The sequence below is a fragment of the Eriocheir sinensis genome, chromosome 16, assembly GCF_024679095.1.
Source record: "Eriocheir sinensis breed Jianghai 21 chromosome 16, ASM2467909v1, whole genome shotgun sequence".
Lineage (NCBI taxonomy): Eukaryota > Metazoa > Arthropoda > Malacostraca > Decapoda > Varunidae > Eriocheir > Eriocheir sinensis.
The window spans coordinates 8488092-8609987 of NC_066524.1; the positions used below are offsets into that span (position 1 = coordinate 8488092).

The 121896-nt window shown below is 43.9% G+C and overlaps 2 protein-coding genes across 13 annotated transcripts in view; both read right to left on the minus strand.

Moving 5' to 3' along the window:
• LOC126999226 (E3 ubiquitin-protein ligase RBBP6-like) overlaps positions 1–34376 on the minus strand; it is a 115455-nt gene extending 81079 nt beyond the window's left edge. For 6 of the 8 annotated variants that reach the window (XM_050861563.1, XM_050861564.1, XM_050861565.1 and 3 more), the window contains exons 1-3: positions 34210–34376; positions 31147–31322; positions 3389–3479 (exon numbers count right to left, since the gene is read on the minus strand). In XM_050861563.1, the coding sequence (XP_050717520.1) occupies positions 3389–3479; positions 31147–31312 (257 nt within the window). In that variant the 5' untranslated portion in view covers positions 31313–31322; positions 34210–34376. Of the gene's footprint in view, positions 1–3388; positions 3480–31146; positions 31323–34018; positions 34152–34209 lie in introns of those variants that run through there. The other 2 variants (XM_050861561.1, XM_050861562.1) reach the window with 2 other exon arrangements.
• A 9567-nt stretch (positions 34377–43943) lies between these two features.
• On the minus strand, positions 43944–110976 carry LOC126999228 (uncharacterized). Of its 5 annotated transcripts, none has more exons than XM_050861574.1 (17): positions 110763–110976; positions 108817–108849; positions 101223–101380; positions 96724–96882; positions 95957–96058; positions 93550–93745; positions 84141–84255; positions 76691–76912; positions 74471–74583; positions 69999–70535; positions 68153–68384; positions 67107–67242; positions 66390–66649; positions 57235–57464; positions 56791–56971; positions 49929–50253; positions 43944–49480 (listed from the first exon to the last, which is right to left on the minus strand). In XM_050861574.1, the coding sequence occupies exons 1-17, from the start codon at positions 110773–110775 to the stop codon at positions 48713–48715; spliced, it is 3780 nt and encodes a 1259-aa protein (XP_050717531.1). In that variant the 5' UTR covers positions 110776–110976; the 3' UTR covers positions 43944–48712. The 5 variants fall into 5 exon arrangements, with proteins under 5 accessions (XP_050717531.1, XP_050717530.1, XP_050717529.1 ...); XM_050861573.1 differs by lacking the exon at positions 110763–110976 and adding an exon at positions 110316–110659 and having other exon boundaries at positions 66390–66646; XM_050861572.1 differs by lacking the exon at positions 110763–110976 and adding an exon at positions 110316–110658 and having other exon boundaries at positions 57235–57461.
• Between the last annotated feature and the right edge of the window lie 10920 nt (positions 110977–121896).

Below are 121896 nucleotides of genomic sequence, written 5' to 3' on the forward strand. Positions count from 1 at the left end.
ACTACCCTCCAACAGATTCCATCTCTGTAGTCTCATCCCCAGTTTCCTTTCTGGACGATCTATCTCTGCTGTGCTAGACGGTCACTTCTTCCCCTAAACCTATCAACAGTGGTGCCTCGCAGGGCTCTCTTCGATCTCCTATTCTCTTACTGTTGTTCAGTAATGATAGTCTTTCCAAAATAAACTGTCCTGTCCACTCCAATGCTGATGACTTCTTTGCATTACTTAATATTCTTTAATAAAAGACCCTCCCTACAGGAATTACAAGACTCTAGACTGGATACTACAGAATGCTTAACCTCAGATCTTGCTATCATTTCTGAATGGGGCAGGAGGAACTTGGTGTCCTTAAAAATGCTTCAAAGCTCATTTCTCCACCTGTCAACTCAACACAATCTTCCATACTCCTATCCCCTATTCTGTGACAACTCAGTTGTCCCCTTCTTCTACAACAAACATTCTTTGTCTACCCTTAACTCAAAATTTGAACTGGAAACTTCAAATCTCATCTCTTGCTGAATCAGCTTCCTTGAGGTTAGACGTTCTGTATTGTCTCCACCAAATCTTTTCCCCCTTAGAGATGCTCTCCATATACAGGGGCCTTGTCTGCCCTCATATGGAGTTTGCATTCATGTGAGGGGGACATCTACATACACAGCTCTGCTAGACAGTGGAGTCAAAGGTTCTGATAATGTCTCATCAACTCCCCTCTTATCGGCAGTCATCTACCTCTTAAATTTTGCCGCAATGTTGTACTTCAATCATCATTCATCATTGTCGTTTAACGTCCAAATTTTCCCATTAAAGATATGGTTGAACGGGCGATGACTATTTTCCACATCTCCCGATCTTGTGCCATATCTTCCTCTATCTCCATCACACACCCACTCCACTTTTTCCTAGGCCTTCCTGCCGCCGTCCCCCAACTCTCACCCCCTCCACCTCCCTCAGCATCCCCTCCCCCTCTCTTTTCACATGTCCAAACCATCTTTGTCTTCTCTTCCTCAGCTCAACGTAAATTTCCTCAACCCCACACTTCTCGGCTACTTCATTGCTAGACTTCCCGTCCTGCCACCCACTCCTTCCATGTATTTCAGCATCCTGCGATCACAGCTGCGTATAACGTGCATCAGTCTGCTCGTCAGTGCCCATGTTTCTGTTCCGTACAAGAGAGAGAAAAACTGACACAGGCTTTGTATACACTTCCTCTGCTCCTTAATCTTATGCTGCGGTTCACTAATAGACTGGCCATTTCTCGCCACCTTCTCCATGCAACTGCCACTCTTGCTGTCACTGTTCTCTCCACTCCCGCGTCACAGTCCAACACATATCCCAAATAGCAGAATTTTTGTACCTCCACCAACACACCTCCACCTTGGACACACAAAGTCCCACGGTGGTGGGGGCAAGCAGTGTCCATCATATGAAGGAAAGGCTGGATGAATGTAGATATGGAGACAGGACTATTAGAGCTTAAGCTCAGGCCCTGTAGACTACAAATAGGTAAATACCCTTCGCAAATTTCTAAGCCCCGAGCATCGCCGATGACACCACTTGTTACACTCTGAACACAATAATTTGTTGTACTTCTATCTTCTATCAATTCTTTAGCACTAACTGCTTTTCTGAACTTGCTAGCTGCATGTCTGCCCCCCTACCACAGCCCTGCTGCACACAACTTCTTACTCTTGCTCATCCCTATTCAATCCAAATCCCTTTGCAAGAGTTAACCTGTATTTTCATTCTTTTAGCCCTTCTGCTGGTAAACTCTGGAACAGCCTTCCTCCATCTGTATTTCCTCCAGTCTCTGACTTGACCTCTTTAAAGAGGAGAGTATCAAGACACCTCTCCTTCCAAAATTGACCTCTTCTAGCTTTTTATTCTTTTTCTTTTACTGAAGCAGCACCTAGTGGGCTCTTTTGTTGTTTTTAGTTTTTGCCTTTAAGCTGCCTCCCTTGCTGTAAAAGGAATGATGGGAAAACTAAAACCCAAGCCGTGCACTGCTGGGTGAATAGCTACTGCAATGTAAAGGAACCACAGGGCTGATCTGGTCACAGGTGGAGTAGAGCTGTTAGTGTATTTCCAAACATTTTATATTGTAAATTGTTCACTGAGATCAGACCCATGGCAGAAAGCAATGGAGCCTTTGCTACAACAGTCTCCCTTTCAAGACGATGACGCCTACGGAGGCTTCATGAAGCCAATAGCATATCGATGGCGCCTCGTAGGCGTCATATTTCTATTCTGTTTCTTCTTCTATTGAGTTGTCCCGTACTTTGTGTTGGTTACTAGGTAAAGACGCCGTATGCTGTCCTTGAAATCCTATTGCTCCTCCCACCATCCTTGTTCCCACCAATCACAAAAAAAATTAGTTACAGTATGCACCGCCTTCTTCCCGCCTTGTGTCTAAAATTAGGAAGTCTCTCTCTCTCTCTCTCTCTCTCTCTCTCTCTCTCTCTCTCTCTCTCTCTCTCAGACACCGAGGCGCCGACCAACGTTGCCAGATTGTCGTACTAGGCCTTCTGTCTGCCAATTTCCGACCCAAAAATCTGCCTCCTCGACCCGAATAACTGCCTTCATATACAGTTATCATTAGAATGGTTAACTATTGGTGTGTTTTGGCAATAGTTATGGCTCAGAAACCGTAAATCTGAGGCTCTGAGTATGATAATCTGGCAACGGTGGCGCCGACACCATCACATCTCGCCCACCTCTCTCTCTCTCTCTCTCTCTCTCTCTCTCTCTCTCTCTCTCTCTCTCTCTCTCTCTCTCTCTCTCTCTCTCTCTCTCTCTCTCTCTCTCTCTCTCTCTCTCTCGCTGATAATTTCTCGACATTCTTCCTCCTCTACACAATCATCTGCTTTCTCTATTTCTTTCCCCCTTGCCCCTTTCTCCCCTTTCTTTATTTCATTTTTTTTTCGCTTAGTTAATGATTTAGATAATACAAGTCCAGGAATACACCCCCTTTATTCCATTAAACCTCTGGCTCATTATACTGATCATTTTGCTCCTTCAAGCATGTAATCCAATCATTAAGCAGGGATACCTGTAGTAATGAAGAGGGCAGTGGAGAAGGCCCATACCATTTAACCCAGTAACTGTGGGGATCATGTTTCTTAAAGGCTCCTCTAAGCGAATTAATGAGAAAAAAATTATCACTCACGCAAATCATTATATAACACATATCAATGCATTTCTGATCAGTTTATGCATCCTCTATTTTTGGGGGGTTTGTGTCAGGGCAAAAATTTGGCCCGTCGCTGCTACCGCGTTAACTTGGGACAATACTGCTGTGAAGTACTACCTTTCTGGGGGGGCTTGACTGAATCTCTCTCTCTCTCTCTCTCTCTCTCTCTCTCTCTCTCTCTCTCTCTCTCTCTGTACTCACCATGGTTTCTTCATCTGGGCAGGGTCGATGGGCACTCTGGCGACGATGAGGGACGAGTTCTTAGGAATCAGGGTCTTGTCATTGGTGTACACTGGAATGGGAATATAACTCAAATTCCTTTTCACGATCTCATCAAAGGTGCAAACTCCACTCTACTTGCTTTCCTCTCTCCCATGGTTTACACTCATTTAAAAAGAAAGTATCAAGACATCAATGGAACTATTGTATTTGCTGGCATTGAAGATGCAGTTTTTTTTTCTAAAAATACGACAAAACCTGAGCATGCATCTTGGATACCAAATGTTGCATTAGCTGTATGCATAACCTTGGCCTACAAGAAATGTACAGATAAGATATTCTTGCTGCTATTGTTTTTGACAGTCTAACAGAACCTACTCGCCCTGGCAGTCTCGTGTGACAAGGAAACTCTCTTGGCAGCCACTGTTGGTTGTTTTGGTGTTGGTAACGGTCTTGGTGTGGGAATTGGTGACTCCAAGGTGTCCTTTGTATTGTATATTTGTGTGGTTTGTCCAGAGGCGTTCCTAGAGTATTTGGTACCCAGGGCGAAGCATAATTTTGCACCCCCCTCCCAAGGTGTGTGTGTGTGTGTGTGTGTGTGTATATATATATATATATATATATATATATATATATATAATATATATATATATATATATATATATATATATATATATATATACAGTCCCTCAAATAGTACGGTTTCCAATAGCACGGTTTCGGTTTTATATGGATTGTCATGGAAGAATTTTTTTATGATTTTTAAATTTCCTGTTCGTCGCACCAAGTAGCCATGGCGTGAGTGGCAACACTGTTCTACCAAAACACCTGCTGAAGACACCCCAAAGCGTTCGAGAAAGGTGTTCACCTTGCAGAAGAATTCAGATTTAGGAGAAGTTACATTTTGGGATGAGTTACGTTGTGGTAGGGAGAGCATATCACGAGAAAGTGAGCAGTGTTTGCTGTATTTATCATAGTGTAAAAGAAATTCTTGCCGCAGTATTATAACTGCCAGTGCTCCAAAAGTGCTGCAAGAGTAAAGATAAAGGCCGTCCTTTTACTTAGCTTCATCGTTGCTATGGTAACGGCATCTCACTTGCAGCAAAATGGGGTACGCTGATCTTCCTGATGCAATGGCAGCACTTATGTGTTTGTTTGGGCCATATTTGCTGATGGCGTCATCACAGCACAGAGGTGTTCCACCTCTCAAAGCCGGGAGCAGAGCGGACGTGCGAGTTAACCTTTCGTGCTGCAGCGTAACGCATTTGAGACGTAACGAGAGTACCAATTCCCTCTCTCAAACACAGCCCAGGAGTGTTTCTAGGGGGGGACACTAATTTTATACGGATTTTCGAATAGTACGGGGCTCCTGAGTCCCTAACCCCCGTACTATTTGAGGGACGACTGTATATATACACAATCGTGCCAAATATATTCTTCGATTTACCAAAACATCTTTCATAAATAGAAAATGTCAAAACCTTGCTTTTCCTAATTCTTCCCGTGACTTCTGGCACCTAGCCAAAAATATCTTCTCCAATTTCACTTCTTCATCTTCCCTACTCTCCTTAACCTGACAGCAGCACCGCCATCTCATCTATCTCTTAGGCTGAACTCTTCTCTCAAAATTTCTGTAAAAACTCCACTCTGGACGATTCTGGGCATATTCCTCCTACTCATCCCCCCTCTGACTCCTTTATGCCTGTTATTAAGATTCTTATGAGTGATGTTTTCTATGCCCTCTCTGACATCAACTCTCAGAAGGCTTATGGACCTGATGGAGTGCCTCCTATTGTACTACTTAAAAACTGTGCCTCCGTGCTGACACCCTGCCTGGACAAACTCTTTCGCCTCTGCCTATCAACATCTACCTTTCCTTCCTGCTGGAAGTATGCCTTCATACAGCCTGTGCCTAAGAAGGGTGACCGTTCCAATCCCTCAAACTACTGCCCAATAGCTTTATTTTCCTGCCTATCTACAGCTTTTGAATCAATCCTTAACCGGAAGTTTCATAAGCGCCTATCCACTTCTGACCTTCTATCTGATCGCCAGTACGGGTTCTGCAAGGGGCATTCTACTGGCGATCTTCTTGCTCTCTTAACTGATTCTTGGTCATCCTCTCTTGGCCGTTTAGGTGAAAATTTCTCATTTGCGCTAGACATATTGAAAGCCTTCGATAGAGTCTGGCACAAGTCTTTGCTTTCTAAACTGCCCTCTTTCGGATTCTATCCCTCTCTCTGTTCCTTTATCTCCAGTTTCCTTTCCGGCCGTTCTATCTCTGCTGTGGTAGACGGTCACTGTTCTTCCCCTAAACCTAACCTATCAACAGTGGTGTCCCACAGGGCTCTGTCCTATCACCCACTGTCTTCCTGTTATTCATCAATGATCTTCTTTCCATAACAAACTGTCCTGTCCACTCATACTCTGATGACTCTACTCTGCATTATTCAATCACCCACTGTCTTCCTGTTATTCATCAATGATCTTTCCATAACAAACTGTCCTGTCCACTCATACTCTGATGACTCTACTCTGCATTATTCAACTTCTTTAAACAGAAGACCCTCTCTACCAGAATTAAAAGACTCCAGACTGGAGGCTGCAAAACGCTTAACCTCAGACCTTGCTATCATTTCCGATTGGGGTAAAAGGAACCTTGTGCCCTTCAGTGCCTCAAAAACCCAGTTTCTCCACCTATCAACTTGACACAATCTTTCAAACACCTATCCCCTATTCTTCGACAACACCCAACTGTCACTTTCTTCAACACTACATATCCTCGGTCTATCTTTAGCTCAAAATCTCAACTGAAACTTCACATCTCCTCTCTTACTAAATCAGCTTCATCGAGATTGGCCGTTCTGTATCATCTCCACCAGTTCTTCTCCCCCGCACAGATGCTTTCCACATACAGGGGCCTTGTCCGCCCTCATATGGAGTATGCATCTCACGTGTGGGGGGCTCCACTCACACAGCTCTTCTGGACTGAGTGGAGTCTAAGGCTCTTCGTCTCATCAGCTCTCCTTCTCTTACTGACACTACCTCTCAAATTCCACTGCCATGTTGCTTCTTTATCTATCTTCTATCAATATTTTCATGCTGACTGCTCTTCTGAACTTCCTAACTGCATGCCTCCCCCCCTCCCGCGGCGCCGCTGCACACGACTTTCTACTCATGCTCATCCCTATACTGTCCAAACCCCTTATGCAAGAATTAACCAGCATTTCCATTCTTTCATCCCCTTCACTGGTAAACTCTGGAACAGTCTTCCTTTGTCTGACTTGACCTCTTTCAAGAAGAGTGTATCAAGACACCTCTCCATCCGAAATTGACCTATCTTTGGCTTCTATACTTTTACTTTTGTGAGAGCACCGAGTAGGGCCTTTTATGTACTCTTTTGTTGCCCTTGATGTAATATATATATATATATATATATATATATATATATATATATATATATATATATATATATATATATATATATATATATATATATATATATATATATATATATATATATATATATATATATATATATATAATAGAAAATAATTAATAATAAATAAAATAATAAATAATAAATAATAAATAATAATAGATAAATAATAATAGATAAATAATAAATAATAGATAATAATAAATAATTAATAAATAAATAATAAATAAAATTATAAATAATAGATAATAATAAATAAAACAGGCAGGCAGCGGCGGCAGGGCTGCACCGCATGCGGCAGGAACGAAGATTCGTGAGCAGCAGGCGTGGCCGTGACGCTTGTAACGGCGCACATTTATGTGCACAGTGCAGACACCTAAGTCGCAATTTGCGTAAGACACTCATATAATGAAGGGTTAATGTTGATGCTGCTATATCAGGCGCAGCTACGCATGTTAGGGCACTGCTTAGGGTCTGCTACATGGTGCAACTTTTGTTGCAGGCTGGGTAGGCACGAGGGTAAAGTAGCCCGTGCTTACCCCTGAGGCCTTCCATGTTCAAATGCGTGCTCCCTCACTAGACTTTTGCCGCTCGTGGGTGGGAAGCATCAGGCTCACGAAGTTATTTAGTGGGGGAAGGGAGTAAGTACTTCCAAGAAAATTAAAAGGGGACGTCGTGAAAAAAAGTTTGGGAGCCACCTGACATTTTCACACCGAGGTGCATCCTGTACCTGTATAACCAGAAAAGTGTAGATTCAAAAGTCTTGCTTAAAAACTTGACATGATGATAAACACTAATACGTACACACGGCACACGCGGCCAGACAGCCATGCCTTGCAGCGTCACAGCCTCATACTAACAAACTTTTAAGGTTCCTTCACCCTGCTGTTTGTCACAGTACTAGTGTGGTGCCGCAAGCCATGTTTGTCCTGAGCCTCTACTGTCATGTTCTGGTGTGTTATGTACACATTTTACCCCACACGTCACCGCCATAACCAAGCACACGGCAAACACACACCGCCACAAAGCACAGCCCTCGCCTACATCCTGCCGGCCCCTGTGCACACAGCCCCCAGCAGTCCTGTATCTTAAGATCTATGTACTAAAAGGTTGCCAAAAAATGACTCTTATACCTTACAGCAGCAGGCGTTCACAATTACAGCCTCCAGTCACCAGTGTGCACGGTGCAGCACTCAGCAGGCCTCTATGGCATGGCGCGGCATACTGACTTGCTACATGCCTATTATTTTACATATATATATTCATGGTTTTGAATGCCCTCCCTTAACCCTTAAGGTACGGGTGGTGATATATTTCTCTGGATGGTGTGCACGGGGAAAATTTAGGCATTTAAAAGAGGTGGAAATGGTGTCTTTCTTCTTTGCAATAATTGTATATTCATGTAGTATATATGGTGGTGTAACAAAACTTCTCTCCTAATAATAATAATAAAAAAATGACAGCCGAAAATATTGCACATTTTCTCGTGGCCGTGACGCGTCGCGTGAAAGCGTGCTTTCACTCTCTCTCTCTCTCTCTCTCTCTCTCTCCTACTTGCTGCTCCCTCCTCTGTCAATGTCACTACCATAGCAGTCATCACAGTCACTGTCACTTTGATTCGCCCGTGCTCTACCTCAGCCCGGAGAAGAGGAACTGCTTGACGTGTCACGAGACATGACAGATGTATTCTGAACAAAATTGGAAAATGATCTGTGGCCTTCGGTAGGCTGCGCGCTGGAGACGAATGAGAGTGTGTATGGATGCCAGATGCCTCCACCATTCTTCTGAGTCAAGAACTGGCGGTATATTTGAAACGTAGGGAGCGTAGAGTGTGATGATTATATATATGATCCCCGTACGGGTGGGGCGTGTGGTAGTGCACTTATATATATGATCGCCGTAATCTAAGGGTTAATTTATTAGGCTATTATTATTATTATATTATCCCCATACATCACTTACTATTCCAGCCAGACAAATTCAGAGACAACCACTGAAAAGCAGAAAACAAACTGGCTGACAATAATTATTGTTATTATCACCCTTATTATTATAATTCTTCTTCAGTTTTTCTTCTTATTATTATTATTATTGTTCTTATTATTATATATCTGCATGATACTTGTCACTTAACGATGATTTTGGTGTTCTACATGAAATGATAATAATAATTAAGATAATAATAATAATAATAATAATAAGTTATTATTATTATGATAATAATACAGAAGCATGCAACGAAGATGTTTCCATGACGAGCTTGTTTTGTTTCTGTCATGCACTTAGGCATCTCCCCTCTCACCTACCTACGATACCGTTCAGCGAGATTCATGCTACAACAAACACTTAGGCGTCTCCCCTCTCACCTACCTACGATACCGTTCAGCGAGATTCATGCTACAACAAACACTTAGGCATCTCCCCTCTCACCTACCTACGATACCGTTCAGCGAGATTCATGCTACAACAAACACTTAGGCATCTCCCCTCTCACCTACCTACGATACCGTTCAGCGAGATTCATGCTACAACAAACACTTAGGTGTCTCCCCTCTCACCTACCTACGATATCTGGGGGGCGCGGGCCCGGGGGTCTTGTCTCCTTGTGGGGTTCCCCCCACACACTTCTACAAATGAGTATGGCAACAAATGGGGACTCCCAAATAGACCATTTGGGGGGGCAGCAGGCCCCTTTGTTGGGGGTCATTTTATATGACCCCAACACCCCAGTCCTTAGCTACGTCACTGAATTCAGCCATTAGACTTGAGCCTGTATCGTGGCACCCCCCTCAAGCTGTCACCCGGGGGGGACCGCCCCCCCCACCCCCCTTTACTGTGCCACTGGGTTTGTCACGTTCATGTGGTAATAAAAAATTGTAATAAAACCAGTAATCCAAACAGTATATTCTAATGGTAGTGTGAGATTTAAGCACACACTCCCTCTACTAGTCTTGGTCTTGGTCACTGGCCAGGCACCGCTAGTCAAGATAAAGGCTCATCAGTAGTAAACACACCTCCAGAGCTTACAGGTCACCTTCAATATACGGCTGTTCTTTCAGTATGGTATGTGTGTTGCGTATACAGGTAATCCTCCAGTTACAGAGCACTTTGGGACAGCCAGGCCAGTCGTAAGTTGAATCAATCATGAGCCAAAATTTACATTGAAAAATAAAATAAAATACAGGTAATACTCGAGTTATGACATGCGACTTACAACCTCTTGCCCTTATGACCAGGCCAATAATAGTAATATTTGGTTAAGTAACGAGTTGAGATAATATCCCACCGTGGGTAGAGCAGCTGTTTGTACACGAGCTCCCACACTTCCCCTCCCACCCCCACCCCAGTGCCCTCCTCAGTCCTCATGCACTGGCAGGAGGAGGGAAGGGTGAGTGGGCTGGGGTGGCCCACCCATGCTTCTTCCCTCAGTTGCCCTTGAAACTCACGTTGTAAGTACTACTCATGCTGCAGTCACTATAGTCTGTTTCATTCCGTCTGTCCACCAACAAAGCGGAAATTTTGATAGATGTGGCACCTGCACATTCCTAGTTTGTGTATGCGTGACAATCATCTGTTGTGATAGACATTCAAGCTTATTTTTCAATAACTTATTTGAATGTTTATGTATACAAAAAACAACTTTCGTTTGCATCGATAATCTAACATACAAGCACACGAAAAGACAAGATTGTATCAAATAACATAGCGGCACATCATGCTCAAACGATCTGTGGTTTTTCAAATTCTTTGATTGATAGCTCATTTCAGGTATATTAAAAGACATCTGGCTCTGTAAGTGCAAATAAAGGGTAGGGCTATCTTAATAATTTACTGCATGTAAATAACGATTAATAACATAAATAACATTAAAGAGTATAATTGTTGAATGCAATGCTAGGCTATTTCAAATATTAGGCTACCCATGTTATTTACATGCAACATGTCAAAATTCCTTATTAGACACTTAAGAGAGTCGTATGTCACTTAATTTATGTAGCCTATACCTGACTGAGATGAAATATGAGTATCTGAAAGGCTATACACTACCCTCTCGAGTTTCGCGCTTGCTTTGTTCCGAAGGTATAGCGCTAAACTCGAGGATCGCGAAACTTGAGGTATTGAAAACACTGAAAAAGCGCTTATCTGTTCCGACCCGCGAAGATTTTTATTTATTTTTTTATTTTTTATTTTTTTTTACATTTGGGCTATGGCGCCGGTAGACTATCCATCTAGGCCAGATGGTCGGCCCCGAGCCCGTCATGGCGCAGGCAACTGTTTATAGTGGCGCTATTATAATTGGCTCATGCTACCCCCCGGAGCTCATTTTTCTCCTTCTTTACTGTATCCTTTGTTATCTCAAAATACATACCTTGGAAAAAGGAATAAAACAGGAAGAGAGAACAGGTCATTTTAAAGCCACAGATGAAGCCTTACAATTGGCTGAGCTCTGAAAACACACTTGTGATTCGCTGGGAGTCTGATGACGTCATTGATGTCGTTCACCCGGCCAGCGGCCTCGCTGCCTTGGGGCAGTGTCACACTAGCCGTTTTCCTCTAACTGTTGCGGCTACTGGCAACGCCCGTGCGCCCATCCGGGAGCGAGTTGTCGGTTGTCCATAACCTGGTGTCACACTGGGCCTTTTTCTTCCCACCACGTTGGCGGCAGCTTGGGCGTCACACACGGCCAAGGTCGGTTGCCCATATCCACATCCACAATGTAAACAAAGCACTTGCCCTGAATCGACAAGTTATGGATTTGTTGCTGCAGTGAAATGGCAGAAAGAAGCTATTGTGGGTCTGCCGTGTCTGTGGTTCCTCCGTGCCAGTTCTCATTGTCACCATTGCGCGTGAGAGGCCAACCCACCCATCTAGACTCCGACCACATAAACACGTGGATCGAGTAACAACAAAGACACACTCACACATGCACGCACACACCAGACTCATCATGAACCATGGCAGATGTTTTTCACAAACAAAAATGGCTACGCCATTTCCTAGAGTGTTAGAACTTATTTGGTGAGTGGTTCATTCAAACCAAACATACCCAATGGCAAGAAGAGAGCAGTGTTAAACACGACTACTCTCTTCTTACCAAGAGCTAGGTTTGGTTCATGTGAGCCACTCACCAAATACAATTCTAACACACTCAAGAAATGGTGAAGTCGTTTCTGTTGGTCAAACATCTGCAATGGTTCCTAATGAGTCTTTTGTGTGTGTGTGTGTGTGTGTTTGTTGTTATTCGATCCATGTGTTTATGTGATTGAGTCAAGATGGGTGGATTGGCCGTGCACGCGCAATGGTGACAATGAGAACTGGCATAGAGGAACCACAGGCATGCCACACCCACAACTGTTTCTTCCTTCCATTTAACTGCAGCAACAAGTCCATAACGTGGGTAATGGCAGCACAAGCCGCAACAGCCCTTACTTTAGCAGACGATGTCATGTTGATACGGGGCAAGTGCTTTGTTTACGTTGTGGATGTGAATACGGGCAACCGACCTTGGATGTGTGTGATGCACACCAGGAATAGTTGGAGTTGCCGGTTGCCCCTGCCGCCAACGCATTAATTGGGAAGAAAAATGCCCTGTGTGACACCAGCTTACGGATAACCGTGAACTCGCTCCTGGTTGGGCGTACGGGCGTTGACCGTAGCCCCAATGGTTGGACGAAAACGGCCATTGTGACACCACCTTAAGGCAGTGAAGCCGCTGATAGTGAGCGTCGGCGGTGATGTCATCGGACTCCTAGCGAATCACAAGAGTGTTTTCAGAACTGTCAGCCAATCGTAAGGCAGCTACCTTCAACTGCGGCTTCAAAATGACCCATTCCCTCTCTCTCTCTCTCTCTCTCTCTTGCCATAGCCACAATGTTTGGAGGAAAACATCCAGTGATACGACCTTTAAAGGTAGCGTGCGTGACGCCGATGGTAAGTAGACGTGACCTGTACGTGTCAAAGCAGCGCAAAACTCGGGGTGATAATGTGCGAAAGTCGGGATGGTAAGAATTTAGGACTAACCGCGAAACTCGTGGATCGCGAAACTCGGATAGCGCGAAACTCGAGAAGGTACTGTAGATCATTCGAGCATGATGAGAATATACTGTTTGATAAACAAGTTGTTCCTTCGGGTGCTTATATGGTAATTATCGATGAAAATCTTCTGTGTGCAGTTCATATATGATGGCTTGAGGGTTTTTTGTATACACAAACATTTAAATATATCAATGAAAATATAAAGTTGATATTCACGCAATCACGAACTCATAATGCGCAGGTGCCACATCTACATTCGCGAATGGCCAGACGGAATGAAATGGACTATAGTCACTACTCTACCAATTTATAGGCCTACAGTCTGCTATACAAGCATGCTGCTAGAGGACAGTTCTTTTCAGAAATAGTATTTTATGCTCAGGACCTCAAGTTTGGAATTCTTTGCCAGTAGAAATAAAAAATCTCCTTAATAGTAATAATTTCTCTCTATTTAAAAAGTCAGTAAAAACACACTTATTTGCAATCCAAAACAATCACGGTTAAAATTATAATTTATTCCTGAAACATGAACACAAATTTACATTATTAAATCTAATCAGTGAATTGCATAGTACTATTGTCCATATTATTTTTATTATTGTTATTATTATTATTATTATTATTATTATTATTATTATTATTATTATTATTATTATTGTTATTATTATTATTATTGTTGATGCTGTTGTAGTTGTTATTATAGTTAACATTTTAGATATAACTATTATAACTTCATCTGGTATTATAGTTAATGTTGTTATTTATTGTATATTTGTATTTAGCTTTATGGTTGGGAGCTATCTGCAACCTTTAGAAATATTATTAATAGTGCAATGAAATAAATAAACAGTCTGTCGGGAAGCTTGACTTGACAGGCTAGATTCGTGCCAGAATTATAATTATATTTATATGTATATATCAATGTGTGTATATTATGGCAATAAACATTACTTACTTACTTACTACTATTATCTAGCACACGCTAGCTGGCTAGTACGTGAACTGACCAGAGTGGAGTGAGTCTACCTAGTTATCTTCACTGTTTATGAGTCTTTGCTGCATTTGGTTGATCCACAAGCCTCCACAACTCTCCACGAGAGGTGGGGGAGTGAGCAAAACCAGACAGTTGATCAGCTGATTGCAACCAAAATGGCATCCCACAACAACAGCTCCTTCACAATGTTCCCGCAGCAGCCATTATAGGCAACCGTTTACCAGAAACAACAATCATAGTTGAAGGACACATTCACAGAGGGTAGGAATGGCCACTCATAACTATAGTGCCCCCCCCCCTCCCCCCCCACACACACACACACAACCCCCTGCACAATGACTTGATGGGCATTCGGCTACTGTTACCATCTTGGCACAACCAGGTAGCTCCATCGCATAATGTTGCATGGCTTAGGGTCTCCCAAACCAAGGGCTGGGATGAGGCAAGCACATGAGAGAAGAGGCAGGGTAGGGGAGAAGTTAGGAGGCGCGGGAACTCTGCTCGATCCGCAACAGGACATTTAAATAATAATATTTCATTTAATTTTTCATGATAATTTTGACTAACAACCAATTCAACTTAAGACTGGCCTGGCCTGTCGATCCTAAACCCCATTGTAACTCGAGAACCATCTACACAGACACTACCCTACTTACGAACATTAACCCCTAAATAATAATAACAATGAAAATTATATTAAGATAATCTTCTTGATCTTGATTTATAATGCAAAGGGCACCCATTTGGGTGTATAACATGCATATTTGTGTTGGCTGTTGGGGGGGACAGGGGAGCTGGGTGTGCAGGGGAGGGAAATGAATCAGGTGTAATTGTTAAGTGTCACCACAACACACCAACACTTAACAATTACATTTGATTCACTTCCCTCCCCTGCACAGCTCCCCTCAACAGCCACCAAATAAGCGTGTTATGCACCTGTACGGGTGCCCTGCGCATCATAGATCCAGATCCAGGTGTGTTGTGGTGACAAGTGAGTGTGTATTTGTTTTCTGAATGAGCCTATCGTACCACAGTCTAAAATCCGTTGAGAGAGGCTGTTCCAGTCGCGTATGGTGCGTGGAAAGTATGAGTGCTTGTATGCGTCAGTGTTGGTGATATATTTTGTATTTATGGATGTGTGTGTTACAAGTACGTTGACTGTTTGCGTTGTGTAAGTATGTACGTGGATCAAAGTCAATGTGAGTGTTTGTGATCTTGTACATAAGTGTAAGTCTGTGTGCTTATCTGTGTATGTGAAGAGGTTCCATGTTTATTTGTTCCGTGTTGTGATGCCAGGCATTCGAGTGTAATTGTTTGTAATGAACCAAGCCGCCTTGGTGTTGATTTGTTCTAACCTACCAATGTTTCTGTGTGTGTAAGGATCCCACACCGTGGAGCAGTACTCCAGTGTTGGTCTCACAAGTGTGTCATAAGCTGTGTGTTTAATGTCAGGTGTGCAGTTATGTAAATTCCTCCTCAGGAACCCCAGAGTTCGGTTGGCTGTGGCACTGATGTGGTCTATGTGGGTGTTGAACTTAAGGTTAGTGGATAGGTGGACACCAAGATACTTGTGTGTGTGGACTGATTCTAGTTTTGAATTATGGAGAGTGTAAATGTGATGGATGGGGTTGTGAGCTTTGGTGAATCTCAACAGTTTGCATTTATCTGGTTGGAAGTGCATTTGCCAGGTGCGCAGGAGGGCGTCCAAGTCTTTTTGTAGCAGTCTGCAGTCGTCAGTAGTCCTTACTGCTCTAAACAGTAAACTATCGTTGGCAAATAGTCAATTGGAAGAGTTAGGCGTTGAGAGTGGAAGATCGTTTATGTACAGGAGGAAAAGAAGGGGGCCTAGAACAGTGCCTTTTGGGACACCTGAAGAAACAGGGACAGTGTCAGATGAAGATCCATCAAGAAGAACACGTTGAGTCCGGTTAGTAAGAAATGCAGTGATTCAGTGTAGAATAGTCCTGAAATACCGTAGTATTTCAATTTTAATGTCAGCCTTTTGTGTGGGACTTTGTTGAAGGCTTTGGCAAAATCTAAAATAATAGCGTCAACTTGTTTGATGTCACGTCGGTCAAGTAGCCTCGTAATATCATGAAATGTAGTAATGAGTTGCGATTCACATGAGCGTTTAGGTCGAAAGGCGTGTTGTGAGTCAGTAAGGATGTTGTTTGTGTCAAGGTGATTCATTATGTGTTTGTGTATTATGTGTTCGAATATTTTACATGGAATCGATGTTAGTGAGATGGGGCGATAATTGGTGCACCTAACATCACTGTAGCCGATCCAGGATTCAGTACGTTTCCTAACTAGTAGAAGGTAATGTTATAATTGTATTTCGTAAAGAATCCTTATAACCAAAAACTAACTAAAATTATGGGTATTCTTTTTCTTGAACAGAACATTGAATAAACAAGAGAACAATAATATGAAAATATGTATAGCTACCATTGCCAGGTCATCGTACTCAGAGCACAGTATTTACCGGTTTCTGACGCCTAACAATTGCCAAGAAACATCAGGATCTAACTCTTATAATGATAACTATAAATTAGTTTCGTTATTGGAGCCCAGAAGACAGTTTGGGGGTAGGAAGGCGGGAAATATAATCGGCTGAGTACAACAATCTGGCAACATTGAGGCTGTAGCCTGCAGGCCCAAGCCAGCCTGTACGCCATTTTGTGGGTGTCAGATACCATAAATAGCATATTTTTACTGCGCAAAGCAGGTGATGTCACTTATTGTGACTTCGTGAGCTTTCCTATTTATCTATTTGTGTATATTTCATGGTGGCAAAATTTTCATTACTAGTTTCATTTTTACTAGTGACACGAATATGTGACTTTTTCACAATAGAATTTCACTCAAACAAGTGAATCAGACACCACAGAAATATTACCAGTGTGTGTATCAATGAATACAAAGATAAGCACATACTTTGATTTAACCCGTAAGCTGCGGGACTGAGATTCTGAGTGCGTCGCCTAGTGCGGCTATATCAGCGAGATTGACCTTCAATAAATGATATCTAAGTTACATAAACGTGTCATAAATATTATAATACACATATCTGAAGCTCGAAATGTGTTGTATCCTGCATATTTCTTAGATTTTTCTATCACAAAAATGTTTTTCTGGCAGTATCTGAAGCCGCGGCGGAAACTTTTTGGCGCCTGTTTGAAAAGCCCGCTTCCAGAAGGCTTACAGCAGCTTACCGCTCAGCCGCCCAGAAGGCGTACAGCAGTTTGCGGGTTAACTCTAGGATGTCTCGTGGATCATTAATAAATAAAAACAAAATATCTGGATAGGCTACTCTTTAGCCCGTTACCGGCTATGGCTGCCATGAAAGTCCCTCCGCCAGGTTTGTACCCCCCATATGGTGATTGTCAGGTGCGCCTATTGCCTGGGTCAGTCTGGTCACCTGTCTTAAACAATGGATTAATGCTTGCCAAAAGCAAGTCAGAGGGGAATGAGGTGGATGACAGGGATTGGGTGAATACAGCCTGAAGGATGGGGGCAAAGGATTTAAGGATGAAGGCGGGAATGTTGTCGGGGCCAGTGGATTTAGTTGTGTCAAGTCCTTCCAGTAATTTCTGTATTCCGTTAGTCGTGATGTCAAGGGGAGCTATGGGGGGGAAGGGGCTGTGTGGCATGTTTGGTGTCAGGTTGTGTGTTGAGTATTAGTGCTTTGTGTTGTGGGCTGGTTACTAATGTGTTAGTGTTGTCTTTTAGTGATGTAATCATCTTAGTGTCATGTTTGCACGCCTTAAAGAATTTGAAAAAGTTTCTTTTGTTATTTCTTACGTTGTCTGCGAGGTAAGTTGCTATGTGTTTGCGTTCCGCTACTTTTATGTTTTTGGCAAATGTCTTTTGGTGGTTTCTGTAGGCGGTCCAATTATATCTTGTGTTGTAAGTCTGCGCGCGTCTGTAGAGTCTTTGTTTCCTGCGATGTTGTCTGCGTAGACACCTGGAAAACCAGGGAAGTGTGTAATAATAAAGATTGTAACAAGGGGTGTGGAGTCAGAGTCAGTGGAGTCAGCTACTTTTCACCGGGGCTGGAGTTGGTAAAAATACCTCCGACTCCGATTCCTTTACGTAATCATTTATCGTGTAATGTAGTTGATTTTTTTTTCCCAGTAGGCTTTCTTGAGCGGCCTCTTTGGCAATCCCAGCCCGTTACTGCCAGTTTTGCTACTTCGTGGGGTATTCCCACAAATTTGTGGGAGAAATTACCTTTTGTGGGGCTCTTGTGGGCGGACATTTCAGGCAGCCATTACGGGTTAAGCAAATATGGATGGAATACTGATATAGCGTGGATTTTTTTCAGTAAAAATGTTTCATGATATTTCGCCTGATTAAGTAATTACATATATGATTGAGGTAAATTACAAAATGATGTCAGAGAAAACATACCCAACACATGAAACATTCTGTACTGAGCGTTTCTGATTCCTGTATTACTCATATGCATCTCCACTCTCAAGTCTTAACCTGATCGAGGCTGCTCAGTAGTTGACAAGAAACGCTCATTTGCGATAGACCGCGTCACTGACTGCCACTATTTTATTAATCTACTTAGGTAAGATCATTGAATATTCCGTGATTTTAGCAGCTAGCTGATGAAAATGACACACACACACACACACACAGGTTATTGAGTGGATGAAGGATTACTTAGCGGGAAGAGAAATGAGGACAGTGATTAAGAGGAGAAATCAAATTGGAGGAGAGTAGAGAGTGAAGTTCCCCAAGGCTCAGTTCTGGCACCAATAATGTTCATAAAATATAATTATAAACGATATGCCAAAGGGTATAAAAAGTTATATGGGCCTTTTTGCAGATGATGCAAAGTGAATAAGAAAAGTGAAGACGGAGGAAGATTGTGAGGAGCTGCAAAAAGACCTGGACAGAGTATATAGGTGGAGCCAGTTATGGGAGATGGAATTTAATGCAAACAAATGCCATGTTATGGAAATGGGGAAAAGTAAAAAAAGACCAAGGAAAACATACAGGATGAGAGAAGAAAACTTAAAGGTGGTGGTACATGAAGAAAAAGATTTGGTAGTAACGATGCAAGACACACTATCCCCAGAAAAGCACATAAACAAACTGTTTGGAGAAACCTAAAGGATGATGCAAAATATAAGGGTATCATTCCATTTTATTGACAAAGAAATGATGAAGAAAATATTAACATCTATGATAAGACCAAAGCTTGAATATGCTGTAGTTGTGGTCGCATCACAAAAAGAAGGATATCAGAAAGTTGGAAAGGATACAGAGAATTGCAACTAAAATAGTCCCAGAACTCTTGAATATGACGTATGAAGACAGATTGAGGACTTGATGACACTGGAACAAAGAAGGGAGAGAAGAGATCTGATCATGCTGTATTAAGTTGGTAAATAAGTTTGATGAGGTGGACAGAAATTATCTCTTCTTAACTGCGAGAGAACGCACGGGTTAAGAGGACATGGGAAGAAACTTAATAAAGGAACCTGTTTAAGTGACTTAAAAAAGTATAGTTTTCACATAGAAGTGTTAACACATGGAACAGCTTGCAGGAAGAGGTGGCAGAGGCGAACAGTTTCCAACAAATGGAGGAAAAGCTGGATAAATGTAGATATGGAGACGGGACTATTAGAGCTTAGCTCAGGCCCGGTAGACTACAAATAGATAAATACACACACACACAAAAAAAAGTCAACAGTCGCCATGACGGATCCTATCTCCTCCTTACCGAACAGCCGCCATTTCTATCATGTCATTAACATCAACAGCCACCGTCAAAACGGGATAGTGGGAATTTGGCCTAGCCTAAGACTCCCTCAGTTTGGCGACCATGTTCACATGTGTCAATCATCCTCTTTCAAGTTGAAAAACACAACTTATAAGCATTTCTATGTGAATAAGATAGTACTGTATTGTTTACTACACCTTCAAGACAGTAGTTACTGGACAACAAATTCAATGTCAAGCAGTGCGACAAAAGAGCTTTGTGAATGCAGGCGTTAGTGCAGTGGACAACATGTATTAGCTAGTGCACCTCGTGACATCATCAATGTTTTGTGAATGACAGTTAACAACATATCATATAGTTACTACCGCAGAGCTTTGTGAGTCACACGTTGTTGTTGACACCAAAATCTGTGAACTAAATGCTTTGTGAATCCGGCCCCAGGGGCGGGATTCACAGAGATGCATGCTAATAGCCCACAGTAAAAAGTACAAGCTATTAATTTAACTAGCAACGTTAACTTCATATTCACAAAGCTTAAATTTCGTTATAGTTAGAGGCAAGCTAAGGCACAGAGGCCACTGTCTGGATGAGCGCCATCGATTACATCATCAGACGCGCAACAAATCACAAGCGTGTTTACAGAATTGTCAGCCAATCATAAGGCTGCCACCCTCAGCTACTGCTTCAAAATGACCTGTTCTCTCTTCCCATTTTCTTCCTTTTTCCAAGGCACGTATTTTGAGATAACAAGGGAGTAAAGTGGGGGGAAAGAAGTCAGTTTCTCCACGATCCTCGAGTTTAACGTTATACCTTGAAGAAAGCATAAAACTCGGGAGGGCATTGCAGTGATTTTAGTTGCACCAGTATCTCTTCTCTATTCACTTTTATGTTTTCCATTCTTTGACACTTCCCTTCTCATCCTCCTTCAAATCCTGTCTCTTGAGTAAATACCTTCTGAGAGTTTTCGTTTAATTTTAATACTTCACAGATTTCCTTTACATACTCATAGACTTGGTCACCCACATGGATTGTATTCACAGCTCCCATTTTCCTTAATTTCTTAATTCCATGTTTATAGAAAGTATTGGATCCTCCATTATATTTCTCTTATATTTTTTTCATACTTTTTTTGTTCTTTTCTCCTCACTTTGGTGTAATCATTTCTAGCTTGCCTACAGTCTTCCCTAGTTATGGGATTCCTTCTCTTTTTCAAGTTTCTCCATGCTGCAGCTTTCTGCTTCTTGGCGTCCAGACATCGTGTGGTAAGGGGGGTGACTAAGGGTATTTTATTACAAATATATTTAAAATCGGACAACACGTTTTTCACTCAGCATGGCCGGATAGCTAAAATTGCCATGTGGTGAGGTTTGTTTTGTAAAATTAAAGCCCTCACCCCTGGAAGCCATATTTAAATGGCCAGCTATTGCGTCATAGCCTGACTCGGCGCCAACACACGCTGTATCATTCAGTGCTTGTATGTACGTAAAATTTGCATTAGAATTTTTTTTTCTCCGTAAATTTTGTAATCTGTCATTCCTCTCATGCTGGATCGCAGGGAGGGTGTGAGTTGAGGAGAGGAGTGTGGCAGAGCCAGTCCCTACCCAGACAACAACGGGGAAGGGCACGCAACCTGTTCGTTTGTACTCCAGCCAAATAAAGGTCTTTAGAAATGACGTACGAATGCAAGTTGAGTAGTAAGAGAGCCATCAACATGAATAAGGCTTATTGAACAAGATAGAGCGGCCAAGACCAGGAAGGGAGCAGTTTCGGAGCTTATGAAGCGAGTCGTGATCCTGCCACGCTCACCCGCCGCTCATCACCACCACCACCTGCTCCACCACCAGCTGATTCGCCATTCCCTACACCGAGTACCTCATCACGCCCTTCTCCACCACCACCTGCTTCATCACCACCTACTCCATCATCACCTACATCACCACCAGCTGCAGAATCATTGCCACTGCAGCTCAAACAAAAAATTCTGCACAGAGGTGTTCAGTTGAACCCTCCTCCTTCTGATACAAGCGAAACTTTCATCACTGTGTCGCTTTCCCAGTTACAGACACTCATCGCGAGACAGAAGTGCCAAGTACGGTCGTGCAGGAATACCTTGACCGTAACTTCTACAATGAGGAAGGTGGCGCCTTCTGACACCCTCACTTGCAAGTGAGCAATACTTTTTTATAAAGGGGGACCAGATGCCTTAGCATTCTCCAGTAAGTCAACAAGGTATACACAATCATATGTGAAAATTTCATGCCAATCAGATAAATACAAATGGCAAGACATGGATAAAATGGAAAAAAATCTTTAGGAGCCAATATCTCTGAAAGTAGTTTTTTACACTTCAAAAATTCTACAAAATCAGGAAAAAGTCTGTTCGACTTTTGTTTGGTACCAACTGAAACTACAACTAAAGGGGAATTTTTTGTATTTATGAAACTTCAAAAATGTAAAAAGAAAACGGGATACAGTAGAGAAAATTGTAAGTGAAAAAAAAATTGCAAATTTTTTTGCTCGAAGACAAAACAACATATCACAATTTTATAAATACAAAATGTAGATATGTAAACAAAGTTTCTATGGGTTTTTTTTTCACAGTGATTAACTGAAAAATAAAGTCTGAAACAAAAAAAAGAAAATTACACTTTATATGAGTCTCCCTTATACTTCACCCAAATTTCGTGAAATTCACTGAATGTCATATATTACAGAAACAAATAACATACTAAGATTTCAAAGCTATTGGACGTACCATCTGAGCAGGAGGACCCCCTTTAGTCGCCCCCCTTAAACCACTCTTTTCCCCTCTTTTCTTAATCACATAGTAGGGTACCCACTTTCCTAAACCTTCATTATAAATTTTAAGGAAGTAGTCATATTTTTGTTGTACTTTTCTCAGCTTTTTTTTATTTTTGATCAATTAATGCTACCAAAAAAAGCTTGCAAATCATTATACCTAGCTTTATTGTAATTCTTCTTTTCTCTTTATGGTTCTCTAATCCAATCTCCTCACATTCTTCATCTATTTCTACACTCATACCTCGGTTTATGAGTTTAATTCGTTTCGGAATTTTGCTCGCAAACCAAAAAACTCGTACACCAAAATGAATTTACCCATTTAAATTAATGTGCATCCCAATAGTGCATCCCATGGCCTAAAAGATGTTAACATAAAAATCATTTTAAATGTTATTTTATATAGAATAAAAGTAATTTTACTAACAAATAGTAATGATAAATAATAAATAATATAGTATAATAATATAAATAATAATATAATATAAAAATAAATGATATAAATAATATAGCATAAAAATATAATTATAAATAACAAATAATAAAGTATATATATAAATAATAGTAATAATATACAAGGGGTCCATTCCTACAACGCCGCCGTAACCCGATTTTGTACGCAAGTTGAAACACACCCTTTATTATAAGAAACTGTCAGCCCCAACCCTCAAATTAAAGTGCCATAAGAATCTCAATCACTCACCTGTGCTTATGCAATAGTAAAGTCATAATTAGGTAGTAAATATTTGTATGAAAAACACTTCTAGGCCATAAACATATAAAATAATAAAATGATAAACAGAAACAAAAAAGGTCAGCACATGACTAATGTTTGTCGCCATTTCTCCCTTTTCCAATCGCTTCACAATGTCTAATTTTACGTCCATTGTGATTTCATTCCTTTTCTTTGAAGCACTGCCATCAGAAGAATCAGCCTTATGCTTGGGAGACATAATGAACTTCTGAACTTGCTAACTGCATGCCTCCCCCCCTCCCGCGGCCTCGCCTCACACGACTTTCTAATCAAGCTCATCCTTATACTGTCCAAACCCCTTATGCAAGAGTTAACCAGCATTTTCACTCTTTCATCCCTCATGCTGGTAAACTCTGGAACAATCTTCCTTCATCTGTATTTCCTCCTGCCTACGACTTGAACTCTATCAAGAGGAGGGTATCAGGACACCTTTCCCCCTGAAATTGACCTCTCTTTTTGGCCACTTTTCTGTAAGTAGCGGGCTTTTTTTTTCGTTATTGATTTCTTTTTTTTCACGCCCTTGAACTGTCTCCTTTTCTGTAAAAAAAAATTTAAAAAATAAAAATACACACAATCTACCCATCCATCCCTCTCCTGTGTTATGCTTGTCACTCTTGAGTAAAAGCTCACTAAGTTTGTTACACATGAGCGCCCTTTTCTAAAGCCATACTGTTTCTCTGTAATTATATGTGTTCTTTTAGAAATTTCATCCATTGTTTCTTTATCACTTTCTCGCATATTTTACAAACTATACTGGTCAATGATACTGGTCTGTAGTTCAGAGGTTCTTCCTTTTTTCCACTTTTATATGTAGGGACCACCTCAGCCCTCCGCCACTCCTTTGGTGCTTTACCAGCTGATATTGAGCATTTTATGACATCATATATATCAGTCCAATCAGCTGATTTCTGCATTCTTTCAATATAAAACCTGAGACTCCATCCGGTCTTATTGCTTTCCTCTCTTCCAGCTCCTCCATCATTTTATATAACTCCTCTTTAGTTACTATGACTTCATCCATTTGAACATCCATTTTGATTCTTTTGTAAAAACTTGCTGGAAGCTCTTGTTTAGCAGCTCAGTCATGTCTTTAGGTTCTTCAATTATCTTATTTCCATCTTTCAGTCTTTCTTTTTTCCTTTGGTTTGATTTTTCCATTTATGAATCTATAAAACAGTTTAGGTTCTTCCTTGCACTTTTCGACAATATCCTTTTCATATCCTTTCTTTTCTTCTCTCCTTATTTTCACGTATTCATTTCTTGCTATCTGGAAATCTCTATTTCTTTGATTTTTATTTCTTTTCAATCTCTTGAGCGCTTAGTCTTTTTTTCCTTTGCACCTACACATCTTGCATTTAACCAATCTTTCTTTCCTCTTTCTTTGGGTTTATATAATGGGACATATTTCATGACCCCTGTCTCATGTGCCTCCATAAAAATATCATACACTCAGCCCTCGATTTCACGGATTAAAAGGGGGGAAGGGTGGCCCGTTGCTTGAAAAAGTCCATTGCTTGAAAATATTTATACGATAAATACCAGTATGCAATTAGTCATCCACGGATATCCGTTCTTTCCAACATGTACCACAGAAAGCGTCAGCTGACTGGGCCGCTGCAAAGCAGAAATACCCCCAGACTAATCCACCCATGTCTACCCCACGATCGCCGAACAGCCCTGTCAGGCAGCACCCTGCTCCACCAATATCATTCCCAAGTAATAGCCGCTTTAACCATCACCGCCGAGGTGCCTGGCACACTGGTGGCTTGTGTGTTGTGTTTGGTGTTCACGCTGCGCCACGTGGCCGCGTCTTCTTCTTCTTGTGACCTGTACGGTTTTATTGCTGCACGTTTCCTCCTCCTCTCTTCTGCTTATTCACACTTTTCTTACCAAGAGCCCGGGTTCAATTCCCGGGCGGAGTGGAAAAAATTGAACTAATTCCAATAGTTAAACTTACCTTAATTAAGTATAAATCATCGAAGACATTATCGTTGCCATGTATTGCCCTTATCCTTCTCCCATGTATCCTGGTACTTTCACCTAGAATCGTAGTGTCCTTTCCACTTTGACATCGTGGAGAGTTCAGAAGCACGCGACCAACAGAGTGTACTGAGTAGTGACTACTGACGGGCTTGCAACTTGCGAGAGCCCAAGAATACCAGTCCGTTAAATCCGAAATCCGTTAAATCGCGGGCCGAGTGTACTTTTCCTGCACCTCATTTGTTCTCTTTAACTTTTCCCAATCTAGTTTTTCATAATATTTCTGAAGATTTTCTATGTCTGCTTTCCTGTAGTTTCTCCTTTTTCTTTTATATGATTTGTCCTCCTCTATTATCACAAGGTCACTTTTTCCCATGGGGCACACGTATCTTAATTCATTTCAAAAGTTCATTCTCCTGGTCAGCACCTGGTCCAGTCTCGCTGGATTGTCATCACTCCTGTATCTTGTATTCTCAGTCACCCACTGCATCATTAACCCTTTCCTTGCGCGCGGTGCGGACGCGACTATCCCCTCAGGTGCAGTCGGGCAGCCCAATGGGGGGTCTCTTTTAATCTCTGTATCTCAAAAACTATTCATCACAGCTAAAAACCAAAAACACCATTAAAAAGAGGAGGTCCAGATCTATAGGAGTCGGTTATGTATGTCTCTCTTGCGAACGTACATGCACGTTCAGGGAGTGTTGAATGTTAACACTTACGTCAGCCATATTGAGGGAACTGCGGACATCTTTTCTTCAGATTCTGGCAAGGGAGTATTGCCAACTGCAATATCTACAACTATTTGGTCAAAGAATCAGTCAGCTGATAGGTGAAGTTATGCAAAAATGCCGCTATATTGGGCAAGAACATCCACCAGTTACTCGTCCGTAGATTTGCCGCGCTGGGCTGATGTGATTTTCCACCAAATTTAGTGAAGAACCCACTCAACTGGCAATCCTGTGTTGTGAGAATTAGTGTTGGAACACTCATAAGCGGAAGATTTGAGTGCGGGTGGAGCTCACAGCGAGCATTTAGCAACACCAGCAAATACGTCTAACGCTCGCTGCAAGCGTTTAGCAATGAAAGATTCAAGTTTTCCATAGTCAGTTTTAGAAATCTTTCCCCCCATGCCATCTCACTACCTCCACTTTCAAGTGTTTGGCAATTTACTTCTTTGCAGTTGAAGTCCCCGACTAACAAGACTCTTTTGTTTGCTTTGAGTAACCTATTCAAACTCTTAATGGTACAGGTAACTCTCGATTTACGCGAGTATTATGTCCTTGAAGAGGTCACGTAAATCAAAAACTGTAAATCAAACAAGAGGTAGGTTTCTATAAAAAAATAAATATTCACCTCATTCAGTGGAAAGAGAAGAGAGAGAGAGAGAGAGAGAGAGAGAGAGAGAGAGAGAGAGAGAGAGAATATCCATATCACCAAGATATCCACTCAGGCACTAAGTCTCAGCCTCACTCTTGTAAGGAAGAAATGAGGGACACCATGAGCAACTGGCTAGTATTGGTACCGGTACCGAGCAGTCTGGTACCGGTACCGAGCAGTCTGGTACCGGTACCGAGCAGTCTGGTACCGGTACCGAGCAGTCTGGTACCGGTACCGTACAGTATAGCTGGAACCGTTAGTACCGGTACCGGTAGTTGTTGGTTGTCCTTAAGAATGGAAAACGGTTGAGTACGAGCGTAGGTACCTGGGTACTGAACAGCTGCATGTAAACAAACAGATGACGGCAGTGGCTGAGGAGTGAGGAGCAGTGGAAGATGGCCCACCAATAGACTCGTAAAATGGACTGGCAGAGCTGGTTTGCTTACTACTTGATTAACAAGATAAGAGAACACCCCGTGCATTGGTAAGGATCAAAACAAACAAAATTACTGTGAAAGCAGCCCTCAGGGCCGCTTTCACAGTCACTTTGTTTGTTTTGATCATTACCAATGGCGGCGATCACCGCTTAGTATTTCACATGAAACTGGTCGATGGGGTAGTGGGGGCTGCAGACGAAGCGAGAGATGTTGAGAGTGCGTAAGTGAGAGAGGTAAGTGCGGGGCTAGGCTAACCCCACAGCCACCACTACTCGATCGGCCAGTTTCACGTGGAAATTCTATAGCAGCGATCGCCACCACTGGTAACGATCAAAACAAACAAAATGACTGTGAAAGCGGCCCTAAGTGCATGTTGTGAAGTATAGAAGTGTGAAGAAGGAGGACCTAAGAAGTGATACACAGCATTACAGGTCAAAAGAAGAAGAAGGTCCACTATACACTGGCCGGTGTTGCGAGAAATATCTCCCCGATGAAATCAGTGATTCTGCTGTACACCATGCATGCGCACTGTGGGAATACACAGCATTAAAAGTACTAATTTGCCTGTTTTTGTTCTAGTTTGTCCGCTTGTGATCTTTGTGAGCACTGAGAGAAATATGGAAACAGTAAACACATCGAACCTCTCTGCGAGCTATTTTGCATTGGCAGCAGCGGTTTATGTTCAATAGGCATTGAAAAGTCATTATGATATTAGTGATTTCATGACTTTTAACAGAAAGAGTTAGCAGATTATTTCATAACACACAGAAAACTACCAGAAAAATTTAGGTTTGTCCAACTGTCCCATGGGTGAACGCGAGCGACCGCCCTTACTTTAGCAGACAACACCACGTGGATCACAATTGTGTATTCAGAACTGCCAGCCAATTGTAAGGCAGCCGCTTTCAACTTCGGCTTAAAAATGATCTGTTCTTACTTCCCATTTTCTGCCTATTAACAAGGTACGTATTTTGAGATAACAAGGGAGCAAAGTCAAAAAAATTGTGATAAGAGAGTAAAGTCGGAAAAAAGTCATTATTTTCCACGGGTCAGAACCAATAAGCGCTTTTACATGGTTTTCAATACCTTGAGTTTCGCGATCCTCGAGTTTAGCGCCATACCTTCGGAATGAAGCAAGCGCAAAACTCGAGAGGGTGCTGTAGTTGTTCTATACAATATTTCCTCTGTTACTTGCTGTGATTTTAGTCTTAATTTAACTGGCCTCGTTTTACCTTCTATGTAAGGTCCCAGCCTAACGATTTCTTCCACCTCCTCCTCCAGGTTTTGCAGTTCTTCATCATTCAGGTTCTTCAGTAAGTCCTATACTGATTTCAGCTCCTCCTTTTCCCCTTTTGGTTTATACGTTATATTCTTTTCCCTCATTCCAAATATAATTACACTTTCTTTTCCGCCACATCCCTTACCAGATCTTCATTTCTTTTTCAAAACTTTGACTACTTCTTTTCCTACATTTTCCTTCTCTTCTTTCAGTTGCCTTTCAATTATTTCTTTGAAGACTACATTAGCTTTTTCATTTTATATTTTCCACGTCTTCATCTCCCCCAGCACTTCCTCCCTTACTCTCTTTTCTTCCTTGTCCATTATCTCTTTTAGGTTTTAATTTTTTTTTCTTATGAATCCTAGTCCTTCCTTCACCAGTTTTTCATATTTTGCCAACTTCTCTTTCAACTCCTCATTCTCCTGAACCATTTTTTTCTCCCTGTCTTCCAGACTTCTCACTCGACTGTAATTCACTGTGTAATTTCTTACCTTGCATCTCCTCCTCTTCCATAGACTTCACTCTTCCGATCCACGTATTTAATTTTTTCTCCACTAACAACACTCTTCTGTACACAGCTGATTCCGTAGTACCAAAACCAGAGAAACTCAGCTCAATGGATCCATAACACTAGTCACTGTCGAAGACTCCCATAGCTTCTTCTCGCATTTTGTCTTGTTCCAGTTCCTCTTCCTTTTCTTTTCGGTCTGCCACCACTCATCTTCCTCGCTCATTCTACTGTGTGTATTTACCTAGTTGTGAAATACAGGAAAAGAGCCGTACTAGGCTCGTGCTGTCCCATCTCCATAACGCTTATTATCCAGTTTGGCTTTAAATTCATCAATCGTTTTTGCACACAGTCTCCTTGTCAAGTCCGTTCCATGTTGTTATGCTTCTGTATGGAAAACTGTATTTCTTGATGTTTCTCCTACAGTCGCTCTTCTTCAATTTCTTACCATTGCTTCTTGTCACACTTCTGTCACATTCCACTAGGTCTTCCCTGTTCAATTTCTCCAATCCCTCTTGTATCCTGTACAATGCTATTAGGTCCCCTCTCTCTCTTCTGCTCTCCAGTGTTGTTAGTCCCAATTTCTCCAGTCTTTCTTCATAAGTATGTTCTCTCAGAGTTTCCGGTAATTTAGTCGCTGCTCTTTGTATTCTTTCCAACTTTCTAATTTCTTTCTTCAATCTAGGTGACCACACTAATGCTGCATATCCAGTCTTGGACGTATCATCGATGTTATAAGTTTATTCACCATTTCTTCTATGTGTGTGTGTGTGTGTGTGTGTGTGTGTGTGTGTGTGCTGATGTTTTCACTGTGTGAGGATTGGAACTGATCTGACCATCAACTAGGTCAGTGTTGCCAACTCCTAAACAGCACTTTAAGCAGAAAAGGCCCATAAAAGTAGCCTAAAATTCTCTATTACCACACAATCCTATGAACAAGACCAACAATGAACAACAACTAGCACCAAAACAATACATAGCAGTGGATGCCAAGAATGTATAGCACCATACACTAATACCGAGCAAGAGAACTTTGCCAGCAGCAAGCTGTTCAGGTGCATAGGCAACACTGCTGCTCTCATCAGGTACAGGTAACTCTCGATTTACGCGAGTATTGCGTCCTTGAAGAGGTCACGTAAATCAAAAACAATGTAATTCAAACAAGAGGTAGGTTTCTGTCGAAAAATAAATACCAGATTTTTCGGCATATAGCGCACACCTTTTTTGCATAAAAAATGCCTGAAAGTTTAGCCCTGCGCATTATACGCCAAATGTACAAATTTTTCATGATTTTTTTTCTTCTTTGGGGTGTTTTTAAGGGTCTGTTTTTCGTCTTATCCAATAACAACAGCAAACTTACCTTTATTATTGTTTATAATCCTTCATAGTCCATGGCTGTCTTATAATATGTTACCATGGAATACAGGGCGCTCTAATAACGACTATACAAAAATTAAATCGATGGAGGATCGCCCACGCCTTGCTGTTATCCCGTTTTTCCGTCGGGTGCCATTTGTATGATCTTGATCTTGATGTCATAGGTGGCTTAAGATTGTATGACTAAGGAGCAGTACAAGCTACATAAAAAATCATATTGGAAAAAAATATCCATGTGCTCATTATTAATATTAGTGAGAATAATGGGGTAAATATGATATCAGAAACTGTACATCATGAGTCTTGTACGAGGAGTTATTTCGTGCAACACCAGCCCGGCCGCCATTTGCATTGTTTACAAACCAGACAACCACACCCATACAACAAACAGCTGCATGGCGCGTGTCACCAGAACCGTGTGAATTGTGTCTTGCCTAATTGTGTCATAACCTACGAGTGATGGTGGGAATAATATGCTTATTCACCTCATTCAGTGGAGAGAGAGAGAGAGAGAGAGAGAGAGAGAGAGAGAGAGAATATCCATATCACCGAGATATCCACTCAGGCCCTCAGTCTCAACCTCACTCATGCGAGGAAGAAATGAGGGACACCATGAGCGGCTGGCAATTATTATTACCGGTACCGAGCAGTCTGGTGCCGGTACCGTACCTTATAGCTGGTACCGTTAGTACCGGTACTGGTACCAGTACCTGCCCACCCCTATTGTTGGGTAGCGTGGCAGCATGGGTACTGTACTGTTGTTCAAGTGGCGCGCAGGAAGAACTGAGCTCAGCTGTGTGGCTGCGGCGCCATATGATTCCAGTTGCGTGAGACATCTGGTGGCCACTCCATAAAATATCGCGTATAAGTGAAAAAAACATGTAAATTAAATATTTATTTGGATTTTGGACCCCGCGTTATTTCTAAAACACGTAAACCAAACTCGCGGAAATCGAGTTACCTGTACATGGGACTGCAGCTATAAGATAATTCAAGGTAGTGAAGTGGTTGACTCAAACTCACCTTCCTTGGTCTCAGCATTGGTGATCTGCAGATCATAAGGCTGCCCACGCCCCAGCCTCTTCTGCTGGATGATGGCCTCCTTCAGGTCCTCAAGGCTGATGCTCACGCCGTCCACAGGCAGAGTGTCATACTCCACCGCCGACTTAAACTTGTAGTGCACAGACATCTTCCTCCTTCTGCATGACAACAAAAAAAACATTTACTAAATCAGCAGAGGTAGCACAATTAGATGGGCTGTGTTACACTTACACTTGGATCTGGCTTGACTGGAATAAAAAAAGTCTAGGTTGGCGAGATTTTACTTTAGGACCCGTTCAAATGAGATCTAGACCATAATGCTACCTATTTCGAGGAGTAACGCAGCTCATTCAACCAACCCAACCTGTATCCTCCTTTCCTTATTCCTGAATAATTCTTCTCTCCATTGGACATGCCAAACCCTGAGGATGGGTTGGCACGCCCTTGACCTTAGCGTAAAAAAGTTAGCAGTTAGCGTTAGCTTCCACTAATTTCTTTATCAGTTTAGCATAATCGAAGCTAACTTTTTAGCAAGGCGGGGTTCCCACTATTTCGTTTTCACGGATCGTCGACCACAAGTGACGTCATCGACGGAGAGGACAGTGGGAACCAGGGCCCGCCCGTCATAGCAAAAACTTATTTTTATACTAAAGGGATCACGGCCTAAACAACTCTCGGCCTAAAGGGATCACAACCTAAACGAATCTCGGCCTAAAGGGATCACGGCCTTAACGACTCTCAGCCTAAAGGGATCATGCCCTAAACGACTCTCGGCCTAAAGGGATCACGGCCTAAACGACTCTCGGCCTAAAGGGATAACGGCCTAAACAACTCTCAGCCTAAAGGGATCACGGCCTAAACGACTTTCGGCCTAAAGGGATCACGCCCTAAATGACTTGTTCCCCATAATACAGAGGATGGGTCATAAAACTAACCCTAGGAATGCCCAAAACTACGATAGCCTTGTCAAATGTGTGTGGGGTCAAAAAACTAACCCTAGGAATGCCCAAAACTACGATAGCCTTGTCAAATGTGTGTGGGGTCATAAAATTAACCCTAGGAATGCCCAAAACTATGATAGCCTTGTCAAATGTGTGTGGGGTCAAAAAACTAACCCTAGGAATGCCCAAAACTATGATAGCCTTGTCAAATGTGTGGGGTCATAAAATTAACCCTAGGAATGCCCAAAACTACGATAGCCTTGTCAAATGAGTGTGGGGTCAAAAAACTAACCCTAGGAATGCCCAAAACTACAATAGCCTTGTCAATTGTGAGGGGGGTCAAAAAACTAACCCTAGGAATGCCCAAAACTATGATAGCCTTGTCAAATGTGTGTGGGGTCAAAAAACTAACCCTAGGAATGCCCAAAATACGATAGCCTTGTCAAATGTGTGCCTGGGCACCAAAACCTTCGAGATTATGACCCTTAACCTATCAGTAAAGGAGAGCAGGAGCAAAGCAGTTGATACCTTTCACAAAAATCTTCTTGGCATGTTGTTGGGAAAAAAAGAACTGAGCAATGAAAGTGGAGTGAAAAGGGTAAAGATTTGTTTTAGTACCGTGCCAGTATCTCATTATCTACTTTTTGAAAATCACTCTCTCTTCATATATAGTATATCTTTTCTACAAACCTTCAACAGTCATGGAAACGCTTTTGAAATCCAATTAAAGGACTTTTTTTTTACTCTTGGAAAAAGGGAATAATGTTTACGAAAGCGCGTCGCCTCCTCTGGCGGCGGCCGCAGCGACGGTGCCGCCGCCACCGCACCCGCAAAATAGCTCGCAGAGGGTTAAGAGTGAGAGAGCATATTTAAACTACTCCAACCGAACTTTACGACCTGCTAATGGTGGGCTGCGCCCCCCTCGACCTCCCCCCCGACATGTATATGTGACTTATTTCTGCGAGGGGGTATTTCTTGCAACACCAGCTGCACCACTGCCGCGACCATCGCCAGAGCAAACCTGGTATTTTTATACAAATACCGCAAATTTTATCATGAAGCATGAATATAACCTAACCTTAGCTAACCTAACAAAACCCTCTGAGAGCTATTTTGCGGCTGCGGCGGCACCACCGTCGCTGCAGCCAGCACCAGAGGAGGCGACGCACTTTCATGAACATTATCCCCTATTTTCAAGAGTAAAAAAAAAGTCCTTGAATTGGATTTTGAAAGCGTTTCCATGACTGTTGAAGGTTTGTAGAAAAGATACATGAAGAGCTAGTGATGTTTCATAAGGTAGGTAATGAAATACTGGCACAGTACTAAAACGAATCTTAACCAAGAAAAGTATAATAGCGGAAACTACAGAAGGACATAGAAAAGCAAAGTCAAGGGAAGAAAAGACCAGAAAAACACCTCAGTTCAGGGTGAAGTGTATAAGTGTGCACTGTGAAGTAACCAAGCGCATGGTGTGAGGTATTTGAGGAGGACCTAAGAAGCGATACAAAGCGAAACAGCTCAAAAGAAGAGATGCCGAACGACAAAGAGGAAGAACTTTTTCGATGCCAGAGTGGTAACCAAATGGAACAGAGGAAGGGTCATAAAACTAACCCTAGGAATGCCCAAAACTACGATAGCCTTGTCAAATGTGTGTGGGGTCAAAAAACTAACCCTAGGAATGCCCAAAACTATGATAGCCTTGTCAGCGTGAACACTTCCAAAAATAGGTATGACAAACTGGAGACAGATTCACTGAGAAGAGGCATCCCTATGAGTTATTTAACTCCCTAGCCTCTTTACCATCACTAAGGTAAGCAAGTATGGTGAAGATTGATCCGGTTACCCAATGCGTCCATACTTCGCTTCCTGCCCCACGGAGTACCCTGCTGATGCCACACCTGTCTCCTGCTGACCTTCACACCACCGCACTACCGTAGGAAAACCGTGCAGACCCGTGCCAGCGTGGACAGCCGTGGCCCTTGCGGCTGTCCCTGGCACGCACCGCCTCCAGACGCCACCCTAACTTTCACCTGTGCTGCGGGCCGCCCCCTTCCCCCCCGGGCACGCCACCCCCCGCAGCACACACACGCACGCCCGCCTTTACCTTACGGCGATGGCCTGGGCGACATGAGCCTCGGGGCAGGGAAAACACCGTCGCTAACACAGCTGCGGCACAAGATGGCGGCGGCGCTGCTCTACTACGCTCTCCAGTGTTGCCACTTCAACTTGCCAGCTCTTGCTCTTGCTCTTGCTGGACAGGTGACCCGTTGGAGCGTCAGGCCTTTAATATCGGCACAACCTGTAAAAAAATAAAGACAAAACAAGCAGTATCCATTACAAATCTTCCTATTCCCTATTTCTTGCACACCACATCTTTTCCAGAAAACTCTTCATGACTTCTATATAATTATCTCATTTGCTTCACCACTCAGGCCCAGCAGCAGCACCTCGATCGCTATATATATAGGGTGACACCAAGGAGACTAATGGTGACCACCCGTCCCTTAAAATACGGAATCGTTCGGTAATGAGGAATGAAATTGTGCGTGTACAGTACGCTTACGCGACCCCTCTTAATTCCTCCTGCCTCCACAAGCAGGCAACGGCTATCAAGGCAGGGCAGGTTACAGAAATTTTAATTTAGGGTTGCCACCCGTCCCTTCAAATATAGATTCATTCCGTATTGGAGAGTGAGATGTTCCGTATTTTTCTGATCTCAAGGTGGCAAATTAACCCTAGTTAACTTGCAATCTTCCCATTCACATCCCACCCCATCTCACTCAGGGCCACCCTCATCATCTCCGTCCTTTCTCTCTTCTCTCTTCCCCTCACTTTTTTCAGTACCGCTAGATTCACCCCAAATAATCGTTAGATCAGGGCCCCATTAATAAATCGCGATATTTCAAGTAATAATACAAATAATGGAACAATAATTATACCCCCCCAAAATACCTAACTGGGCATTTTCACTAAAACATTAGCCTCTAGATGGCAAATTTCCTAGCTAGATCACAACCCAAAATCTCTGGATCTAGCGGGAAAATTGCTGGAATGGATTCTTCTTCTTCTTCTTTTGAGTTGTTAATTCCGCTTGTATCGCTTCAATTTTAGGTCCTCCTTCTCAACACTTCTATACATCACACCATGCACCTAGTTACTTCACAGTGCACACTTATACACTTCACCCTGAACGGATGTGGGGGGGGGGGGGGGTTCTGTTCTTTTCTTCCACTGTCCCCCACTGCAGGAAAACATATATGCAGCTCAGCGCAGGATGAAGTGCATATATATGTGTTTAAGTGTGCACAATATATTTAAGTGAAGAGAAGTACCATGGATCGAGAACCTAAGAAAGGTTATGTACCCCCCTCCCCCCTTGTTGCACATTCAACAATAAACTATTATACTACTACTACGTACAATACACAGTACGTGGAACAGGTCAAAAGAAGAAGAAGAAGTATAGTCCCTGCTCCCTGGATAGAGAGAGTACAGATGGATAAAAAATAAAGAACCACGAGAAAAGTAATTGCCACATTGCAGCTACAGCTGTGTACCAGCACTGGAAGAAATTAAGGCAAGAGACTAGAAGAAGTACAAAGCAAGTAATTAATATATATTTTTATACAAATTTACGTTATTTTATGTGTATTCGTATATATATCGAAGCTTCATTCTGGAGACAAATCCTGTCTCGTTTAATCAACATTATTTTGACTCTTGCTACCCTGTGTCTCCCCTTTCGTGGACACCGTGAGTATGTGTAATGCCCCGACGAGCTTATATTTTCTATCCTTCCTATTTCTCAACACGGCCTCTGCGTGTATCGAAATAACACGAGAAATTAATCAAGACAAGGAGAGGGTATTCCCCGGCTGCCTGGGATTGAACCCGCGACCAGCGTGACGGGAGAGCCACTCCTTACCGAGTCGGCCAAAGAGGTACCCCCCCTGGCTAAGTGGGTTATGGGAGGCTCGTTCATCAGGCCGTCGCCGCACTACACGGCTTTCCCCCCTATGTAGATTAATTTCTGTGTGTTGACAATGTCCCTTTGAGACATAACTCCACAATGTCCCTTTGAGACATAACTCCACAATGTCCCTTTGAGACATACCTCCAACATTCCCATTTTCTATCAACCTCGGAGCATGGGCCATCCTACCTGTTACCCCTTCGGGGAAACTCAACAGAACTGCAGGAGAGGATGCCCACCGCTATGCCACCACTGTACTGCCCCGACGAGCTTATTTTCTATCCTTCCTATTTCTCAACACGGCCTCTGCGTGTATCGAAATAACACGAGAAATTAATCAAGACAAGGAGAGGGTATTCCCCGGCTGCCTGGGATTGAACCCGCGACCAGCGTGACGGGAGAGCCACTCCTTACCGAGTCGGCCAAAGAGGTACCCCCCCTGGCTAAGTGGGTTATGGGAGGCTCGTTCATCAGGCCGTCGCTGCACTACATATGTTCATGATGCCAAGTGTGTCGGTGGCAACTTCTTGGGACTTGTAGCTATATGCGGGCACATTTTGACCCCCTCCTGCAAGAAGTTCTACAAATGCCAGTGAGGGCCACGAAGTACCTCAGTCCAAAGATACAGAATGAAATTATTTTGTTGTTAGCCAACTCAGCGCGTGATCATTTAATTTCCCAAATTGAACTCTCACCTTTTTACTCAATTATCATAGATACAACAAGTGATATCACCAGAACGGACCAGATCTCAGTTATTATCCGCTGGCTAAATGCTGACGAGCAGACTATCCATGAAACATTTATGGGGTTCATAGAAGTTATAGGGATGCTTCAGCTGCTGGTCTTGCTCATAAACTCAAGACGAAAGGCTTTAATCTCCAAAAAAATCGAGGTCAGGGGTATGATGGCGCATGTTATGAGTGGAAGCAGAGATGGAGTACAGAGCTTGTTTCGTGATGAAGTACATAAAAGTGGCCCTCATGTTCCTCAGGGGGTGTACCTTACGTTCATTGTGCTTCTCACAATCTGAATCTGGTGATAAATGATGCAGTGGAAGCCACTGTCCCAGGAATATAATTCTTTGGAACACTGAGTGAAATCTTTAACTTCTTTGGTCGCAGTTTGAAGCACCGTGGGCGGGTGGTGGTGTATGTCGGCTGCAACAGATGGCGCAGGAGCAGCGTTGTTTACATCCAGGCGCCTCCCCCAATCCAGCAGACACCCACCCACAACCCCCAGTACCAAAGAGACTATTGTGAATATATATTTTTTTTTCTATTTACACTGCTCTCCATCTTCCACTTCACCTCACTGGCTCCACCACATCCCAGGCGGCGTTCATTCCATCTCACCACACACCACCACCACCACCACTACCTAACCGTCCTAACGTATAACAATGACACCAGTAACAGAGCTCAATAGAACGTGAAGACAAGAATGCGTAGAGTTGAATTGAGAGAGTGGAAACGCTTTGAAAATCCAATTCAAGGACTTTTTTTTTACTCTTGAAAATAGGGAATAATGTTTATGAAAGCGCGTCGCCTCCTCTGGCCGCGGCGGGTGTTGCGAGAAATACCTCCTCGCTGAAATAAGTCGCATATACATGAGGGGGGGGGGGGTCGAGGGGGGCGCAGCCCCCCCCGTTAGTAGGTCGTAAAGTTCGGTTGGAGTAGTTTAAAATATGCTCCCCGACCCTAAGCCCTCTGCGAGCTATTTTGCGGCTGCAGCGTCGCCGCGGCCAGCAGAGGAGGCGACGCGCTTTCGTAAACAATCCCCTATTTTCAAGAGTAAAAAAAATGTCCTGGAATTGGATTTTCAAAGCGCTTCCACGACTGTTGAAGGTTTGTAGAAAAGATATATGAAGAGATAGTGGTTTCATAAAGTAGATTATGAGATACTGGCACGGACCTAATACGAATATCTTTACCGAAGATTGTTCCAAAGTTTATCAGTGTGAGGGATGAAAGAGTGAAAATGCTGGTTAACTCTTGCGTAAGGGATTTGGAGAGTAAAGGGATGAGCTTGAGTAGAAAGTCGTGTGTGGCGAGGCCGCGGGAGGGGGGGAGGCAAGGCAAGTATAGAGGTATCGTCATACAGGCGGGAGGAAATCACTCGTTGGCAACTCCTATAGCCTTCACCCTTGGCCCCGCCCCATCCTCGTTGTCTGCCCAAACCGACGGCTTCACACACCTCACTCCCACCTTGTTTCCTGACCCCAACATTAATCTTTACGAAACACTGAGACCACCATCATCTTCCTGAGAAAATTCTGCATCACACTAGCATAAAATTGTAACAATAATGTAAAATTACACATACGAAAATCAGAGTTAAATGAAGTAGGGAATAAATATTTTCTTACTTATTTCCTTCAACTCCTTAGTACTCAGCTGGCTTTCGTCACATCACTTTTATAAGCACAGATTCTAAATCTGTATGTTTTCTTTCTGACTTCTGATGGTGTATGGTACGTCCCGGTAAAAATATACATAGGTCAAAATCACCTCAGGAACATGATGGTGACGGAGTCTCAGGTTTTCGTAAAATTTGTTGGGCTCAGGAAACAGGTGGGAGTGAGGTGTGAAGCTGTCGGTTTGGGCAGACAACGAGGAGGCGGGGCCAAGTGAAGGCTAGTTGCCAACGAGTGATTTCCTCCCGCCTGTACCTTCTCTACTTGCCTTGCCTCAGGGTTATAATTTGGTGAACGTACCAGATTTGGTACTTTGTCTTAAAAGTACGTTTGGTACGACTTTAGGTATATTTGGTACTAAGTTGTCTGTGTGAGCTTTTTGTGCCTATTTGACACATTTTCCACCTGATATATCCGGCATGAGGACAGTGCTTTGGGGTCTGGGTTACCAGGCAGGTGCTGGCCTGTTGGACGTGTGAGTGACCATCAGGTAACTTGTCCCGTACAAGTATTGGGCAGGGAGAGGAAGACTCTAGAGACGTAAGATGCGGTTCGAGTAAGCCAACCGGTTATCTTATTGGTGTTATTGGTTGGACGATGTTTATCACTTTGTGGCAACTTCATTTTCTTATATAATCAAACTGGCCTTGGCAGCATATATATATATATATATATATATATATATATATATATATATATATATATATATATATATATATATATATATATATAAGGTCTAATGCCATGTGGGGCAGCGGTGTGGACTTAAAAGGTTAGTGTGTGGCTTTTAGTTGTGTGGGCCAAGTCATATATGAACATATAAAACTTACCAGTAATATTTAATTATATATAAGCAGTCATAATGGTACCCATACTTGTTTTCCAAAAATGAAAGGCATTGTTCAAAGTCGTATGTGTGTGTGTGTGTGTGTGTGTGTGTGTGTGTGTGTGTGTGTGTATGTAATGTCTCAATGTCCGTACATAAATATGTACATACGTCTATCTATCTATCTATCTATCTATCTACACACATATATATATATATATATATATATATATATATATATATATATATATATATATATATCTCTCTATATATATATATATATATATATATATATATATATATATATATATATATATATATATATATATATATATATATGTGTGTGTGTGTGTGTGTGTGTGTGTGTGTGTGTGTGTGTGTGTGTGTGTGTGTGTGTGTGTGTCTGAGCAGCAAATCTCTCTCTCTTTATCTTATTCACTTTCTTTTGGGTACGTTTTGTCCGGGTTTGGTACGTTTTGTTGGCCCGATTTGGTACGATCAGCTAAATCGGATTGGCAACCCTGCTTGCCTCCCCCCCTCCCGCGGCCTCGCCACACACGACTTTCTACTCAAGCTCATCCCTTTACTCTCCAAATCCCTTACGCAAGAGTTAACCAGCATTTTCACTCTTTCATCCCTCACACTGATAAACTTTGGAACAATCTTCGGTAAAGATATTCGTATTAGGTCCGTGCCAGTATCTCATAATCTACTTTATGAAACCACTATCTCTTCATATATCTTTTCTACAAACCTTCAACAGTCGTGGAAGCGCTTTGAAAATCCAATTCCAGGACATTTTTTTTACTCTGCTGGCCGCGGCGACGCTGCAGCCGCAAAATAGCTCGCAGAGGGCTTAGGGTCGGGGAGCATATTTTAAACTACTCCAACCGAACTTTACGACCTACAAACGGGGCTGCGCCCCTCGACCCCTCATGTATATGCGACTTATTTCAGCGAGGAGGTATTTCTCGCAACACCCGCCGCGGCCAGAGGAGGCGACGCGCTTTCATAAACATTATTCACTATTTTCAAGAGTAAAAAAAAAGTCCTTGAATTGGATTTTCAAAGCGTTTCCATGACTGTTGAAGGTTTGTAGAAAAGATATATGAAGAGATACTGATGTTTCATAAGGTAGGTAATGAGATACTGGCACGGACCTAAAACGAATCTTAACCCAATCGGTAACAATCTTCCTTCATCTGTATTTCCTCCTGCCTACGACTTGAACTCTTTCAAGAGGAGGGTATCAGGACACCTCTCCTCCCGAAATTGACCTCTCTTTCGGCCACTCCTCTAACTCTCTTTAGGAGCAGTGAGTAGGGGGCTTTTTTTTTTTTTTTTTTTTTTCAACATTTGTTACTTTTTTTATGCCCTTGAACTGCTGTAAATAAAAATATTATATATATATATATATATATATATATATATATATATATATATATATATATATATATATATATATATATATATATATATATATATATATATATATATGTTGATAGATAGATATGGATATTGGTTTGCTTTGTTTCTGATAATCTGAGGAGACTAACCACACACACACACATTGCTATCTGGCCTTCCAATGTTTATTAGTACTTTACCTCTGATATTGAAGTGAGTGGCCAGGCAGGAGAGAAAGTTTAGGACAACAAAACTTTGATTAACGATGAAATGAAAGCCCATATTTATTTCATTTAACAAGACTAGTCTGCACAGGTGCTGAACTGCTGGTAAAAAAAAGATAATATATATATATATATATATATATATATATATATATATATATATATATATATATATATATATATATATATATATATATATATATATATATATATATATATATATATATATATATATATATATATATATATATATATATATATATACACACACACACACAGTGGACCTTGATTTTGCTGACTATAGGAGGAAGGATTGCCCAAAAGAATGGGAGTCTGAATTTCCCAAGTAAAGATTTTGAATTTGAAAATAAAGTTTTGTTTAGTTTTGTTAGAAAAATCTAGGATATTGGGGCCCGGAAAGTCGAGGGTTCACTGCACATACTTCAGTGAGGCAGAAAACACGAGTGAAAAGAAGACATGATTGACAACGGTGCTCCGGGGAGCCGGCCTTTGATGGGCCTCTTGAGGGACGTCCAAGAGTTTGTTGGGACATACGATTCGCATTATTGTAACACTGTGGCAGCGGCGGCAGCATTGGCACTACTGTATTCTTTATTCAGTATTATTCCAAAAAGTATAAGGCAGCCAGCTTGACATCGTGGGTCATGGAGCAACACGTACAGTACTGGTTAAAACTGGAACAATACAGCACCACTACAGCAGAATAATATGCTTTCCATATTTCATTTTATTTCCTCCTCTTTTCTGTTTCCTCTTCTATTTTGTTATATTTATTTTCCTTTCCTGCTTGTGTTTTCTTTCTTTCCACTTTTCTTCACACTTCCTGTTTCTTTGTCTCATACTTCAATACTCCAAATTTCTCTTCTCTTTCCTTGCTTTATATTTTCTCTTTTCCTTTTTCTTTTGTTTCCTTTACTTTTCATTTCTTTTATATTTTCTATTTCTACCACTCTCCTCTTGTTTTCCAATTAGCAGCAGAAGAGAATGCACACAGCAGTGACTGAGTGTCATTAAAAGGGACTCCAATAATGCTTGTGTGTGTGTGTGTGTGTGTGTGTGTGTGTGTGTGTGTTAACCTAGTTGTAATATACAGTAAATGAGCTACGCTTGTGGAATTGCGTTGGTGATTTTCAATTGTCAACTTCGGTATTAAACTCACTTAAATTATTATATTAAAGTCTCTTTGAATTGGCTTCTACTATTCAATGCATTTATTGGGTAAGCTGTATTTCTTGATGTCTTTCAAGCATCTTGTCTTTTTAAACTTCATGTCCTCTACTTGCTTCCCTGTCCCATACAAACATCTTCTCTGTCAAGTTTCTCTACTCCCTTCATGCCCCTGAACACTGCAATCATAACCTCTCTTATTTCTTTCTTTTAAGGATGGCAGTCCCATCATTTATAATCTTTCTTTGTACCTATATGTTAAATCTGTCAGGCTAGGGACCCTCTTAGGTGCTGTGTGTGTGTGTGTGTGTGTGTGTGTGTGTCTGAATTAACTATTTTTACAGGATTAAGCCAAACTTGTAATGTCATGTCTTTTGAAACTATCTTATATTTTTATAACTGTGAATGTATTTAGCACATACATATTCTTCTGCAATATATTCCATTGATTTATTGCTCTGTGTGTGTGTGTGTGTGTGTGTGTGTGTGTGTGTGTGTGTGTGATGAAGTTACCCAAGGACTGGATGAAGGAAGCTGGTCTTTGCTGGCACTGTTATTTTTTTTTCCGCTGTACTTTGAGCTGTTTCCTTTACCACTGAAATTAATTAGATCAAGCCACTTTATCATCAAGGCCCTCCTGTATGTATGAACCAGGACAACTGTTAACTTCAGCTTTATATCACTGTATAACATGTATAAACAGGCGGATAAAGATAAATCAGTCAGCCAACACACATGACCACTGTATATACTCATAAAAAGTCTAATTTATGTAGCTGTGACCAAGCTCAGGTAAGGGGCCAACTCTCACAGGAATACTACTGTGCTCAGGTGTTAAATTTATTCCTCAGTCAGACAGGGAGGGAGGGAGTGATTTGCACATGAAATTGACTTTAAACTTGAGTATATAGTACTTTGCTCTGCCTGACTGATCAGTTCACATCCTAGGCCTTAAAAGCTCGAAACACAAAGGTCCGTATTCTTAAACGCATCGGGCTACCGTTACGACTGTTTTCCAAGGCCACGGAGAAGATTAAGTGGGTCTTCATGGGTGACTTTCAGGACTGTTCAAGGTGCAGAGGTTGTGTAAAACTATCTCTAGCCTCACAAAACAGTCCATGAGCATCCCAGCAACGTCCACGAGAGGCTTTTCAAACAGGTGAACTGAGGCGCCAAGACGTTTCAGAGTACGGGCGAAAGCCTTTATTTCACAACACTAGCCCTTATTTCCAAAGTTCTATAGTTCATAACACAGTCCCAGACCCTTATTTCCAAAGCTTATACTTCATAACACAGACCCTTATCTTAGTCCAAATGTCTGGTTCACAGCACAAGCCCTCATTTCCAAAGGTTATATTTCACAACACACTCTTAGTCCAAATGCCTGGTTCACAACACAAGCCCTCATTTCCAAAGGTTATATTTCACAACATACTCTTAGTCCAAATGCCTGGTTCACAACACAAGCCCTCATTTCCAAAGGTTATATTTCACAACATACTCTTAGTCCAAATGCCTGGTTCACAACACAAGCCATCATTTCCAAAGCCTATAGTTCACAACACAAGCTCTTACTTCCAAAGCCTATAGTTCACAATACAGGGCTTTTATGGTTCACAACACAAAGCCTATATTTCACACCAGCCCACAGTCCCAAAGCCTAGTTCACAGCACTGGTCCCTGTCCCCAAAGGTTTATAGTGGGCAGAAGGAACAGGGAGTCAGTAGTATAAATAGTGGTACACACACACACACACACACACACACACACACACACACACACACACACACAGTTTTTCTTCTCCTTTCTATCATTCGGTCTGTTCTAGTAGTCCCCCATTCTGCCACATCTACCATCACAAAGGTATAGACAGATGGATAGACAGACACACACACCCTTACAAGCTTTACCAGTCCTTTCCTTACCGTTAATTCCTTCCTCTTCTTGCCTTTTCCTTCACAATCACTTTCGTATATTTTAGACTGAATGAACAAAGTAGGAAATTGTAAAATAATTCAATGTATACTTAAGTCACTACAGTACAATTGGTGATCTCTTAAAACTATAATAATACAATTTCGCCATTAGCTCAGGTAGTATTACTGAAGCTGCCTCTAAGACTAACACAGCACATCTAAAAACATAATGACATGACTAGCTTGTGACTAGAGAATAATACTTGGGTTCTGAGATGAGTTTACTGTGCATGCCTGCTTGTCTGTGGTACAAATGTAAGACAGAGCAAAACACATGACACAGAGGAAAGCTGGCAAGGCTGTTTTTACCAGTAATGTTGCAGTTCTTGCCCTAAAAGATCAGCACAGGGCTTACTGCCACACCAATACACAAATATCCACTGCTGAGGCTGTTTTGCTGGCATGAATGAGATTTAAATCCTTTGCACATAATAAGAGGTCTGCATAAGGCTTACTGCCACACCACATGAACCCACTGCTTCTGATGGTGTTGGTATGGCACGCAAAGAGGTCTGATCAAGAAATGGCACACACACACAAGGACAACACCCACCCACAACCGAGGCAGTTTTTGCTGCTTTGATTTCTGGTCCAATACAGACAAAAGGGCTTGTCATGCCAAGGTTCTGGCCAATAGCACACAACAGGGGCCTCTACAACCAACACTCACTGCTCAGCTCTGATAGGATCACACTTTCTTGCTTGGCCTCCAAATAATTCTGATCCCCAGGCCACCAAAACCCTCACTTTTCTCCTTCAGTCTTTCCTTGAAAGGTTTAGAGATTTTAGCCCTGTACAAAATAAATTTCTTCACACCAGTGTTGTAGCTATGGGGAAGGTCTGTGTGGGCCTTGATCCCCTATAGAGAAAAGTTTAGCCCCCCTATATGAAATTCTGAGAGAAAGAAAACATGCTTTAATTTGCCAAAAAGATATATCTGTATGGGCACTGGGTCCTCCCACGGGATTCCTCACACAGGCCGCCATCTATGCCACTGTAACACACGTTAGCATGTGTTCAGAAGATTTCTTTTGTCACTTTTTTTTTTGCAAGGACCTGACTGCTAAATAACACTGGATCACTGAGCACACTTGATGATTACTGACCAAAATGTGAATATATTTCCTTTTCATCATATTTTGCCAATTGAAAGAAAAATATATAAACTGAGGAGTCAAAATGTAAGTACTATTTACCAAAACCCCTACTTTGAATTTCCTTGACAAATGGAAGCATCTGAACACAAAGACTAGTGCCAGGAGCTGGTGACAAAAAGTTCAGTTTGGCTCCAAACCGGTCAAGACTTTGTTGGGTGCATGAGCTCCCAAGTATTTGCATGCGTCCAACTTACTACATGTAAGTTATGGGTTGCAATAATTGCTTTTCACGTTGAATTCTGTCTCAACAAAACTAATTCATTTTCATCTGTGGCTTGTGATATCTGAGATCTGCTGGCCCTACTGAAATTAATATTTGGTTAGATATATTGTAGTTGAGAATACTTGCAAATCACCCCATTTGATTTTGTGCTTTTTGGAACCCTACTGTACTGAAATTACAAACTCAAAACAAACAACCTTCATTGCTACACTGCCAGTATGTTATTACCAGTACTACATTACCAAAGGACATATTGCTTAACTTCTACAGGGCCTATAAATGTTATGAGCTGAAGAATTTTAAAAATCACACATTTCCAGTTATGCATTTTACGTTCATATGGCAAAAACAAGTGTGACCATTTGTGTCTGCATCTAAATGAATCTCTCTTGCTTAACAGTGTTCTCTAAACCAGTGTTCTGAGCACAGTATGCCAAATGCCTGAACCATGTCTTTTATACCAAATGGTTATCCATCTATAGCATGTGTGCCTGCATGTGTGTGTGTGTATTTACCTATAAACCTAGTGTGTGTGTGTGTGTGTGTGTGTGTGTGTGTGTGTATCTATAGTCTATCAATTTTAACTTGAGCCTTTGGGTGCGACTCAGGGATTCCCCACGAGACCGCGCTGGTGCCACATCACTCCATTACTCTTCTCAGAGAGGGTTGCCTCCCCCCCCCCCCCCTCCTCTCTCTCTCTCTCTCTCTCTCTCTCTCTCTCTCTCTCTCTCTCTCTCTCTCTCTCTCTCTCTCTCTCTCTCTCTCTTTTTGCATGGCTGTGCAGGGCGTTAGAGTGAGATCTATTTGAGTTGTCCATTGTGGCGTAACGCTGAATGGTGCGGCCTGGCGCCTGTTGCCAAGGTCTGTCAGGAGGCAACGTCGCATGAACCCTGTTGCCAAGTGATATGGAAGGTTTATTGGGTCGGTCTTTTCCTCTAATCCCAAGCCATTCACAACACCATGCAGTCGTATTATGAATGTATATATATTCCATAAATAGATAACGTACAGACTAACAGTAAGGCAGATCGCCATGCGCATGTCAACACTAGTAAATAATGGGGGTTTCCCTGGGCCAAGCCACAGGGCTCAAGTTAGAGTCAATGGACTATAGTTGTACTGTACAGGCCCTGAGCTACATTCATGTGGTCCTGTCTCCATGTCTACACTTGTCCAGCTTTTTCTTAAAATGCCACACTCTTTGCCTCCATCCCTTCTTCTAGCTCATCCCACGTATCTATACTACTTCTACAGGGAAGTCTGTACTTTTTTGTGTCATTAAGACATCTTCCCTTTCACATTTTTTCCTGTCTCCTACACTCTGACTTCACTTTCTCTTTTTAATGATTGATCTGTATTATTATCTGATTCCTCTAAAGGCATTCATGAAGTTTATATTTAATCAGGTTTCCCCTCTCTCTTCTTTCCTCCAATGTTAGCTGCTACAATTCTCTTAATCTTTCTTCCTAAGTTAGACCTTTCTGCTCTGGTACCATCTTGGTGGCCATAGTTTGTATTCTTTCCAGCTTCTTCAGGTGTTTCTTCATGTGAGGCAGCCACTCAACTTCTGCATATTTCAGTTTTGGTCTAATCTCTGCAGTTATTTTTCTCATCCTATCTTTTATCCAGGTAGTGAAATGGCATTTTTTTTATATTCCTCGGCATGCTGTATGTATCTCCAAATATATTGTTTATATGCTTGTCTGGTGACAAATTACCCTGAATCACCACTTCCAGGTCCTTCTCCTCCTCTTCTCTTACTATTACATTATTTCCCACTTCATAAGAGTATGCATGTCTCATTTCACTCTTCCCCATTTCCAGCACATGTCATTTCTTTTGCACTGACTTTCATTTCCCATGTTTTACACCATCCATATATCATGTTTACATCTTTACGCAATGCTCCTCAGTCTTTCATTTCTTATTTTCCTCAGTAATTTTGTATCATCTGCAAATGTGCACGTACATAACTGTTCACTCCTGGAATGTCATCTATATACATTAATGATTTCCATGCTTCATCCTATTGTCTGTATTACCTTTTCACACTGTTCATTACAAAAAAAGAGAGAGAGAGAGAGAGAATCCAAAGACCAATTCCCCTCATCACCATTATTACTATTACCAAAAGCTATAAAGTCAAATAAAGATCTCAAATAAGCAGCTGCCATTTATATCCTCCTTCAGCCCAGTGTGTTGAGGCTTCATAGCAGTGTTCGCCTCGATAAAGTACACACACACACACACACACACACACACACACACACACACACACACACACACACACTTCCTCTTGATAGCTTTGGCCCATGTTTATATGGGTTTGTTGTTTTGAGGTTGTAGCTTGGGGTCTAAGACCAGGTGCCCTTCCTCATGTCACGCGGCGGCACTGGGATTGAAGCAACTCGCCTTGGCTCTTCACTTCCATGGCTTGAAGCTCTAACCCACTAGACCCCCCCACCCCCCCCTCACTCACACACATAAACATACATAAAAAACTAATCACAAGCAATCATCACCGAGGCCAGGGCCATGTATCTAGAAATTGGTTTGGGGGCGTTAGGTTACTTCAGCAGCCCACTTAACTAAAAGTGATGCCAAAACCAATCTCAGGCAACACTTAGTGCCATACAGACTCATGTAAAGGTTGAATTCAAGGAGCCAGGTGTAGGGTGCAGATCTGTGTACAGGTACTAGTCTTATGGGGGCTGAATTGATGATGAGTTAACTTTTTATGGAAAGATAACTTCATTCCTAAACTGAACAAAATCGTAGCCTTAGGGGTCAACTCTTGCACAAATACTACTTTTTTCTGGGAGGCTTAATTAATTCCTCAACTGAACATATCACAGACTTAGAATGGTTGACAGTTACATGAGTATATAAGGTACTAAATTAGAGAGGGGCTTCTTCTCCATAACTCCCCCTTCCTTTAAATACAACCCTGGCAAAGACTAGCATTGTCTTCCATTGGTCCAGTGTGACATAATTCTGTAGCAGTGTGTGACAGGCCTCAGCGTGGTTTGCAGTGAGTGGGCAGAGTCAGGTCTGTGAGTACTGAAGAGAGAAGGGCGGAAGCATAGTGTTGGATGACTTGTGGCGGAGACTGCAGCGAGAAGCAAAGGGAGGAGGAGCAGGAAGAGGAGGAGAAAGATGAGGAGGACGAGGAGGAGGAGGAGAGATATTGGGGTAGCGATGAGGGAGGTCTAGAGGGTCAAGAGGCAACTGTGCGCGGTGTGTGCGGGCGAGCCACCGGGAGGGAGGATGGTCTTGGGGGAGCCGTACCACTACCACTACCACCACCACTTCCACCACCTCCACTTCCACCACCTCCACTTCCACCACCTCCACCACCACCACCACCACCACCACCACCAGAGTGACTCCCAGAGAGGCTGCCAGAGAGAGATGATTGACTAGACTCTGACAATTCCGCTTCATCCCTGCCTGTCATGTCTCCAGCCTCTCCACCCTCGGTAGAGTCGACAGACAGGGTGGAGACGTCCAGTGCAGTGGAGTTGAGATCAGCAGAAGCCACCGAGTTAGCAAGGTGATGGTGGTGATGGTGGTGAAGGTGTTGGTGGAGGGGCGGGTGTTTTTGGCAGGCAACTGGCGTACCATCAGAGCCATCGCTGGAGTGGCCACCACTGCTGCTGTTGTTGTCATCATCACCATCCACTACTGGGCCTCCGTCACCATCACCGCCCTCGCTCTCCTCTGACTTCTTCAGGTTTGAAGGCGACTTCACAATAGACGTTGTGAGGGCACAGATAGAGTGTGTTAGCGACGTGACACTCTCACTCAGAGGCACCGTCACAGAAGCCACACTCTGTGAGTGCGGAGAGTCTGCACCTCCAGGGGACCGCTCATGGCCTGACCCGCTGGACTGGGACATGGTGAGCAGGGTCTGTGACCCTGGCAGGTTGCAAAACGCATTCATAACTTGCGTCACCATTGACAGGGAGTCCTGCAGCTGCCCAACCTAAGGAGGAATATTATCAGTGCTATACACAAGGACATAACGAGACTACAAGAGGTCAGTCAACCTACAGCAGGCAGCTCCTCAGAACCTGTCATTCATCAGGTTCTGTCCCCATCTATAAGTCTGTCTAACACATATAAAACTGTTAGGTCATACTGTCATGTTAAGTTATATGAATTTGGCAGTACTGAATATTGGAGAGGCAGAGGCAATGGACGGAAACACATAGAAGCTTATCACTGACCATCTAAACTCATAAGAGATTATGGGAAAACCTTATGATGATGATGTGGTCATATTATGCATTAACTACACATCTCTTTGTTTTACTCATCCACTACTCTCTTCATAAAGGAGCCTATCTCATTGACTGTTTGGCCACCTTGACTGGTCCCTGTCCTGGCCACAACCATTGACTGTTAGGACACAAACACTTGTTATCACTGACCTGACCCTGTAGAGCAGCACAGAACTCAGTGAGCTCCTTTACACTCTCCTCTGAGTATTTTTTACCCTTGGTAGAGGGAGCTGGAGCAGTTGCCCCCTGCCCACCCTGTGCATTCCCCTCCCTGTGGCAGTTGTCCATGGGGGTGAGGGGGGTGAGGGGTGTCATGGGGGTGGAGGGTGTGTTCAGGCCACCACCATCCCTCTTGCTGGCCTGCAACTTCTGTATCTCCCTCCACAGCGTGCGTATCGCCTCAAGCTGCATGTGACGCAGCCGCCGCTCACGCTCCAGCGCCTCCTCCGTGCAGCGCAACTTCTCTGTCAGGTGTCTGTGTGGGGAAGGATGAGAGTGGTGAGAGGTAAACACAGGAACAAGAGCTTTACAAGAAAATACCAGAAAATGAGTTTTATTGCTTTACACTATGATGCAGACTAAGGGACCAGAGTGTGATGAAAGGTAAAGTCAGGAACAATACCAACAGTTTATTTTTATTTTTTATAGGAAGGGAAGCAGACCAGGGGCGATATTCCCGTCTCCAAACATCATCCTCGAAGGAAAACTTGGCCTTTCCTAGGTACGTCAAGACCTCCCTTGGACCTTTCCCTTGGGACATAATTAGGGATTATATCGTCATTTATGCATAATGAAGTGCTAGTATATTCTCACTGGCGTATAATACATGAATTTCAGTCCACCTCAACCCGAACATGAGGAAATATTTAAAGATACAAACACGTTTACAAGACCTAAGTGTAGAAGTGAAGAAACAGGGTGATGTTTTCCTGCAGGGTGTCACGTTTATTGAAAGAATAAAGTATGTTCTATAAAGTGAAATGTATGAGCAAGAATTATGTTATCAGAATAAGAAGTACATTTTGTTTATTTATAAGTGGAAGTAGAAGAACTGAGAAATATTCGGTATCTCAAGCTATACACTCTTCACATCGAGGAAGCAGCAACACCGCGTGTTCCAACAATCGTCAGCTGAACCGAGGTCACAACGTTGCCAGGTTGTCGTACTCTGCCTCTTACGTTTGACGATTTCCGACCCAAAAACTGCTTTCATCACCCAAATAACTGCCTTCATATATGGTTGTCGTTTAATTGGTTAATTATTGGTGCTTCTTGGCAACACTTATAGACCAGAAACCGGCAAATACGCCTAAGACTACCCACATGCTGGCCTGAAGACCACCCATCAACCCGGGCTCTAGATAACTTCTCCAAAGAGGCTCAAAGATGAGTTCCGGGGGGCAACATGAGCCAACACAAGATGGCGCCACTATAAACACTCGCCTGCGCAAGAACGGGCTGGACCGACCATCAGGCCCCACCGGGAAGAAGCCTACCGGCACAATAGGCCGCGATGTAAAAAAAAAAAAAAAAATTAAAAAAAAAAATTAAATAAATAAATAAAAAATAACTCGTTTAATTCAACTGTTTTCTCATCCATATTTCGTACATGAGTTAAGTACTATATCGATAATCATCTGTGCTGGGCAGGAAGGCTAATATAGGGAAATTACTCGGATTTCTTGTGCACAGCATGTTTACAACATATGTCACGGGCGAATTATTTTAAGCTGCCAACTCACTGTATTTTAGCTTAATATTAAGGATTTTAGCCACAAAAGCTTACATACAGGGTGCAAAAAGCTATTCCTAGGCAGCTACTGGTTGTTACATTGCGTATAAGCAGACGGCCCTATGTGACTAAAGACAGCATTAAAGTCAACGAATGTGACCTCATGTAGCCGTTATTTTTAAGATTACAATCAGGCTGCTTTGCTGAAAATAACACAGTTTGATGAAAATACGTGGCTTGTACAGTACTGTCTCCAGGATTGCAAGTTTCAAGTTTGCGATTCACTAAGTTTGCGATAGGGACCCAAAAAATTCAATTTTTATTGAAAACTGAAATTGTGATATGACCCGAAAGGAAAAGGAAAAGGCTGCTAAAACGGGTTTTTTTTCACACCTTACTGTTGTTCTTGACTCCCATTCTTGCTCTTACCCAGCCCCCTACCTTTCCATTGGCTGCGGGAAGCATGGTGAGTGGGATCCGGGCGGCCAGGCGCATGTGTATGAGCAGCCCTGACCGCGCACTGGGCTTGAGCAGCTGACGGGCGGCTGATGATGGTGATGGTGATGATGAGCGTCAGCGGCATGGCCTTTGCATCGGCGCCACCCAAACGGTATTTTCATTGGGGCCTGTGTGTGTGTGTGTGTGGCTGTGTTTATTGTGGGCCCGGGCTCCTCAATTTGCTAATTCTTATTTTCCACATGTTGCGCGGGACTTCTTTCTTTTCTTCCATCTCTTCTTTTTCAAAAAGAAGAGATGGATGAAAAGAAAGGGGTCCCATGCAACATGTGGAAAATAAGAATTGGCAAATTGAGAAGCCCAAACCCATAATAAACACAGCCACACACACACACACATACGGGCCCCGATAAAAATAACGTTCAGGTGGCGCCGATGCAAAGGCCATGCTGCCGACACTCATCACCACCATCACCAACATCAGCCGCCCGTCAGATATTTGGGCCCAGCACGCGGCTGGGGCTGTCTGCACACATATGCTTGGCCACCTGTCTGCTCTTGGGAGCAAGATGTTGACAGTTTTCAATTTCCCCATAAGAATAATGGTTCAAAGTTAGCAATTTCAACGTTTGCGACCCGCAATGTTGACCTATTTATCGCAAACTTGGAGACACTACTGTATTTTTTTCTTACGTCTACGCCTATAGCGCCGGTAGGCTGCTTGAGGGGCCTGGATGGTGTTCGGCCCCAGCCCGTCATGGTGCAGGCAAGTGTTTATAGTGGCACCATCTTCTATTTAATAACATTAACCTAAAGCAGTGTTACCAGATAAGAGTGTTTCACAGAAGGTTTTGATCTGGCACACCTGCAAGGTTAGGGAAATGTCGCTGACGGTACTACGGCTGCAGGAGACCAGGACGTGATGAAAGGAAGGGCAGGGGAAGGAGAGGATCAAGGGGTTTATGGTTCTATCTTGACATTTTGTTTCGAAAAGGAGAATAGCAGACCTAAAATTCACTTTTAAAAACCCCTCTATTTGGAGCTATGGAGGTGTTTTCCAACCCCCCCTCTTTCCCTGCTATGCTAATGGTGCCCTGAATATGTTTTCCAATGCCCCCCCCCTTGCTATACCACTCCACTTTTGTTGGAACCCTGGTGTCAGTAGATCCAGTAAATGTGAGGGTAACCTTATGGGTAAGCAGGGCACCACCAATCACATGCTTTGCAGACATTACCACTACCCAGCAGGAGGTACAGTGCCAACCAAGGACCCTATATAAAGGAGATGGGGCTCTTCAGTAAAGTTTTGATGCAGGTGCAATTAATGCCACTAGTATCTACTCAGACAGAGATAAAACACTTGAAGGGGTAACATGATTTTTTATGGTATTTATGCACCTTTTTCAACCTGCCATATTAAACATCATTGAGGTAAATAAAAAAGTAGTTATGGTTCATTAACCCATACAGCCCCGCTGTCAGCTATAGCCGACACTGCATTTGTACCCTGAAGGCCTGCTGCCGTCTATTTCCGACACCAACTTCTTCCTTTATTTACGCAGCTTGTATGGTAGCCAAGGGTTTTAAAATTGGACATGTGGTAACTCTCTCTGAGAGAGAGAGAGAGAGAGAGAGAGAGAGAGAGTGTGTGTGTGTGTGTGTGTGTGTGTGTGTGTGTGTGTGTGTGTCGCCTGACCTCCGCCACAGCCATAGTAACCTCAGCACACTCAAGTGTAGTTCTTTTGTGTTTCTTACATATTATTACCAAGACAATAATGACTGACAGTAAAATCGACAGACGCAACAATAAAAGTGAATGTATGGTAAACACACACAGAAATAGTATATACAGTAAACAATCAGTTATCCGGGTGCACCGTATCCGACCTCGCCCGTATCCAGGAGTTTTAAAAAATATTTGATTTTTTCCAAAATATAATACCAAATTGTCACGCACCGCCTAAAGTCGATCAAATTGCCCGCGCATTGCCTCTTAGCTCTATCTGGGCGGCATACCGCACCCATAAGGTGCGCCCCAGCTTGCACGTAGCAATGATACTGATGCCCTGGTGCGAAGGTTCGCAGGAAAGCTGTGTGCTTCGCAGTACAACTGGCACGTAAACGTCCTTGCCGAGCGCTGCAGACCATATTGAAGTGACGAGAGTCAAGGCAGTGCAGGTTTAAATGGCGGGAGTGTCAAAGGACTGTTTAAATGAAACACACAGTGCGAACCCTAGCTTAAGCCTTGATAACTGCCTAAATCCAGACTGGACTAAGTGAGCAGGGCTCCGTCCTCGTGGAGAATGTGTGCGGGTCCGCTAGCACTTCTGAGGGAGTGAGGTGGAATAAGAAATGCAGATAGGTACCACCCTCGGTCCGACATTTGAAAGAGGGATTTTACCATGCTTACGGTAAGGCGAGTAAAGGGGCCCACAGGGGTTCAGAAGTCCCGTGGGCCAGCCTGATCTGGAGGTGCAGGCTGGCCGTAAATCGTGGTTACTTCTTGTGGCTGGCCTCCCCGTGGTCCCGCTGGATGCACTGTGCAGGGGGTACCCACCTCCCATGACTCGTAAGGGCAACACAGTGTAACTAAACAGCAACAGATCACCATGCAAGCGGATGCGCCTGGTTGTCATTGACTCCTTGGTTATCCTCCCCACTCACACTCAGAGTGGGGCGGTCTGGCATACTTGCCCGGTGTCTGTGGACCTTCGGGTTCACTGCTGGGCTTAAAAGGGTAGCGCCCTGGGGTGCCTGCCCGGGCGTCCGTATAGAAGCCTGCTTAGAGCACTTGATGCTCGTTGCCGGCCCGGACCGCTTCGGGTATCGCTCTGGTATGCCTTCTGATTGACCCAGGTGGTAAAGTCCACAGTGCTCGTAGCCACGAGGTTGCTAACGCAGCTACACAGCAATAAAGCCACAGGCACGCACCTAAGAAGAGCATAGAGTGATCGGCCTTCCAGTTTTGTAAAATTGGACCCGTAAAAAGTTTCTTGTGGCAGTGCTGGGTCTGCTAGAAAGCCTACGTGGTAAATACGATGGTGCAGACTTGGGCGGTTAAGCTGCCACAAATACCTGGGCTTTTCTGGGTTGGGTCCAGGCCCCGCTGCTGTGATTGGCCAGGCAGGGGAACATTAGCTGCTGCCTGTAAACATGGGGCTAGGCACCCCAACAATGGGTTAGCGGTCGAGGCTGTCGTGCCTAATTGCCGAATCCCAAGTAACAGATCCCCCCAAGGTGCAGCAGGATTGCGATAAGCCAGGGAGAGATTGCCATGAGTTCTAACCGTGACGACGCTGCTCGAACCCTTTTCTCAGCGCCCAGAGCATGTCAATCGCGCACATTTCACTCCCTGGTGCAGATTGATTGCTACAAGGCCATGGGGCATACCATAGTATGAGTATGGACAGAAACACCTATGCAGTACTCTGTTGTTGCCTTTATGGCAGGCCATGATCGAAAGTTGGGTTTTCAGATCCGTAGACTTAACCTACACCATATCCGGGTTTTTCCCATATCCGGGTGCCCCCATGGCTCTATTAACCCGGATACGAGAGGGTTTGCTGTATTTAGTTATTACTATAAATTTTACGCAGTTGTGCATGTACGTAGTCAAAGAGACAATCGTGCTGCTTACAAACATCACTAGAGCAAGAATAATACAGCGTCAGAGTGGTGTGCAAAATGAGGGAGGTTGGCGGCCGGGCAGGAAGACGCACCGTAGTGCACTCCATAACCATCCCCCATAGAGGCAAAAATAAGCTGATATGAGTGTTATTATACCTTTTCCCCCTAGTTTTAGATAATTTCCAATTGATTTATGCAATAAAAAAAATCGATAGGGGCTCGGGATTGAGGTGAAAAAAAGCTCAAAATAGGGCGGGGCTGTACGGGTTAAGCATAGGAGTTAACAGATATCCAGTGCCTCTGATGCAGACAAAATATGGCCCCTGGAATCCATGTTCAGCCTCTGAGCCAGTTGGACACTGTTTTTAGTGCTGATCAAATTCCATACCAACTATACACAGCCTACTTTAGTGCCTATGCCCTACATAACACTCCACCAACCCAAGCAGCAACTCCCTGCATGTTAAATTGAAGGGGAAGGGGCCATAGGATGGACAGCAAAGGCACAGGCAGGGGCAGCAGGAGGGGTTGGAGGCAAGACACTTAGTTCTCACACTTCATTCAGTACATCACCCCGATGGAGACTAGGTGAATTTTGAAGAGATTTTGAAGATGTCTTTTGTCTGTGTCAAGATGGGTGCGAGTGGGTGGAGGTGAGAGGCAGCCACATGGTCCCTTTCACTTTCTTTTGGCATGCAGGGAGTTGCTGGTTGGGTTGGTGGAGTGTTATGTATGACAATAGTTACTATAAGTTGTGCATAGGTATTAAAAAATTCCTCAGCACTAAGAAAAACATCTCATTGGCTTGGTGGCTAACCGTGGAACCCTCAGGCCATGATGCTCACCGGCAGTTGCTGTTGTTTGAGCTGTGGTGTGTGGTGAAGAGGCCAGGGCAAAGGCACCATTACCAGATTGTTATACTCAGCACATTGTATTTACTGTTTTCTGACCCAAACTGTCATGCCCACACAAATAATGATATTCAATCATACTTATTGCTTAAACAGTAAAAGACTTTCTTGTGAGTAGAAAGAATAAATTGACTCTCCTAAAGCTGATCTGATTATCATATTTTGGAATGATCGTCAGACATCTAGGGCTGCTGCAACACTGGATCTGCCATCATGCAGGCACTCTCCACAACCCTCCTGACATATATAGCCCCATCTCCTTTATATAGTCCCAGCAAAGTCTTACTGTATGTGTTGTTCAGCTCGGGAGTGTCGTATGTCGTCCCTGATCTTCGCAGCGTTGGGGTTGTGGTTGCGCGTCATGTAGCCACGCCAGTGCTTCTGTAGGGTGATGGCTGCCTGCTGCTTGGTGACCTCGGCGCTGCTGCTGCTGCTGCTGCTGTTACTCGAACATCGGTGTCTATCTTCTGAGATGCAAGGGATAATGCTTAGGTCTCTCTTACTCTCTCTCCTTCCTTGTAACCAGCTTTCATTATTATTTATATTACATTATGTTAGTTTCTCTCTCTCTCTCTCTCTCTCTCTCTCTCTCTCTCTCTCTCTCTCTCTCTCTCTCTCATTGAAGTTGTTGAAAGGGGAAGAATAAAGAAGTGAGAGCAGCTAAGCCAATAAGTAATCTCTCATACCCTCGCCTTGATGGCCCTGGAAGGTGAATGCAACATGTTCTTACTTGTCTCCAGAGGCCTGCCTTGTGCTCCATTCTTGTACTTCTCAGGGTCATAGTTGTGGGTGGCGTGAGGCAGCTCCCGCCCGCGCTTCTCTGTCTGCTTGCGCTCGGCAGCGATGCTCTTGATGGTCTGCAGCTTGGAGGCCGACATCTCCGAGTCGGTGTTGTCAGACTCAGCGTCAGAGTAGCCGTGGTGAGGCGACACCATCTTCTTTCTTGAGTTCCCTTGTCTCCTGCCAGGGAGAGGCACCAACTCACCCACTGTATGAGGTCATACACCCACTGATCCAGGAGTTCTTAAAGTACTCTCTCTCTCTCTCTCTCTCTCTCTCTCTCTCTCTCTCTCTCTCTCTCTCTCTCTCTCTCTCTCTCTTTGTCATTTCTCACATTCTTCTTCATGTTGACACATTATTTTTAAGGTATCATGAACCTAGAAAATAATTAACTACAGTACCCTCTCGAGTTTCATGCTATCCGAGTTTCGTGATCCACGAGTTTCGCGGTTAGTGCTAAATTCTTACAATCTGGACTTTCGGGCATTATCAACCCGACTTTCGTGCTGCTCTGACACTTACGGGTCACGTCTACTTACCATCGACGTCACGCACGCTACCTTTAACCCATTGAGCACCGCCAAAGTTGTATGATGCGGCAACACCCAGACCCGCCAAATTTTTTTAATATTTTTTTTCTCGGATATCTATTGGAAACCCGAAGTTATAACACCCGAAGTACATAAAATCACTCACAATAGCCATTTAGTACTCAATAGAGGGGTTATGCTCTGTGCGTCATCCAGCTGGTGGCGGGGAGGAAGGTGCGGCGTTTACGGGCATCCGTCAGCATTACACATCAGGCAGTGGTTTAGGCACATAATACATAAGGGTTGTGTTAGGATGTTCCTGAACAGAGCATCAGTTGTTTTAGCAACATAAAACTCAACATTACGTGAAACTTTGGGGCAAGGCTCTGCTGCGTGTTGGTTGTCAAGGTGCAGGTGGCGGGGCGGCATTCTTGCCCCCGTATCACCCACCTGCGCTATTTTTATTTTGTATCTAACTCCCAATACGTGATAAAAAAGGTATAGATAAGCTCGAAAGTAGTAGGCTGGTATATCTTCCCCTGACGCGGGCGGCGCGGGCAGTCAGTCATGTTGGCATGCACCCAGCACAAAGTCTGAACTGGCGGTGCGCAATTATTTCCTACTGTGAGTGACAAGTGAAGACTGGTAGGTAAGTTGCCCAGTAGTGTAAACTTGCCCGTATCTTGACTCATAACGTGTGTGAAAATTACAAGCCTTAGACAATTATATACAGATGTAAAGGGTCGAGAACTTGCGACGGCTGAGAGCCGTCAGCGGGGCTGAGCGTTACACATAACCGCGACGGCTTAGAGCCGTCAGCGGGGCTGAGCGTTACATAACGCGTGACTGAGAGCCGTCAGCGGGGCTGAGCGTTACACATAACCGCGACGGCTTAGAGCCGTCAGCGGGGCTGAGCGTTACACATAACCGCGACGGCTTAGAGCCGTCAGCGGGGCTGAGCGTTACACATAACCGCGACGGCTTAGAGCCGTCAGCGGGGCTGAGCGTTACACAGAACCGCGACGGCTTAGAGCCGTCAGCGGGGCTGAGCGTTACACATAACATAGCGGCTTAGAGCGTCAGCGGGGCTAAGCGTTACATAACGCAGCGGCTTAGAAACCGTCAGTGAGGCTGGCGTTACATAACCGCAGCGAGAAACCGTCGGTGAGCTGGCGTTACACATAACGCAGCGGCTTAGAAACCGTCAGTGGCTGGCGTTACACATAACGCAACGGCTTAGAGCCGTCAGTGAGCGTTACATAAGCGCTGACGGCTTAGAAACCGTCAGCGAGCTCGGGAGTTAAGGTAGTATCACACTGGGCGTTTTCCTCCAAACATTGTGGCTATGGTGAGAGAGGAACAGGGCGGGTTTTGAAGCCGGCACCCAGTTGAAGGCGGCTGCCTTATGATTGGCTGACAGTTCTGAAAACACGCTTGTGATTCGCTGGGAGTCCAATGACATCATAACCGACGCTCACCCTATCAGCGGCTTCACTGCCTTAACCCTTTCCTTGCACGCGGTGCGGACACGACTATCCCCTCAGGCGCAGTCGGGCAGCCTAATTGGGGGTCTCTTTTAACCTCTGTATCTCAAAAACTATTCATCACAGCTAAAAACCAAAAACACCATTGGAAAGAGGAGGTCCAGATCTATAGGAGTCGGTTATGTATGCCTCTCTTGCGAACGTACATGCACGTTCAGGGAGTGTTGAATGTTAACACTTACGTCAGTGCGTGCGGGATGATCAGCCATATTGAGGGAACTGCGGACATCTTTTTTTCAGATTCTGGCAAGGGAGTATTGCCAACTGCAATATTTACAACTATTTGGTCAAAGAATCAGTCAGGTGATAGGTGAAGCTATGCAAAAATGCCGCTATATTGAGCAAGAACATCCACCAGTTACTCGTCCGTAGATTTGCCGCGCTGGGCTGATATGATTTTCCACCAAATTTAGTGAAGAATCCACTCAATTGGCAATCCTGTGTTGTGAGAATTAGTGTTGGAACACTCTCATATGCGGGAGATTTGAGCGCGGGTGGAGGTCGCAGCGGGCGTTAAGCGCCACCAGCAAATACGCCTAACGCTCACTGCAAGCGTTTAGCAATGAAAGGGTTAAGGCGGTGTCACAATGGCCGTTTTCATCCAACCGTTGGTGCTACGGGCAACGCCCATACGCCCAACCAGGAGTGAGTTCACGGTTATCCATAAGCTGGTGTCACACGGCTTTTTTCTTCCCACTGAGTTGGCGCCAGCTAGGCCAACCGGCAACTCCAACTTTCTGGTGCGGTGTCACACGGCCAAGGTCAGTTGCCCGTATCCACATCCACAACATAAACAAAGCACTTGCCCTGTATCGACATGGCGGTGTCTGCTAAAGTAAGGGCTGCCGCAGCTTGTGCTGCCATTACCCAAGTTATGGACTTGTTGCTGAAGTTAAATGGAAGGAAGTTGTGGGTGTGGCATGCCTGTGTTCCTCCATGCCAGTTCTCATTGTCACCACTGCGCGTGCACAGCCAACCCACCCATCTTGACTCAACCATATAAACACATGGATCGAATAACAACACACACACACACACACACACACACATACACCAGACTCATTAGGAACCATTGCAGATGTTTCTGACAAACAGAAACGACTTCACCATTTCTTGAGTGTGTTAGAACGTATTTGGTGAGTGGCTCACATGAACCAAACCTAGCTCTTGGCAAGAAGAGAGCAGTCGTCTTTAACACTGCTCTCTTCTTGCCATTGGGTATGTTTGGTTTGTATGAACCGCTCACCAAATAAGTTCTAACCCACTCTGAAAATGAAGCCATTTTTGTTTGTGAAACATTTGCCATGGTTCATGATGAGTCTGGTGTTTGTGTGTGTGTGGTGTGTTTTACTTGATCACGTGTTTATGTGGTCGAGTCTAGATGGGTGTGTGACATTGCACTTACAGTGTGACAAACAACTTCGACGACACGGTGAGCCGGCACAATGGTGTCGGTTGAAACAACCAGTGTGACACCGCTAAATAAGGTAGCTGAGCCACTGACCAGGTGAGCGCCGGCAATGACGTCATGGGAATCCCAGCGAATCACAAGTGTGTTTTCAGAGCTCAGCCAATCGTAAGGCTTCATCTGTGGCTTTAAAACAACCCGTTCTCTCTTCCTGTTTTCTTTTTTTTTCCAAGGTACGTACGTATTTTGAGATAACAAAGGAGTATAGGATGAAAAAAAGTGAGCTCCGGGGGGCAGCATGAGCCAATTATAATGGCGCCACTATAAACAGTTGCCTGCGACATGATGGGCTTGGGGCCGACCATCAGGCCCAGATGGATAGTCTACCGGCGCCATAGCCCACATGTAAAAAAAAAAAAAATAAATAAATAAATAAATAAATAAATAAATCTCCACGGGTCGGAACAGATAAGCGCTTTTTCAGTGTTTTCAATACCTCGAGTTTTGCGATCCTCGAGTTTAGCGCTATACCTTCGGAATGCAGCGAGCGCGAAACTCGAGAGGGTGCTGTACTTTGTCTAGTGTTTTCTAACAATGACACTAGGAGCTATGAAACAGATCATAGCATTCAGCTGTCTGCTCATCATTCACTAATCTTTTATTTTTCTATTTACTATTTAAGCTTACAGTACCCCCCCAAGTTTCACGCTTGCTTCGTTCCGCAGGTAAAGCACTAAACTCGCAGATCGCGAAACTCAGGGTATTGAAAACACTGAAAAAGTGCTTATTTGCTCTGGCCTGTGGAGAAGCTGGGTTTTTTCCCACTTTACCTCCTTGTTACAGAAAAAAAATACGTACCGTGTAAAATGGAAGAAAATGTGAAGAAAAAACGGGTCATTTTGAAGCTGCAGCTGAAGGCAGCTGGCTGCCTCACGATTGGGTGACAGTTCCGAACACACGCTTGTGATTGGCCGAGTCCGATGACATCATCGACGGCACTCATCCAATCAGCAGCCTCTAACTATGATGAAACGAAAGCTTTGTGAATCTGAAGTCAATGTTGATAGTTAAATCATTAGTTCGTAGCTTTTACCGAAGGTCATTAGCGCGCATCTCTGTGAATCTTACCCCAGCACGTGTGAACACGGTCACCCAACTGCTAGTTTCTCAAGAATTTTGTACAGAGATTCAAAGTCGGCTGTATTTCGCGGGAAACTCATTGAAATTCTGCTAAGAAACTCAGTCACCAGCATGTCGGTTATTTTCTCGTGAGGTCGGTAAGTTGTGGTCACAAAAAGAAGAGGAGTGTATCAGCTGATCAGTTTAGTAGCTATCTGCATGTTTATTCCAGTACCACAATGAGTTCCATGAAGCTAGATAAGCTTGGAGTAACCAGGTTGAGCAGGTCTTTTTTTTTATTTACAACAAAGGAGGCAGCTCAAGGGGACAAAAAAAGGAAACAATAATAAAAAAGCCCGCTATTCGCTGCTCCTAAAAAAGAATCATAAAAGGTGGCCGAAAGAGAGGTCAATTTCGGGAGGAGAGGTGTCCTGACACCCTTCTCTTGAAAGAGTTCAAGTCGTAGGCAGGAGGAAATACACTCCACTCTGTCCAGAAGAGCTGTGTGAGTGGAGCCCCCCCACACGTGAGATGCATACTCCATACGAGGGCAGACAAGGCCCCTGTATATGGATAGCAACTGCACGGGGGAGAAGAACTGGCGGAGACGATACAAAACGCCCAACCTCGAGGAAGCTGATTTAGCGAGAGAGATGTGAAGTTTCCAGTTGAGATTTTGAGTTAAGGATAGACCGAGGATGTTTAGTGTTGAAGATGGTGATAGCTGAGTGTTGTCGAAGAATAGGGGATAGGTGTTTGGAAGATTGTGTCGAGTTGATAGGTGGAGAAATTGAGTTTCTGAGGCATTGAAGGACACAAGGTTCCTTCTGCCTTAATTTGAAATGATAGCAAGGTCTGAGGTTAAGCGTTCTGCAGCCTCCAGTCTGGAGTCGTGTACTTCCTGTTGAGAGGGTCTTCTATTGAAAGAAGTTGAATAATGCAGAGTGGAGTCGTCGGCGTATGAGTGGACAGGACAGTTTGTTATGGAAAGATCATTGATGAATAACAGGAAGAGAGTGGGTGATAGGACAGAGCCCTGTGGAACACCACTGTTGATAGGTTCAGGGGAAGAACAGTGACCGTCTACCACTGCAGAGATAGAACGGCCAGAAAGGAAACTGGAGATAAAGGAACAGAGAGAGGGATAGAATCCGAAAGAGGGCAGTTTAGAAAGCAAAGACTTGTGCCAGACTCTATCAAAGGCTTTCAATATGTCTAGCGCAACAGAGAAGGTTTCACCGAAACGGCTAAGAGAGGATGACCAAGAGTCAGTTAAGAGAGCATGAAGATTGCCAGTAGAACGCCCCTTGCGGAACCCATACTGGCGATCAGATAGAAGGTTAGAAGTGGAAAGGTGCTTTTGAATCTTCCGGTTAAGGATTGATTCATAGGCTTTAGATAGACAGGAAAGTTAAGCTATAGGGCGGTAGTTTGAGGGATTGGAACGGTCACCCTTCTTAGGCACAGGCTGTACAAAGGCATACTTCCAGCAGGAAGGAAAGGTAGATGTTGATAGGCAAAGACGAAAGAGTTTGACCAGGCAGGTGTCAGCACGGAAGCACAGTTTTTAAGGACAATAGGAGGCACTCCATCAGGTCCATAAGCCATAAGCCTTCTGAGAGTTGAGGCCAGAGAGGGCATAGAAAACATCATTTGGAAGAATCTTAATAACAGGCATAAAGGAGTCAGAGGGGGGGATGAGTAGGAGGAATATGCCCAGAATCGTCCAAGGTGGAGTTCTTACAGAAAGTTTGAGCGAAGAGTTCACCCTTAGAGACAGATGAGATGGCAGTGCTGCCGTCAGGGTTAAGGAGAGGAGGGAAAGAGGAAGAAGTGAAATTAGAGGAGATATTTTTGGCTAGATGCCAGAAGTCACGGGAAGAATTAGAAGAAGCAAGGAGTTGACATTTTCTATTAATGAAAGAAGATTTGGTAAGTCGGGGAATAGATTTGGCACGATTCCGGGCTGAAGTGTAAAGGTCATAGTTAGCGGGAGTTCGAAGGGTCTGGAACCTTGGACTTGAGTCTTGTCCAAGCGTAGCCTGAACTGCATTATCATGTCTGGGTCGTCATTGCTAAGTTCTCGTGGCATTTGATTAACCCCTTCAACACGAGGACGTGTATGCTGCGTCCTTGCGTGCCCCGTACCATATCCGAGGACACTCATACTGCGGCCTGGCTCACTTTTGCCAATATACGAGTTATTTTATCTCTATATTTATGCTTACATTTCAAAATTATCAATTAATTTATGTTTCTTTATGTGCATCATTTAATTCTGTATGTTTTCATATATAATACATGATGATTATGTTGAGTTTATGGCTGAAAATTTGTTATAATCAATAGCGACATTTGAAATTTGGCGCACGCGGCAATCCCGGATACGGCGCGGTGTGCTGTTTTGGCCCGGCTGTAGTGAGTTTCTTTATGTGCACCATTTAATTCTGCATGTTTTCATATATAATACATGATGATTATGTTGAGTTTATGGCTGAAAACTTGCTATATTCAATAGCGACATTTGAAATTTGGCGCGTGAGGCAATCTTGGATACGGCGCAGGGCGCTGTTTTGGCCCAGCCGTAGTGAAGGGGTTAATGGTAGCAAGCTGTTACACACTCTCCCTTTGTCTCCGAGCTAACCACTCACGAACCAACAAATGCTTCCTTTTCATTTTTTCTTTTTCTTCAGCAGACGCCACAAAGCAAACTCTGCAACGTCTGGATCCATTGTTTGTTTTGCTTTTCAGCTGATGTATCCCAGAATGCAACAGTCCTCTGTGTGACCAAACTTGAGGATAAATTCGAGGCAGAAAATTGTCGGGAGATAATTTTGGTGGAAAATTTCTGAGAAACTAGCTTATGTGACCGCGCCTTTAAGCTGCTGGTGTCACACTGGGCCTTTTTCCTCCAACCGCATTGGCGATAAGGGCAATTGGTAACTCCAACTTTTCCGGGTGTGCGTCACACATGGCCAAGGTCAGCTGTCCGTATTCACAACGTAAACACAGCAGTCACCCTGTATCGATTAAATAAAAAACAAAGCAGCTCTGCCAGTCTACTTTACAATTTTCAAGGTTGTTAATTTTCCACTGCTCCTCACTCCTGAGCCACTGCCGTCATCTGTTTGTTTACATACAGCCGCATGGTTGCTCGTACCCCCAACCGTTTTTCATCCGTATGGACAACCGACAATTCACTCCCGGTTGGGCGCACAGGCAACCTCGGTTGCCAGTAGCCCCAACGGTTGGATGAAAATGGCCAGTGTGACACCGCCTTAAGGAATCGAGCGTGACGCCGACGGTAGGTAGACGTGACCAGTACATGTCAAAGCAACGCGAAATTTGGGATGGTAAGAATTTAGGATTGAGCGCGAAACTCAAGGATCGCAAAACTTGGATAGCGCGAAACTCTGGAGGGTACTGTAGTAGTCCAAAGTAGTAGGCTAATATGTCATGATGAAAAGTATCAGCTGGTGCTGTAGTCAAGGCACCAGCTCCCTCAGCACCAGCAGGTAATGCTGTGTGTCTTAACCCGGTAGCAGCGAAGGGCCAAATTTGTGGCTTTACCGTGTACCAGTGACGGGGGCCAAATTTTTGCCATGATATAACCCCCAAAAAAGAGATGATGCATAAACTAATGACAAATGCATTGATATGTATTATGAAATGGTTTGCGTGAGTGATGATTTTTTTCTCATTTTTCTCGCTAAGAGGGGCCCTTAAGAAACATGATCCCCACAGCTACCGGGTTAACCCTTTCACGCACCAAAAGTTTAATAAGTTTCTCTTTCCAATGTGACATCTGTCTGGGGCTCCCAAGGGGGCCTCATGGAATGGCCTGACCGTGCTGCAAAAATTTTATTAATTTCACCCACGAGTATTCTTTTTTCCTGGGATTATTATATATCGTTGGTTTTGGAAGATATTATTCTACCTTATGAAAGAAAAAAAATATCAAGAAATGCAAATAAATAGCAAAGTTTACCGACTCTGAAAAAAACAATTTAAAGAGACGACAGTCGCGCTCACAGGCTGCCTGCTGAGAAGCAATTAAACCACGGGCAATCATCACTTTAAATCCAATGACACAAGAGTTAATAATTAGTTTATTTTATAGGTCTAGCTTGGATTTTTTACGCAAAAACTTTTGACACGATTCTGAAAGATACTATATTTTTGGCAAATTTTTAAAAGTTTTTGACGCGATTCGAGTCAAAAGCTCATGTAGACGATTCTGTTTTGCCGCGAATCGCGTCATGGTGTGTAAAATGGTTAATCACAGCCACACCACACTGTATCAAGGGCAGGTGTGCCTCAGCCAAAGCTAAGTTAAGGAGAAAAATGATGCCCAGCTTATACTTATGAACTTCAGTCTTGCCACCAAAAGATGGATTCCATAGGTTCAATTAATGCTACATTGATGAGTCTTGAAAGATAAAGGGAAAAAAGAAACAGGAAAAGAAAAAAAAATGAAGAAAAGAAACTTGTTAAGTTGCCTCACCTGCTCACGGGCTCAACTGACACTGAGCGCACGTATCTTGGGGCTGGGCGGGGCGATGGCTTGGGTCTGGGGAGAGTGGAGGGGCCACTGAGGGCACAGATCTGACTGGCACTGGGCCGGGCACTGCGGGAAGGAGAACCGCGAGGAAGCTCTGTGGGGAGTGACGACGAGGGGGCTGCACTTTTCATTGGTGACGCTCGGGACCGATTGGCAGATGATAGTCTCACTGCTGCTGCTGCTCCTGCCCCCACTCCTACCTGCTGTGGAGAGTGTGACAAGAACACATTACTTATACTTTTTACTCCCCACAGCCTCCCATGCACATTCATCTATTCCTGTCTTCCCTGTCACCCAAACTGTTCTATAGCCCTGCCAGTCTTGCCTAGCTACTACATCAACATCTAACAAGCAAATATATGGCTGGACATCCATTAATCTGCAATCTGTGCCAGTAACTATATCTGAGTCAGTGAAAATTTGAAGTTATGGGAAAAAGCATAGAAGCATTCACCGATCCTACCACATGACAGTGATTGTAATGCTCCTAATCCCATTTAGATTGCCTGCCTCAAAGAGTTCAGCAGAGAAATAAAAGATAGCAAAGGAAGCAACAACTCAGCAAGCTTGGAGGCAGCCAGTTGGAAGAGGGAAGTTGTTGAGCCTGTGACTCTTCTCTGCTGGGAGATAAAAGCTTCTATCATGGGATGTTTGGTTTACCCTTTGTGGTGCCTGGGGCTGGGCTGCTGGGCCAGACTGTGCTCTACTGGACGGAGGTGGGCGAGAGGCAGTGGATGGAGCGCTAGGTGGGCGCCCCAGGCTGGAACTTGACTGGGTATGAGGTCTCCCCAGCGACCTGAAATTGCTGTGGTTAGTGGACCTGATCTGACCATAACAACAGAGCAAAGAGAGAGATAATAGTATAAACCAGGCTTCCACAAATGTGAGGTCACAGTGCCAACACTCTTACTTAAGAAGGAGTTGAAAACAGAAGAACGTCACCTTTCTCAAAGCCACTCATCCACTAACACACCTCAGTCAAGTCTTCACACACTTCACTTTTGTTGACAATGTAAATCAAGACACTTATGACTAAGATTGTGTTCAGATGTTCCTCAACACATAAATAATTCTGTCATCCTCCCTTGCATGTGTTAATGTCCATTCTATTATAAGGAGACCAGAACTGTACAGCATACCTGAGATGAGGTCTCAGTAGGTAATGCAAAATTTAGCTTGAGGATAACTTCAGCACTTCTATAACTGATGATTCTTGAAATGATATCTTATTTGTGCAATTCCAAGGATGAATGCACTGTTGCCTTGAGGGGAGGTCAGGGCTGCCAAAGAAGCCTAAATGTCTCTCCCAGAGAGCCTAGCTTAGTGGAGGGTTGCTGAAAGGGTATAAGTCTGGTCATATTTGTTGTGCTACCTATGCCACTTGGGGATAGCAAGGCAACTGTATGTGTAAGTCATCTGCCTTTAACACTCTTAACCCATCTGCTGTGATTGGCACAGATTTGGCTTTCACTGGTTGCCTGGTAACATATACTCCCAGGTCTTTCTCTGCCTCTGTGGTGTGGTGTGGAGTGGAGTGTTTCCTAGTGTAGTATTGGTATAATACCCTCCCAGGTGCAGGACTTTATTTTTTCTTCATTGAATTTTATATCAGCCTTTTTTGATCCATTCCTGTAGCTTGGTGAGGTCTTCTTGTAGGAAATCCACAGTCAAGGGGTTAAAAGGGAGTGGATGATACAAAAACTCACCCTGGTGGACCTGTGCCAAGGCTCTGTGCAGGCTGTGAAGCAACAGCTGCCTGAAATTCTGGACTCATGATGCTCTCTGGGGCTGGCACAAACTTGCTGGACCCCATTAGCTGACTGCCCACCTCTGTAAAGGACCAGTGAAGGGCTTGTTTTTGAGGTGGCAGAAAGGGGATTGGGGTACAGGAGGTATGCTGAGGCTTAAATGAAACCACACACAAATGCCCACCATTCACTGATCCAAGAAAAAGAAGAAAGGGGAAGAAAAGAAAATACATTGATTGAATTTAGTTACAACTATGCCTCATCACTTCCTTCTTCCATTTCTGTCCTTACAAGTAGGTTACTTTAATATTCATGGAGATTCCTCAACTCATTATTAAGCAGTGCCTCTTCTAGTCTTTGGGGGCACTAAGTAGCATGATGTTTGGGGCCCAATAATGCGCCACTCCTAGCTGTATTAATATTCATAAACATTCCCTTAGTTGAATTGATATTCATGAACATTCCCTTACCTATGTTGATAATCATGAACATTTTCTTAGCAGCATTGATATTCATGAACATTCTCTTATAGTCACACTCAAATATGAAGCACATTTGGGTGGGGCTCCCGCCTCTCCCCAGCTCTGCCTCATCACCCCAAATGTGTGTGTGTGTGTGTGTGTGTGTGTGTGTGTGTGTGTGTGTGTGTATATATATATATATATATATATATATATATATATATATATATATATATATATATATATATATATATATATATATATATATATATATATATATATATATATATTATCAGCTATTTACTATTTGAAAATGTGTATTAAGTATTCTGTATATATCAAATAAAGTTATGTAGTGCTATGAATGTGTCACTTTTTGGGATAATACCAATGAATAGTATAAATCCCATAACATGTGACACTGTTGCTCTCCTACGTTGTCAGCGAACAGTGATCAAGGACACCATTCACTTCCTCTCTGTCCTCCACCCGAGATAGCAGCTACTTCAACTTGCTCTCGTGTGCTCCACAGTTGATAGAAAAAACTTGTTTACAATGTGAAAAAGTATTCTTTAAGAAGAAAAGGCTAAAAACTTTATATTTCCTTCTTCAAGGGTACGTTGGCAGCAGCATGGAAGGGAAAACCTCATGGGGGCCCACCCAAAACAACTTCATAGCTGCGTCTGACTATAACTGTATTAACATGCATGAACATTCTCTTAGCTGCATATATATTCATAAAGATTCCCCTGGCTGTATTAATATTCATCTTATTATTAGAGTGCGCCAGTTCTATCCTATGGTGGCACTAAGTGGCAGCATATTTGGGGCCCATGATGCATAATCATTGTATTGTTAGGCAGTGCCAGTTCTAGTCTTCTAGTTGCATTAGCAACATGTTTGGGGCACCATAACACATCTTCTCCTGGCTGTATATGGGTAAATGGATATCTTGAACCATGAAGTAGCAAGCTTAATTTTCACAATATTTGAAAAAAATTGCAGAAAGTTGTATTACTTAATAGATGTCTGGGAGTCCATGCAGACAAAAGGGGCAGCTAGTACTGCTTGTGTACTAGGTCTGGCCTTACTTATTAAACTTAGGTGTCAAGATATTAAGATGAACAAAATACTAGGCAAGATTGTTAAAGACCCAATAATACTTGAAAATGAATATGTTCAGGAGAAGAGTATCAAAACACCTTTCCAACTGAATCTAACTCTTTCCTTTGGAATTTCCTCCTGCTCTCTCACAGCAGGAGCAGCATTAAAGTATATTTTTTCTCTCTCGATCTGTTTAGCCCTTGAGCTGCCTGAGTAAACATTAGCTGCCTTCTCTGTACCTTGTGAGTCCAGGTCCTCCACTTGCAGGTCAGCCTCAGCCCTGAACAGACTAGTAGGTCGAGGGTGGCCATGGGGGGCAACCTGCACCACACACTCCCCCCACGCCTCCGTCTCCCCATTAGTCAGGTGACCGTGACCCTCTAGGCTGGTTGCACTGGGGTCTGGGGGTTCAGATGGTGTCAAGCCAAGGGAATGTTTGAACTCCTCCTCGCCCATGGACTGACTCATGGGGTCAAGGCCCAGCGAACGGGACAGCTGCTCTGCCCCGAGGCTGCGGGACATAAGGTTGGCTGAGTGCTGCGGCCGCGTGGATGGACCAGCCAGCTGTGCCAGGATAGATGGGTCCATACTCTGCGTCATGAGGCTTGGCGTCTCTGGCGTGCGCAGGTCTCCACCATAAAGGGTGTTGGACAGTTCCACGTGGTAGGAACGTGCACTGCTGCCTCCACTGCCGCCTCCTAAGTCCCCCCTGAGAGATGCTGAGTGAGAATGTGTGCGACGGTGACACTCCCGGGCAGGTGCTGGTCGCGAGGGTGCTGTGGGGGTGAAAGGAGTCACTTAGCTGCTATAGGCAACACAATACTGGTGGCTAGCAGAATGCAAGGAGCACAAGCATTCCTCAATTTTGTGACTATCTTTGTACCATCCTTGAAGTTTGAGAAACATAATCTTTATAAAAATTAAGGAATGACTGTAATGAAAAAACTTACAAACACAGAGTAACCAAGCTATCCCATGTTAAAATAGCTCCACCATATAGGTAACCAAGCCCCATTTAAAGCAAAAGTCATTTAAGCTGCAGCCTTTTTTATAGAATGTCCTGCTTTCCAGACATCAAGCAATGGCTATTTTTTCATTATATTTTCCTGCCTTCTCAAATTTAGACTGCATGCTTTTGTAACGGTCCGAATGTGAGTGAACGAGAATGTGAGTAAGTCAGTGAGTAACAGAGTGAGTAAGTGTGAGTGCATGAATGAACGAGAGAATGTGAGTAAGTCGGTGAGTGACAGTGAGTAAGTGTGAGCGAGTGGGAGCGTGAATGAGTGAGAGTGAATGAGTGAGAGTGAATGAGTGGCTGAGGAATGTAAGTGCGTAAAAGGTTATGAGAAAAGGTAGGCGGTGGCCGAAGTGGTAGCGTACTGGGCCAACATTCACCGCGTGATGGACAACGCGGGTTCGAATCCCCACGCTACCACTCGGATTTTTCAGTCACCGCCGAGTGGCTTAAAACTACCCACATGCTGTCCTGAAGACCACCCATCAACCCGGACTCTAGAGGAAGCCGTCCAAGCAAATCAAGAACGAGTTCCGGGGAGCAGCATGAGCCAATGCAAGATGGCGCCACTATAAACACTCGCCTGCGCCAGAACGGGCTGGGCTGACCATCAGGCCCCACCTAGAAGAAGCCTTGGGCCGACCATCAGGCCCCACCAGGAAGATGCCTACCGGCGCAACTGGCAGCGACGTAAAAAAAAAAAAAAAAAAAGATAACACGGCGAGCGAATGAGTAAATATCGTGAACGAGAGTTACTGAAATCCCTCATCTCAAAGCCTCGAACCCCTCCAAGAAACCAATAACTAGTTAGTTAGGTAGGGTTTGATTGTAAAAGAATGTTCCGGATGGGAGAGAGAGTCCATAATGTGGGGTTAAAAGATCACGTAAAGAAGGGGGAGGAGCTTAGCGAGGAGCGGAGGCGAGAAGGCGAGGGCAAGGAGACCCACGGGCCAGTGAGGAGACAAGCACTCCTACAGCAAGGCACAAGCTTGAGATACGCGAGGAGACGAACACCCCAACAGCAAGGAAAGGCAGCGAGAAAACACCGAAAAGCGGGCTGGTCAGAGAGGTGTCCATCTCTCCACTCAGCCCCCGACCTACACACCACCCACGGCCTGCTGTGTGAGGCGGGCTAGTCAGGAGACGAGCAGCAGGAAGCAAAGAAAGGCAGCGAGTTGGAGTTGAGTGAGAGAGGTGTCCATCTCTCCACTCAGACCCCCCCCTGAAAAACCACCCACGGCCTGCTGTGTGAGACGGACTACAGGATGGGAACTTGTATGGCGGGGTAACCTGCCCCTCGACTGCCCTGGGGGCCGAAATACCACTGCCCAAGCTGCTCACTACACCAAAGGGCGCCTGCCTCTTCACACCACCCGAGCCGCTCCATCTCCACATCAAGCGGCCCCCGTCTGTCCATCACCAGGACCGCCCATTCCCATCGTGGACGTCCCCTGCCGAGCCTGACACTCACGCCAGCTCCTGCTTCTCCGCATCCGGCAACTAGAGCTAAGCATTCTGTGTATTCCCCAAATCTCCCTTGTGCCAGTAGCTAGCTAGATTAGAGGCCCACAGCCTGTCAGTCATTCTTTTTTTTTTTTTTTTATTAGTACTCTGCTAACCTTTGCAAAAAGGAAACCAAATACATATTTATATACAACCTTACAGTGAGTGTTATCATTTGGAGCCTGTTTTGCTGCTCATTTGAGATTACTGAACCATACACGCATCCCCCCCCATAGTACATTATCACCATCCAGTTTCTTAATGCTGTCTCACAAGTGGTTCCCACGGAAATCCTCCCACCTTCCATAATTAATCACACTAGTAACGCCCTTCTGGTCACAAACCTCGGAACAAGTGTTCACTTGTCCTGAGGCCTTAACATCCGGGACCAGCGCTAGACGACTACCACGCTACCACATACCATCACAACCACAGTGGTCGTCAAAAAGGGATGTAGCTTTAATTATTTTCTTTTGCACGCTACACTTTTTTTTCTGAATTATGTTTTTTCTGTTAACAAGCATTCATAATAGTGGTATTGTTAAACCAGCGGATACTGAATGAGCAGATTTTAACCCCTTGACTGAGGATTTCCTACAGGAAGACATCACCAAGCTACAGGAATGGAACAAAAAGTGGCTGCTACAATTCAATGAAGAAAAATGTACAGTCATGCACCTTGGGAGGGGATATCCACCACACCAATACCACATGGGAAACACTCCACTATCCACCACAGAGGCAGAGAAAGACCTGGGAGCATATGCTACCAGGCTACCAGTGAAGGCCAAATCTGTGCCAATCGCAGTGGACAGGTTAACTACAAAATGTAGCCCCCTGAGTTGCTGCAGGTCCGTTTCTCTCCATGGGTCTATTTCTTTTAGCCATTATTAATTATTTCTTTCAGTTATCAAAAGAAGAAAGAAATGAGATAGAACATGTAAAGAGCTTTCCTTTCTCTCGTTCCTGTTCTCACATTCTCTCTGGGCATGATAAAGACTCAACACCAAGACAAACGCCCCTTAAGCATCCTGAAGCTTTAATATGAAAAAAGATGGCAAGATGAGACATACTTTTCCCACCTTGCCTTAGAACACAGATCAGGAAGTAGATATAGAGGACCCTAACTTACATTCTCTCTAAGGCTGAATACTCAAAATACCAAGACAAACAGCCACTTACAAGCACCCTGAAGATAAGACAAATTTTCCTTGTCTTACCTGAGAAAATAAATCAAGAGCAGGACCCTAAGAGCAAATAGAGTAATACAGATGTTGAGGTTCCTGGCACACCAACACTACTACTGCTGACTCAGGCCATACACCCCCTCTTGAAGGGAATATTAGGAGAATTTTACCTGCTAACATCATCATCATCATCATCATCGTTTAACGTCCATTTATTCCCTATGGTGGGGCTGAACGGGATATGAGCCTCCTCCACTGTTGCCGGTCCATAGCCATTTCTTCTGTGATGTTCAGCCTCCTCATATCTTCCTCCACCCCCCCCCATCCCCTCTCTTCCCCTTCCCTCACTTCCCCTCACTTAATCTCGTCCCTTCCTATGACTCTGTTTGCCTCCCAAGTGTTTCCTCTCCTCATGTCCCATTTATCGCCTCCTTTCGTCCGGTCTTTCCCCATTCCATCGTTCCATCATGCCTAGTGAGCGCTCATAGCCTTTACTACTAAGGTGATGGAGCGAGGAAATAGGGAGTTAATTGACCTTTCTCCACGTCTTCCTTGGCCTTCCTGGAGGTCTTTTGCCCTCTCTCTACCTCAAAGTTCAGTGCACGTCTCAGGATGTGTTCTTCTCCTCTTCTCCTCACATGTCCAAACCACCTTAATCTGGTCTTACTCAGCAACTCCTCCAGGCCCTAACAGTAAGCAGGTAAGTAGCTACGTCTTACCCTCCTGTGTATTTACCTTAGCTCTGTCATCGTGTCCTCCTGATAGGAAACTCTACAAGAATTCACCTTCTGTTGAATAACTAAAATTTCTCCTTGCTAGAGATAAGCAGGCAAGCAGCTATGTCTGCCTCATCTAGTCCCACTGCTGCGAATATCTACATAACTTCTACTTCCTTCTAATGCTGTTGGTTGTGTGTATACTCTGTTTGCTTGTGGTGCAGCAAGTTACAGTACAAAGAAGGGCTCTGAATTGAGTTAAAATTTGTTGGATACGGGATCTCACTCACCGGTGTTCCGTCGCAGCGAGGCAGAGCGCACGGCACTGCGTCGGTGGAGAGCCGGAGAGTCATGTTGGCTGTTCGACCTGCTGCCAGCACGCCCATTTACTGGCTCGCTGCCACTGGGGACAACAAAGTTTTTCTTCATCTTGTTAATATTATTATTATCATTATTATTATTGTTATTATTATTATTATTATTATTATTATTATTATTATTATTATTATTATCACTAATATCTTTACACTCTACCCTTGATTTAACAGATCTCAGTTTAACAGACCTTGATTTAATGGATTTCAGTTTTAATGGACTTCATCTGCTACTGGACAAGACTGGACCACTCAAAAAGTGTACTTCCTTAAAAATGTGTCCACAAGGTGGCTACATGGTGGTGTGGTGCTCCTGCCAAATCACACACGTCTTGCAGGACACATCTACTATATACTACTGTACCAGCACCATATTGTAATAAGTATACCATGCAATACACAAGACCAAGACTTGGGAGAGGGAGAGTGTGATTAACCCTCACACTACCATTGCAATATACTGTAGGGATTACCAGTTTTGCAGCACCATTTTTTTATCACCACAGTTTTGCAGCACCATTTTTTATCACCACAGTTTTGCAGCACCATTTTTTATCACCACAGTTTTGCAGCACCATTTTTTATCACCACAGTTTTGCAGCACCATTTTTTATCACCACAGTTTTGCAGCACCATTTTTTATCACCACAGTTTTGCAGCACCATTTTTTATCACCACAGTTTTGCAGCACCATTTTTTATCACCACAGTTTTGCAGCACCAATTATTATCAACACAGTATTGCAGCACCATTTTTATCACCACAGTTTTGCAGCACCATTTTTATCACCACAGTTTTGCAGCACCATTTTATATCACCACAGTTTTGCAGCATCATTTTTTATCACCACAGTTTTGCAGCATCAATTTATATAACCACAGTTTTGCAGCACCATTTTTTATCACCACAGTTTTGCAGCACCATTTTTTATCACCACAGTTTTGCAGCATCATTTTTTATCACCACAGTTTTGCAGCACCATTTTTTATCACCACAGTTTTGCAGCACCATTTTTTATCACCACAGTTTTGCAGCACCATTTTTTATCACCACAGTTTTGCAGCACCATTTTTTATCACCACAGTTTTGCAGCACCATTTTTTATCACCACAGTTTTGCAGCACCATTTTTTATCACCACAGTTTTGCAGCACCATTTTTTATCACCACAGTTTTGCAGCACCAATTTTTATCAACACAGTTTTTCAGAACCATTTTTATCACCACAGTTTTGCAGCACCATTTTTATCACCACAGTTTTGCAGCACCATTTTTATCACCACAGTTTTGCAGCACCATTTTTATCACCACATTTTTTAAGCTCAATTTTTTATCACCACAGTTTTGCAGCACCATTTTTTATCACCACAGTTTTGCAGCACCATTTTTTATCACCACAGTTTTGCAGTACCATTTTTTATCACCACACGAACTTACAAACAAGACCAACCGTGAACCACGATCAAGACCAACACCAAAACAATAACAATGGATGCTGACAAATATGGTAACATACACCATTACAAAGCAACAGACTCTTCACAGTAACAGACTAGTTGACTCCCTACGTGGTCTGTTAAATTGAGGGTCAAGTGTATTAGGAGAGAGAGAGAGAGAGAGAGAGAGAGAGAGAGAGAGAGAGAGAGAGAGAGAGAGACCTAATCTAAACAGAGTAAAGAGAGAAATAGGAGTAAACATAAGTAATAAGAGTGGCATTAAGTAAACAGTATTATGAGAATAAGGTCGGTTTTATAAGCCACTTTCGCTTCTCATATCAGCTATTTCTAAAGGTCAAAGAGGGGATCAATTGGGTTCTAATGAGTGTTTCTTTAGGTTCATGGTACAGAAGAAGGGTCAAACTACCACCAGGTCATAAAACTACTCCTGGAAATGCCCAAAACTCCGATGAAAGCCTTGTCAAATATGTGTGCCAGGGCGACGAAATGTTTAGTAATATGGCCCTGTATAATAAGAATAATATTAAGTAAACAGGATAATCATTGACAACAGGAAGTTTGGCCAGCGATTAACAGAGGCAGTTAGAGGACCACCATCGAATGTCTGACCTCATAATAAAAACATAAAAATTGCGAAGAAAAACAAATGACAACGATGATGATGATGATGGCCGGCCTACCTCACATCCTGCCCGTTAACTGTTGTGTGGCGCAGGTCGTGCTGGTGTTGCTTGGCCAGCTGGAGAATCTTGGCAAGTTTGTCATCGTCGTCTGGGAGGTCAGCGCCGCCCCAACCACCCCCAGCCAGGCACACCCCGGACAAGTACTGCACCAGAGCGGCATGTTCACCAACCTGGAACCCTCGACCCTTGCCCTGCGAGTACAGCCACTCCGCCTTGAGGCTGCCAAGACACATAGGGGCCAGGAGAGAGAGAGAGAGAGAGAGAGAGAGAGAGAGAGAGAGAGAGAGAGAGAGAGAGAGACCCCATAACATGATGAGAATCCACAAAAAAAAATCATCCTTGTCATTTTTACTATTATTGTTGGTATGACTATTACAATTACTATTATCATTACAGGTTGAGAATCCATTATCTGAAATTCCAAAATCCGAAAGTTTTCATTTCATGGGCGGGGACATGGTCTATATGGAGGCCGTCAGGGTCAGGCGTGTATGTCCCTCCAAGGAGGGAAAACAGACCCTTGCCGGGTGATGGCTCATGAAGGGGAGGGGACGATACCGATAGACCGACTTTATTGCCTGACGTCAGCCTAGCCGACCAAGTTGGCCTTTCAACAAGGACTGGTGTGTCTCTTTGTACCAGTCATAGACGTGAGCGTGGGTTCCCTTATTTTTGCCACAAGACAAGAGTGCTCAAAGCGGAAAACAATGGGAATAGAGCAAGGCCATGTAGAGGGGGGAGGCCCCTTCACTGGGGGGGTCAGTAGGCCATGACATAGCGCAGGTAGTGCTAGGTAGTGTTGGGTCAGCTGACGGCGATAACATTGAAAAACTTGTAAACATTAACAATATTTGTGCCTCTTACTAAGACAATACTGCCATACATGTGCTGCGTGCCTTACTGTGAAGGAAATTTCAAAACAGGACCTACAGTGAGCGTGTTTTCCTTCCCCCAAGACAAGGAGGTGTCCGCCAAGTGGCTGCATGCCACCAACGAAGCAACAAACATGATATATGTTCAGCATCGTCAGATGAGTACAGTTAGTACAGCCAGTGAGTTTAAAATCCATTACGGATGTTTTAAATAAAGGTAGATGAGGGTTTAGCCGGCATTATAACAGCCAATAATATAGTTTATAAAACAGCCTGTATTACACATGTATTATATATGAATATTCATTGATGTGAATATATGAGTATGATGCGTTGTGACAGGAATGTGACTATGTGATATGAATATGTATATGGTATCATTAATTACTGAAGAATATAATATGAATATGATGTGATTCTTTAAATATGCTATGCATATTATAATATATGATGTGCAAATGAATATGAATAACATGATATAGTTCTATGAATATAAACATGTAACATGGATATGAATATAGATGTAAAAGATCTGAATATATGATATGAATATGAATAAAATATGGTTATGTGATATGAATGAAAAATACATATGAATAACTACCATGTTACTGGGATATGATAGGCTGTTATGAATAAGAACGTGATGTGATTATAATGAGGATATGATATGACATGGATACCATGAAAAACATTTTATCTGATGTGAATATGAATTTTAATATCATACGAATATTATAACCGGTTTCAATAAACGACAAAGCCTTGCTTCGTGGCAAGGCACATTGTATACTATACTGTGTGTGTGTGTGTGTGTGTGTGTGTGTGTGTCATGCCCCGAGATTTGATTTTCTCTTCCTTTTTTTTCCAACATGACCTCTGCGTGTATCGAAACACACGAGAAATTAATAAAGACCAGGAGAGGGTATTCACCGGCTGCTTGGGATTGAACCCGCGACCAGCGTGACGAGAGAGCCACTCCTTACCAAGTCGGCCAAAGAGGTACCCCACTGGCTAAGTGGGTTATGGGAGGCTCGTTCATCAGGCATAGTCACCACACTACATGTATTTAAATAGTTGTGACATATGGGAAAAGAGCTACGCTCGCGCTGTCCCGTCTCCATATCCTCTCTTATTCAACTTCCTTAAAAACATGAATGTTACTTGCACAAACCACCTCCTCCTCCAGTCTATTCCATAGCTCAATGCTTCTGTTTGGGAAGCTAAACTTTTTCATATCTTGCCTACACGTGGTCGCCCTCAACTTCTTTCCATGTCCTCTTGTTTCTCTCTCACTCCACACGCACAGGTCCTCTCTGTCCAGATTCTCCACCCCGCTCGGCACCCTGTACACCGCTATCAGGTCTCCTCTCTCTCTTCTTCTCTCCAGGGTTGTGAGCCCCATGCTCTTGAGTCTCTCCTCATATGTCCGATCACTAAGTTCCGGTACCATCTTAGTTGCCACTCTCTGCACTCTTTCCAGCTTTCTTATGTTCTTCTTTTCGTAAGGAGACCAGACCACTGCTGCATACTTCAACCTTGGCCTTATCATTGTAATTATTATTTTCTTCATCATCTCTTCGTCCAAATACACAAATGCCGTCCTTATGTTCTTCAGCAAATTCATAGTTTGTCCCGTTATCCTGTTGATGTGTTTGTCCGGTGACATGTTCTCTGAGACAGTCACTCCCAAATCTTTTTCTTCCATTCCTCTACATATTATCTCACTTCCCATCTTATAATCGTATTCACATTTTCTACCACTCCTACCAAACTATTTTTTTACATTTCCCAAGGTTAAACTCCATCTGCCATGTACCACTCCACTCCCATATTTTATCCAGGTCTCTCTGCAATGCCTCACAGTCCTTCACATCATTCACTCGTCTCAATAGCTTTGCATCATCTGCAAACAAACTCACATAGCTGGTCACTCCGTCCACCATATCATTTATATAAACAGCAAACATTATTGGCGCCAGCACCGAACCTTGTGGGACCCCACTCCTCACAGGGCACCAGTTGGAAACCCTGTCCCTGATTATTGTCCTCATTTCCCTGTTAGTTAGGAAGTTCTCCAGCCACTTAATCAGTCCATCACCCACTCCACCCCTATTTTTAATTTTCCAAATTAGTCTTCTGTGTGGTACTTTGCCAAATGCCTTTTTCAAATCCAGGTACATTCCATCCCCCCAGCCTTCTCTCTCTTGTAATAAATCTGTCACCCTTGAGTAATAACATAACAAGTTGGTGACACAAGATCTCCCTCTCCTGAATTCAAACTGACAATCCGAGATAATTTTCTCACTTTCTAAAAAAGTGTGTGTGTGTGTTACACTTCTGGATCTGGATACATGATGCGCAGGGCACCTGTACAGGTGCATAACACGCATATATATATATATATATATATATATATATATATATATATATATATATATATATATATATATATATATATATATATATATATATATATATATATATTCCTTCACCCATCAAGAAGCCCAAATTTCTTGACATTATGTTCTTTGACCCCTTCCCTACGGCCAGACCAAAACAGCAGCGCCCCGCGCCGTATCTGGGATCGCCGCGTGCACCAAATTTCAAATGTTGCTATTGAATATAACAAGTTTTCAGCCATAAACTCAACATAATCATCATGTATTATACAGTACCCTCTCAAGTTTCGCGATCCTCGAGTTTAGCGCTTAGTCCTAAATTCTTACCATCATGACTTTCACGCATCACCGCCACGAGTTTCGTGCTGTTTTGACATGTTCGGGTCACGTCTACCTACCGTCGGCGTCATGCGTGCTGCCTTAAAAGGTGGTGTCCAACCATTGGGGCTATGGGCAACCACGGTTGCCCGTATGCCCAACCGGGAGCAAGTTGTTGGTTGTCCGTATGAATGGAAAATGGTTGTGAGTACGAGCGTGGGTACGTGGGTACCTCATGGCTGTATGTAAACAAACAGACGACAGCAGTGGCTGAGGAGTGAGGAGCAGTGGAAGATGGTTCACCAACAGACTCGTAATATGGACTGGCAGAGCTGCTTTGCTTACTACTTGATTAACAAGATAACAGAACACCCCGTGCTGTGGAACCACAGTCCAAAAAACATTTTTCTCGAGTCTGTGAAAATTGTAGATCTCCCAGTGATGTTTTCCTCTTCTTCTTCTTCTTTTGACCTGTAATGCTTGGTGAAAAGTAACAGTGGAAAATAGCAAAAGGGCATAGAAAACCAAAATCAGGGAAAGAAAAAAACAGAAAAACACCTAAGTTCAGGGTGGAGTGTATAAGTGCACACTGAAGTAACTAAGGGCCACTTTCAGTCACTGTTTGTTTTGATCGTTACCAATGGCGGCGACCGACGCTATAGTTTTCCACGTGAAATTGGCCTATGGGGTAGTGGTGGCTGCAGAGAAAGCGACAGGTGTTGAGAGTGTGTGGTAAGGTGCGGGGCGAGGCTAACCCCGCAGCCGCCACGAGGTGCCATTGTAAAGGCAATACCTCCGACACCATCACATCACATCACATCACTACCCATCGGCCAGTTTCACGTGGAAATACTAGAACGGCGATCTCGGCCATTGGTAACGATCAAAACAAACAAAATGACTGAAAGCGGCCCAAAGTGCATGTTGTGAAGTATATAAGTGTGGAGAAGGAGGACCTAAGAAGCGATACAAAGCATTACAGGTCAAAAGAAGAAGGTCCACTATACACTGGCTGGTGTTGCAAAAAATATCTTCCCACTGAAATTAGTCATTCTGCTGTCCACCACGCATGCACGCTGTGGGAATACACAGCATTAAAAGTGTTAATTTACCTGGATTTGTTCTTTTTTGTCCGCTTGTGGTCTCTGTGAGCGGTGAGGGAAATGTGGAAGCAGTAAGCAAGTTGAACCTCTCCGAGCTATTTTGCGATTGCGGCGGCAGTTTACGTTCAATAGGCATTAACAAGTCAATCATGATGTTAGTGATGTAATGATTTATAACAGAAAGAGTTAGCAGATTATACCATAACACACAGAAAACTACCAGAAGCTATAGGTTTGTCCAACTGTACCACGGGTGACCGCGAGCAACCGCCCTTACATTAGCAGACGACACCACGTGGATCACAAGCGTGTATTCAGAACTGCCAGACAATTGTAAGGCAGCCGCCTTCAACTGTGGCTTCAGAACGACCTGTTCTCACTTCCCATTTTCTGCCTATTACCAAGGTACGTATTTTGAGATAACAAGGGAGTAAAGTAAAAAAAAATTGTGATAACAAGGGAGTCAAGTCGAAAACAGTTTTTTTTTTCCACGGGCCGGAACCAATAAGCGCTTTTTCATGTATTTCAATACCTCGAGTTTCGCGATCCTCGAGTTTAGCGCTATACCTTCGGAATGAAGCAAGCACGAAACTCAAGAGGGTACTGTATATGAAAACATACAGAATTAAATGGTGCATATAAAGAAACATAAATTAATTGATAATTTTGAGATCTAAGCATAAATATAGATACAATAACTCGTATATTGGCTAAAGCGAGCTAGTACACAGCATGCGCGTCCTCGGATATGGTACGGGGTACACAAGGACGCAGTATACGCGCCCTCATGTTGAAGGGGTTAATATCTGAGACTTCGCTGATAAGTTTTAACTGATGTGGTTGAGTCATTATTACTATTTTGCATATTTAATGAATAAAGTATTTGTTCAGTATATTCCAATACGATAATAATAGTTAAACAACAGTTTGTTTGCAGTCAGTTATCTTTTCATTATGTATGTTAAAACAAGTAAAAATACAAATAAACATACAAACAACAGAAGCAAAACAGTGAGGTAGAGGCCTGACAGCAGCCCAGGCTGAGCTGACCGCTACCTACCCAACTAACATCATTAGAGGAGTGAAGAGGCCCTCCCCCTTCTAGATGGCCTTGAATAGAATCTCAGTTAGGTTTGCCACCGTGAGCTAAAAAAATAAGGAACACAACATCCCATTCTTCAATACAGTACGAATCCATGTTTTAAGGAACAGGTGACAACCCTAAAATTTCTCTGGCCTGCCATGACTGACAGCCACTGCCCGCTGCTGGTGAAGGCAGGAGGAAGTGGGGAGAGACGTGACGACGCGTATTTTACACGTATTTCAGGACAACCCTTGACAAACATAATTTTATGGACTGGTTTTGTGGTTCACCAAAAAATGCACTCACTACAGTTTTAAAATACTGAATTTTATCTGCTTAGCCCTTTCAATACAGTGACGCAGACGTCGGCGTCACAGTATGGAAAGGGTTAAGAGGAAATGGAAGAGGATTAATCCTCCTCTAAACCTCTTAATCCTCTTCTAAACCTCTTAATCCTCTTCCATTTCCTCTTAACCCCTTCAACACGAGGATGCGTATACTGTGTCCTTGCGTGCCCCGTACCATATCCGAGGATGCGCATACTGCGTCCTTGCTCGCTTTTGCCAATATATTTTATTTTATCTCTATATTTATGCTTACATCTCAAAATTATCAATTACTTTATGTTTCTTTATGTGCACCATTTAATTCTGCATGTTTTCATATATAATACATGATGATTATGTTGAGTTTACGGCTGAAAACGTGTTATATTCAATAGCGACATTTAAAATTTGGCGCGCGCGGCGATCTCAGATACGGCGTGGGGCGCTGTTTTGGCCTGGCCGTAGTGAAGGGGGTTAAGAGGTTTAGAAGAGGATTAAGAAGAAATGGAAGAAGATTAAGAGGTTTAGAAAAGGATTAATCCTCTTCCATTTCATCTTAACCCTTTCCTTACTGTGACGCCGACATCTGCGTCACGTATTGAAAGGGTTAACCATTCAGACAGACAAATATGGAACAAATGGCGTACATAAATTTAGGTGTGGTTAGTTTAAATTTATTCGGCATGCAGTGTGGGGGCGGCGGAAATACGTAATGCAGCGCAGGACAGGACATGGCAGCGGGGGTCCACTATACGCGGGTTGGTGCTGCGAGAAATACCTCCTTGCAGAAATGAGTCGTTCTGCTGTTCAAGATGCATGCGCACTGAGGGAATACACAGCAGGAAAAACATTAATTTGCCTGGTTTGGTTCTAGTTTGTCCACTTGTGATATTTGTGAGCAGTGAGTGAAACATAGAAACAGTAAGCAAGTTGAACCTCTCTGCGAGCTATTTTGCGGTTGTGGCAGCGGGCGGAGGCGGGTGTACAAAAGACATTGAAAAGTCAATCATTTAGTGAATTCAAGAGAAAAATACTATCTCCATAATAAACAGCATCATATTTTGTCCATAAATAACAGTCAGCATCTCAAAATTAGCAGGCTACCCTCTTGTGAATAATCCGCTATTTCAGTTTTCTTTTTATTTAGATTCAAATAAAAATATTCTGAAATCCAAAAAAATCCGAAATCTGAAACACTCTCAGTCCCAGGAATTTCAGATAGGGATTCTCAACCTGTATTATAATTATTATAATTATTACTATCATTATTATCATTGCTATTATTACTATTATAATTATTACTATTAATAATTAGTATCACTATCATTATCATTATCCTTACCTCTCTTTGGGCGTTACCTTGTAGCCGTCAAGAACCTTGAGGTTAAGGCACCAGTTGATGACGTATGGCCTGTAGTCAAAGGCCAGCAGAGGCCCCAAAGGCAGGCCGGCCTCGTCTGTTAGTGGGCAAGGGTCAGGAATAAAAGTGAAGGTAAAATTAATAAATTACATATATCGATAAATAAATAAATTGAAAATGTTTATGGTAATGGGGACATTTTGAGCTTATTGTTGGTGGGGGAGGCACCAGATTTCCTCCCTCAGCGTGAAGTAGACAGAAATGCAATGCGTCTCATTTGCTTCTCTAAAAAGACTTGAGAGAGCTACAATATTTCATCCAAATCATTTCTTATAAACGTACAGCAAGCAATACAGCACTGCTCATCTTGCTATGTTTCATACAAAAATAAATTATTGTAAGAAAAATCTGTCAAGTCCAGCTGCTTCTGAACATTATTTTTATCAAGCTGATGCAAAGGTGAGTAAAATCAGGCATCCAGTGGTACAAGATCCTTGCTGATGTTTTATATAAGTGAAAGTTTCAGATATATCAGCTTCCTTCAAGACAAAAAATAATAAAGCTTAAATTATGGTATATATCAAGACACCATTCATCAGGCAAGACCAGCTGATGAAGTTTACTGTACTCAGAATGACAGAGGCCGCCTCAAGTCAGCAGATACTTCCTCATTCAAGATACCGACTCTGTTAGAAGGCAGCCTGCAGTAACGATGTAACTGCCTTTTGCAAGTGTTCTGAATGAAATAAACATCAACAACTACTCTCACTTGACAGAAGGTGTCTTGAGCGTTGTGTCAACATTTATAAAAATAAATAAATAAAAATATAACAGGAAAAAAAGGGGCTTAGTTCATTCATGTGGATCTCACACCACTGGAATCCTATTCATTCTTCTAAAATTTTCCATCAGATTGAAAGGAGAGCAAGAAGCTGCCAGGTTTTCCCTACAATGGGTTCATTTTACAAAAATAAAATAGATTTGTGAGCAAAGCTTTCTTTTCTCCTATATTTTCATACGTAACTATTTGAATCATTTTAATGAAATGTTATGGTACTTTGCCTCACAGCCTTTTTAGAGAAGCAAATGAGGTGTGTTGCATTTTTGTTTCCTTCACACCGAGGGAAGGTATGGCGCAGTGCTGCCCCCTACCTACACACAGCTTAGGAAGTCTCCCATTAAATAGAGCATGGCCTTTCTCAGTCATGAACATTATTCATTGTTCTCATCAGACCCATGCATGATTCTGAGAGATTTTCTATGCCTTCTTATCTTCCTGCTTTCCTCACACCCACTTTCTGACCTTTTTCTCTTCTCATTTACTGCGTACATTTAAGAAGAAAATACAATTCTTTTCAATGATTTTTTAGAGCTAGCTTAACCCCTTGACTGCAGATTTCCAACAAGAAGACATCACCAAGCTACAGGAATGGAACAAAAAGTGGCTGCTACAATTCAGTGAAGAAAAATGTAAAGTCCTGCACCTTGGGAGGGGAAATCCAGCATACCAATATGTCAAGGTTCCAAGTTGGGCAGTAACGGGAGTCCGGACGTGGAGAGAAGTGAGGTAAGGGCACCCAGAACAAGCCCACGGTTCTGAGGAAACCCGAATGAAAGCAGAGCTGGAGCCAGAGCAGAATCAAGTGTTTAGGACGAGGCTAAGCTGCTGTCTGACGAGGAATGTGCTGGCCACCCACCAAGTCGCCTCCCACAGCAGGTTAAGAGGACTCGGTGGGCTGTTCATCCGAGGCATCGAACAGCTTGATGTGGACAAGCAGCGAGCATGTACAAGTCGTTTGCCTCGTGGTAGTTCATCCGAGGCATCGAACGGCTTGATGTGGACAAGCAGCGAGCATGTACAAGTCGTTTGCCTCGTGGTAGTTCATCCGAGGCATCGAACAGCTTGATGTGGACAAGCAGCGAGCAAGTACAAGTCGTTTGCCTCGTGGTAGTTCATCCGAGGCATCGAACGGCTTGATGTGGACAAGCAGCGAGCAAGTACAAGTCGTTTGCCTCGTGGTAGTTCATCCGAGGCATCGAACAGCTTGATGTGGACAAGCAGCGAGCAAGTACAAGTCGTTTGCCTCATGGTAGTTCATCCGAGGCATCGAACAGCTTGATGTGGACAAGCAGCGAGCATGTACAAGTCGTTTGCCTCATGGTAGTTCATCCGAGGCATCGAACAGCTTGATGTGGACAAGCAGCGAGCATGTACAAGTCGTTTGCCTCGTGGTAGTTCATCCGAGGCATCGAACAGCTTGATGTGGACAAGCAGCGAGCATGTACAAGTCGTTTGCCTCATGGTAGTTCATCCGAGGCATCGAACAGCTTGATGTGGACAAGCAGCGAGCATGTACAAGTCGTTTGCCTCGTGGTAGTTCATCCGAGGCATCGAACAGCTTGATGTGGACAAGCAGCGAGCATGTACAAGTCGTTTGCCTCATGGTAGTTCATCCGAGGCATCGAACAGCTTGATGTGGACAAGCAGCGAGCATGTACAAGTCGTTTGCCTCGTGGTAGTTCATCCGAGGCATCGAACGGCTTGATGTGGACAAGCAGCGAGCATGTACAAGTCGTTTGCCTCGTGGTAGTTCATCCGAGGCGTCAAACGGCTTGATGTGGACAAGCAGCGAGCATGTACAAGTCGTTTGCCTCGTGGTAGTTCATCCGAGGCGTCAAACGGCTTGATGTGGACAAGCAGCGAGCATGTACAGTCGCGCTACGAAGAGTTGACACAATTTTCATAATCTTTCGGAAACGGATGGCGACATCTGGCAACTACCCTCGGGGAAACATTCGCTACCGACTTTTATAAAACTACATAATTTTGAAGTCTACTTTTGCACACACCTAATAAATATCAGTGATTCCATTAAATGCAGTGAAAATTAACAGTGTACTCTATGTGAATCAGGTGAAAAGAAATGTATTGGAATGATAGGCTATGTAGCCACATTCATTTGCAATGCTCACAAGTATCAACATACACTGGTCCAGACACGACGTTTACAAACAAACATTTTATAACGTATGTTTAAACATGTGTTGTTTTTGTTATCAGCGTGTAATTTGTTCAAGCATTTGTTGCCGAGACACCACAGTTAAATTGGCAACGAAAACCGACCCAAAAACAAAAGAATATGAGAAAATAAATCGTATAAATCAGATATCAAAAAAATATATATAGAGAATAACAGGGGTTTATATATATATATATATATATATATATATATATATATATATATATATATATATATATATATATATATATATATATATATATATATATATATATATATATATATATATATATATATATATATATATATATATATATATATATATATATATATATATATATATATATATATATATATATATATATATATATATATATATATATATATATATATATATATATATATATATATATATATATATATATATATATATATATATATATATATATATATATATATATATATATATATATATATATATATATATATATATATATATATATATATATATATATATATATATATATAAAACGATTATTTTCGGATAATCCGGATTTATGTTTATTTGATCGCCATGCGATCAGTGTGAAGTGTGTGTGCGACTCCACCCGACTGACGATGTAAACAATGAAACCAAACAAACACACGCTACGCTAAACAAAGTAGTACGCTTAAAACATGTGATGTAAATGTTTTATTGTAGGTTTGTCTGTGTCTCCTTGTCTGGACCAGTGTATGTTGATACTTGTGAGTTGCAGATCTGAATTGTGAATGTTGCAGAGTGCAAGTGTGACCTTGATGCATCGTGCAGGTGGAGACACAGTATGATGACTCATATTATCGCGCAACTCGTATGTTGGAAGGGGAATGTGGCATGGAGTGGAGAGGGGAGTCATGTTTGTGTCGTTGTCTTGAGAGTACGGTGTGAGTAGTCGCAGTAGTTTGTTAGTTCGCCGCACTCACGTCCTTGCTGGGCGAAGGTGCGGACGGGGTGTTGTTGAGAGTTTGTTTAATGTTTTTGTCTAATACATTGATCTATTCGTTACAAGCTATTTCGGCAATACGTATTAGAAAGCATATTCATTTTAACTGTTCTTATCAATTTTAAATGTGTTAATATAGTACATATGTAGTTACTTTTATTTATTTTTGATGTTTTATAACGTTTTAGTATAGCAACAAATTAAATTTTAATTGCATTATCCAGATCAATTTCGGATAATCCGGTTTTTCGGATAATCCGCTTTCGGATAATCGGGGTTTTACTGTATATATATATATATATATATATATATATATATATATATATATATATATATATATATATATATATATATATATACTTAGTCTTAATATAGAACTCATTTGACTCTTTTAATATCTTGAACAAAAACTGTATTAAAATGTTTCAGCAGAGCTGCTTAATATATCGTTATAAGGTAAAAACTTACACTCTATTGAATTTATTTCCTTTCTCAGTATCACATTTTGTGTATCTATTATAAAATCACTCCTAAACATCCCTTCCCTTCGAATAATATTATGTATTATTTGAACGAAAGTCATTGCAAACTGTGTCAACACTTCATAACGCGACTGTACAAGTCGTTTGCCTTGTGGTAGTTCGTCCAAGGCGTCGAACGGCTTGATGTGGACGAGCAGTGAGCATGTACAAGTCGTTTGCCTCGTGGTAGTTCGTCCAAGGTGTCGAACGGCTTGATGTGGACGAGCAGCGAGCATGTACAAGTTGTTCGCTGCCCAGGTGGTCGTTGCCCTCACACAATACCACATCGGAAACACTCCACTATCCACCAGAGGCAGAGAAAGACCTGGGAGCATATGCTACCAGGCTACCAGTGAAAGCCAAATCTGTGCCAATCGCAACGGATGGGTTAAGGAGGCTGACTTGTACACATATTACTTTTAAAAGGGAGATTACTAAAACAGCGTTCCCCTTTATTTGCAAATTTCTTTTATTAACGGATTTGATGATTCAAGGGTTATTCTAGAAAAAAAATGTATGTGTGAAATTTTTGTTAAATGTCCAGCATCAATTTGAAATTCACGCTGGGCGTGTGTCAGCAGCATAAACTAATGCTGCAGGGGACCCACACCATCACTGCCGCCGCCTCACTCCTCAGTCACACGCCATCCTACAGGGTCATCAGTATTGCTATAATTTTCATTGTCCTCTTCATGTGCTTTCCACATGGCTCCCAGACATTATTCACCCACATCAAAGACAAATATTAATTAGAAAAAAAGACAAGAATCACTCAGGGAGGAAGAGTTAGAGGAGGAAGAGTTAGAGGATGAAGAACAACAATTACAAGAAAAGGGAAGCACAACATTGCTGACATGGACGCTTGAAAAACTAGGAGAAATGCAGAGATGCAAGAAGAACAGAATAGCTCTCAATGACCCATGGACCATCACTAAACAGGACTATCAAATGAAGAGTGGGTTTTGAAACTGTTTCCATTTCCTACACTGAAATTATGAAAGAGATGATACGTGAAAGGAAGCAGCCGCCATATTACAATGTTTTCCCCAAGGCTCAATCAGCAGACCCATGAAGCCAAAGCCACCGACATCTGGTGACCCGCCAGACTCATCAGCTGATACCTCCAAGGATGACTTAGGCCCGTACCAAGAGTCACAAAGGTTTAGCGACGAAGATCGAAGGGAAGGACGGTGCGTACCTATAGTCACTAGCATTTTTGGAACGAAGGTCTGCGGGAAAGACGAAGGGAAGGCAAGGTCTACCCCGTGTCTTCCCTCAGACCTTCGAGGAAAAATATGTTTATTTTCCAAATTTGGCGCGGCAAATAGTTGCGGTTCAGTTAAAACTACCTGAGAAAATATTTTCCCTAATTGGAAAGTCATATATTATAGTTGCAGCAAATATGTTTGACTTGTTTACAACAACAGCACACGCCTTCAAAGCACAGAGGGACCAGCCAGGTGGGAGCCTTCGTGGCTCACATTATCCAGCGATCTATGGTTTTTCAAATTCTTTCTCATTTCAGTTAAGACATCTGGCTCTGCAAGTGCAAATAAGGGTATCTTATTAATTTACTGCATGCAACTAACGATTAATAATGGAAAAAAACATGAAATAATAAATAATAACTGTTGAATGCGATGCTAGACTATTTCGAATATATTAGGCTACCCATGTTATTTATACATGCAACAACAAAATTCCTATGTATAGTCACTTGCAGAGTCGTATGTCATTTTATATCCCTTAGTGAGATGAAATATGAGTATCTGAAAGGTTATAGATTGTTCGTGTATGATCAAACTATACTGTTTGATATACAAAGTTGTTTCTTCGTGTTCTTGTATGGTATATTATCGATGCAAATCTTCTGTTTGTGGTTCATATACAATGGTTCGAGGATTTTTAGGATACACAAACATTCAAATGATCTTTACGCAATCACAAACTCACAATGCGCAGGTGCCACATCTACATTCACGAGTGGACAGACGGAATGAAACGGACAATATTATGGCTGTAATAGCACCATGGAGGTATTATATCTCCATGGATAGCACTGTGTGTTTGTATGTGTGTGCGTGCATTAGATCTGGTAGGCGAAAAGAAGGTTGCAGTGTGTGTATGTGCATTTACCTTTATGAGCGACTTGTGGTAAGGATTGAAGGCACGGTCTGAGGCCGTGCCTACATTGTCGAAGGGAAGGTACGCGGCTCGACCTTCACGACTCTTGGTACGAGCCTTAACCCTTTCCTTGCGCGCGGTGCGGATGCGACTATCCCCTCAGGCGCAGTCGGGGAGCCCAATGGGGGGTCTCTTTTAACCTCTGTATCTCAAAAACTATTCATCACAGATAAAAAACAAAATCACCATTGGGAGGAGGAGGTCCAAATCTATAGGAGTCGGTTATGTATGCCTCTCTTGCGAACGTACATGCACGTTCAGGGAGTGTTGAATGTTAACACTTACGTCAGTGCGTGCGGGATGATCAGCCGTATTGAGGGAACTGCGGACATCTTTTCTTCAGATTCTGGCAAGGGAGTATTGCCAACTGCAATATTTACAACTATTTGGTCAAAGAATCAGTCAGCTGATAGGTGAAGCTATGCAAAAATGCAGCTATATTGGGCAAGAACATCCACCAGTTACTCATCGGTAGATTTGCCGCGCTGGGCTGATATGATTTTCCACCAAATTTAGTGAAGAATCCACTCAATTGGCAATACTGTGTTGTGAGAATTAGTGTTGGAACACTTTCATACACAGGAGATTTGAGTGCGGGTGGAGCTCACAGCGAGCATTTAGCAGCACCAGCAAATATGCCTAACGCTCGCTGCGAGCGTTTAGCAATGAAAGGGTTAATGTCTGATGTCTCTGGATATTGTATTATAGTACAGTACCACTGTTTAGGCATTAAAAGATGCACCTTTTTTTCTCAAAAATACCTTGAAAAATCCCAATGAGTCTTTCAGTATGTGAGAAGCCTACTCACTTTGGTCATTTCCAACAGTAGATCGGACAAAATGTAAACAAACCGCTGCTTCTCATTCTGATATCAATATACTGTATACTTATCCCTATACCTGTCCTTACTCAGCAAGCCTGGCAGTGCAATTCTTTTCGAGGCAAAACCACTTCTTGACCTTGGATAGTCTCTAATGCACTTTTTTGGAGCTTGGAGAGTTGCACATTTGAAGGTATCCCAGAGTTCTATAAGGTCCTCAAGGGTGCTGAGCACATTGAACCACTGTGGGCACATGCCAAGTCTTTCTGTTTCCTGAGATGATACACAGTATGATTGCATCTCCAGATTTTTTTGACATGACATTTGTCATGCCCAAGATTTGTATTTTCCCTTTTTCTATTTTCCTACACGTCCTCTGCATGCATCGAAACACACGAGAAATTAATCAAGACAAGGTGAGGGTATTAGCCGGCTGCCTGGGATTGAACCTGCGACCAGCGTGACGAGAGAGCCATTCCCTACCGAGTCGGCCAAAGAGGTACCCCACTGGCTAATTGGGTTATGGGAGGCTCGTTCATCAGGCCGTCGCCGCACTACACATGAAGCTTGAGTATTGCAACAACATGCCTATGATTAGTTGCAAAGAACTTTGCACTCTGGAAACCCCTGCGGTTCTGAAGAATACTCCAATGAGAGCTTACAAGGATGTGGTCAGTCTTTTTAGCCACCTCTCCAGCACTGCTGCTCCTGCTCCAGCAGTGCACCTCATGTCTCTGGTACTAAGAGTCTGCAATTCTCAACCTCCTGGATCTTACAAAATTCAGAAGAGAGCTGTTGGTTTTGCTGGTACAGGTAACTCTCGATTCTGTGAGTATTGTGAGAGAGAGAGAGAGAGAGAGAGAGAGAGAGAGAGAGAGAGAGAGAGAGAGAGAGAGAGAGAGAGAGAGAGAGAGAGAGAGAGAGAGAGAGAGAGAGATATCCATATCACCAAGATATCCACTCAGGCACTCAGTCTCAGCCTCACTCGTGTGAGGAAAAAATGAGGGACACCATGAGCGACTGGCTAGTATTGGTACCGCGGCGCCGTGTGAGTCCAGTTGTGTGAGACATCTGGTGGCCACTCCACAGCAGCGAGGGTGTTGTTGTTGTTGAGTAGTGTGGCAGCGTGGGTACTGTATTGTTGTTCAAGTGGCACGCGGGAAGAACTGAGCTCAGCTGTGTGACCGCGGCGCCGTGTGAGTCCAGTTGCTTGAGACATCTTTCTTTTTTTTTTTTTTTATGTTGCTGCCTATTGCACCGGTAGGCATCTTCCCGGTAGGGACTTATGGTCGGCCCAAGGCTTCTTCCAGGTGGGGCCTGATGGTCGGCCCAGCCCATTCTGGCGCAGGCGAGTGTTTATAGTGGCGCCATCTTGCATTCTGGTGGCCACTCCATAAAATATCGCGTAAAAGTGAAAAAACGTGTAAATTAAACATTTATTTGGATTTTGGACCCCGCGTTATTTCAAAAACGCATAAACCAAATTCGCGTAAATCGAGAGTTACCTGTACCGGAGTAATGGGGACCAACACATAGATCATGGCCAACTCTATCAGTGCCAGTAGTCGCATTAAAGTAGCTCAAAACAATGGATGAGTCTTGAGGGTGACACTGGTCTAATATGGAGTTGAGTTTGGTGTACTTCTAATGCTGTTGCTGCTGCTACTACCACTAATATTACTACACTGCTATTACTACAACTATTACTACTCCTACTGTTACTACCACTACTACTTTCTAGGGGCTAAATTTATTCCTCAATTAATATTTTGCAGCCAACTTTTATATGTAAGGTGCTGAACCAATATGACTACCAGGCTACTATATAACTACCCATCCATCAGTCAGGGGTGGCAGACTTACCAGTGGGTTGCACGGGGTCAAGACAGGGGTTGTTGAGTATGGTGACCTGTTCAAGGTGGTTTAGGTGCGACAAGTTGGAGAGGTCATTGAGGTCGGTGAGGGTGTTGTCGGAGAGTGTCAGGATGATGAGGCTGGGGGGGAGGTACTTGTTGCAGCGGTACAATGTGCTGATGCGGTTACGGTGCAAAAACAGCTCCTGGAAAGTCATACATCACATGTTTTTCTTTAAAATGATTATATATTTGTCAATTGGGCCTATCTGTTAGCATGACTTTATCTATCTTCTACTTTGGACCAGTAGTGCCACAGTTCAGCAACCTGCAATCCATGATGGTCAAGGTTTCCAGTCAGAAGTCAATACAAATCAGATTTCTGGCATAGCTTTCTCAAATTCGTTAGCTTCTCCATGAGCACCAGTCATTACACAAGAAATTTTGGTAGCCTTTAGTATTTGGTTTGGGAGCTTACAGACCTGCCATGTTGGACTGTTTGGTAATATGCTCTCAACGCTTCCTCTTCTGCCACTGTCATGCACCATCACCACCACCACCACCACCCTTCACGGCCAAAGTAAAGCAAGACTCCATCAAACAGACACACACGAAGAGACTTTGAGAAGCCAGTTAGCCTGCACATGGCATCTCCTGATTGTTTACCCCTGTGGTTGTTTAATTAAGTGATATTAAAGAGGCTAGGGAGCTAACTACAAAGTCTCCCCTACTTACAAACAAGTTTAGTTCCAAGTGATTGTTCGTATATCCATTTGTTCGTGTCTAACAATTATACATATACAGGATATATTAGAAATGTTGGAGGTGTAACAATCACAAATAACACTGCATTTATGAAGACAGCTCAAGTACACATAAGAATGATGCAACTAGAGTAATGTACTACTATTTACATCTCAGCGCTTACTGCACTGCTGCCACCACGCTCAAAATTCTGACTTCAAAGAAAAGTGTTCGCATTATCAAAAGTTCGCATCATGAATGTTTGTATGCAGGGAAGCATTTGTACTCCCATGGACGCCTCTACTCTGTGCATCTTTCAACATTCCTATATCAATTTTCAAAGGTGTTGACACAAGGGCAACACAAAAGATTTTAACCCGGTAGCAGCAATGGGCCAAATTTGTGGCTTTACCGCATACTGGTGACAAACCAAATTTGTGGCTTTATCACGTACTAACAACGGGCCAAATTTGTGGCTTTACCGCGTACTAGTGACGGGCCAAATTTGTGGCTTTACCGCGTACTAGTGACAGGTCAAATTTGTGGTTTTACCGCGTACTAGAGACGGGCCAAATTTGTGGCTTTACCGCGTACTAGCGACGGGCCAAATTTGTGGCTTTACCGCATACTAGCGATGGCCCAAATTTGTGGCTGGACATAACCCCACCAAAATAGAGGATGCATAAACTGACCACAAATGTGTTGATATATATTATATAATGATGTGTGAGTGATGATTTTTTCTCATTAATTCACTTAGAGGAGCCTTTAAGAAACATGATCCCCACAGCTACTGGGTTAACCCTCCTGCGCACGATGACGCGTTTCGCGTCATCAAAGGGTAAAAGGTCCTGGTGCACGATGACGCGAAACACGTCTTAAAAGATAAAAAATTGATTAAAAATTAATTTTTCAGTGAAAGTGTGTCAAATTTGGAAGCGTCATTTGTTGGGATAAGTTTCTTAATGGTAACATATGGCAACCTTTCTAAGGAGCGTAGATGACGAGCTTTGAGCGATTTTTATTTGTTAGCCTACTCTGACGGGAGAGGAAAAAAATACAGTTTTCTTGGTGTATCTCGGGAACTAATAGGTGTATGAGAAATTTGAGGATACCACAAGAATCCTTACTAAATTCCACTTTGAAACATATATTTGGCTAAAAAAGTTGGCCCACAAAATTTCAAGCTAGCGAGTGGGGAAGAGTTGGTACTTCGGATTTATTGTCTACAATACTCTATACGGAGACTTTAAACAAGTTTGTTTTGCTTGTATATATATTTTCCTCTATTTTTATTTGTGCGTGTTCTAGTACAAGTCTTTATGAAGCCATTGATACCAAATTTATTGGGGTACGATATATCTGTGAGGGTAAAATACGTCCGGGAATGTAGAGTATCGCGGTGGCAAAAAAAGGCCGGTCAGGCCTGAGAAATGTATGATGAGCAGAACAGAAATTTATTGGAAAATTACGGTGCGCGAGAGGGTTAAGGTAAGCTAATCCCCATCTGTGTTTCCCATCCGTAAACAAGGACATAAGGTTACGAGATGTTGGTTGGCTTACACATGGCTCCCCACCCATAAATCTCTCCAACATCCCCTTCACTCCATCAGGGGCATACATCCTCCTACCATACATTAACTTCTGGTGCAGAATCCTAAATCAGCACTCACCTTCAGGCTCTTCAGCATGGAGAGGTCGTTGACGTGTGAGATTGCATTTCCTGAGAGGTTGAGATGCTCCAGTGTGCGGTTGTAGCTTAGGCCCTCAATGGTCTGGTAACAATGGGCATGTGGATGATTATTAGATGTATAAAACACTCCCCCTATCTCCCCAAACACAAACACACAAAATTCTTATAACCTCTATTTCTATCTACTTCTATCTATCTGTCTGTTCCCTCCACAGTGGCACAGCAAGGAGGCTCCACGTAAAGGAGCCAAGTATCTATGAGGGGCCCCTTGCACAGACAGAACTATTGCATACACTGCATTTTCATTCTCATAATTTCACATAGGGACCTTATTTTTCTGAAAAAATATACTAAATTCTCAGGTTGCCTTTCTACTACTCTACGCATAACTAGGTTTCTTTAGCTATTATTTCTACTGTTACTATCAACAAAGCTCATGTAACATCACCATACGCCTTATGGGGAATAACAGACTGTGTATGCCTGAGAAGCACTGAGTTAATCTGCATGGAGGTAAAGTTAGGCTAGGGATGATATATGTCATAACAGATATACAAGTAAACCTACTACTTGTATGCCCTTCACTGCTTCACCTCACCTTCCATACTTCCATGCTTACACAGAACTGTCCCAAAATATTTAAACTCAAGTCACCTCCTCCATTCATAAAATACAAACAAACTGTGCTTATGCCTCCTACTCTGTCACCTTTTGTTGTTACGTCAAATTAGCATCACTTCTGCTCACCTTGATCTTGTTACTGGCCAAGTTGAGGTGGATGAGGTGGATAAGTTCCCTGAGCCCCTCCACCTGCACTATGTTGTTGTTGGGAAGGTTGAGCACCCGCAGGGAGTACATCCGTGCAAACCAGTACATCCGCACCAGTTGGTTGTTGGCAATAGACAGCTGCCATATGACAGTGAATTACTGATAAGAATGGATGGTGGCTATAATAATAATAATAATAATAATAATAAAAAAAAAAGAAGATGAAAAAGACACTAAAAAAACTGGTAGTAGCAAAAGAAAGGAAGGCAGAAAAAGAGAAAATAAATTCCCCCAGGGAGGACTCCCCTTCTGGCTGCCGACTTGAGAGGTGTCCTGATAACTCCTCGAACCTCCTCCTTATCAATTTCTGCAACATTCTCGGTCTTCGTTCTAATTTTCATTCTGTGGAAGTTGAACAGTGGAACACTATCTCTCCTCCTCTAAACTTCACCTTCTCTTCCTCACCGAAACACAGGTTTCTGAGGCTACTGACAGCAACCTCTACTCTGTTCCCTCCTACTATCTCTATCCTAAATTTCAATCCAAAGCTGGATGTTGCGCCTACGTACGCAACGACATCACTTGCTCTCGTGCCCATGACCTTGATTCTTCTGAATTTTCCACCATCTGGCTAAGACTTCATTGTCATTCTATTACTAAATACATCTGTACTGTTTATCTCTCACCTAACTCTACTAACTATGTAAAATTCTTTGACTATTTGAACTCTAAAGTGGAGCACATCTTGACTCACTCTCCCTTCACTGAAATTTCCATCTTAGGAGATTTCAATGTTCACCACCAGCTTTGGCTTTCATCCTCTTTCACTGACCAGCCTGGTGAACAAGCCTACAACTTTGCTCTCCTCAACGTATTCCCGACCGTCTTGGAGACAGGCCCAACATTCTAGACCTCTTCCTTACCTCTAATCTTTCTGCTTACTCTGTCAAACTGTTCTTTCCGTTGGGCTCCTCCGATCATAACCTTATTTCTGTATCCTGTCCTATCGCTCCTGTACATCCTCTGGACCCACCAAAGAGGCGTTGCTTCTGGCATTTTGCTTCAGCTCGGTGGGACGACCTGAGGATGTACTTTTTCGATTTCCCGTGGAATGATTACTGCTTCCAGGAGAGACCCCTCTGTGCGTGCCCAGCGCATCACAAAGGTGATTGTCTCTGGAATGGAGGCATACATTCCACATTCTTTCTCTACTCCTCATGCTAAAAAGCCTTGGTTTAATCATGCTTGTTCTCGTGCTATTAAAGATAGAGAGGCAGCTCACAAAAGGTTCCAGAGCCTTCGAACTCCCGCTAACTTTGACCTTTACATTTCAGCCCGGAATCGTGCCAAATCTATTCTCCGACTTACCAAAACTTCTTTTATCAATAGAAAATGTCAACTACTTGCTTCTTCTAATTCTTCCCGTGACTTCTGGCATCTAGCCAAAAATATCTCCTCCAATTTCACTTCTTCCTCTTTCCTTCCTCTCCTTAACCCTGATGGCAGCACTGCCGTCTCATCTGTCTCTAAGGCTGAACTCTTAGCTCAAACTTTCTGTAAAAACTCCACCCTGGACGATTCTGGGCATATTCCTCCTACTCATCCCCCTCTCTGACTCCTTTATGCCTGTTATTAAGATTCTTCCAAATGATGTTTTCTATGCCCTCTCTGGCCTCAACTCTCAGAAGGCTTATGGACCTGATGGAGTGCCTCCTATTGTCCTTAAAAACTGTGCTTCCGTGTTGACACCCTGCCTGGTCAAACTCTTTCGTCTCTGCCTATCAACATCTACCTTTCCTTCCTGCTGGAAGTATGCCTTTGTACAGCCTGTGACTAAGAAGAGTGACCGTTCCAATCCCTCAAACTACCGCCCTATAGCTTTACTTTCCTGTCTATCTAAAGCTTTTGAATCAATCCTTAACCGGAAGATTCAAAAGCACCTTTCCACTTCTAACCTTCTGTCTGATCGCCAGTATGGGTTCCGCAAGGGGCGTTCAACTGGTGATCTCCTAGCCTTCCTAACTAACTCTTGGTCATCCTCTCTTAGCCGTTTCGGTGAAACCTTTGCTATTGCGCTGGACATATCAAAAGCTTTTGATAGGGTCTGGCACAAATCTTTGCTTTCCAAACTACCCTCCTATGGTTTCTATCCTTCTCTCTGAAGAAAAAAAGTAAAGAAGAAATAAAAGAAGAAAAAGAAGAGGAAGAAGAAAAAAAGTAAAGAAAAAGAAGAGGAAAAAGAAAAAAGTAAAGAAGAAAAAGAAGAGGAAGAAGAAAAAAGTAAAGAAAAAGAAGAAAAAGAGGAAAAAGAAAAAAGTAAAGAAGAAAAAGAAGAGGAAGAAGAAAAAAGTAAAGAAGAAAAAGAAGAGGAAGAAGAAAAAGCAAAGAAAAAGAAGAAAAAGAAGAGGAAAAAGAAAAAAGTAAAGAAGAAAAAGAAGAGGAAGATGAAAAAAGTAAAGAAGAAAAAGAAGAGGAAGATGAAAAAAGTAAAGAAGAAAAAGAAGAGGAAGAAGAAAAAAGTAAAGAAAAAGAAGAAAAAGAAGAGGAAGAAGAAAAAAGTAAAGAAGAAAAAGAAGAGGAAGAAGAAAAAAGTAAAGAAGAAAAAGAAGAGGAAGAAGAAAAAAGTAAAGAAGAAAAAGAAGAGGAAGAAGAAAAAAGTAAAGAAGAAAAAGAAGAGGAAGAAGAAAAAAGTAAAGAAAAAGAAGAAAAAGAAGAGGAAAAAGAAAAAAGTAAAGAAGAAAAAGAAGAGGAAGAAGAAAAAAGTAAAGAAAAAGAAGAAAAAGAGGAAAAAGAAAAAGTAAAGAAGAAAAAGAAGAGGAAGAAGAAAAAAGTAAAGAAAAAAGAAAAAGAAGAGGAAGAAGAAAAAAGTAAAGAAAAAAGAAAGAGGAAAAATAAAAAAGTAAAGAAGAAAAAGAGGAAGAAGAAAAAAGTAAAGAAAAAGAAGAAAAAGAAGAGGAAAAAGAAAAAGTAAAGAAGAGGAAGAAGAAAAACAAAGAAAAAGAAAAGGAAAAAGAAAAAGTAAAGAAGAAAAAGAAGAGGAAGAGGAAAAAAGTAAAGAAGAAGAAAGAAGAAAAAGAAAAAGAAGAAAAAGAAGAGGAAAAATAAAAAAGTAAAGAAGAAAAAGAAGAGGAAGAAGAAAAAAGTAAAGAAAAAGAAGAAAAAGAGGAAAAAGAAAAAGTAAAGAAGAAAAAGAAGAGGAAGAAGAAAAAAGTAAAGAAAAAGAAAAAGAAGAGGAAGAAGAAAAAGAAGAGGAAGAAGAAAAAAGTAAAGAAGAAAAAGAAGAGGAAGAAGAAAAAAGTAAAGAAGAAAAAGAAGAGGAAGAAGAAAAAAGTAAAGAAAAAGAAGAAAAAGAGGAAAAAGAAAAAGTAAAGAAGAAAAAGAAGAGGAAGAAGAAAAAAGTAAAGAAGAAAAAGAAGAGGAAGAAGAAAAAAGTAAAGAAGAAAAAGAAGAGGAAGAAGAAAAAAATAAAGAAGAAAAAGAAGAAAAAAGTAAAGAAAAAGAAGAAAAAGAAGAGGAAAAAGAAAAAAGAAAAAGAAGAGAAAGAAGAAAAAGGTAAAGAAGAAAAAGAATATGAAGAAAAAAAGTAAAGAAGAAAAAGAAGAGGAAGAAGTAAAAAGTAAAGAAGAAAAAGAAGAAAAAGAAGAGGAAGAAGAAAAAAAGTAAAGAAGAAAAAGAAGAAAAAAGTAAAGAAGAAAAAGAAGAAGAAAAAGAAGAGGAAGAAGAAAAAAAATAAAGAAGAGAAAGAAGAAAAAAGTAAAGAAAAAGAAGAAAAAGAAGAGGAAAAAGAAAAAAGTAAAGAAGAAAAAGAAGAGGAAGAAGAAAAAAAGTAAAGAAGAAAAAGAAGAGGAAGAAGAAAAAAGGTAAAGAAGAAAAAGAAGATTAAAAAGAAGAGGAAGAACAAAAAAATAAAGAAGAAAAAGAAGAAGAAAAAGAAGAGAAAGAAGAAAAAAGTAAAGAAAAAGAAGAAAAAGAAAAGGAAAAAGAAAAAAGTAAAGAAGAAAAAGAAGAGGAAGAAGAAAAAAGTAAAGAAGAAAAAGAAGAGGAAGAAAAAAAGTAAAGAAGAAAAAGAAGAAAAAGAAGAGGAAGAAGAAAAAAAGTAAAGAAGAAAAAGAAGAAGAAAAAGAAGAGGAAGAAGAAAAAAAAAAGAAGAAAAAGAAGAAGAAAAAGAAGAGAAAAAAGTAAAGAAGAAAAAGAAGAGAAAGAAGAAAAAGGTAAAGAAGAAAAAGAATATGAAGAAAAAAAGTAAAGAAGAAAAAGAAGAAAAAGAAGAGGAGGAAGAAAAAAGTAAAGAAGAAAAAGAAGAAGAAAAAGAAGAGGAAGAAGAAAAAAAATAAAGAAGAAAAAGAAGAAGAAAAAGAAGAGAAAAAAGTAAAGAAGAAAAAGAAGAGGAAGAAGAAAAAAAGTAAATAATAAGAATCATTGACAATAACAGTAATAATGGCAATAACACCACCACCACCAACAGGCACACCACTCACCCTCTCCAGCTCCCCATAACTGTCCAGGTTGGCCAGGTTCTGCAGGTTGTTGTTGTCCAGCACCAGGGCCGTGGCATAGGCTTGGTTGGCCGGTGCCTTCTCCAGCCTCTTGAGTCGCCGGCCACACAGGTCCAGCACCACCTCAGAGTCGGTCGTACCTGCGGCAAAGTTTGACTAAGGCGCTGCTGACGGCAAACTAGTTGGGGTGTGCATGAACAGTGTAGAGCAAAGAAGCGTAAGTGAACATGTGAAGAGCAGAATACAGACGCTGTTTGTTATGTAATGTAATCAATGTTTAGGATATTTACTACATTGATGTATTATTAAATTTGAATCCATCTTTATAAATAGCAATTATATCCTTGCTTTTCCACTCTCTCAGGACTTTCCCTATTCCTAGCAAACATTCAACTAAGGGAGAGAATGAGGGAAAGCTGCAGAGGATAGTGGATGAGTTTGACAGGGTGTGTAAGAAGAGACGGCTGAAAGTGAATGTTGGAAAGAGTAAGGTTATGGTATTTGAGAGGGCGAGAGAACAGGTCATTGATTTTGCAAAGCCTTACAGAATTAGAGCAGAGAGCACAATGAAGTGTAGGATAAGGCTGGGGGAGTACAAAGGAAGTACAAAGGAAAAGCAAACAGCAACAGACCTCTTGGTCCTAACTAGGCTGTTTGTTGTTGCTACCATCTACTCTAATCTACGAGTAAGAGACACAGGACAGCATAGGCGAAGGCTCCTCCCCTCCCACCAGTCCCTCCAGTTGAGGTTGGCACGAAAAGGAAGAATACCATGTAGTATAGAAAAGCTACAATGGAATTTTACATGGACAGAAGGAAGATCATACACGACAACTAAGCTAACACTACTTTCTGTTAGACCGGAGCAAAATAGCGGATGTTCGGGTTAGGATGGAGAATGGACTAAGTTTATACTTCCATGCTTAAATATTTGGGGCAAATATTTATGTAAGCATGGAAGTATTCTCTCCTCACACAGCTCTTCTGGACTTGCTAAGGCTCTTCGTCTCATGAGCTCTCCTCCTCTTACTGAGAGCCTTCTACCTCTTAAATTCCACCGTTATGTTGCTTCTCTTTCTATCTTCTATCGATATTTTCACGCTGACTGCTCTTCTGAACTTGCTAACTGCATGCCTCCCCCCTCCCGCGGCCCCGCTTCACATGACTTTCTACTCATGCTCATCCCTATACTGTCCAAATCCCTTTTGCAAGAGTTAACCAGCATCTCCATTCTTTCATCTCCTTCACTGGTAAACTATGGAACAGTCTTCCTTCGTCTGTATTTCCTCCTGCCTATGACTTGACCTCTTTCAAGAAGAATGTACCAAGACACCTCTCCACCTGAAATTGACCTCTCTTTTGGCTACTCTTTACTTTTTACTTTTGTGGGAGCAGCGAGTAGCGGACTTTTTTTTCGTGTACTCTTTTTGTTGCCCTTGAGCCGCATCCTTTGATGTGAAAATAAATAAATAAATAAATAAAAATATATAAATTTAGAGATGGATTTAGCAATATATTCATTGATCTTCATATAATCTGTAAAAGAGGCAAAATGCAGCTTCTCTAACATGCTTTTTAATAGCAATGTTAAAGTGTAGTAAAACATGAAGGCCCTCCTCTAATTTTCCAATTGCATGCTACAAAAACAGTTGTAAAAGAGAGAGAGAGAGAGAGAGAGAGAGAGAGAGAGAGAGAGAGAGAGAGAGAGAGAGAGAGAGAGAGAGAGAATTACATAGAATTACATAGAAAATCAGACCACACAGACCTCATGGTCCAGACTAGGTGGTCTGTCCTTAAACCTAAGTGAATCTAAACTAATCAGATAGCTCAAAAAACATTGCTTTTCTACTCTAGTTAATATTAAATTCAAGGAAGTGACGGTCGAGCTTGTTTTTAAAGGAGTCAATCGTGTTACACTGGACCACTGATGGTGGGAGCTTATTCCATTCTCGCACTACAACGTTGGTGAAGAAAAATTTGGTGCAGTCTGAATTTACTTGTCTACATTTGAGTTTTATGTCATTGTTCCTCGTTCGCAGTGTCATCGATCATAAACAATTTTGTTCTGTCTACATTCGTGAAACCATTAAGTATTTTAAAACATTCCATCAGTTTTCCTCGGAGGCGACGTTTCTCAAGAGAGAACATGTTAAGGGTGGAAAGCCTTTCTTCATAGGATTTGTTTCGCAAGGAAGGGATCATTTTTGTTGCCCGACACTGAACACCTTCTAATTTAGCAATGTCCTTTGCATGGTGAGGAGACCAAAGCTGTACTGCATATTCCAAGTGGGGGGGGGGGGGGGAGAGAGAGAGAGAGAGAGAGAGAGAGAGAGAGAGAGAGAGAGAGAGAGAGAGAGAGAGAGAGAGAAATGAAACTAACAAAGATACACACAAAAAAATGGTTTTATTGATGGGCTTTTAGTTTAAACCAGGGGTGTCAAACTCATGGCCAGTGGGATAGTCACAAATGGCCCGCGGTATCACTGTAACTTCAATCTTGTCAATGTATTTTCTACCTTGTTGGCCCCCATGACAGCACTTCAGAGTATGAATTGGCCCTCGAAGGGTTTTGAGTTTGACACCCCTGGTTTAAACCACCAACCCCCTGCTGTACATAACTAAAATGACACCCGTGGTTTAAACCGCCAACCCTGCTGTACGTAATTAAAATATTACATATAGTTAAAACCACACTACTGATGAAACTAACAAAGATACACACAAAAGAAAAGAAAAAAAATGGTTTTATTAGTTGGTTTAAACCACTTTTTTTTTTATTGGTTTAAACCATTTGGTTTAAACTGCCAACCCTGCAAAAGGGTGAGTGAGTATTGGAGCAAAAGAGTTGAAAGTTGCAGGATTGAATGTACTGAGAGGGAGTGCCAGAACAGGAGAGATGGAGACACTTCTGCCACGGCGCCCCCCCTAGAGCAGTGGTTCCCAACCAGGGGTCCATGGAAGAATTTCAAGGGGTCCATAGAGATTTTAATTATTTTTAAATTTATTATACTGCTAAAAGGAGACATGCAGCTCAGAATAAAATTCATACTACTGTACATAATCCTTAAAACTGAATAGTTAAATGCTAGAATTGCTCTACATTAGCTAATGGTACCAGGGGTGTCAAACTCATGGCCCAGGTGACAAATTTGGCCCTATTTCGTTGTAGGGGTCCACAGGTGAAAAAGTAACTGGAAAAGGAGGAACAGGACAAAAAAGGTTGGGAGCCACTGCCCTGGAGGGAAGTTCCCGTGAAGGAAAAGGGTGTCGGAGATACAGAAAGATGGATTATACACTGGCCAACAACAAATTTATCGTCTAAGTTTTTTTAGCTGGTTTAGGACAATTTTGATGTGCTGAATCCAAAAATCACATTGGTTTTGCTCAATCAGGTCAACTTTTTTATCTATTGCCACGTGATGTTTTCTACATTTTTTTTTTACACGTACGGGTACTTTCTATTTATATGAGGCAAAATTCTTTCTTAATTCTTTAAGGCGGTGGCTGAGTGGATAGTGTGACGGCGCCGCATTCAGGATGACACGGGTTCGCGCCCCGCCCAGTGACACCAAGCTGGGATTTTTCAGCAGCCGCCGAGTGGCTTAAAACTACCCACATGCTGTCCAGAAGACCACCTATCAACCCAGACTCAAGATTCTAGGATTAAAGATGAGCTCCGGGGGGCAGCATGAGCCAATGCAAGATGGCGTCACTATAAACACTTGCCTGCGCCACAACGGGCTGGGCCATACCATCAGACCCCTCCAAATAAGCCTACCGGCGCCATATGCAAAGACGTAAAAAAAAATAATAAATAAATAAATAAAAAAATAAAAAATTCTGAAGAGTTTACATGCACCAATTTTTGACTAACTGGTACTCTTTGTATTTTGTTGGGACAACAGTCCGGGTTCACCAGGTACCCGTGTTTTCTGTGCTTGTGGGATAGTAGGGACAAAGCTCAGCATTACACGAAGAAGGACTGGCCTGTACGGGAGGAATTGGTGCCTTGCAGAGCAAGGAACGTCGTAAACAATCCTCTGGTGGACAGAGACAGGATACTCTTCCCACCGCTGCACATCAAACTCGGCTTGATCGAACAGGTCACCAAAGCTCTGGAAAAGTCGCCAGAGTGAAGGGGTTACGGTAAGTACCATTCCTTTATTGTCTCTCATAACTCTCCAAAAAAAAACCTTTTTTTTTCCTCTTTTGATCTTGCTTATTTCTCTCTTTTGTCTCTGTTTGTAATTCATTTCATTTCTTCCTTTCTTCTTCATTTCTATTTTTCTTTATGTTTATTTCCTTACATTCGTCTATTTCCCTCAGTTTAGTTGTTCGATATAATATTTCCTGTTACCTTTTGTGATTTTAGTCTTAATTCAACAAATCTTGTTTTTCCTTCTATGTTGGGGCCCATCCTTATAATTTCTTCCACCTCCTCCTCAAGGCTGTATTTCCTCGTCATTTAAGTTTTTCAGTAAGTCTTTCACTGACGTAAGTTCTTCCTTATCCCTTCTTGGTTTATATGTGATGTTTTTCTCTTTCATTCCGAATATTATAACACTCTTGTTTTTATCCACTACATCTCTCACTAAATCTTCATTTTTTTTATGACCTTGACCACCTCTTTTTCTACATATTCCTTCTCTTCTTTTAGTTGCTTTTCAATTATTTCCTGGAAGTCTATGTTAGCTTCTTCAGGTTCTATTTTCCATGTCTTTATTTCATCCAGTACTTCCTCCCTTACTCTTTCTTCCTTGCCCATTATCTCTTTCAGGTCTTTATTTTCCTTTCTTACTACTCCTAGTCCTTTCTTTACCATTTTTTATATTTCGCCAACTGCTCTTTCAACTTCTCATTTTCCTGAACCAGTTTTTTTCCCGCTCTTCCAAATTTCTCAAACTTCTGTGTGTGTGTGTGTGTGTGTGTGTGTGTGTGTGTGTGTGTTTCCCTAGCTGTGGTATATGGGAGAGGAGCTACGCTTGTACTGTCCCGTCTGCAAGAGGCCGGTAGGCCTGTACAAGGCAGTTCCTTTGAACCTAAGCTCCCGTGTATCTAACCCCACCTAATATCGTTGTCCATGAATTTATCTAATCTATTTTTGAATGTGACAATTGTATTGGCACTCACCACATGACTGCTAAGCCTATTCCACTCATCCACAACCCTGTTAGTAAACCAATTTTTGCCTATGTCCCTGTTGAATCTGAATTTATCCAGTTTAAACCCATTACTTCGTGTCCTACCCAGTTCTCTTACCAACAAAACCTTATGAATATCCCCCTTATTAAAGCCCTTCATCCATTTATAAACCTCGATCATGTCTCCACGCACCCTTCGCCTTTCTAGAGAATGCAAGTTTAACTGTTTGAGTCTTTCCTCATATGGCAAGTTTCTCAACCCCTGAATCATCTTAGTCATCCTTCTCTGCACTGATTCTAACATTTTGATATCCATTCAATAGTAAGATGACCAGAACTGAACCGCATGGTCAAGATGTGGTCTAACTAATGCTAAATATAGCTTGAGGAAGACAGGCGCTTCTGTTGCTTACGCTCCTTGAAATAAATCCCAGTACCCTATTTGCTCGATTTCTAGCTTGAATGCATTGTGCCCTTGGATGGAGATCAGAGCTCACTAAGACCCCTAAATCTCTCTCGCACCCAGACCTGCTTATGAGAGTGTCATTTAAGCAATAGTTATGAGAGGGGTTGTTCCTACCTACACTCAGAATATTGCACTTCCCTACATTGAACTCCATCTGCCATTTATCCGCCCAGTCATACAATCTGTTTAGTTCACCCTGAAGAATACTAGCGTCCTGATCCAACTCAATTACTCTACCGATCTTGTTATCGTCTGCAAACTTATTGACATCACTACTAATTCCTGTATCTAAGTCATTGATATAAATAATAAACAAGAGTGGACCTAATACCAAACCTTGTGGGACCCCACTCGTAACACATCCCCAGTCAGATCTTTTACCATTGATTTGCACTCTTTGCTTCCTATTGCTAAGCCACGCCTTGACCCAGTTCAAAACTTTACCCTCTACTCCGTGAGCCTGTAATTTAAACAACAGTCGTTGGTGAGGAACTTTGTCAAACACTTTACTAAAATCAAGATAGATTACATCATAATTTTCATCTCTGTCTACTGCCTCAAATACTTTATTGTAGAAGGACAAGAGATTGGTGAGGCATGACCTACCTTTAGTGAACCCATGCTGCGAGTCATGAATTAAGCTATGTTTCTCTAGATGCTCCCGAATGTTCCTGGCTATTATGGACTCCAGCATCTTGCCTATAACCAATGTTAAGCGAATTGGGCGATAGTTTGAAGCAGCTGACCTGTCCCCCTTTTTGAAAATTGGCGTCACATTAGCTACTTTGTATAGGCTGGGCACATAACCGGTATTTACCGACATCTTAAAGATGTCGGTTAGTGGGTCACTGAGTACATCACCTAATTCCTTTAATACCCTACTCTATATTTACTATGATCCAACTTGGCCTTAACTTCATGAATCATCTTTGAGCGTGTATGCGGGGGGTATGTAGATACAAACATACATATGAAAAATAAAACATGTGGAGTTCTAAGATTCAGCAGACAGCAGTGAAGTCTGAGAGCAGCACAGGATAGTTGCCTTCTCCAAGTGACATCAAGGCTCAGTGCTCTGGTCTTCTTAATCTTCAGAGGCTTGAGTTAGCCCCCGCCTTTACTACAGGTAAAGTTTGGGGCATGAGCTTAATATGCTCGTGGCTTTGGTGCTCACCTCCATCATATTGGCCCTTCAGCCTGTGGCAGGAAATAACCCATTACCCGGAGACAGGGCGAGTGGGACATCTGGGTTGCCACAGTTCACCTTCCCCAGGTTTCCCTAGGCACCCATTTATTGACCAGCTCACAAGGGAGGATGAACAGCTGGATGGACTGTGCACTGACTGGTTAGTGGGATTCAAACTCAAGTCCCATGATTTGTAGCTAGGCATTGTGCACCTTCATCTGTATTTCCTCCTGCCTACAACTTGAACTTTTTCAAGAGGAGGGTATCAGGACACCTCTCCTCCCGAAATTGACCCCTCTTTCGGCCACCTCCTTGGGTTCTTTATAGAAGCAGCGAGTAGCGGGCATTTTTTTAATAGTTTCCTTTTTTTTTGTGCCCTTGAGCTGTCTCCTTTGTTGTAAAAAAAAAATAATAACCATTTCACCATGGAGATGAGGGCAAATATGATTTAGCTATAGTAGCTGATGTGCTATATGGAACCCATGTGGGCACTGTTTGACTTTTCTTCACATATTTAACTTTCTTATTGAGTCTTGCTCATTTTGGTCTGCCTTTTACACTGTTTGAACCTTTCAGAGACCTGCTTACTTTTCTAAATTACTTTTGGTTGAGCGGTTTGTAGCTTGCATCCCTTGAAAATTGTGCTAGTTCTTCTTGCACTGTTTAAGACACAACTCTATCTGAAAACGAAAGAACCAAACCAGGACATGCAGGGATAGGATCAATCCAGAGCTGCCTTATTATAACTAGTATGTCAGAGTCAAAAGGATTGGTTTGCCTCACCTGTCTCATCTTGGCCATCGTCCTTTTCCTCACCTGAAACATAGAGGAAACAAAGTATTAGTCAAGAGCTTGAGCCTAGTTCTTTCTTTTTAGTGTTTATATCTAATTGTATTCTAGGAGGATTGAGTCAAGACTTTTGATACCCCAGGAACACACTTCCCTCCAGCCTCACACCCAGGCTTTTTGGGCACCGCTGTTCACCCGGCTCAGAGCATCAGCGTGAGGGGATGTAAGGTAATTACAAAGCCACTTACTTGTGAGGGCCAGCTCTGTGCAATACAAACTTTGGTTCCTTTTTCTACATTCAAAACTTACAAAATGTGAACTGAGCAGAGACCCATCATAGCCTCATGGGCCCATTGAGCCCAATGAGGCCTGTGGCATGGTGCCATAAAGGCCACACTGTTCCTGCTCCTCAGGGCACATCTTACTGTAGTGCGGCGACGGCCTGATGAACAAGCCTCCCATAACCCACTTAGCCAGTGGGATACCTCTTTGGCCGACTCGGTAAGGAGTGGCTCTCCCGTCACGCTGGTCGCGGGTTCAATCCCAGGCAGCCGGGGAATACCCTCTCCTTGTCTTGATTAATTTCTCGTGTTATTTTGATACACGCAGAGGCCGTGTTGAGAAATAGGAAGGATTTAGAAAAAGAAGCTCGTCGGGGCATTACAGTGGTGGCATAGTGGTGGGCATCCTCTCCTGCAGTTCTGTTGAGCTTCCCCGAAGGGGTAACAGGTAGGATGGCCCATGCTCCGAGGTTGATAGAAAATGGGAATATTGGAGGTATGTCTCAAAGGGACATTGTGGAGTTATGTCACATTGTCAACACAGAAATTAATCTACATAGGGCCTGATGAACGAGCCTCCCATAATCCACTTAGCCAGTGGGATACCTCTTTGGCTGACTCGGTAAGGAGTGGCTCTCCCGTCACGCTGGTCGCGGGTTCAATCCCAGGCAGCCGGGCAATACCCTCTCCTTGTCTTGATTAATTTCTCGTGTTATTTCGATACACGCAGAGGCCGTGTTGAGAAATAGGAAGGATTTAGAAAAAGAAGCTCGTCGGGGCATTACAATACTGTGGTGTGAGGCCACTCAATTCCCCCATCCCGTGGCAGGTCTAGTGGTGGCAGGTGGGTGTGGCCCTGACAGCTGAGTGCACCAGGTAGTTGTGTGCCTCTAAAGGAAGCGTCAGAGAGTGAACAATAGTGTAGGTACTGGTGGGCCATTGCATGACACCTTGGAGCTGGGCAGTGCTACAGCTAGCCATCAAACAAGGCCTTTGTCGTGTTGAGGGTCACAACAAGACGTGCTTTTTACAGTCCTTGATGCTAGCACAGTCATCAACATTCATCCTGCTATCACTGGGATGTGCTTCATGCAATCTTTGATGCAAACACGGCCAACGACCCTTGCTGAGATCTTTCTCAAAAGATCTACTGTACTTTGGGCCATCTGTAAGACATTCAGCTCCTTCACTGCCAGTTCTACCTGTACACACCTGGCTCTGTGATGACTCGAGTGTGCGTCTCCCCGGCCATGGAGGGAATTACTGTCCTCTATTTTATCTGAGGGTATTTTCGACCATCAACAAAGCATGTTATCCTACTCTGGCTGCCTGTTCCCAGTGGGCAGCTCTACGGACACACAGCTGCCTCTGAGGGGCTGGAGCATGGGTGTCCCTGGCCGTGTGTCGCCGCCAGGACGGCCACGACGCGTCACTCGCCCCGTTTATTGTCTGATCGAATTTCGTGCCATCAATAACAACGTCGAGATGGGTGCGAGGCGTCACATTTCTGGCCTGTTCTCGCTAATGTCACGCCTATTTGGGCACGACTAGCCATGGAACTACACGTATAAGAGTCTTTCTGTCCGTGTAAGTACTAATAAGAGAGTAAACATGCGTCGCTGTCATTAATTTGGTCCGATAAGGTCAAATATCCCGTACCTGAGGAGGCCATACTCGGGCGCCAATGTTTTGCTGCGCCTCGAGGAAGAAATCAATGGCCCTCAGCACCACTTGTAAACACTGGCGCCTTGGCCCCTCACACACACTCCAGGGATAGAATTTGATGTGGGAAATTTGTTCCACCAGTTTGACTAATGTTAGGAGTGATTCAGCGGTAGTTCTTAAAAAATAACGTCGTCTGCCCCCGAGCTTTATTTTCCGTCGTCTGCTTAAATTTAGCACCTTTTTTTTTTAGTTCTTTTTGCCATATGTTTGCCATGTGATGTGATGGCACAGTTTCTTTTTAAAACGTTCAATTCTCGATGCTAACACAATATCAGACAATGAATTCCAGTCATTTGTAACTTGACAACGAGAAGCTATATGTAGCGCTTTCGAACAGGGAAGATTTTTTTTTTTTTTTCCTTCATCTTCATATGGTGTCCTCTAGTAATATCTTGAGGTCCAAAAATGTTTCCTTTCTAATTTTTAACTGTCCTTTCATTATATCCTCTATCATGGCCTTCATCCTTCTTGTGTAGGTAGTCCAATGAAAACAGGCCTCTCTCTCTCTCTCTCTCTCTCTCTCTCTCTCTCTCTCTCTCTCTCTCTCTATATATATATATATATATATATATATATATATATATATATATATATCGCTTTAATTAACAAATCTTGATAACCACTATACAGCTGCAGGTGCCCGGAATCTATACTGTACGCTGTTTTCCTTATTGCCTCTATTTTTTCCAAGTTTGTTTTAAATCATATCACGCCCAAACAGAGAGCCGGTACGCCTTACCGTTGCACATTAATATCATTATTATTATAGGCTACCCGAGACTTTATTTTTATTTTTTGGATGCAACGTTCATGTAACCGAAAAACCACCAACTTGCCCTATCCTGGGTCCACTTCAGCTACATGCACATAATTGAAGCCAAGTGTCGTACGTCTATCCTATATGCTCGATCTGCCTTAGTTATATCCCACATGAACAAATTTAGATTAAAAGTACGTCAATCCTATATGCTCGATCTGCCTTAGTTATATCCCACATGAACAAATTTAGATTAAAAGTACGTCTATCCTATATGCTCGATCTGCCTTAGTTATATCCCACATGAACAAATTTAGATTAAAAGTACGTCTATCCTATATGCTCGATCTGCCTTAGTTATATCCCACATGAACAAATTCAGATTAAAAGTACGTCTATCCTATATGCTCGATCTGCTTTAGTTATATCCCACATGAACAAATTTAGATTAACTAAATTCAACAGCTATAGATCTATAAATATCCGTCTCAACTATATGCAACTTTGTGTCATCTGCAGATCCTTTTATGATGGTATATAGTGACTACTTATGGCAGCTCACTGATATGTGAAACAATTAATAATACAGGTTTAGTAATTAAGCTTCCTTGGGGTAGGGCCTACTTCGCTTAAATGTTGCATGGTATCCAATCCATACTGAGCATTATCCAGAATCCAATGAAAAGCGATGTTTTATCCGCTAATACTTGACCTCCAGACCATGTATATAGGTAGGAAATTACGTCGCCGGTACACAGGGCCAGTGTGGAATCCGGATTACCAGAGTTAATTAACCTGCCACAGGTTTACCCATATCTCTTATAGCAGTGTTGCAGTGTACGCCCCTACCGAGATGTGTGGACTTGAGAACGAGAAGTTACTACGTCAAGCTTGACTATAGTTGACCAGCGCCCCCCACGCGACATACTTGTCTTCGGCAACTTCGGTGTAGTTATTAGCGCAAAGAGAGATGGCTACGAGTAATGGTTGGTCCCCATGGCTCTGGCACCAGAAATGTAAACAGTTCACTCCTTCTGAACTTGCCGGGTCCAGCAGAAGACTACATGATTGCTAGTTCCTATCTGGTTCCGGAGACGCGAGCCTCGCCGCTGGACTTGGTATAGCACTGGTGACGCTGTGGTAAGACCCCTTTTGCGCGATGAAAGAGTCCCCGTGTGAAAGGGTCCTAAAGGAGATCGATCACATCCTTGTTATAGTATTCGTTGGAGGATCCTCCAGAACTGTATAGGGTTGTTGCAAAACTTAGGATACACGCTGTCATTCTAACGAAAAACTGATATTGCGGTGATGGGGTCACACACGTGTTATCTCCTGAAGGGCGCGGCGATGTTGTGGTGATGGGGTCGCACACGTGTTATCTCCTGAAGGGCGCGGCGATGTTGTGGTGATGGGGTCACACACGTGTTATCTCCTGAAGGGCGCGGCGATGTTGTGGTGATGGGGTCGCACACGTGTTATCTCCTGAAGGGCGCGGCGATGTTGTGGTGATGGGGTCACACGTGTTATCTCCTGACGGGCGCTGCGATGTTGTGGTGATGGGGTCACACGTGGTATCTACTGAAGGGCGCGGCGTTGTTGTGGTGATGGGGTCTCACACGTGTTATCTCCTGAAGGGCGCGGCGGTGTTGTGGTGATGGGGTCACACACGTGTTATCTCCTGAAGGGCGCGGCGGTGTTGTGGTGATGGGGTCGCACACGTGTTATCTCCTGAAGGGCGCGGCGATGTTGTGGTGATGGGGTCGCACACGTGTTATCTCCTGAAGGGCGCGGCGATGTTGCGGTGATGGGGTCACACACGTGTTATCTCCTGAAGGTCGCGGCGATGTTGAGGTGTTGGGGTCGCACTCGTGTTATCTCCTCAAGGGCGCGGCGATGTTGTGGTGATGGGGTCACACACGTGTTATCTCCTGAAGGGCGCGGCGATGTTGCAGTGATGGGGTCGCACCTGGTATCTACTGAAGGGCGCGGCGATGTTGTGGTGATGGGGTCGCACACGTGTTATCTCCTGAAGGGCGCGGCGATGTTGCGGTGATGGGGTCACACACGTGTTATCACCTGAAGGACGCGGCGATATTGCGGTGATGGGGTCACACACGCGTTATCTCCTGAAGGGCGCGGCGATGTTGCGGTGATGGGGTCACACACGTGTTAACTCCTGAAGGGCGCGGCGATGTTGTGGTGATGGGGTCGCACACGTGTTATCTCCAGAAGGGCGCGGCGATATTGCGGTAATGGGGTCACACACATGTTATCTCCTGAAGGGCGCGGCGATGTTGTGGTGATGGGGTAACACACGAGATAACTCCAGAAGCGCGCCGCGCTGTAGTGGTGATGGGGTCGCACACGTTATCTCCAGAAGGGCGCGGCGATATTTCGGTATTGTGGTCTCACACTTGTTATCTACTGAAGGGCGGGGAGATGTTGTGGTGATGGGGTCTCACACGTGTTATCTCCTGAAGGGCGCGGCGATGTTGTGGTGATGGGGTCACACACATGTTATCTCCTGAAGGGCGCGGCGATGTTGTGGTGATGGGGTCACACACGTGTTATCTTCTGAAGGGCGCGGCGATGTTGCGGTGATGGGGTCACACACGTGTTATCTCCTGAAGGGCGCGGCGATGTTGTGGTGATGGGGTCACACGTGTTATCTCCTGAAGGGCGCGGCGATGTTGTGGTGAGGGGGTCACACACGTGTTATCTCCTGAAGGGCGCGGCGATGTTGCGGTGATGGGATCACACACGTGTTTTCTCCTGAAGGGCGCGGCGATGTTGTGGTGATGGGGTCACACGTGTTATCTCCTGAAGGGCGCGGCGATGTTGCGGTGATGGGGTCACACACGTGTTATCTCCTGAAGGGCGCGGCGATGTTGCGGTGATGGGGTCACACACGTGTTATCTCCTGAAGGGCGCGGCGATGTTGCGGTGATGGGGTCACACACGTGTTATCTCCTGAAGGGCGCGGCGATGTTGCGGTGATGGGGTCACACGTGTTATCTCCTGAAGGGCGCGGCGATGTTGTGGTGAGGGTCACACGTGTTATCTCCTGAAGGGCGCGGCGATGTTGCGGTGATGGGGTCACACACGTGTTATCTCCTGAAGGGCGCGGCGATGTTGTGGTGAGAGGGTCACACACGTGTTATCTCCTGAAGGGCGCGGCGATGTTGCGGTGATGGGGTCACACGTGTTATCTCCTGAAGGGCGCGGCGATGTTGTGGTGAGGGGTCACACGTGTTATCTCCTGTAGGGCGCGGCGATGTTGCAGTGATGGGGTCACACACGTGTTATCTCCTGAAGGGCGCGGCGATGTTGGGGTGTTGGGGTCACACGCGTGGTATCACCTGAATGGCGCGGCGATGTTGCGGTGATGGGGTCACACATGTTATCTCCTGAAGGGCGCGGCGATGTTGCGGTGATGGGGTCACACACGTGTTATCACCTGAAGGGCGCGGCGATGTTGCGGTGATGGGGTCACACACGTGTTATCACCTGAAGGGCGCGGCGATGTTGTGGTGATGGGGTCACACACGTGTTATCTCCTGAAGGGCGCGGCGATGTTGTGGTGATGGGGTCACACACGTGTTATCTCCTGAAGGGCGCGGCGATGTTGTGGTGATGGGGTCACACGTGTTATCTCCTGAAGGGCGCGGCGATGTTGTGGTGATGGGGTCACACACGTGTTATCTCCTGAAGGGCGCGGCGATGTTGTGGTGAAGGGGTCACACACGTGTTATCTCCTGAAGGGCGCGGCGATGTTGCGGTGATGGGGTCACACACGTGTTATCACCTGAAGGGCGCGGCGATGTTGGGGTCATGGGGTCACACGTGTTATCACCTGAAGGCGCGGCGATGTTGTGGTGATGGGGTCACACGTGTTATCACCTGAAGGGCGCGGCGATGTTGTGGTGAGGGGGTCACACACGTGTTATCTCCTGAAGGGCGCGGCGATGTTGTGGTGATGGGGTCACACACGTGTTATCACCTGAAGGGCGCGGCGATGTTGTGGTGAGGGGGTCACACACGTGTTATCACCTGAAGGGCGCTGCGATGTTGTGGTGATGGGGTCACACACGTGTTATCACCTGAAGGGCGCGGCGATGTTGTGGTGAGGGGGTCACACAAGGGCTATCACCGGAAGGGCGCGGCGATGTTGTGGTGATGGGGTCACACGCGTGTTATCTCCTGGAGGGCGCGGCGATGTTGCAGTGATGGGGTCACACAGGTGTTATCTCCTGAAGGGCGCGGCGATGTTGTGGTGATGGGGTCGCACACGTGTTATCCCCTGAAGGGCGCGGCGATGTTGCGGTAATGGGGTCACACGTACGTGTTATCTTCTGAAGGGCGCGGCGATGTTGTGGTGAAGGGGTCATACACGTGTTATCTCCTGAAGGGCGCGGCGATGTTGTGGTGATGGGGTCACACACGTGTTATCTCCTGAAGGGCGCGGCGATGTTGTGGTGATGGGGTCACACACGTGTTATCTCCTGAAGGGCGCGGCGATGTTGTGGTGATGGGGTCGCACACGTGTTATCTCCTGAAGGGCGCGGCGATGTTGCGGTGATGGAGTCACACACGTGGTATCTTCTGAAGGGCGCGGCGGTGTTGTGGTGATGGGGTCACACGTAGTTATCTCCTGAAGGGCGCGGCGATGCTGTGGTGATGGGGTCACACGTGGTATCTTCTGAAGGGCGCGGCGATGCTGTGGTGATGGGGTCACACGTAGTTATCTACTGAAGGGCGCGGCGATGTTGTGGTGATGGGGTCGCACACGTGTTATCTCCTGAAGGGCGCGGCGATGCTGTGGTGATGGGGTCACACACGTGGTATCTTCTGAAGGGCGCGGCGATGTTGTGGTGATGGGGTCACACGTGGTATCTCCTGAAGGGCGCGGCGATGCTGTGGTGATGGGGTCACACGTGGTATCTTCTGAAGGGCGCGGCGATGCTGTGGTGATGGGGTCACACGTGGTATCTTCTGAAGGGCGCGGCGATGCTGTGGTGATGGGGTCACACGTGGTATCTTCTGAAGGGCGCGGTGATGCTGTGGTGATGGGGTCACACGTGTTATCTTCTGAAGGGCGCGGCGATGCTGTGGTGATGGGGTCACACACGTAGATATCTTCTGAAGGGCGCGGCGATGCTGTGTTGATGGGGTCACACGTGGTATCTTCTGAAGGGCGCGGCGATGCTGTGGTGATGGGGTCACACGTAGTTATCTTCTGAAGGGCGCGGCGATGCTGTGGTGATGGGGTCACACGTGTTATCTCCTGAAGGGCGCGGCGATGTTGCGGTGATGGAGTCACACACGTGGTATCTTCTGAAGGGCGCGGCGATGTTGTGGTGATGGGGTCACACGTGGTATCTTCTGAAGGGCGCGGCGATGCTGTGGTGATGGGGTCACACGTGGTATCTTCTGAAGGGCGCGGCGATGCTGTGGTGATGGGGTCACACGTAGTTATCTTCTGAAGGGCGCGGCGATGCTGTGGTGATGGGGTCACACACGTAGCTATCTTCTGAAGGGCGCGGCGATGCTGTGGTGATGGGGTCACACGTGGTATCTTCTGAAGGGCGCGGCGATGTTGTGGTGATGGGGTCACACGTAGTTATCTTCTGAAGGGCGCGGCGATGTTGTGGTGATGGGGTCACACGTGGTATCTTCTGAAGGGCGCGGCGATGTTGTGGTGATGGGGTCACACGTGGTATCTTCTGAAGGGCGCGGCAATGCTGTGGTGATGGGGTCACACGTGGTATCTTCTGAAGGGCGCGGCGATGTTGTGGTGATGGGGTCACACGTGGTATCTTCTGAAGGGCGCGGCGATGTTGTGGTGATGGGGTCACACGTGGTATCTTCTGAAGGGCGCGGCGATGTTGTGGTGATGGGGTCGCACGTGTTATCTCCAGAAGGGCGCGGCGATATTGCGGTAATGGGGTCACACATGTTATCTCCTGAAGGGCGCGGCGATGTTGTGGTGATGGGGTCACACGCGTGTTCACTCCTGAAGGGCGCGGCGATGTTGTGGAGATGGGGTCGCACACGTGTTATCTCCAGAAGGGCGCGGCGATATTGCGGTAATGGGGTCACACATGTTATCTCCAGAAGGGCGCGGCGATGTTGTGGTGATGGGGTCACACGTAGTTATCTCCTGAAGGGCGCGGCGATGTTGTGGTGATGGGGTCACACACATGTTATCTCCTGAAGGGCGCGGCGATGTTGTGGTGATGGGGTCACACACGTGTTATCTTCTGAAGGGCGCGGCGATGTTGCGGTGATGGGGTCACACACGTGTTATCTCCTGAAGGGCGCGGCGATGTTGTGGTGATGGGGTCACACACGTGTTATCTCCTGAAGGGCGCGGCGATGTTGTGGTGAGGGGGTCACACACGTGTTATCTCCTGAAGGGCGCGGTGATGTTGCGGTGATGGGATCACACACGTGTTTTCTCCTGAAGGGCGCGGCGATGTTGTGGTGATGGGGTCACACGTAGTTATCTCCTGAAGGGCGCGGCGATGTTGCGGTAATGGGGTCACACGTGTTATCTCCTGAAGGGCGCGGCGATGTTGCGGTGATGGGGTCACACGTGTTATCTCCTGAAGGGCGCGGCGATGTTGCGGTGATGGGGTCACACGTGTTATCTCCTGAAGGGCGCGGCGATGTTGCGGTGATGGGGTCACACGTGTTATCTCCTGAAGGGCGCGGCGATGTTGTGGTGGGGTCACACGTGTTATCTCCTGAAGGGCGCGGCGATGTTGCGGTGATGGGGTCACACGTGTTATCTCCTGAAGGGCGCGGCGATGTTGTGGTGATGGGGTCACACGTGTTATCTTCTGAAGGGCGCGGCGATGTTGCGGTGATGGGGTCACACGTGTTATCTCCTGAAGGGCGCGGCGATGTTGTGGTGATGGGGTCACACGTGTTATCTCCTGAAGGGCGCGGCGATGTTGTGGTGAGGGGGTCACACACGTGTTATCTCCTGAAGGGCGCGGTGATGTTGCGGTGATGGGATCACACACGTGTTTTCTCCTGAAGGGCGCGGCGATGTTGTGGTGATGGGGTCACACACGTGTTATCTCCTGAAGGGCGCGGCGATGTTGCGGTGATGGGGTCACACACGTGTTATCTCCTGAAGGGCGCGGCGATGTTGTGGTGATGGGGTCACACAGGTGTTATCTCCTGAAGGGCGCGGCGATGTTGCGGTGATGGGGTCACACACGTGTTATCTCCTGAAGGGCGCGGCGATGTTGCGGTGATGGGGTCACACACGTGTTATCTCCTGAAGGGCGCGGCGATGTTGTGGTGATGGGGTCACACACGTGTTATCTCCTGAAGGGCGCGGCGATGTTGCGGTGATGGGGTCACACACGTGTTATCTCCTGAAGGGCGCGGCGATGTTGTGGTGAGGGGGTCACACACGTGTTATCTCCTGAAGGGCGCGGCGATGTTGCGGTGATGGGGTCACACACGTGTTATCTCCTGAAGGGCGCGGCGATGTTGTGGTGATGGGGTCACACGTGTTATCTCCTGAAGGGCGCGGCGATGTTGCGGTGATGGGGTCACACACGTGTTATCTCCTGAAGGGCGCGGCGATGTTGTGGTGATGGGGTCACACACGTGTTATCTCCTGAAGGGCGCGGCGATGTTGCGGTGATGGGGTCACACACGTGTTATCTCCTGAAGGGCGCGGCGATGTTGCGGTGATGGGGTCACACGTGTTATCACCTGAAGGGCGCGGCGATGTTGCGGTGATGGGGTCACACACGTGTTATCACCTGAAGGGCGCGGCGATGTTGTGGTGATGGGGTCACACACGTGTTATCTCCTGAAGGGCGCGGCGATGTTGTGGTGATGGGGTCACACACGTGTTATCTCCTGAAGGGCGCGGCGATGTTGTGGTGATGGGGTCACACACGTGTTATCTCCTGAAGGGCGCGGCGATGTTGTGGTGATGGGGTCACACGTGTTATCTCCTGAAGGGCGGGGCGATGTTGTGGTGAAGGGGTCACACGTGTGATCTCCTGAAGGGCGCGGCGATGTTGCGGTGATGGGGTCACACACGTGTTATCACCTGAAGGGCGCGGCGATGTTGCGGTGATGGGGTCACACACGTGTTATCACCTGAAGGGCGCGGCGATGTTGTGGTGATGGGGTCACACACGTGTTATCACCTGAAGGGCGCGGCGATGTTGTGGTGAGGGGGTCACACACGTGTTATCTCCTGAAGGGCGCGGCGATGTTGTGGTGATGGGGTCACACACGTGTTATCACCTGAAGGGCGCGGCGATGTTGTGGTGAGGGGGTCACACACGTGTTATCACCTGAAGGGCGCTGCGATGTTGTGGTGATGGGGTCACACACGTGTTATCACCTGAAGGGCGCGGCGATGTTGTGGTGAGGGGGTCACACACGTGCTATCACCTGAAGGGCGCGGCGATGTTGTGGTGAGGGGGTCACACACGTGTTATCTCCTGGAGGGCGCGGCGATGTTGCAGTGATGGGGTCACACAGGTGTTATCTCCTGAAGGGCGCGGCGATGTTGTGGTGATGGGGTCGCACACGTGTTATCCCCTGAAGGGCGCGGCGATGTTGCGGTAATGGGGTCACACGTACGTGTTATCTCCTGAAGGGCGCGGCGATGTTGTGGTGAAGGGGTCATACACGTGTTATCTCCTGAAGGGCGCGGCGATGTTGCGGTGATGGGGTCACACACGTGGTATCTTCTGAAGGGCGCGGCGATGTTGTGGTGATGGGGTCGCACACGTGTTATCTCCTGAAGGGCGCGGCGATGTTGTGGTGATGGGGTCACACGTGTTATCTCCTGAAGGGCGCGGCGATGTTGTGGTGATGGGGTCGCACACGTGTTATCTCCTGAAGGGCGCGGCGATGTTGCGGTGATGGAGTCACACACGTGGTATCTTCTGAAGGGCGCGGCGATGTTGTGGTGATGGGGTCACACGTAGTTATCTCCTGAAGGGCGCGGCGATGCTGTGGTGATGGGGTCACACACGTGGTATCTTCTGAAGGGCGCGGCGATGCTGTGGTGATGGGGTCACACACGTAGTTATCTTCTGAAGGGCGCGGCGATGCTGTGGTGATGGGGTCACACGTGGTATCTCCTGAAGGGCGCGGCGATGCTGTGGTGATGGGGTCACACGTGGTATCTTCTGAAGGGCGCGGCGATGTTGTGGTGATGGGGTCACACACGTGGTATCTCCTGAAGGGCGCGGCGATTCTGTTGTGATGGGGTCACACACGTGGTATCTTCTGAAGGGCGCGGCGATGCTGTGGTGATGGGGTCACACACGTGGTATCTTCTGAAGGGCGCGGCGATGCTGTGGTGATGGGGTCAAACACGTGGTATCTTCTGAAGGGCGCGGTGATGCTGTGGTGATGGGGTCACACACGTGTTATCTTCTGAAGGGCGCGGCGATGCTGTGGTGATGGGGTCACACGTAGTTATCTTCTGAAGGGCGCGGCGATGCTGTGGTGATGGGGTCACACGTGGTATCTTCTGAAGGGCGCGGCGATGCTGTGGTGATGGGGTCACACGTAGTTATCTTCTGAAGGGCGCGGCGATGATGTGGTGATGGGGTCACACACGTGTTATCTCCTGAAGGGCGCGGCGATGTTGCGGTGATGGAGTCACACACGTGGTATCTTCTGAAGGGCGCGGCGATGTTGTGGTGATGGGGTCACACACGTGGTATCTTCTGAAGGGCGCGGCGATGCTGTGGTGATGGGGTCACACCCGTAGTTATCTTCTGAAGGGCGCGGCGATGCTGTGGTGATGGGGTCACACCCGTGGTATCTTCTGAAGGGCGCGGCGATGCTGTGGTGATGGGGTCACACACGTAGTTATCTTCTGAAGGGCGCGGCGATGCTGTGGTGATGGGGTCACACGTAGCTATCTTCTGAAGGGCGCGGCGATGCTGTGGTGATGGGGTCACACGTGGTATCTCCTGAAGGGCGCGGCGGTGTTGTGGTGATGGGGTCACACACGTGTTATCTCCTGAAGGGCGCGGCGATGTTGGGGTGTGGGGTCAAACCACTTGGTATCTTCTGAAGGGCGCGGCGATGTTGTGGTGATGGGGTCACACACGTGGTATCTTCTGAAGGGCGCGGCAATGCTGTGGTGATGGGGTCACACACGTGGTATCTTCTGAAGGGCGCGGCGATGTTGTGGTGATGGGGTCACACGTGGTATCTTCTGAAGGGCGCGGCGATGTTGTGGTGATGGGGTCACACGTGGTATCTTCTGAAGGGCGCGGCGATGTTGTGGTGATGGGGTCACACACGTGT

Excerpts from the sequence above, each read along its gene's own strand:
- LOC126999228 (XM_050861571.1), bottom strand. The coding sequence starts at position 110,355 with ATGGCCGGGGAGACGCACACTCGAGTCATCACAGAGCCAG. Across the intron at positions 96,883-101,222 it reads GTTATGGGGAGCTGGAGAGG|CTGTCTATTGCCAACAACCA; the intron begins GTGAGTGGTGTG and ends GTCATATGGCAG. Across the intron at positions 74,584-76,690 it reads GTTAACGGGCAGGATGTGAG|TGGCAGCGAGCCAGTAAATG; the intron begins GTAGGCCGGCCA and ends TGTTGTCCCCAG.